General features: G+C 45.7%; 4 protein-coding genes across 9 annotated transcripts; all 4 read left to right on the top strand.

Annotated features, from left to right (window-relative positions):
* The first annotated feature begins 53,220 nt into the window (after positions 1–53,220).
* On the top strand, positions 53,221–60,946 carry LOC308474668 (gallinacin-13-like). The gene is made up of 3 exons (XM_081001250.1): positions 53,221–53,359; positions 56,769–56,917; positions 60,883–60,946. The coding sequence occupies exons 1-3, from the start codon at positions 53,302–53,304 to the stop codon at positions 60,922–60,924; spliced, it is 249 nt and encodes an 82-aa protein (XP_080857376.1). The 5' UTR covers positions 53,221–53,301; the 3' UTR covers positions 60,925–60,946.
* A 5,847-nt stretch (positions 60,947–66,793) lies between these two features.
* Positions 66,794–101,609, top strand: MTMR9 (myotubularin related protein 9). Of its 2 annotated transcripts, XM_081001026.1 has the most exons (11): positions 66,794–66,872; positions 68,472–68,836; positions 75,160–75,268; positions 76,806–76,931; positions 77,648–77,821; positions 80,544–80,761; positions 87,096–87,257; positions 88,182–88,323; positions 91,544–91,764; positions 93,236–93,387; positions 94,957–101,609. In XM_081001026.1, exons 2-11 carry the CDS (start codon positions 68,652–68,654, stop codon positions 95,133–95,135), a joined length of 1,668 nt encoding a protein of 555 aa, XP_080857152.1. In that variant the 5' UTR covers positions 66,794–66,872; positions 68,472–68,651; the 3' UTR covers positions 95,136–101,609. The 2 variants fall into 2 exon arrangements, with proteins under 2 accessions (XP_080857152.1, XP_080857151.1); XM_081001025.1 differs by lacking the exon at positions 66,794–66,872 and having other exon boundaries at positions 68,470–68,836.
* Positions 101,610–112,770: 11,161 nt separating this feature from the next.
* On the top strand, positions 112,771–134,686 carry LOC308474607 (L-threonine 3-dehydrogenase, mitochondrial-like). Of its 3 annotated transcripts, none has more exons than XM_081001131.1 (9): positions 112,771–112,857; positions 124,193–124,385; positions 124,944–124,986; positions 125,402–125,472; positions 127,027–127,176; positions 127,281–127,453; positions 129,134–129,224; positions 130,654–130,923; positions 132,527–134,686. In XM_081001131.1, exons 2-9 carry the CDS (start codon positions 124,202–124,204, stop codon positions 132,673–132,675), a joined length of 1,131 nt encoding a protein of 376 aa, XP_080857257.1. In that variant the 5' UTR covers positions 112,771–112,857; positions 124,193–124,201; the 3' UTR covers positions 132,676–134,686. The 3 variants fall into 3 exon arrangements, with proteins under 3 accessions (XP_080857257.1, XP_080857256.1, XP_080857258.1); XM_081001130.1 differs by lacking the exon at positions 112,771–112,857 and adding an exon at positions 120,810–120,946; XM_081001132.1 differs by lacking the exon at positions 112,771–112,857 and adding an exon at positions 121,991–122,014.
* Positions 134,687–136,248: 1,562 nt separating this feature from the next.
* On the top strand, positions 136,249–142,431 carry LOC308474662 (uncharacterized protein). Of its 3 annotated transcripts, XM_081001238.1 has the most exons (6): positions 136,249–137,015; positions 137,778–137,836; positions 138,052–138,077; positions 138,982–139,009; positions 141,313–141,369; positions 142,217–142,431. In XM_081001238.1, exons 1-6 carry the CDS (start codon positions 136,859–136,861, stop codon positions 142,286–142,288), a joined length of 399 nt encoding a protein of 132 aa, XP_080857364.1. In that variant the 5' UTR covers positions 136,249–136,858; the 3' UTR covers positions 142,289–142,431. The 3 variants fall into 3 exon arrangements, 1 of the variants encoding a protein (XP_080857364.1); XR_013984810.1 differs by lacking the exon at positions 138,052–138,077 and having other exon boundaries at positions 136,899–137,015; XR_013984811.1 differs by lacking the exon at positions 138,052–138,077 and having other exon boundaries at positions 136,899–137,015; positions 141,245–141,369.
* Positions 142,432–142,771: the final 340 nt, after the last annotated feature.

Genomic DNA, 142,771 nt, shown 5'->3' with positions numbered 1-142,771 from the left:
TAGTGAAAGGCATATAAAGCATTCATTCAATTTTTCTACGATCTCTGCCTGCCTGCACTGTTGCCTAATGATCCACTGCTCCCCTGGCCAGTTTCCCGCTTCTGTTACACCAGTGCTGTTGTAGAATGTCCTCTCTGCTAAAATACGAAAGGCCTCTTTAGTATTTACCCTGGCTTTTGACTCCTGAGACCCGTGTTTTCAGGACCCACCGTATTCCTGTGGCTGTAATTTGTTCTGATTGTTTTAAATATGAATTTTTAACCCATCATGGGCACCTGCTGGTGGAGGCAACTCTGCCACTGAGCTGGTGAGCTCCTCCCAACTATGCCCACTCGAAAGCTCAGTTCACTCAGTTCATAAAAGCCTCCTGAAGAGGGTTTTATGTCATGATCTTTAGGATCAACTTGATGAGTTCACCTTCCGTTAGGTGGGGGTGGGGGAGAAATTCAACTCTTTGCACTGGAAAGCAAACCTAGCTAATCCCCTCTTTCCAAAACCTGAGAACCAAAACTCTGCCATCATTTGAAATTCACGCACCTCCATATCTTGCAATGCAGTTGCTCACCCAAATAACGTCTGCAAAAATGCATGTGCTATGAAAAAGTGTGCCTTGAAGTGTGTACTGGGACGCTTTTAATGTGTGACGTTCTGTTGTGTTGTTGTTTGTTATGTATTTGTATTTGGACTACTGCAATGCACTCTATGTGGGGCCACCTTTGAAGGTGATCCAGAAACTACAACTAATCCAGAATGCGGCAGCTAGACTGGTGACTGGGAGCGGCCACCGAGACCACATCACACCGGTCTTGAAAGACCTACATTGGCTCCTAGTACGTTTCCGAGCACAATTCAAAGTGTTGGTGTTGACCTTGAAAGCCCTAAATGGCCTTGGCCTAGTATATCTGAAGGAGCATCTCCACCCCCGTCGTTCTGCCCGGACACTGAGGTCCAGCTCCAAGGGCCTTCTGGTGGTTCTCTCACTGCAAGAAGCCAAGTTACAGGCCTTCTTGGTAGTGGCACCTGCCGCATGGAACACCCTCCCACCAGATGTCAAAGAGAAAAACAACTACCAGACTTTTAGAAGACATCTGAAGGCAGCCTTGTTTAGGGAAGCTTTTAATGTTTTATAGACTATTGTATTTTAATATTCTGTTGGAAGCCACCCAGAGTGGCTGGGAAAGCCCAGCCATATGGCTGGGGCAACCCACTGAGATGGGTGGGGTACAAAAAGATATAATAATAATAATAATAATAATAATAATAATAATAAATAATTAGGGCTTGTCCACACTTCCGCTTGTCCCACGCTGTCTAGGCGTAGGTCCGAGTGGTTTTCAATTTGCCCGAACATTTTCTTCAGCACTAAATGAGGTCGAATGCCAATCTGCATACAACTTGATTGATGTTTGCTCCTGTTCAGCAGTAAAAATTGGGTTTCCCAGGGGGAAAGTGGCAGGAGAAGCAGAAGTCTGGACGCGTCCTTAGTTAGAGTAGAATACCAAAAAAAAAATCATTACATTAGGGAAAATGGCTTTCCAAAAGCATTTAGTTTAAAAAAAAAACAAAACCTGCATTCAGAAATGTGTCCTGTCAGGAGAAATTTGCACTAAGATGCTTGTAAATTTTTCACAAGGACTTGTAAAAAAGGAATTGCAGACAGATGCAGAGGACTGAACTTCAGGCTGAAAAAATAAGAAGCTAAAAGAAATGAGAATCAATAGATTCATGCACTCCCAATCCTCAGCATCTTATATTGAGAGAGAGACCTCAGCCTGGAACTCTGGAGAGTGTAGCAATACTTAGCTAGATGGACTCAGAGTAAGGCAACTTTCTATGTTGGCACATAGAATCATAGAATCTTAGAGTTGGAAGGGACCACAAGGGTCATCTAGTCCAACCCCTTGCAATGCAGGAATCACAGCTAAAGCAGCCATGACAGATGGCCATCCAACCTCTGTTTAAAAACCTCCAAGGAAGGAGAGTCCACCACCTCTTGTGGGTGTCTGTTCCACTGTTGAACAGCTCTTACAGCCAGGAAGTTTTTCTGTATGTTTAATCGGAATCCCCTTTCTTGTAACTTGAAGCCATTGGTTCGAGTCCTACCCTCCAGAGCAGGAGAAAACAAGCATGCTTCCTCTTCCATGTGGCAGCCCTTAAGATATTTGAAGATGACAATCATATCTCCTCTGAATCTCCTCTTTTCCAGGCTAAACATACTCAGCTCCTTCAAGCACTCCTCATAAGGCTTAGTTTCCAGACCCTTGATCATCTTGGTTGCCCTCCTCTGCACACGTTCCAGCTTGTCAACGTCCTTCTTAAATTGTGGTGCCCAGAATTGGACACAATATTCCAAGTGTGGTCTGACTAAGGCAGAATAGAGTGGCACTATTACTTCCCTTGATCTGGACACTAGACTTCTGTTGATGCAGCCTAGAATTGCTTTATTTGCTGCTGCATCACACTGTTCACTCATGTTGAGCTTGTGGTCCACCAAGACCCCTAGATCCTTTTCACATGTACAGCTAGTAAGCCAGGTGTCCCCCATCCTATATTTGTGCATCTGGTTCTTCCTGTCTAAATGCAGAACCTTACATTTCTCCTTATTTTGTTAGCTTGCACCCAGTTCTCCAATCTGTTAAGGTCATTTTGAATTTTGATTCTATCTTCTGCGGCATTTGCTACCGCTCCCAGTTTGGTGTCATCTGCAAATTTGATGAGCATCCCCTCAATTCCTTCATCCAGGACATGTATGAAGACGCTAAACCCTTTATCAAGTATGACTGCCAAGTATGATTGGTTTATCTCTCCAATCATAAGATCACCTTCACTATTTTTTAAAATCCTAGGTGAGATGATATTATATCCCCAAGAAATTGAGATACACAAACATTCTAGCACAGATTCTCCCACCCCTCTCTCTTTGGTGTAGTTTGGGAAAATGAGTGAAATTTCACTAAGTGCTTGGTCCATATTTTGAGCAGCCAGCTCCCCACATGTGAATTCATGTCAGCTGCACTGGGTGGCTTAGAAACAGTCCTAGGCTAAATGCCTGAAGCGTGACTCATCTCCTTCCTCTAAGGAATCTGTGTATGTGCAGAGGCAGGTATAAAGGCAAGGCTGCATTCAACAGCATTCACAGGTATTCACCAAGAAGAGGTTTTGTGCAGTGCAAGGTATCAGCAGAGAAGCTGAAGGACTACCTTGAGAGCCAGTGTGGTGCAGTGGTTAAGAGTGGTAGACTCGTAATCTGGGGAACCGGGTTTGATTCCCGGCTCCTCCACATGCAGCTGCTGGGTGACCTTGGGCTAGTCACACTTCTTTGAAGTCTCTCAGCCCCACACACCTCACAGAGTGTTTGTTGTGGGGGAGGAAGGGAAAGGAGAGCGTTAGCCGCTTTGAGACTCCTTATGGGAGTGATAAAGCGGGATATCAAATCCAAACTCTTCTTCTTCTTCTTCTTCTTCTTCTTCTTCTTCTTTTTAATGATATTTATTGAAAATTTTTAAAATTACAGAAAAAGGCAAAGCAGAGAAAGAAATTAGAAAGAAACAAAAAAGAGAAAAAGAAAACAAACCACATCCAACAATACAAATTCAAAAAACAAAAATACACCACAAACATAAAAATAAAACCAACATTCTCAAATCTTCAACTTTCATTACCTTCTTTCTTTGACCTCCTCCTCCTCCTCCCTTTTTTTGTATCCCAGTTATTAATTATCGCAGCAAATCCTTTCCATATTTCATAATATTCTGTCATTACATTACCTTAATCTATTTTCATCTTATCTTATAAAAAACCTTAAAACTTAAATCTTATTTTTACCCACTTCTCATAACCATAATATTCTTGCCTAATTCTTTAAACATTTTTGCTAGAGCCAAGTAATTTCGCTCCAACATTTTTCTAACAGTCATCAATTTTATAAAACAATCCTAGTAATAAAAAAAAAGAAATAGAAACAATCCAATCTTCATCCAGCGTACCTTCCTCCTGGTCCCGGGTTTTGTCAGTCCTTTTTATCCCATCGATCTAGCGCATTAACCTGGTAACCTTATATCCGAGGCCCTTAAGACCCTTCCATGTCCCTTCTGCAGCTCTTCTTCATATTCACCTTTCACTCGTGGGAACTCCAGCTTGGTAATGTTTTTGACCCTTTTCAACAAATCAGCCCCTTTTCCATAGTCCAGACTAAACTCCATGTAGTATTTAAAGACATGTTTCAGAATCCCTCCAAAATTGAGAGCCCCCACAGCTCCAAACATCTCACGGCCCATTGCCAGACTCGGAAAGTCCAAACATCCCTGCATAGGGGGGTCTATCCAACCCCCCATTTCTAAATCAGTCCAAACTTTATATTTCCTAATCTGGCTTTTTCCAAGTTCATTTGTCAAATCCAAAAGCTCATGTTCCTGCTGGGCCGCAGCTCCCTCCATCTCTGGCACCCAAGATTCTGCAGCATCCTCTTCTCTCATCTGTTCTGTCAGGGCACACTCCTGATTTAATTCCTGAGTGGGCTCCATATAGTTTCCCACTGCCTGTTCAAAAATTCTGACCGCATTAGTCATCAAATCCGTCTTCTCAGTTAATTGTTCCAGTAGAGCATTTATTTTACAGAGAGCACACAACAGAGCTTCTGAATACATTGTCCTACAAGGTCACAAGCCTTTTCCCACAATTGTAATCTGTGACAGCTGCAAGCTCCCTGGAATTAGTTACAGTTTCCCAGTCTCCCTCTAGGGGGAAAACTTCTAATTGTTCTTGCAACAAAGTTTCTTTTTTGAGATATTTTGTCAATATTTGTTCCTTTAAAATGCGAAAGGAAACAGTGGAATCACTATGTTTCTCTTCTTTTAGCTATCTGTCAAAAACGTTTGTCTCTGGTCAATGAGCTTCAAACGTCAGTCCTGACACCCCGCTCCAGGATCAGGACGGTGGAAAGTTACTTTACTTTAAACTCACTTCTGCAGGTTTAAACAGTCCGAAAAAGATCCCCCTTCTTCTCCTGCTGCCGAAGGGGGGTTCGAGGATTTTAAATGATGAAAGCCGATCCTTTAGAAGCGATTTTCTGAGCTCTAGTTTACGTTGTCTTTGCTTTATTCTGTCTACAAAGAAACGGAAGGCTGACTTCCTGTTTAGACCTTCCCGTTTCAGGGTGCCCGTCGAGTCCCATGGTCACAGGCTTCATCCGCCTGTGCTTTTTAAAAGGGTCCCCGCTTCGCCGTAGCGGAAAAGACCCGTTTCGCGCGGAGCAAGTCCCTCCAGTTCAGAGGGAGTCCGCCATTGCCGATGGCGCCACCCCGGAAGTCCCTTCTTCTTCTTCTTCTTCTTCTTCTTCTTCTTCTTCTTCTTCTTCTTCTTCTTCTTCTTCTTCTACCTGATGTATGGATCGATATAGCATGGTGAGCTAACAAGGTAAAGTGCTAGTGGATCTCTCTGTGTACTTATATCTTTACAAGGTTTGCTACCAAGACCAGAAGAAGGTCCATCTAGTCCAAACACACACACACACACCCGCAATGCAGGAAGCTCAGCTAAAGCACCCATGACAGATGGATGTCATGGATGTATCTGCTGGACCTGCAAGCAGTGGGGAAAGTAGGGGCCAGGACCCTGGGCAGGAAGGCAGCACTGAGAACACTTGCTTTCCCAACTAGGCGTGTACCACCTGCTGGTGCTGCTTTATACATACTGCCTGCCCTGGGGGTGGCGCTGTCAGGCTGCTGCCAGCGACTCCAGGCTAGTTGCACAAAGACAAGGGAATGTTTCTTACCATCCTCTTTTTATTCAGGATTTACAGAGAGAGGCTATGGAACACAGCCTCTTGGATAATGGCGTTGTGAATCTCCAACCCCCGTCTCTGTAGGATGTTAGAATCAGGTGCAGTCAAACACAACATTGCTAGAGTAGACATGAAGGTTGTCTCAGTCCTCCAGCCAGAACTTCCTGCTTTCCAGGACTGAGACGAAACTTCCTATGTGTAACTTGAGATGGGCGTGGCCTCTCCTGAAGTAGAATGATCCAGAACCACAGGCTGGTGACCATCTTGTCTCCCTTGTCTCTATCGATGGCATCTTAACAACAGCACTACTAAGATGCACCCTTGGCTCCAGGCCAAGAGAAGAAAAGGGGAGCTGTCTCCCAAAAGGAGATAGTCACCATATTTAAACTATGTTCTAACCTTTTAAGTCTGCCTTCTGGGAACCTTTGTGTGAACAGATGATTACTTTTACATTTTATACTTTACAGAAGATTGTAGCGTCTTATTTTAGGAGGGATTAAATGGGGGAAATACCAGGAAATATTTACAGAGACTCTAACGAGTCTGAGCAAGCTATCTGGGGAATGTTAACTCTGCTGATTTTGTTGAACTTGTAAAGACAAGTTGGGATAGGATATCTTAGACAATATATCCTCCCTCGCATCCCTAAACATTCCCACTGTCTCCCCCACTTCCTCATTCGTCACTTTTATGGGTGAAGAAGAAGAGTTTGGATTTGACTACTACTCTTCACCACTACCCAAAGGAGTCTCAAAGCAGCTCACAATCTCCTTTCCCTTCCTTCCCCCACAACAAAACTCTGTGAGGTGAGTGAGGCTGAGAGACTTCAGAGAAGTGTGACTAGCCCAAGGTCACCCAGCAGCTGCATGTGGAGGAGCGGGGAAGCGAACCTGGTTCACCAGATTACAAGACTACCGCTCTTAACCACTACACCACGCTGGCTCTCCGTTGCTGCTACCTGCCCTCTGCCTTTGAGCTCTTTGCTCTCCTACTTCCAAGGCTTTCTGGTTTCTGGGAGGAGGAGGTCTGGAATGCTTTCTAAAGACACTGTGTCCATCAGCTGTTTCCCCTCTTGTGCTTCCTCTTCCTCATCTCCCATTATTTCCCAACTTTCCCCCTCATCTGCCTCTGAGCTGCGACCTCTCTCAAGCCCCTGTTATAAATCTATACTGTCTTCTCATTTCCCCTCACTGGAAGGGTCAGGCTGTGGATGTGGTCTCCACTATTCCTCTTCTGCCCAGTCCCTGATAGGCACTTCAGGGGTGGAACAAAGATGGGGGGGCAGACCCCTTGTGGAAAAATAGTTTGTTCTAATGCGGAGGGTTTTCTTAACTTGGGTTTTAAATGCAGTGTTGGGTTCAAACAGACATCAAACAAAGCTAGCCCGGCTATTCCAATAATTAGGAGCTTTGATTAAATTCCAACACTTGCTGGATCCAGGGATCGGAGGGGCCTGGCACCCAGCATAACACCCCAAACTCATAACAATATATATGAAGTGAAATAGAGAAATTATGTGACTTTAGCACAGTGGTGTCCAAACTTTTTTCAAAGCGGGCCAGATTTGATGAAGTGAAGGGCCGTGGGGGCTGACCAAAGGGCCAACCAAAGTTCTTGAACTTTTTTAGGATTGAAGTTGTTTAGCTTTTTTATGATTTTACCCCAAAGCTTTTTTTAGGATTGAACTGGATTGAAATGGACTTTGGACATGCCTGCTGTAGCATCTACAGTCCCAAGAGACAAAGGTCCGTATAGTTAAAGCTATGGTTTTCCCAGTAGTGATGTATGGAAGTGAGAGCTGGACCATAAAGAAGGCTGATCGCCGAAGAATAGATGCTTTTGAATTATGGTGCTGGAGGAGACTCTTGAGAGTCCATGGACTGCAAGAAGATCAAACCTCTCCATTCTTAAGGAAATCAGCCCCGGGTGCCCACTGGAAGGACAGATCCTGAAGCTGAGGCTCCAGTACTTTGGTCACCTCATGAGAAGAGAAGACTCTCTGGGAAAGACCCTGATGCTGGGAAAGATGGAGGGCACAAGGAGAAGGGGACGACAGATGGTGGGACAGTGTACTTGAAGCTACCAGCATGAGTTTGACCAAACTGCGGGAGGCAATGGAAGACAGGAGTGCCTGGCGTGCTCTGGTCCAGGGGGTCACAAAGAGTTGGACACGACTAAACGACTAAACAACAACAGCAGAGTGGTGTCCAAACTTTTTTCAAAGAGGGCCAGATTTGATGAAGTGAAGTGCCATGGGGGCCAACCAAAGGGCCAACCAAAATTTTAGGATTGAAGTTGTTTAGCTTTTTTATGATTTTACCCCAAAGTTGTTTGAAGTTGTTTTACCCTAGGAAGTAAACTACCACAGGGGACGGATTAAACAAACCGGTGAGCCGCATTAGACCCCTGAAATGGACTTTGGACATGCCTGCTGTAGCACCTACAGTCCCAGGAAGTTGTGTGTGTGTGTGTCTTATTTCTGCACTTTGGGGGCTTCCTATCCAAACTCTTCGGCGACCTCAATCACTTTGCCACCGTTGACTATGGTTGTTCAGATGGGCGAGATAAATTACTGGATTGTTCGTGGATGTGCTAGAGAAGAAGACTCAAAAAGCATGACAAAACTGGAGAAGTGTGACTACTGGGTTTTTATTTCATTCTTTCTTTCTTCAACCAGAGATGGGGAAAGTGAGCTTTCCTCCCCGGACCCCAAGTGCTATTGAGGGAGAGAGAGAGAGACAGATCTTGCAGCTGATGCTCCTCTCTTCGGCCATCCTCTGGGTGCTCAGGCTTTGTAGTGTGGTCTCCAGTGGGGCCACTTTGGGTGGTGGACTGGATAGTGAGGGGCAGGACGTGGTGCTGGTGCTGGTGCTGGCAGTGGTACCGGCCGTGGATGAGGATACGGGTAGTGATAAGGCCGTGCAACACAGCAGTAACCGCCATGAAGTGCGCAGGCACAGCTTGGCCGAGATGCCCCATATTTGCACGAGGTTCCACAGGTGCCATAGCAGCGGTCTCTGCACTGGTGCTTGTAGCCTGCAGGAGAGGGGAAGCCCAGAGTTATTTGTTTACTTACATATTTATCATCATTGCACAAAATTTATACACCGCTGGAATACCCCCCCGAGCGGTTTACGAAAGGAGGAAACAATAAAATCGCCACAAAGGAAGGTCTCCGGCAATAGGCTAAACTACCAAAAGAGGTTAAAATTCACGTTGGTTTTCTAAACACCTGGACTGGTTCGTCTAAACAGGAATGTCTTCAGCAGGCGCTAAAAGGAATACAGTGCAGCAGAGAAGGTGCCCGCTTGATATCAAGTGGCAGGGAGTTCCAAAGTGTAGAAGCCGCCACACTAATTGATCGATCTGTTACAAATGTGGAATGGGCATTATGTAGCGCCTATAGTGCTGCCAGTTCCACCGATGGAAGGGTTGTTGTGGGTATTAAATGAATCGGAGGAGAGCAATGCATGCTGCATTGAACTCCTTGGAGAAAAAGGGGGGATATAAATGCAATAAAATAAATGCAATAAAATAAATGCAATAAAATAAGCACATGATTCTCTCTATTATTATTATTATTATTTAAATTTTCTGTTTTACAATTTAGAATACTCATTTAAACATCCTTAATATATCAGCGACTTCCATTTTTCTCTTTCCATGGTTCATTTTGCATATCATAAATCCCTGCCTATTTTACATAAACTAAACCATTCAGTATTCCATTATTACATCCATCAAAACTTATTTACACTGTTGAATTTATCTGAATGCTGCCAATGTTTTTAAGTGTACACAATTCCCCCCCATATATTCAATAAACATTTTCCAGTCTTCTCTAAACGTATGTTCTTCTTGTTCTCTTATTGTATATGTTAAGTCCGCAAGCTGCGCATATTCCTTCAGCTTAAGTTGCCATTCTTCTTTAATTGCGACCTCGCTTGTTTTCCATTTTGGGGCTATATTATTATTATTATTATTATTATTATTATTATTATTTCTTAATCACCCATTACCGTAAGATTCCAGGGCAGGTTACAATAATTAAACAAAAAAATATATAGAAAAAGCTTAAAGCAAATTGCAGTCCCAAGATTTGGGTGGGTCCTAAAATACAGATACTTTGGGTGCCAACGACCAAAACTATACCGTGATGGTGCCATGTGCACCTCAGGTGTTTCACAGAGAATGCCTTCTATTGGGCTGCCACCATCTTGGAACAAGAAGGTCTTCACCTGCCAATGGAAGGACAGCAAGGAGGGAGCCAGTCTGGCTTCTCTAGGGAGGGAATTTCAGAGTTTGGGAGCAGCCACAGAGAAGGCCCTTTTGTGAATCTCCACCAAGAGTGCCTGTACTTGGTAAACTACATGCAGTTGTAGTCTAAAATATCAATAGGGTAACAGGTTGGGGAAGAGTTGTCAATGATAGAATTGTAGAGTTGGAAGGGACTACAAGGGTCATCTACTGCAACCCCCTGCAGGAATCTTTCGCCCAACGTGGGAGTGAAACCCACAACCCTGAAATTAAGAGTCGCTTGCTCCACCAACTGAGCTATCCCAGCTGGGGGGAGTTCAAACGGACTTTTCAGGGTTTCAGACAAGGGTTTCCCAACCTGGAGGCTCCAGGGATGGAGCCAAGGAGACCTCCTGTATGGAAAACTTGTGTTCTACCACTAAGCCCAGCCTTTTCCCATTCCAGAAGAACCAGGTGCACGTGATGATAGATGAAAGGTGCACCATCTAATACAACCCTCTCCCTTAAAGGTGCCATCCTGCTTCCCCACCATTACCTGCATTGACCACAGTGACGAGCAGGATCACAGCAAAGGCAAGGAAGAGGGTCCTCATGGTGAAAAGCTGGGTCAGATCTCGCCTACTGAAGATTTGAAGATCAGATAATGAGTGTGGTCTGGAGCTCCAGCGCTTATATAGGAGTTGATGAATCAAGGAGAGGTGATGGATGATGCACAGGTTGTTCCATTGGTGCCCTATCATGTCATCTCAACCCCAGCAGGCCCTCCATGTCATTGTATGTTATCAGTTTGTACAGTGAGCATGGTCCACTGCTGCTCACCGCCATCTGCATGGAACGTGTTTCATTCCTGGTCCAGGAAGTCTCCATCCTGATCCGGCTGTCTGGCTTCAAACACATCAAGTGTGCAAGAGCTTAGGAGGCATGTGTGCATGGAAACAATCTCACGCATCTGAAAGGAAAATGGAAAGAGGGAACAAGTTAAGATCTTCCAGGAAGATTACCACACCAGCAAGGAACACCTGAACAAAATGTTCAGATAAGGCCGATGAAGGTGCTGAGACAGTGATGGGTATTTTGCCAACCACAGATTGTGAAGAGTGGATGTGATGACGCCATGGCAGCACACAGCCAATCCCCAGGATTGTTGCAGGAGACAAGCGTTACCTTTTCCGTCTTACTTGTGGGGTCTTCCCAGCAGCAACTGGAGGGCTGCTGCAGGAACAAGGTGGTGGACTAAATGTATCACTACTCTGATTCTGCAAAGCTCTGGTGCTCTGATGCAGAGAGTTGTCCGGAGACCCCTATATTCCTCTCGTGAAGCTACAATTCTCAGCGTGGTTTAACAATCAATCCCTCTTCACATGGAACTCTGGGAATTGCAGATTGGGGTTGGGGTTGGGGTCTCCTAACAAACTTCAGCTCCCAGAATTCTTTGGTGGAAAGCCATGACTGTTTAAAGTGGTATCATAGTGCTGTGTGGATAGCTTTTGTTCATTTGTTTTAGCTTCACATCTCAGATCAGAGGAGACGGGCGACATTTTCCTCTGGGCAACATTCCAGGGAACACTTCTTCTTTGGAGATCACTCATAGCCAAGTAAGATTGTCTTCCATAAACATGGTTTTAACAGTGAGTCCGTAAGTGACTGTGGAGGCCAGTTCTGGATCCACACATCCTTCCACAGTGGGGACATTGGTTTCCCGGCCAAAGTTGATCACGGTGTGGATTTGCCAAGTTGCCTTCCTCTTAGCACGTTTCTCCCTTGTGTCCTGAATTCGAATGTCTTCAAAGCCCATGACACCTTTGGGAAAGGCTGTTCTCCAACTGGAGCACTCACAGGCCAGTGTTTCCCAGTTGTCAGTGTTTATACTACATTTTTTAAGATTTGCCTTGAGACAGTCTTCAAACCTCTTAGGCTGAGAACCAGCATTACGCTTTCCATTTTTAAGTTCGGAATAGAGCAGTTGCTTTAGAAGGCAATTATTAGGCATCTGTACAACACGACCAGTCCAGCGAAGTTGATGTTGAAGAATCATTTCTTCATAGCTTATGCATCACAGTACTACAATTCCTAGCACCCTTAACAAATGACAGTCCCCAAGATTCTTTGGGGGAAGCTATGGGTTTCAAACACATGGTAGATGCAACCATTTCAGAACTTCTGCTCAGCTTTTCCACTTAGATTACCTTTTTCTCCCCTTTTTGTTCTTATTTTTTATTATGTATGTTGTATTTCAATCAATTTGTTTTTATATTGGGTGTTAGGTGCCCTGAGCCCGGTCTTGGCTGGGGAGGGCAGGGTATAAATAAAAATTATTATTATTATTATTATTATTATTATTATTATTATTATTTTGTAGGTACAGGTGTGGGTATGCGTGTTGACTTGGAGAGCTTGATGTTGCTTCGTGGCAAGGCCAGCTTCAAGAATAGTCTCCAAGTCTCGTGCCTTTGCCAAGGGTTTAAGCGTCGCACGCACAATAGCAGGATCCTTGCTTCAGAGAATGCAGACAGAACGGAGCCAGCCAAAACAGAGACTCTTGGCAGGCAAAACCCTGTATCACTGCACCCCAGCAACTAGGACCCACACAATGAGAAAGATGTCACAGTCATGTTGACCTTGATAGAGCACAAACGACTTTTCACATCCTGGGTTCCACCACAGCATTTCACAGCTTGAAGTCTTTCTGGTGTTCCGTTGAAGAAGAACTCTCATCAGCCAAAGCCATCTGTTGACCATAGCATAGCTGTTAACTTTTCCCTTTTCTTGCGAGGAATCATCTTCAGAATAAGGGAATTTCCCTTAAAGAAAGGGAAACATTGAGAGCTATGGACCATAGGCTGGGGGTGATGTGGAGTCACAGCCCAGCAACATCCGGAAGGGAATAGGTTGAGGAAAGACTGGTTTGTGGTCTGTAGGTCAGACCTCTGGGTCCCTGATGTCAGTGCCGGATTTACGTATAAGCTTAACAAGCTATAGCTTAGGGCCCAACTCTCTTAGGCCCCCCTAAATACTTTAAAGGAAAAAAACACTGGATGTACATTTCCAAAATATAAGATAAAAAACAAACAAAATAAAACCTACATACAGCAACAGTGTTTTCTGTTGTGTAGGCCCCTGTGATATAAGTCATGGGCCCCACCTACTCACCTGCTCCCTAAAATATCACTGGTTTGCTCCTTTCTATATATAGGGTGCCTACATTCTGCATGGACTGGTTGCATGGCACCATGTGCAAATGGCTTTAGATACCTATTAGGTCCACAAATTACCATATAGCATGTATTCAACATAAAAAACAGCAATAATTTGTTGTTGACAAAGGACAGCTGGACATATAAAGGGCCCCATTACCTTCAGTATCTTATGGCCACATCAAACCTTAATCCAGCCCTGCTTGGTGTATATGAGAATCTTCATTTATTTAGGAGTTTATACAGAGGCACCTCGGGTTACAGACGCTTCAGGTTACAGGCTCTGCTAACCCAGAAGTAGTACCTCAGTTTAAGAACTTTGCTTCAGGATGAGAACAGAAATCGTGCTCCGGCGGTGCGGCGGCAGCGGGAGGCCCCATTAGCTAAAGTGGTACTTCAGGTTAAGAACAGTTTCAGGTTAAGAACGGACCTCCAGAATGAATTAAGTTCTTAACCCTAGGTACCACGTGTGTGTGTGTGTGTGTGTGTGTGTGTGTACCGGTATATCACAGCCACTCTTCCACTCAACAGCATTCAGAAGTGCATTACAAAGCACATTATCCTATTTTTTTTAAAATGATATTTATTGAAAATTTTTAGAATTACAAAAGAGAACAAAGCAGAAAAAGAGAAAGAAAAAAACAAAGAAAAAACAAACCACATCAAACAATACAAATTCAAAAAACAAAAATACACCACAAACACTCAAAAACAAATCCATCATTCTCAAATCCTCAACTGTCATTACCTTCTTTCTTTGACCTCCTCCTCCTCCCTTTTTTTGTATCCTAGTTGTTAATTGTCGCAGCAAATCCTTTCCATATTTCATAATATTCTGTCATTACATTACCTTAATCTATTTTAATCTTATCTTACTATAAAAAACCTTAAAGCTTAAAACTTAAATCTTATTTTTACCAACTTCTCATAACCATAATATTCTTACATAATTCTTTAAACATTTTTGCTAAAGCCAAGTAATTTCATTCCAACATTTTTCTAACATTCATCAATTTTATAAAACAATCCTAGTAGTAAAAAAAAAGAAATAAGAACAATCCAATCTTCATCCAGCGTCCCTTCCTCCTGGTCCCGGGTTTTGTCAGTCCTTATTATCCCATCGATCCAATGCATTAACCTGGTAACCTTGTATCCGAGGCCCTTAAGTCTCTTCCATGTCCCTTCCGCAGCTCTTCTTCAAATTTATAACTGTATTTTCCTTTGTCTCCTGCTCCTTTCACTCGTGGGAACTCCAGCTTAACAATGTTTTTGACCCTTCTCGACAAATCAGCCCCTTTTCCATAGTCCACACTAAACTCCATGTGGTATTTAAGAACATGTTTCAAAATCCCTCCAAAATTAAGAGCCCCCACAACCCCAAACATCTCACGGCCCATTGCCAGACTTGAAAAGTCCAAACATCCCTGCATACGGGGGGTCTATCCAACCCCCCATTTCCAAACCAAACCAAACTTTATCTTTCCAAATCTGGCTTTTTCCAAGTTCATTTGTCAAGTCCAAAAGCTCATGTTCCTGCTGGGCCACAGCTCCCTCCATCTCTGGTGCCCAAGATTCAGTAACATCCTCTTCCCTCATCTGTTCTGTCAGGGCACACTCCTGATTTAATTCCTGGGTGGGCTCCATATAATTTCCCACTGCCTGTTCAAAATTTCTGATCGCATCAGTCATCAAATCCGTCTTCTCATGTAGCTGTTCCAGTAGGGCATTTGTTTTACAGAAAGCACGCAACAGAGCTTCATTATCCTAAACCAAAAGGTCATCATCATCCTTAACACCAGACATCCTTTTTTGATTGCACCTCTATCATTATTTGTGCTCATGAAGCTGTTGGGGCAGTTGCACATTATCCTACATACAATAAATGTTCCGCCTTAATTTTGTCCCACTTTTGTCCCACTGTAGCCCCTCTGGCCAGCAATAATGCATTAGCGTTGGGAATGCATTGCAGAACAAACTAAAGCAGAATGAATCTGCCTCTGGTGAAATATTATTAATGCCACGTAACACCTGTCCTGAAAGACCTACATTGGCTCCCAGTACATTTCTGAGCACAATTCAAAGTGTTGGTGCTGACCTTGAAAGCCCTAAATGGCTTCATCGCAGTATACCTGAAGAAGCGTCTCCACCCACATCATTCTGCCCAGACACTGAGGTCCAGCTCCAAGGATCTTCTGGCGGTTCCCTCACTGTGAGAAGTGAGGTGACAGGGAACCAGGCAGAGGGCCTTCTTGGTGGTGGCACCCGCCCTGTGGAATGCCCTCCCATCAGATGTCAAGGAAATAAACAAGTATCTGACTTTTAGAAGACATCTGCAGGCAGCCATGTTTAGGGAAGTTTTTAATGTCTGATGTTTTCTTGTGTTTTAATATCCTGTTGGAAGCCACCCAGAGTGGCTGGAGAGGCCCCGCCAGATGGGCGGGGTATAATAAGTTGTTGTTGCTGCTGCTGTTGCTACTGCTACTGAATAGAATGCCCTGGATGGGAGCATGGCTGTCTGGAACCAGGAAGGGGAGAACTAAGTACAGTGGTACCTTGGGTTACATACGCTTCAGGTTACAGACTCCGCTAACCCAGAAATAGTACCTCGTGTTAAGAACTGTGCTTCAGGATGAGAACAGAAATCACGTGGCAGCAGCGGGAGGCCCCATTAGCTAAAGTGGTACCTCAGGTTAAGAACAGTTTCAGGTTAAGAATGGACCTCCGGAACGAACTAAGTTCTTAACCCGAGGTACCACTGTTCCACAAACACTTTCTTGACACTTTCTTAACACTTCATTATGGTGCAATTTCATTATGGGAAATTGCACTGCATGAAAAACTGGTAAGGAAAAGCAAGGGTTAGCAATAAAACAAATGCCAAAGGGCCGATGAGATGGAGCGGCTTTTGTACCATGTCTGAGCTTCCAGAATGTGAGGGCATGGGGCGTTCCAGAGGATTCAGGTTATTAACTGTATGAATTTTGTATAATTATGTCCACAGAGGCAGCTATCTTAGTCTCTTCTGATTTGCAGGCATATACATAGATGTATATACAGGGCCCTAGTCTCTTGTGACAGAGTGTTCCACCAAGTTGGGGCCAGTACTGAAAAGGCCCTGACCCCAGTTGAGACCAATCTAACCACCTTGAGACTTGGGACCTCCAAAACATTGTCATTTGTGGACCTTAAGGTCCTCTGCGGGGCATACCAGGAGAGGCGGCCCTGTAGGTACGTGGGTCCTAGGCAGCATAGCAGATTCTCTACCACTGAACCATAGGAAGGCGGATATTGGGGGCTGGCTCAGCTGTTTGGTGGGGAGGAGAGGCAATCCAATCTAATTTAGGTTGGCTCAGTAGCAAGATGAGTCATTCCCAATAAGAAAGCAAGGGGACATAGCTCGGCCAATTTGCCAAGCAGTCTGAGCTCAGCGTGGCAGAGCCATCAGAGAATCTTATTAACAAGGGATCCTTCTAAACTTAGGTCACTCCAGTCCCCAGCATTCCTGATGAAAGCCCATGTTGGCTGGGGATGATGGGAGCTGGGACCCCAACAAATCTTGAAGAGCAGCAGTGCAACTCTTATTCTAAAGCAGTGAGTTCCCAAACTTTTCCAGAACACCGGCCAGAATATTAGTGGCAAGAAATCGGAAATTGGAAACACCACCCACGATAATAGAATGGCAGACTCTTATGATTGAATACCTCGAACTGGCAAAGATGACAGGGAAAGTCAGAGGGCTCTCAAACCACAAAGTATACAAAGAATGGAAAATATTCAAAGATTACCTAAAAACATATTGTCCAAATAACAATCTCCTTGCGAAATTAAACTGATCCTTGTAAAACACAATGTGCAAATGTTAATTTGTTAGCGTACACGAGAACAAATTAGGGTAATAGAAGGCAGTGTATTAAACGTAAATAACAATGCAAGTACAATGAGAAGAATTGGAAGTCTTTTATTTTGAAATTCAATGAACGATTGTATAATAATGCAAATCCTTGGTTTTTGTGTGTGTGTGTGTTTCCTCTTTCTTTTCTTGTCTTAATCTTTTCTTTTTTATCTTTATGTATGTATATATATATATTTGTATTTTAATTCAATAAAGATGATTAAAAAACAACAACACCAGCCCACTGGTTCCATAAGCTCATCCCCAGTACTTCCTACCCTATAAAGAGCAGTATTCAGAACAGCGGTTTGCACAGCTCATTAAGGAAGGTAATGACAGTAGAATTCAAGAACAGTAATACCTCCATATTTATTCTGAATCCAATTGAAACTATTCAGTTTTATTATTTCAGCTACACCAGCTGTTCCTAGTGCCAGATTTACGTACAGTAGTACCTTGGGTTAAGAACTTAATTCGTCTGGAGGTCCATTCTTAACCTGAAACTGTTCTTAACCTGAGGTACCACTTTAGCTAATGGGGCCTCCTGCTGCCGCTGCACCACTGCTGCGTGATTTCTGTTCTCTGCTGAAGCAAAGTTCTTAACCCAAGGTACTATTTCTGGGTTAGCAGAGTCTGTAACCTGAAGCGTATGTAACCTGAGGTACCACTGTATAAGCTAAACAAGCTATAGCTTAGGGCCCCACTCTCTTGGGGGCCCCCAAAAAACAACTGGATGTACATTTCCAAAATATAAAATAAAATAAAACCTGCATACAGTTAGAGCTTACTAATTACTTCACTATTAATATACTTCTTCTTAATTGTTTTTCACTATTAATATTCTTCTTCATAATTGTATTTCAGTTCAACAATTACTTTGCTAAAATACATATTTTGTTATGTGCAAATGGCTTTAGATACCTATTAGGTCCATAAATTACCATATAGCATATATTCAACACAAAAAACAGCGACCATTTGTTGTTGACAAAGGACAGCTGGACATATAAAAGGCCCCATTACCTTCAGTAGCTGAGGGCCTCGTCAAACCTAAATCCAGCCCTGGCTGTTCCTTTGCCTATTAGCGCCCCCTAAATAGTCCCAATGTCCCCCTCAAGGGGCAGTGCCACCCCCTTTGGGGACCACTACTCTAAAGAATCAGTTGCCTTATTCCTCCCTTTTCATTTCCACCAGATCCTTCAAACCCGTTGCTCCCCTTCTCAAATGCTTTGTTCCATTCGGCTCTCTAAGCTTGAGACAACATGAAAACCCAGATGGATGCTGATTTTGACTGGCTTGGCTATGAATTTAGCAACAAGCCATACATTTCAATCTGAGTGGATCAGAAAGAGATAGAGTTCCTCCTTTGAATTCCAACAGGTTGGGAGTCAGCTGAGGAGAAAGTGAGCGAACGCAATGAACAATGGCCATTGAAAATACTGCATCAATGTGCATTGTTCTGGGCAAGAGAGGACAAGAAAAACATGCACCGAAAGGGCAGAAGCTATGTAAGCCTCATGAATATCCACATGGCATCCCTTTCAGACATTCCTTCTATAAAACAACTGAGCCCTTGACTGCAAGCACAATCGAAGTCCACTGTCCTTCTGTGTTCATCCAGAGAACCCAACCAGAACTCCACCATGAGAGCTCTCTACCTTGCCTTGGCCATCGTGTTGTTGGCTGCCGCTGTCATAGATGTTCAAGGTATGAACTGAACTTCTACAAGGTGGGAAGAAGGGGCTGTACCTCATAAAGCATACTGAAGTGGCTTCTGCCTTGACCTTAATTCAAGGGAGAGGTATGGGTTTCATGGGAAAGGCAGCGATGGCCACCAGCCTAGATGGCCTTCAAAGAGGATTCTAGAAATTCATGGAGGAGAGAGATATCAATAGCTACTGGCCCTGATAGCTGTGCTCCATCTCCACAGTTGGAGGCAATAGATGCTTCTGAATACCCCAGGAGGGAAGAGTGTCCTTGTGCTTGGATCCCGCTTGTGGTTCCCACATGTATCTGGTCAGCCACTGACAGAAGAGGATCCTGGACAAGTTGGGCCATTGGCCTGATCCAGAAACCTCTTCTTATGTCCTTATGGTGAAGACAGACCTCAAGGGAGTGGTGTGGGCTACATGGGAAAGCAATGGCATTGAGCAGGAGGTCTTGGGTCCTCATTTGGGCTTCAAAGAGTGTTTTGGTCTGGGAGGCATTTCTAAGGAGAAGCCACAGCTTAGCAGTAGAACAGCAAGAAGAACAGGTCACCTCCCCTCAAAAAGGATGTTGTGTTCCAGGCAAAAGTTCAGGAAAGGACAAACAAAATGACCAAGGGCAACTCCCCCTGGAGGAAAGGGTACAACATTTGGGACTTCTTCAGCTAGAGAAAAGGTTGCTAAGAGGAGGCATGAAAGGGGTGCCTAAAATCATGTGTAGCATAGAAAAAGTGAACAGGCTGCTTTTGGTCAGAGGTTTCTGTCCACAACCCCATGCAGACATTTCTCCATCCTCTGGCCAGAGGCAAGCAAGAGGCAACATTGCATCTCAAGAGCACATTCCAGCCAGGGGAAACCACAAGAGGAGTGTGTGGAGCTGGGCAGTGGGAGGTGTGGCCTAGGAAGGGGGTGTGGCTTGAGCCAGGCAGAGGGATCTGAAAGCCTGCATTGAGCACCTAAGGCTGAGGTTCCCCACCTCTGACCTCTGACATAAATGTTTGGTGTGAAGCTGCTTCCAGAGAGAGACCATAACTCAGGGGTGGAGTATGGGATTTGTCTTGCATGCAACTGGGCATTCCCTCTCTACAGATCCTTGGTGGGAGCTCCATCCACAGGGAGGTGCTCTTGCATTGCCTCAATATTTATTATTCGTTCATTTATTGCATTTTTATGCCACCTTTCCCCCCATGTGGTGTACATGGTTCTCCCCCTCCTCATTTAAGCACCACAACACCCAGTGAGTTTCACGGCTGACCAGGGGTTTGCACCCTGGTCTCACGGGTCCTAGTCCAACACTCTAACCACCATATCGCACTGGCTCACTCTTCTTCCTGCAGCTTCCTGTCACAAGAGACCCAGCTGTAGGAGCTATGGAGGCACCTGTAGCAAGGATTGCTTGACGAGTGGGAATTACGTCGCCACCTGCGACTGCAGTCATGGCACCATCTGCTGTTTGCCTCACAAGAGAGCCTGAGCAGGAGGCAGGCTGCCTCACTGAGGAGGAGCTGGAGACCCTGTCTTCACCACTCAGCTGTGTAGAGGGGCCCATCATGGATGCTTCTCCTCAATAAATTGACATGAATGTCCTTGGCGAGTTCTGTGTGCTTCCTTCAGAGGGCAGACAGGGAGGGAGAATTGTAGGGTGGTCAGTGTAATATAGTCATTTCAGAAGCCTGGGATTTCCAGAGCCTTTTCCCAGTGTACAAAGTCCTACTGCAATTAGCCTCATGCATTTGGACTGTCCACACCGGGGCTAAGGCAAAACCTGTGATGATTTCTGCAAGTGTTTTCACCTGCAAAAGGCAAAGGAAAGAAAGGGTGCCCCTTTTGCCACCTTGAGGGTGAAAGCAACAATGTTCAAGGGCATCTGTGCCCTTCTGCATGACACCTGTTCAGTTATCTCCCTGACTTCTCTTTAGGAAGCACCCATTCAGAGGGAGGGCAGAATGGTGCAGGAAACATTGCCATGCCATGGAATTAGCTTCCATTGTCCACAGCACAATATCAGTATTCCCGGGAAGAACAGTCTTTAAAATAATAATAATAATAATAATAATGCTGAAAGAGTAGCAATTGGGAATGGAAACAATAATGAATGAGGTATTCTTGTATGAGGAGATTATTCTGATACATATTTGTGCCATAGCTGTCAACTTACAGATTTGAAAATAAGGGACCAGCAGCCTCGAAAATAAGGGATCAGCAGCCAAAATAAGGGATTTTCAGAGCACAGGTATGTTCAACTTCTGAGCCCCTCCTAGCCAAAGGCAGAAAGCCCAGCCAGCAGCCAAACGAAGCCTCAAGTGGTGGCTCCCACAGCGCAGCAACCCGGCAAAGGGGATGCAGCAAGGGAAACCACCGTCACCTCTCCGCTGGGAAGCGCTGAGCAAAGGCGAGTCCCCAGGCAACGTGGCCGATTTGATCGGCACATGTTACGCAAGCTCCACCCCCCAGTCGTTCTTAGACTCCTTATTGGGTGAGCAACACAGCCAAGCAACACAGTTGGAGCCTCCCTCCTCCCTGGCCGGCAGGGAGGGAGGGAGGGAGAGGAGCTGCTTCCTTTGAAACCCAGGAAATTTAAGGGACATCATCAATAAGGGACAGCAGCGGGACACGGCGCTGGGATAAGGGACTTTCCCACCAAATAAGGGATGGTTGACAGCTATGATTTGTGCTCTGTACCAGCACCCCATTTCCCTTTTTGCACTGAATATTGTGAACCTTGTGAACCTTCGATGTTTTTTTATATATATACATCTTTATTGGTTTAAAATACAATCTTACAATAAAGGTAAATACTACAAAGTAATCACAGAAAAGAAAAGAAGAAAAGAGAAAAAAAGAATTCTCCACATCAAAAAGTACAAAAATTTTAAAAGTAACAACAACAAGAAGAAAACAATTAAAAGTACCAGATATTTATACAACATCATGTCTTATCCAATAAAGTCTTCTGTCAATAGCTTCCAATCCTTCTCATTATGCTTTTTCTATTGTCTTGATTTTATCACACAGTTTGTTTCATTTCTTTTTCCATATATACCTCTAAGATGTTTATTCCATTTATTTATTATACACAAATATCATCCAATTCTGCTAGGGTGGTATCATTTTTACAATATAGTCTTATATATTCCGTAAATATTTTCCATTCTCCGTATACTTTTTTATTTAAGGTTCCCCTGACTGTTCCACTCAGCTTTGCTAATTGGAAATACTCTATCATGAGTTTTTGCCATTCTCTTATTGTTAGTGTTGTTTCGCATTTCCAACTTCTGGCCACTAGTATTCTCACAGATGTGATTGCATACATGAACAGTGGTCTTGTGTTTTGCTTAATTTCTATTGGCAATATTCCTAATAGGAAAATCTCCGGCCTTTTTTTTAACAGTGAATTTAAATAATTTCTTAAATTCATCATATATGTTTTTCCAAAATTCACTTATAATTATGCACCTCCACCACATGTGATAGTAAGACCCTATCTCCTTTTTGCATCGCCAGCATGTTGGTGACCTACCTTTGTACATTTTAGCAAGTTTTGACTGGGTGTGATGCCATCTGTAAAGCTTCTTTATGGTATTCTCCCTCAAGTTATAACATGATGTAAATTTAATATCTTGTTGCCACAGTCTTTCCCACTGCTTCATATAGATATTATATCCAAAGTCTTACGTCCACCTTATCATTGATGTTTTTACCTGCTCCTCTTTCACTTCCCACTCTAAAAGATATTCATACATTCTTGATATATACAGTGGTACCTCGGGTTAAGTACTTAATTCGTTCCAGAGGTCTGTCCTTAACCTAAAACTGTTCTTAACCTGAAGCACCACTTTAGCTAATGGGGCCTCCCTCCTGCTGCTGGTGCACTGCTGGAGCACGATTTCTGTTCTCATCCTGAAGCAAAGTTCTTAACCCAAGGTACTATTTCTGGGTTAGCGGAGTCTGTAACCTGAAGTGTATGTAACCTGAAGCGTATGTAACCCGAGGTACCACTGTACTTTCCTTTATTATATATTAATTCTTGAACCTTCGATGCTAACTTACAGAGCACTTAAAGCTTGCATCTAATTTCTGATAATTTAGGTTTCTGAGGTTTCTGAGAAAGCCTGATGTCCCTTAATAGAGCTGAAGGTCTCATCCTTCTCTGGGGAGACCGGGGGGGGGGGCTTGAGTCTACGGGGTAGATTAGGACAGAGACTTAAGATCTCCGGGGAAGATACTAGCATCCAAGACAAGCCTTGCTAGATCAGAGAATGGTTCACCCATATAACATCACATGCACTCAGTCAGGCCTCTTCAATCTTTGCTGCAAGTTGGCACCTCAGCGTTCACCTAGAATTACCAGATTGGTGGATCCAATTCTTCTATCAGGTCCACAATCAGAACATCCTCGCCCTCAGCAGCTGAGAGGTGGGCTTCATGTGGCCACCATCACTAGCTAACCTGTCCCAATCTAGAAGCCCATCTAAATGTTGGAGTGACCTGGGGAGAAGCCACCTTGGATGTGAAACACACCACCAAGCAGCATATTAAACAAATTAATAAGATGCATTAATAAGAAGTCTGCAGCATTCACTGGAACTTAATCCCAGGAGACCAGGGTTCAAATCCCCACTCAGCCATCAAAAGGTGACCTTGGGCCAGTCACTGCCTCTCACTTGTTGTGATGATTAAACTGGGGTGTGTGTGTGTGAATAATGAATGCTACCTTGAGCTCCTTGGAGAAAAAGGTGAGATATAGATGCAGTAAGAATAAACAACAAATAAATAATAATAAATATTTATTATAAATAAAATATTTTTTCTATATTTATTTATTTATTATCAAATAATAATGACACTAATTTGAACCCCCCCCCCCTATATAACGACAGTGGTACCTCGGGTTAAGAACTTAATTAAGTCTGGAGGTCTGTTCTCAACCTGGAAAAGACCCTGATGTTGGGAAAGATGGAGGGCACAAGGGGAAGGGGACGACAGAGGACGAGATGGTGGGACAGTGTTCTCGAAGCTACCAACATGAGTTTGACCAAACTGCGGGAGGCAGTGGAAGACAGGAGTGCCTGGCGTGCTCTGGTCCATGGGGTCACAAAGAGTCGGACACGACTAAACGACTAAACAACAACAACAACCACTTTAGCTAATGGGGCCTCCTGCTGCCGCCGCACCGCCACTGCACAATTTCTGTTCTTATCCTGAAACAAAGTTCTTAACCCAAGGTACTATTCTGGGTTAGTGGAGTCTGTAACCTGAAGCGTCTGTAACCCGAGGTACCACTGTAATATCAACACTGGGGGAGGAATTGCCATTGGGATCACAAGAAGTGTTAAACCTCACATCTACACATACTACTGTCCAAATTGTAAGGGGGGGGTTGTGGAGGTGGAGAACATACCTACTATTTGGGTGGGGGAGGAAACTGCCTGGCTAAGAACCAAACATTAATTTAAAGTACTGCAGTTAATCTCTCTTAGCAACAGTGCATCCTTTCAGGACCCTGGACAGCTCCAAGCAAAGCAGAGGGGTGGGGTGCTTTCTTCCCAAAATAACGACCAACAAATATTATGGTGGCCTAAGCCAGGGGTCAGCAAACTTTTTCAGCAGGGGGCCGTTCCACTATCCCTCAGACCTTGTGGGGGGCCGGACTATATTTTGAAAAAAATATGAACCAATTCCTATGCCCCACAAATAACCCAGAGATGCATTTTAAATAAAAGGACACATTCTACTCATGTAAAAACATGCTGATTCGTGGACCGTCCACGGGCCGAATTTAGAAGGCGATTGGGCCAGATCTGGCCCCCGGGCTTCAGTTTGCCTACCTATTGCGTAAGCGTTAGCAGACTACAGCCCACTTCATGCATCAGGTGGAGTGGAGTATAGCCCGTGAATGTTTAAGCAATAAGAAGAGTATTATTATTTATGGAGTCAAGGGACTCCGCATTGTTGCTGTTTAGTCATTTAGTCGTGTCCGACTCTTCATGACCCCATGGACCAGAGTATGCCAGGCACTCTTGTCTTCCACTGCCTCCCGCAGTTTGGTCAAACTCATGCTGGTAACTTCGAGAACACTGTCCCACCATCTTGTCCTCTGTCGTCCCCTTCTCCTTGTGCCCTCCATCTTTCCCAACATCAAGGTCTTTTCCGGGGAGCACTCAGGGCTGATTTCCTTCAGAATGGAGAGGTTTGACCTTTTTGCAGTCCATGGGACTCTCAAGAGTCTCCTCCAGCGCCAGAATTCAAAAGCATCAATTCTTCAGGGATCAGCCTTCTTGATGGCCGAGCTCTCACTTCCATTGCTTTCCTGTAAAGTTAAAATGCTGAGGCTGATGATCTTGCCTCAGTGTACATCACCTCTTACCTTGAACAAAACCTGCCATTTCATTGCCCATTCAACCCACTCTGGGGAGATCCTTTCGGAGTTCTTCATGGTCCATCCAGGTTTTCAGCATCCTGAGTGTTTGGGTGTCACCTACAAATTTGGTCACTTGCCTACTCACCCCTAACTCCACCAACAAATGTTAAATAGCACTGGTACCTTTACATAGCATGCAAAGAAACTCAATTTACTTCTCTTCTCTGTGAAAACTGTCTTTTTACTGCTATTCATTGCTGTCTGTTGCTTTTTTTCTTTTTGCTTTTCTTATAACATTCCACATCAACAAAGCATGAACAAAAATGATACAACAAAGAAAAATCTTTCTCTTCAAAGATTTCAAAGAATCGACAAAAATAACACTGGGCAACAATTTTTTACTTTTTGAATGTTGTCTAGATTTCTACAACTGATTTAGGGTATTTTTGCACTGCTGAATCAGGAAATGGCATCCGTTTCTCTCCATCAGGTCAGGTTTACTGTAAACTGAATGGTGGGCATTGATAAAGGTAAGCACATGTAAATTGCATGTTGCTTCACCATTTTTCAAACTTCAGGGCTTGAACTTCCATTTCTTGGAACTCCTGGAATGCTTAGCGGCAGGGAGGTCTCTCTTCAGAGTCCAACAGTAGTCAGCCATCATGACTGCGTCCCAGCAACCCTGATACCTGGTCTCCATCTCTTTCATGTCCTGATGGAATCTCTCCCCCTGCTCGTCACTCATTGAACCCAGGTTCTCAGGAAACCGGTCCGTATGTGAAAATAGGTAGTGCATCTTGACGCTCATGTTGCAGCCCAGGTTTCTGAAAGCAGTCAGCATGCTGTTGACAAGTTCTGCGTAGTTTCTGGCCTTATTGTTGCCAAGAAAGTTCTTCACTACCAGAACAAATGCCTTCCACGCTTCCAGTTCCACTTTGTTCATTGAGTTTCCGAACTCTGGATCTCTGATGAGCTGATGGATCTGAGGACCGTCAAAGATGCTAGCTTTCAACTTCTCCATGGTCAATCCTGGAAAAGCCTGGCACAAGTAAGTGAAGCAGTCACCATCCTTGTACAGAGCCTTGGTGAACTGCTTGATTAAGCCGAGCTTGATGTGCAGCGATGGGAAGAGTATTCTGTCTCCGTCCACCAGAGGGTCGTTGATGACGTTCCTTTCTTTGCAAGGCACCAATTCCTCCCGCACAGGCCAGTCCTTCTTCGTGTAATGCTGAGCACGGTCCCTACTATCCCACATGCACAGAAAACATGGTGAAGCCAGACTGTTGTCCCAACAAAAAGTTCACCATCTTCAGGTCAACACAAATAAACCACTTATGCTGATCATAACCAATTTTCTCTAGCACATACTTCACCGCTTCATAGTTCTCCTTCAGTGTACTCGAGTGAGCCAGGGGTTTAGAGGCAAACTGGTTGCCGTTGTGTAGCAGAACACATTTCAGTGATCGCTTGCTGCTGTCAATGAACAGTCTCCAATCTTTGGGTTCGTACTGTGGCACCCCAAGCTTGAGCAGAAGCTGCGCAATATCTGCACAGTACACCAAGTCCTTGTCTTCCAAGAAAAAACGGAGGTACTCTTGATGCCTGTTGCGGAAGAAGCTGATGCGAGCACTGTCAGAGAGGAGGTTTTTTCCCTTCAATCTGGATGCCAACAGTTCGGCAGAGTCCTTTGACAAGCTGAGGTCGCGAACTAGATCATTCAACTCCTTTTGGGAAAATGGATGTGGAGCATCATCTTCAAGAACCACTTCTTCTTCATGTCCTTCAACACTGGAGGCATCTTCATCACTAATGTCAGGAAGTTCTCCAAAGATAAGCACTGGAATTTCATCACAATGAGCTACAGGACGACGTGCTGATTGAAGATCAGGATACTTCGTGGGGCGGCTGCCCCATTAACTTAGTTTTGATCCCCCAACTTTATGCTTTGCCGCACCAATTTATGGAAGATTTTGAGGTTTTATGACTTCAGACTGATCCCTTTTCGACATAATCACCCAGAACTATCGGACCTGAATACTTCTTGTCATTAAAATAATCATTTCCAATCAAAACAATTATTCGACATGGCATTTTACTCCTACCAACTTCTTCTAAAATGCTCCACACAAGCGTACATGTGAACAAAAACGTAAAAAAACGACATGTGGCCATAGCTCAAAAACGTGACCTGATTGAGCAAAACAAATGTGATTTTTAGATTCAGCGCATCAGATTCGTCCTAAACACAGTGAAAAAACACAGACAACAAATTTGTTGTTGACCAGTGTAATCTGAAAACCTTCCCTGACTCCCTATCCTCTCTTTCCATGATTCCTTTTAACCCCTATTTTCCTTGCGTTTTCTTAGTTCACCCCGTCTATCGCAACCACTTTTATATATTTTATTTGCTTCTTACTCTGCTGAAAATTTTACCATGCTGCTAGGTAAATTGTTTGCTTATAATACTTTCCCATATATTCTATAAATAGTATCCAGTCCTCTTTATATCTTTCATCATATTGATTTCTTATTCTGGTGGTCATCCCTGCTAACTCTGCATATTATAACGGTTTAATATGCCAGTCTTCTTTCGTTGGCACTTTATCTATTTTCCATTTTTGCGCTAATAGTACACGGGTGGCCATTGTAGCATATAGAAACAATTTCTCTCTTTATTGGAGACTTCTGTTGTTATTAGCCCCAGCAATAGGGCTTCTGGGTTTTTAGAAAAATATTTTTAAATAATCAGTATAAATCATTTCCCAATCATTTTTAATTATGCTACACGACCACCACATGTGGTAGAAGGTTCCTTCAGTTGTTTTATACTCCCAACACTTACCCTTTATTGATTTTAACATGTTTGCTAATCTGTCAAGTGTCAAGATACCAATTCTGCTGCATCTTCATAAAGTTTTCTCTTCACATATAGCATGCCGTTAATCTTATATTTACTTTCCACAGTTGTTCCCATAGTATAAAATCACTATTGTGTCCAATGTCCCTAGCCCAACTTATCATTGTAGATTTTACTGTTTCCTTCAGTGCCTCCCACTCAAGTAATAAATTATACATTTTTATAATATTTTGACCTTGGATCTTGATATCTCCTCTTCAAACTGTGAGCTCTTTTCAGCAAAAATGTGTTTTTTGTCTAACTTAAATATTGCCCTTAAATGGTCGTAACTTAACCAATCTGCATTTGGTCTTTTATCTCTTTATACTTTTTCAGTTTGTATTCCTCCCCAACGAGGTTTAGAAGATCTCTATATGTACTGCAGTTTGTCTCTGTTCTGTTGGTGATAGATTTTTCCCAATAGATAGATTGCCAGGGGTTCTGTTGGTGATAGATTTTTCCCAATAGATAGATTGCCAGGGGTTCTGTTGGTGATAGATTTTTCCCAAACCCTGTGGAGGTTTTTCCTGATTATATAGTTTAAGAAATTCTTATATATCCTTCCTTTCCATACCAGAGGCATGCATGCCGTCCAAATTTTAAGGTCTAATAGGTGGCTGCTCTTTAATAAAATCCAATCTTTTAACTAGCATAAGCATGATGCTTCAAAATATATTTTATCCTGGGTTTTCTCCCCTGCCAAATAAACTTAGATATTTTTTTTTTTTTGGGCCAGTCTTTAAAGTTTCAAATATAATTAATTATAGGTGCTGTTTGAAATAGAAATAGCATCTTTGGGAGTATATTCATTGTTATAACAGAAATTTTACCCAGCAGTGACAATTGCATTCTACTCCAAATTTACAAATCTTTTCTAATTTCTTTCCAAGCCCTTATGTAATTATAATTAAAGGTATTGTGATTATTCGCAGTTAACCTTACCCCCAGGTATTCTACATTCTTCTCACTCTTTATACCACTAATTCTTTCCAAGTCTTTCATGAGTTGAGCATCCATATTTTTAACTAGCATTGTTGTTTTTTGTTTGTTTAATTTAAAACCTGCTAAGTTTCCAAACTCCTTTATTTCTTCCAAAACTGCTGGTACAATTTCTAGTGGGTTTTTTTGAAATTCATAAGAACATCATCCACATAAGATTTTAATTAATAATTTTGTTTTCCCCAAATCCATTTTCCTCAGAACTCTTTTCCTAAAAAGCCAAGACACATTGTCAAATGCTTTCTCTGCATCCAGAAATATCAGTGCTGCTTGTTTCTCATTGTGCACTTCTAGATATTCTATTATGTTTATTATATTTCTAACATCATCTTTTAACTGTTTGCTGAGGAGGAAGACTGCTTGATCCTTATGTATTATCTCACTCATAATTCATAGTACCGGTTCGTCTACATAGCATTTGGAGAACTCAACTTACTTCTCTTCTCTGTGAAAACTGTCTGTTTACTGCTACTCATTGCTTTCTGTTTCTTAATCCATTACCAACCTAGGTGTATATATAGGCTTAGATCCAAACTAAGGTTCTTTTGCGTCAGCTCAGGGGGCCAGGCCTAGTGAGGACAGCAGCTCTTCCTGATAGATCTTGTCCCTATGTGGGAGTTCTGAGGAGGGTTGGGTGGATAAGGGTCTCAGCCTCACCTGCCTTTCACTTATGAAATGGGCATTTTGCAGTGGCCATGACAGCTCCCTAAGTTTCCAGATGTGTCCCTGGGCCCTAAAAGTTTGAGGCAAAAGTCTTCTCCTGGTATTGTTACCTGGTGACTGGCATTCAGGGATGGCCTCTGAACCTGGAGGTAATCTACAGTCATCATGACTATCTGGGGTTCCCCAGCTGGTGCCTCTCACCAGACTTCTGCATTCAGCTGGTCCATGACATTATGGTAGGAGTGTCCCATGAGCTAAGGAGGAGCTAGAGGAGGAAGCCTGGGATAGGCTACGTGGACAAGTGCTAAGAGGAGGGACACGGATGTTGCTTTCAGCCTCAATGTCACAAGAAAGGAACCCTTTTTCCTTTGCTTTGCTTTGCTTTGCTTTGCTTTCCTTTTGCAGGTGAAAACATTTGCAGAAATCATCACAGATTCTGGCTTAGCCTCTGTGCAGACAGTCCTGATGCATGAGGCTAATTGCAGTAGGAACTGTAAAGTACTTTGTAAATAGGGTGGGGAGCTCTGAAAACACCAAGAATCTGAACTAGATATGTTGCCCCCACAGCCCCACAGTCCTCCCTCCCTGCCTGCCCTCTGCAAGAACTCGCACACAGAACTCGCCAAGGACATTCATGTCAATTTATTGAGGAGAAGCATCCATGATGGGCCCCTCTACACAGCTGAGAGGTGAAGGACAGGGTCTCCAGCTCCTCCTCATGAGGCGGCCTGCCTCCTGCTCAGCCTTTCTTGTGAGGCAAACAGCAGACGGCACCACCGCAGTCGCAGGTGGAGACGTAGTACCCGGTCTTCAGGCAGTGAGTGCCACAGCTGCCTCTGTAGCTCGCGCAGGAGGGCTTGCCCTTACAGGTTCCTGCAGGAGGAAGAGAAAGGCAGTGCGGTTTAGTGGTTAGAATGTTGGACTAGGCCCTGGGAGACCAGGGTTCAAACCCCTGGTCAGCTGTGAAACTCACTGGGTGTTGTGGTGCTTAAATGAGGAGGGAGAGAACCATGTACACCACATGGGGGAAAGGTGGCATATCAATGCAATAAGTGAATGAATAAAAATATTGAGGCAAATCAAGAGCACCTCCCCGTGGATGGAGCTCCCACCAAGGATCTGCAGAGAGGGAATGCCCAGTTGCATGCAAGACAAATCCCATGCTCCACCCCTGAGCTATGGTCTCTCTCTGGAAGCAGCTTCACACCAAACATTTATGTTAGAGGTCGAACGTGGGGAACCTCAGCCTTGGGTGCTCAATGCAGCCTTTCAGATCCCTCTGCCTGGCTCAAGCCACACCCCCTTCCTAGGCCACACCTCCCACTGCCCTGCTCCACACACTCCTCTTGTGGTTTCCCCTGGCTGGAATGTGCTCTTGAAATGCAATGTTGCCTCTTGCTTGCCTCTGGCTAAAGGATGGAGAAATGTCTGCATGGGGTTGTGGACAGAAACCTCTGACCAAAAGCAGCCCATTCGCTTTCTCCATGTTACACATGATTTTAGGCACCCCTTTCATGCCTCCTCTTGGCTGCCTTTTCTCTAGCTGAAGAAGTCCTTCCCTCCTGAGGGAGTTGCTTCCACCCCTTGGTCATTTTGTTTGTCCTTTCCTGAACTTTTGCCTTGAACACAACATCCTTTTTCAAGGGAGGTGATCTGTTCTCCTTGCTGTTCTACCACTAAGCTGTGGCTTCTCCTTAGAAATGCCTCCCAGACCAAAACACTCTTTGAAGCCCAAATGTGGCTCCAGTTTAGACTCAAGACTGACTGGTCTATGCCATCACTTTCCCATGGGGCCCACACCACTCCCTTGAGTTCAGACCAGGGCAGGAGCACCTTCTGTCTTCACCGTAAGAGCATAAGAAGGGCCTGCTGGATCAGGTCAATGGTCCACCTCGTCCAGCACCCTCTTCTGTCAGTGGCTGACCAGATGCCTGTGGGAAACCTGCATTTACTGTCTCCAACTGCGGAAACAGAGCAAAACTAACATGGCCAGAAGCCACTGATAGCCCTCTCCTCCATGAATTTCTATCATCCTCTTTGAAGGTCATCTAGGCTGCTGGCTATTACTGCCTTTCTCATGAAACCCATTTTTGTCTCTTGATTGAAGACCAAGGCAGAAGCCCCTTCAGTCTGTCTTATCAAACACAGCCCCTTCTTCTCACCCTGTAGAAATCCAGTTCATACCTGCAACAGCCATGTCGGTGACAACCAACATCACGATGGCCAAGGCAAGGTAGAGAGCTCTCATGGTGGAGTTCTGGTTGGCTTCTCTGGATGAACACAGAATGACAGTGGATGAGCTGAGGACTCGGTGGTGCTTCCAGTCAGGGGCTCTGCTCTTTTATAGAGGGAATATCTGGTAGAGATGTCATGTGGACATTCATGTAGCTACGTAGCTTCTGCCCTTTTGGTGCATGCTTTTCTTATCTTCTCTTGCCCAGAACAATGCACATTGACGCAGTATTTTCTATGGCCATTGTTCATTGTGTTCACTCACTTTCTCCTTTTTGTGATGGCCATGATCAGCTGACCCCCAACCTGCTGGACTCCAAAGGAGGAACTCTATGTCTTTGATAACAGAATAAATGATGTAAGGAGGGAGCTGCAACCCAAGAGAGGAAAAGAGGTAGTAAGGGAACACCTAGCTACTTTAAATTAATTAAGATCTCCAGGGCCTGATGAGCTGCATCCAAGGGTACTAAAGGAACTTGCACATGTAATTTCAGAGCCTTTGTCCATTATCTTTGAGAATTCTTGGAGAACAGGTGAGGTCACTACAGGCTGGAGGCAGGCAAATGTTGTGCCCATCTTCAAAAAGTGGAAAAAGGAAGACCAAGGTAACTACTGACTGGTGAGCTTGACATTTATATCATGGAAGGTCCTAAAAGGTAAAGGTAAAGGGACCCCTGACCATTAGGTCCAGTCATGGCCGACTCTGGGGTTGTGGCACTCATCTCGCTTTATTGGCCGAGGGAGCCGGCGTACAGCTTCCGGGTCATGTGGCCAGCATGACTAAGCCGTTTCTGGCGAACCAGAGCAGCGCACAGAAATGCCGTTTACATTCCCGCTGGAGCAGTTACCTATTTATCTACTTGCACTTTGACATGCATTCGAACTGCTAGGTTGGCAGGAGCTGGGACCAAGCAACGGGAGCTCACCCCGTCACAGGGATTCAAACCGCCGACCTTCTGATCGGCAAGTCCTAGGCTCTGTGGTTTAACCCACAGTGCCACCCGCGTTCCTATAGAAGGTCCTAAAACAGATAATTCTACAGTCTGTCCATGAGCATTTAGAAAAGGATGCTGTCATTACTAAGAGACCCAGCATGGGTTTCTCAATAATAAGTCCTGCCAGACCAATCTGATTTCTTTTTTTTGATGGAATTACAAACTTGGTGGATCAGGGAAATGCTGTGGACATAGTGTATCTTGATTTCAGTAAGGCTTTTGAAATAGTCCCCCATGATATCCTCGGAAGGAAGCTGGTAAAATGTGGGTTGAACAATGTTAGTTGGCTTTGTAGTTGGTTGACTGACAGAACCCAAAGAGTTCTCATTACTGTTTCCTCATCATCCTGGAAAAAAGTGACAAGTGAGGTGCCACAGGGTTCTTGTCCTGGACCTGTTGTTGACTTGAATGAAGGAATTGAGGCGATGCTCATCAAATCTGCAGATGACACCAAACTGGGAGGGGTAGCTAATGTGGCAGAAGACAGAATCAGAATTCAAAATGCCCTTAACCGATTGGAGAACTGGGCACTAGCTAACAAAATGAATTTCAGTAGGGAGAAATGTAAGGTTCTGCACCTAGGCAGGAAGAACCAGATTCACAAATATAGGATGGGGAACACCTGGCTTACTAGTAGTACATGTGAAAAGGATCTAGGGCAGGCTTCCTCAATCTTGGCCCTCCAGATGTTTTTGGCCTACGACTCCCATGATCCCTAGCTAGCAGGACCAGTAGTCAGGGATGATGGGAATTGTAGTCTCAAAACATCTGGAAGGCCAAGGTTGAGGAAGCCTGATCTAGGGGTCTTGGTGGACCACAAGCTTAACATGAGTCAGCAGTGTGATGCAGCAGCAAAAAAAAGCTAATGCTATTTTAGGCTGCAACAACAGAAGTCTAGTGTCCAAAACAAGTGAATAATGTTTTTGTTGTTTAGTTGTTTAGTTGTGTCCGACTCTTTGTGACCCCATGGACCAGATCATGCCAGGCACACCTGTCTTCCACTGCCTCCCTCAGTTGGATCAAACTCATGCTGATAGCTTCGAGAACACTGTCCATCCATCTCGTCCTCTGTCGTCCCCTTCTCCTTGTGCCCTCCATCTTTCCCAACATCAGGGTCTTTCCCAGGGAGTCTTCTCTTCTCATGAGGTAGCCAAAGTCTTGGAGCCTCAGCTTCAGGATCTTTCCTGCCAGTGAGCACTCAGGGCTGATTTCCTTCAGAATGGATAGGTTTGATCTTCTTGCAGTCCATGGGACTCTCAAGAGTCTCCTCCATCACCATAATTCAAAAAGGGAAGTAATAGTACCACTCTATTCTGCCTTAGTCAGACCACACTTGGAATACTGTGGCCAATTCTGGGCACCACAATTTAAGAAGGATGTTGACAAGCTGGAACATGCGCAGAGAGGGGCAACCAAGATGATCAAGTGTCTGGAAACTAAGCCTTATGAGGAGTGTTTGAAGGAACTGGGTATGTTTAGCCTGCAAAGGAGGAGACTGAGAGGAGATATGATAGCCATTTTCAAATATCTCAAGAGCTTCCACATGGAGGATGGAGCATGCTTGTTTTCTCCTGCTCTGGAGGGTAGGTCTCGAACCAATGGCTTCAAGTTGCAGGAAAGGCGATTCCGAGTAAACATTCAGAAAAGCCTTCTGACCGTAAGAGCTGTCCAGCAGTGGAACACTCCAACGAGAGGTGGTGAACTCTCCTTCCTTGGAGGTTTTGAAACAGAGGTTGGATGACCATGTGTCATGGATGGGGACAGCCATCTTCCCGACCCAGAGACTTCTGCTGCAGCTGCTGTGGCTGTTGGGGGGGCTGCCATTTCCCCCCACCCAGCAGAAACCCTGCTGCTGTGGCTGTTAGGGTGGGACTGCTGTCTGCCCCACTTGGAGGACTGCTGCTGCTGCTACAGAAGCAAAGAGGACTGCAGAGAGTACTGCAGGGACCAGATCCCTGGCAGGCAGGCAAAGTGGAAACAGCTGCTGCCCCAGCTGGGTGCAGTCCAGCTACTGGGGCAGTGTTATAAAGCCAGCCTGCCTGCCTGCTTGCCTGCATGCCTAGGGGATGGAGGTGCCCCCGATGGGGGGGGGCACCAAAAGAGGTCATCCCTTGGGGATGGTGCTTTGGGGTGAGACAAGAGCAAGGGCCAGCCCCACTGTGTTAATATTTTTAAAAAATATTTTTTATTAAGAATTTCAACATAACAATTTATCAAACACATATCATCCTCATTTTTTTCCTCCGCCCTATTTTTCCCTCCCCACTCCCCCCAAAAATAAACCCCCCTCCCACCCCCAGACTTCCCTCAGCAACTCTCTCTGGTTTTTCAGCACATGTTATTCTCTGCATATTATAAAATTGTAAAGATCCTTAATTTATCTCTCTATATGTTACCAATAATAAATTTGTGTATGTTTATTCAAAACCTGCCAAGGAGTCCAGTTCAGTTGGTTGTTTCTTTAAGTACTTTGTAAAAGGTTCTCATTCTTCTTTAAAGTCACAGTTGTCCTTATCACGCAGTTTGTATGTCAGTTTCACCAATTCCGCATAGTCCATCAGTTTCTCTTGCCACGGTTCTTTGGTCGGGATTTCTTCGTTCTTCCATCCTTGTGCTATTAAGACTCTTGCCGCCATTGTCGAATACTTGAAAATGTTCTTCAATTTCCTTGGCAGGTGTTTTTCTACAACCCCTAATAAAAATCCTTCAGGCTTTTTTGCAAATGTTAATTGGAGTGTTATTAAGTAATTATTTCGCTAATTATTTAAATGTTTTAAGGTGCTTTAAATAGTTTTTCATCTGTGGTATTTTGAATTTTGTTTTGTGGGGGCGGGGTGGGTGGACGTTTGGTTGGGGCTGGGGATTGGTTTAATTTTAGTATGATTGTAAATTATTATCATTGGGGTTTTTCGGTTTCTAATGTTTTATTGGTTTGTTGTATGGTTGGGGCTGGGGATTGGTTTAATTTTAGTATGATTGTAAATTATTATCATTGGGGTTTTTCGGTTTCTAATGTTTTATTGGTTTGTTGTATGGTTTGTGTTCTGTTGTTAAGGGGAGAGGGTCAGGTCTGCTTGGGAGTGGGCCCCATCCAACAGAATGGTGAAGGTGGTGAATGTCTTGTGTGAGTGTCTGGAGGCAGTTGATGGCTTGTGGCTAACAGATTGAAGTTGAATCCTGACAAGACAGAAGTACTGTTTTGGGGGGGCAGGGGGCAGGCAGGTGTAGAGGACTCCCTGGTCCTCAGTGGGGTAACTGTGCCCCTGAAGAAGAGTTTGGACTTGATATCCCGCCTTTCACTCCCCTAAGGAGTCTCAAAGCATCGAACAATCTCCTTTCCCTTCCTCTCCCACAACAAACACTCTGTGAGGTGAGTGGGGCTGAGACACTTCAAAGAAGTGTGACTGGCCCAAGGTCACCCAGCAGCTGCATGTGGAGGAACGGGGAAGTGAACCCGGTTCACCAGATTACGAGTCCACCGCTCTTAACCCCTACACCACACGCAGCCTGGGAGTCATTTTTGATTCACAGTTGTCCATAAAGGCACAGGTCAATTCTATGTCCAGGGCAGCTGTCAACCAGCTCCATCTGGTATGCAGGCTGAGACCCTATGTGCCCTTGGACTGTCTCGCCAGAGTACTGCATGCTCTGGTTATCTCCTGCTTGGACTACTGCAATGTGCTACAACTAATCCAGAATGTGGCAGCTAGAATGGTGACTGGGAGTGGTTGACAAAACCGTATAACACCAGTCCTGGGAGACCTACATTGGCTCCCAGTACGTTTCTGAGCACAATTCTAAGTGTTGGTGTTGACTTTAAAGCCCTAAACGGACTTGGCCCAGTAGACCTGAAGGAGCGTCTCCACCCCCATCATTCAGCCCAGACACTGATCTCCAGCTCCGAATGCCTTCTGGCAGTTCCCTCCCTGCAAGAAATGAGGTCACAGGGAACCAGACAGAGGGCCTTCTTGGTGGTGGTGCCCACCCTGTGGAACGCCCTCCCATCAGATGTGAAGGGAAGAAACAACTATCTGACTTTTAGAAGACATCTGAAGGCAGCCCTATTTAGGGAAGTTTTTAATGTTTGAAATTTTATCGCTTTTTATTATAAATATTATGATGGGAGCCGCCCAGATTGGCTGGGGAAACACAGCCAGATTGGTGGGGTATAAATAAATTACTATTACTACTAATATTACTATTATTACGATGATTATTAGGGAAAGGCTCTGGAAATGCCAAGCATCTGAACCGTATGTGTTACCCCCACCGCCCTAGAGTTCTCCCTCCCTGCCTGCCCTCTGCAAGAAGCACACAGAACTCGCCATGGACATTCATGTCAATTTATTGAGGAGAAGCATCCATGATGGGCCCCTCTACACAGCTGAGAGGTGAAGATAGGGTCTCCAGCTCCTCCTCGTGAGGCGAACTGCCTCCTGCTCAGCCTTTCTTGTGAGGCAAACAGCAGACGGCAGCACCGCAGTCACAGGTGTGGTAGTGTCGAGTCTTCAGGCAGTGAGTGCCACAGATGCCTCCGTAGCTCCTGCAGGTGGGCTTGCCCTTACAGGTTCCTGCAGGAGGAAGAGAAAGGCAGTGTGGTTTAGTGGTTATAATATTGCACTATGCCCTGGGAGACCAGGGTGCAAACTGCTGGTCAATCATGAAACTCACTGGGTGTTGTGGTGCTTAAATGAGGAAGGGGAGACCAATGTACACCACATGGGGAAAAGGTGGCATATAAATGAAATAATTGAATGAATAATAAATATTGAGGCAAAGCATGATCACCTCCCTGTGGATGGAGCTCCCACCAAGGATCTGCAGAGAAGGAATGCCCAGTTGCATGCAAGACAAATCCCATGCTCCACCCCTGAGCTATGGTCTCTCTCTCTGGAAGCAGCTTCACACCAAACATTTATGTTAGAGGTCGAACGTGGGGAACCTCAGCCTTGGGTGCTCAATGCAGCCCTTCAGATCCCTCTGCCTGGCTCAAGCCACACCCCCTTCCTAGGCCACACCTCCCACTGCCCAGCTCCACACACTCCTCTTGTGCTTTCCCCTGACTGGAATGTGCTCTTGAGATGCAATGTTGCTTCTTGCTTGCCTCCAGCCAAAGGATGGAGAAACATCTACATGGGGTTGTAGACAGAAACCTCTGACCAAAAGCAGCCTGTTTGCTTTCTCCATGCTACACATGATTTTAGGCACCCCTATCATGCCTTCCCTGGGCTGCCTTTTCTCTAGCTGAAGAAGTCCCAAATGTTGTACCCTTCCCTCCTGAATGAGTTGCTTCCACCCCTTGGCCATTTTGTTTGTCCTTTCCTGAACTTTTGCCTGAACACAACATCCTTTTTCAGAGGAAATGACCTCCTGTTCTCCCTGCTGTTCTACCACTAAGCTGTGGTTTCTTCTTAGAAATGCCTCCCAGACCAAAACACTCTTTGAAGCCCAAATGAGGTTCTAGTTTAGACCCAAGACTGACTGCTCTATGCCATTGCTTTCCCATGGGGCCCACTCCACTCCCTTGAGGTCCGTCTTCACCATAAGGACACAAGAAGAGGCTTCTGGATCAGGCCAATGGCCCAATTTGTCCAGGATCCTCTTCTATCAGTGGCTGACCATATAAATGTGGGTACCACAAGCAGGATCCAAGCACAAGGGCACTCTTCCGCCCTGGAGTATTCAGAAGCATCTACTACCTCCCACTGTGGAGATGGAGCATGGCTAACATGGCCAGTTGCCACTGATAGCCCTCTCCTCCATGAATTTCTATCATCCTCTTTGAAGGTCATCTAGGCTGGTGGCTATTACTGCCTTTCCTATGAAACTGATACTTTTCTTTTGAATTCAGGCCAAGGCAGAAGCCTCTTCAGTCTGTCTTATCAAACACAGCCCCTTCTTCCCACTGTAGAAGTTTGGTTCATACCTGCAACAGCCATGTCAGCAACAACCAACATCACGATGGCCAAGGCAAGGTAGAGAGCTCTCATGGTGAAGTTCTGGTTGGCTTCTCTGGATGAACACAGAAGGACAGTGGATGAGCTGAGGACTTGTTGGTGCTTCCAGTCAGGAGCTCTGCTCTTTTATAGAGGGAATATCTGGTAGAGATGTCATGTGGACATTCATGGAGCCTACGTACCTTCTGCCCTTTTGGTGTATGCTTTTGTTATCTTCTCTTGCCCAGAACAATACACATATTTTCAATGGCCATTGTTTGTTGTGTTCCTCCAGTTTCTTCCTTTTGTGATAGCCATGCTCAGCTGACCCCCAACCTGCAAGAGTTCCAATGGAAGAACTGCCTTTACGAAAGGCAAGTATACAAAAAAGCTGGGAAAGAAAATGTAGTTGATACTGAAGAATTTCTGAAAAAAGAGAATGTGCAACAGATCCCAAAAGAGAAAAAAGACCAACTGAATGAACCAACTGATGTAGAATAAATCTGATCTGCAATAAAAGACTTAAAGATTGGGAAGGCACCAGGACCGGATGGATTTACAGCAAAGTATTGTTTAAAAAATTAGTCAAACCCTGATGGCACCATTGAAAGAAGTCATGAATAGTATCTTAGTAAAAGAAGATATTCCTGGAACATGGAAAGAAGCATTTATTACATTGATTCCAAAACAAGATGCAGATCTATTACAAGTTTAAAACTATAGGCCAATTTCATTATTAAATAATGACTATAAATTGTTTGTGAGTATTTTGGCAAATAGATTGAAAAGAGTATTAAAAGATATAATACATGAAGATCAAGCAGGCTTTCTTCCAGGTTGACAAATGAAAGATAACATAAGGAATATAGTATATATAATCGAATATTTGACGGTCAGGAATGAAAAGCAAGCAGCGTTAATATTTGTTGATGCAGAAAAGGCCTTTGACAATATTTCCTGGGAATTTATGATAAAGAATTTAGAATTAATGGAAATGGGACAATCTTTTATAAAAGATATTAAAGCCATATAGTCAGATCAAAAAGCTAAATTGATTGTAAATAATACATTAACTGAAAATTTTGAAATTATGAAAGGTACCAGACAGGGTTGTGGTGAGAATGTAAGAAAGTGAAGGACTTCTGAGAAATGATTTATAACGAGATTTTAAAAATGTTGAAATATACATTTATTAAAAAACCAGAAGCCCTTTTACTTGGTATTGTAGGTACGGATGTACGTAAGCAAGATAACGATCTGTTTTTATATGTAACAACCGTAGCAAGAATATTATTAGCCCAATGATGGAAGCAAGAGAAGATACCAACAAAAGAAGAGTGGCAGATGAAATTGATGGACTCTGCTGAGTTGGCGAAACTAACTGGGAAAATTCGGAACCAGCAAGACTAGACTTTCCTGAAAGACTGGAATAAATTTATGATGTATCTGAAAGACAATTGCAATCAATTGACATCACTTGTAGGGTTACAAGAAGTTTTGTAAGGATAACTTTATTAATTATTGTGAAATGAGACTTATACGTTTTTGATTTAGGATAAGGATTTGATAGCAATAATTATAACAAAAAAAAATACAAGATTAGAAAGGAAGTTGGAAAACCATCCGTCGAGGTTGATGGAAGTCTCAGCCTGTGATAGCCAAATGTTTGTTATGTTATGTATAAGTTGGATGTGGTGATTTGTTTGGAAAATATGTAAAAACCAATTAGAATGTATATATATATTTCATATATATATGAAAGGTGTCATGGGCTTTGAAGGTGCTCAAACTCAGGACGAAAGGAAGAAACATGCTAACAGGAAGGCACGCTTGGCAAACCCTCACCATGATAAACTCCCACCCAGAAACCTATGTCCCTACTGTGGAAGGACATGTGGATCCAGAATTGGCCTCCACAGTCACTTATGGACTCACTGTTAAAATCGTGTTCATGGAAGACCATCTTACTCAGCTATGAGTGATTGCCAATGAAGAAGGAGAAGAAGACGACTACTCCTTTGCCTCTTAGTACCCCCAAAGTAGTCCCCTCCCAGAGGCAGTACAACCAAACCTTGCAGACCAGTACTCAAAAGAATCAGTTGCCTTATTGCTCCCTTTTCATTTCCACCAGGTCCTTCAGAACCATTGCTGCACCCATACCCAAATTCCTTGCTCCATGGGGCTCTCTGATCTTGAGACACCGTCAACACCCAAATGGATGTTGAATTTGGCTGCCTTGACTATGGCTTAACAGCGAGTCATACATATCACAGCAGATCATAAAGACATAGAGTTCCTCCTTTGGAGTCTGGCAGGTTGGTGGTCAGCTGATCATGGCTATCACAAAAAGAAGAAAGTGGATGAACCCAATGAACAATGGCCATTGAAAAGACTGCATCAGTGTGCATTGTACTGGGAGAGAGAAGATAAGAAAAGCATGCACCAAAAGGGCAGAAGGTACGTAAGCCACATGAATGTCCACATGACATCTTTACCAGATATTCCCTCTATAAAAGAGCAGAGCCCCTGACTGGAAGCACCACGAGTCCTCAGCTCATCCACTGTCCTTCTGCGTTCATCCAGAGAAGCCAACCAGAACTCCACCATGAGAGCTCTCTACCTTGCCTTGGCCATCGTGATGTTGGTTGTCGCTGACATGGCTGTTGCAGGTATGAACCGGATTTCTACAGGGTGGGAAGAAGGGGCTGTGTTTGATAAGAGAGAGTGAAGGGGCTTCTGCCTTGGCCTTCAGTCAAGAGACAAAAATGGGTTTCATGGGAAAGGCAGTAATAGCCAGCAGCCTAGATGACCTTCAAAGAGGATGATAGAAATTCATGGAGGAGAGGGTTATCAGTGGCTACTGGCCCTGATAGCTGCGCTCCGTCTCCACAGTTGGAGGCAGTAAAGGCTTCTGAATACCCCAGGGGGGAAGAGTGCCCTTGTGCTTGGATCCCGCTTGTGGGTTTCCCACAGGCATCTGGTCAGCCACTGACAGAAGAGGGTGCTGGACTAGATGGACCATTGACCTGATCCAGCAGCCCCTTCTTATGTCCTTATGGTGAAGACAGACCTCAAGGGAGTGGTGTGGGCCCCATGGGAAAGCGATGGTATAGAGCAGTCAGTCTTGGGTCTAAACTGGAGCCTCATTTGGGCTTCAAATAGTGTTTTGGTCTGGGAGGCATTTCTAAGGAGAAGCCACAGCTTAGAGGTAGAACAGCAAGGAGAACAGGAGGTCACCTCCCCTCAGAAAGGGTGTTGTGTTCCAGACAAAAGTTCAGAAAAGGACAAACAAAATGACTAAAGGCGGAAGCCACTCCCTCAGGAGGGAAGGACTTCTTCAGCTAGAGAAAAGGCAGCCAAAAGGAGGCACAATAGGGATGCCTAAAACCATGTGTAGCATGGAGAAAGCAAACAGGCTGCTTTTGGTCAGAGGTTTCTGTCTACAACCCCATGTAGATGTTTCTCCATCCTTTGGCTGGAGGCAAGCAAGAAGCAACATTGCATCTCAAGAGCACATTCCAGTCAGGGGAAAGCACAAGAGGAGTGTGTGGAGCTGGGCAGTGGGAGGTGTGGCCTAGGAAGGGGGTGTGGCTTGAGCCAGGCAGAGGGATCTGAAGGGCTGCATTGAGCACCCAAGGCTGAGGTTCCCCACGTTCGACCTCTAACATAAATGTTTGGTGTGAAGCTGCTTCCAGAGAGAGACCATAGCTCAGGGGTGGAGCATGGGATTTGTCTTGCATGCAACTGGGCATTCCCTCTCTGCAGATCCTTGGTGGGAGCTCCATCCACGGGGAGGTGCTCTTGATTTGCCTCAATATTTATTAAACATTCATTATTGCCTTTATATGCCACCTTTCCCCCATGTGGTGTACATGGTTCTCTCCCTCCTCGTTTAAGCACCACAGCACCCAGTGAGTTTCACAGCTGACCAGGGGTTTGAACCCTGGTCTCCCAGGGCCTAGTCCAACATTCTAACCACTAAACCACACTGCCTTTCTCTTCCTCCTGCAGGAACCTGTAAGGGCAAGCCCACCTGCGCGAGCTACAGAGGCAGCTGTGGCACTCACTGCCTGAAGACCGGGTACTACGTCTCCACCTGCGACTGCGGTGGTGCCGTCTGCTGTTTGCCTCACAAGAAAGGCTGAGCAGGAGGCAGTCCGCCTCACGAGGAGGAGCTGGAGACCCTATCTTCACCTCTCAGCTGTGTAGAGGGGCCCATCATGGATGCTTCTCCTCAATAAATTGACATGAACGTCCTTGACGAATTCTGTGTGCTTCTTGCAGAGGGACGCCAGGGAGGGAGGACTGTGGGGCTGTGGGGGCAACACATACAGTTCAGATGCTTGGCGTTTACAGGGCCTTTTCCCAGTGTACAGAGTCCTTTAAGGTAGCGTCAGCCAACCTTGCTCCTCTAGCTCTTCCCTAGCTCATGCGACACTCCCACCATATTGTCATGGAGTGTGCTGGGCCCGGTGGTAACCCGGCTAATGTGGTCCAGGTCCAGTCCCGAATCCAAGGGTTCTGTGAGGAGTCAGTCCGACAGGGCCAAGGCAGGACACGAGGCAGGAAACCAGGCAAGGTCAGGCACAGGATCACAGGCAGGTTCTGGCCAACAGCAACATTGCTCCCACAACCTGGGACGGGGTCCAGCAGCCTTTTATCTTTGTCGGGGTAACGGCCAGTCCTGATCCCCCGGTGACTCACCTCCCTGTCTCTCCCGAGGGAGAGCACTCCTCCTGCGAGTACTCAGGTCTCTCCTTCTCTCAGACCTGAGTCTCTGCAGCTCGGGAGGCGCCGGTAGGTTATTAGACCCAGGGGCTGCCTCAGCCTCCCCTGACCAAACCGGTAGTGGAGCAGCTGTAAGTGATAGCCCAGCTGGAGGCAACGAGGTCATCCCCATATCTGGAGCCAGGGCAGGCTCAGGCCCCTGACTCGGCCCATCTGGTGTTTGTTGCAGGGGAACCTGTGCAGACTGGGGCTCTTCACAATCAGGCCCCAGACTTGGTTTAGCTGCTGCCTGAGGCAAAGGATCCGGTGCGGACTGAGACTCCTCTGGCTCTGAGTCTGAGCCCGGGTCCCAGGCCATCACATGGAGCAGCAAAATGCAGAGGACTGGGGAGAGGGACCAGCTGGGGAACCCTAGCTAGTCACGATACCCATACATTATCTCCAGGATCATTGGGCACCCCTGAATACCAGTTGCCAGGTAACAACACCAGGAAAGGGCTTTTGTGTCAATCAAAACAGGTGATGCTGAGACCCTGAACTACCCCCCCCAACTCCCACACAAAAAAAGAAGGCCACAAATGTTTATCGCTTCCACGAACACAGACAAAATAAGCAACCAATGTATCCTCAAAACTGGCTCCCATCTCTTCCCCTGCCCCAAAATAGAAGGTGGAGTTTTTGAGGGTACTGAGATGCTCCAGATACCATGTTGCCCCCTCCCCCAATTAATAGAACCAAATGTCATGGACTGGCTGGATTCAGAGGTGTGGAGGTATCAGGGACAGGGCAGAGGAGGAATGGTGGAGACCACCTCCCCAATCTGACCCTGCCAGAGAAGAGGAAGACAGTCCAGAATTACAACCGAGGTTTGAGGGAGGACACAGCTTAGAGGCAGATGAGGGGGAAAGGTGGGGAATAATAGGAGAGGAGGAGGAGGAAGAAGAAGCACCAGGAGAGCGACAGCTGATAGACAGTGTCTTTAGAAAGCATTCCTGACCCCCCCTCCCAGAACCCAGCAAGCCTTGAAAATAGGAGAGCAAAGAGCTGAGAGACAGAGGGCACTAAGTGGCACCCATAGGGGAGGTGATGACAGTGATGAATGAGGAAGTGGGAGAAAAGGGGGGGTTAAAGAGTCACTCGGGACAATGCCATTATCCAAGAGGCAGTGTTCCAAAACTCCCTCTGTGAATATTGAATAAAAGCATATAGTAAGAAACATTCCTTGTCTTATCCATTCCTGGCAAACTGCCATGAGGGTGGTTCCTCTGCCGCCTGACATACTGCCCCTTGGGGGGATGAGGAGACTATTTAGGGGGTACTAAGAGGCAAAGGAGCAGCAGGGGTAGCTGGAACTGTAAATGATGGCATGCCAAGGCTCTGTGACCTCCTCACCTCTGATATAATAAAATAACCAGACAGGACAATGAGTTGTAAGTGAAGAAAAGGTCAAATAGGCCACAACTTTATTGTTTATACAGTGGTACCTCGGGTTACATACGCTTCAGGTTACATACGCTTCAGGTTACACACTCCGCTAACCCAGAAATAGTGCTTCAGGTTAAAAACTTTGCTTCAGGATAAGTACAGAAATCGGGCTCCGGCGGCGCGGCGGCAGCAGGAGGCTCCATTAGCTAAAGTGGTGCTTCAGGTTAAGAACAGTTTCAGGTTAAGAACAGACCTCCGGAACAAATTAAGTACTTAACCCAAGGTAGCACTGTATATGTGAAGGCTTTGGCATTGGCATTGGGTATACCATTCTAAATCCAGCCCGTCTGCTGGGATTGTATTCTAGGGTAAGCCCAACCTAAGGTGGGGCCCCCTATGACCCACATCAAATAGGGGCATCCCCTAGGGGTCCCCGTTGGAGGAGTGCTAGAACCCAAATCCCCACCTGGGCATCCAAACAGAAGCATCTCCTCACAGATACCATTTCCTAGGGAGGGGCAGGCAGAGGCTACAACCTCCCTTCCATTCAAGAATAAGGCTTACCCAATGCCTAGCCACACAAAGTTATGACGAGTGTTAAGAGGAAGGCAAAAACCACAGGGCCAGAGCCAATTTGCCAAGTGGAAAAATTCCCACCTGGCCCAGAATATTGTAGCCAAAAAGGTCCATAGCAAAGTCAAGAGAGCCAGTGTGGTATAGTGGTTAAGAGCGGTAGTCTCGTAATCTGGGGAACCGGGTTCGCTTCCCTGCTCCTCCACATGCAGCTGCTGGGTGACCTTGGGCCAGTCACACTTCTTTGAAGTCTCTCAGCCCCACTCACCTCACAGTATTTGTTATGGGGGAGGAAGGGAAAGGAGAATGTTAGCTGCTTTGAGACTCCTTCGGGTAGAGATAAAGCGGGATATCAAATCCAAACTCCTCCTCCTTCTTCTTCTTCTTCTTCTTGAACCAGCAAATAGCCAATATTAGACCTCCCAAGCTTGCTTGTTATATTGTGACATTTTTTGTCGCTCCTAGCAAACAAAGCACCCATTGGGAGGGAGGGGGGCAAACATTTGATTCAGTTCTCATTGAAAGGTGACTCTACCCAATTCAGCTTCTTAAAATGAAGAACTGAATTGGGGAGATTCATCGATCCCTACTCAATGGTCAGTTTTTTGGGGGGAATGTTTCTTATGGACCAACATGACTTCCGTTGTATTTTCATGTATCAGACATTGTGACCTTGCTATGAATCTGAAGTAACTCCTGTATGTATGTTTGTTGCTTGTTTTTAAGGTTAATATTGGTGGACTGATTTCTGCCTTTAGAGACTCCTCATGAGAGAATTCTCATGGTGCTCTGGTTGGATTCTCCGGATGAACACAGAAAGAAGGACAGAAGATGGGCTGAAGAATCAATGGTGCTTACAGTCAGGGGTTCAGCTGTGTAATATAGGGAAGGCCTGGAATAGATGCCATGCACGTATCAGCAAATTCCTTGCATAGATTCTGACATTTTGTAGATGTTTTTTTTCTAGTCCTCAGAACAGAGAATATAGAACATAGAATACATGACTTGCTATGAATCTGCAGCCAATGAAGGTCCAAACCAAAACCTATTTGACTTCGATGGTTCAACAAGGTTAGAGATAGCTGGTGATGGAAGTTGGGTGGGAATCAGTGCCACAGAAGGATGTGTTAGACAGATAAAAACAAAGGAGTAAAGTGACCTGTTCTTCTGAAAAACATGTATGGAATGATGCACCTCTCACACTCCATATTTATCTATATAAAAATAAAAAAATAAAAAAAATTGTCCAATAGCACCTTATAGACCTGGGATGCAGGTGGCGCTGTGGGTTAAACCACAGAGCCTAGGACTTGCCAATCAGAAGGTCGGTGGTTTGAATCCCCGCAATGGAGTGAGCTCCCATTGCTCAGGCCCTGCTCCTGCCAACCTAGCAGTTCGAAAGCACATAAAAGTGCAAGTAGATAAATAGGTACCACTCCAGCGGGAAGGTAAACGGCATTTCCGTGTGCTGCTCTGGTTCACCAGAAGCAGCTTAGTCATGCTGGCCACATGACCCGGAAGCTGTACACCGGCTCCCTCGGCCTATAAAGCGAGATGAGCGCCGCAACCCCAGAGTCGGCCACGACTGGACCTAATAGTCACGGGTCCCTTTATAGACCAAGTAAGTTTGTTCTGGTATATGCTTTAGTGTGCATGCACATTTCAGAAGAAGTGTCTGAAGGGATCTGAAGAAGTGTGCATGAACACGAAAGCTTATACCAGAACAAACTAAGTTGGTCTATAAGGCGCTACTGGACAATTTTTTAATTTTTTTAAAAAAATTATTTCGACTGCGTCAGACCAACACAGCTACCTACCTGAATCCATATTTATCTATGTTTAGCTCAACAGTTGCCCTCCAGATGTTTCCTGTCTACAAATTCCATTAAGAAGGGTCCTGATGGATCAGTCCGAAGGAACATTGGGGCCAGCATCCTGTTCACGCAATGGCCAACCAGGTCCTTATATGGGAAGCTCGCATGCGGCATCTCAGTCCTGACAACCTGACCATTTCGCCATTTTATCTGGGGCTGATGGGAGTTGAAGTCAAGCCACATCTGGACCTTCACAATCTCTCCATCCCTGGTTTAACCCAATCAATGTGCATGGTGGTTTGCAAAGTACAGAGGGAGAGGTTGACACTCCTGGAGAGTTCACAGTTTAACATTCAACACATTGTAGAACTCTACAATTCTATGAAATCAGAAAATTAAGTTGACTGAGTCCTGGAGAATAAAATGTGCATGGACCCCAGGACTAGAACGGATCCTTGTGGCACCCCTAGAACCAAAACTTTCCTCCTTGTTCTCCCTCCAAGCTGGATCTTAAGGAAGAGAAGCAATTTTGTGCAATCAGCTGAGTCATGGTTGAACTAGCAGGGAGAATGTCCCATAAACAGTGGGAGGAGGCTATGAACAATAAGCTTTGGATATGTGGCAACTGGGAGGAAAATGCCTGAGAGCAAGTTCAGTGAGCCAGCATGACAGTTTGGAAGAGCAGGCATGGAAAACCTATTGACCGACGATCATCGGTCTTCCTGAACTACTCGGCTTCTGATAACTTTGCCAGCTTACCACGTAATGAATCTGTTCCACGTTCCATCCAATAGAACTGCATTCTCCCTATCACTCCCATCAGGATTACTAAGAAGACCCCCATTCCCTCAATAAAGAAACTTGTTAGAGGATTCGGGACAGATAAAAGAAAGTATTTCTTCAGGCAGTGCATAGGGAAACTATGGGATACAGGAAGCAGATGGCTTTAAAAGAGTATTGGAAAAATTCATGGAAGAGAAGACTATCATTGGCTACTAGGTGCAATGGCTATCTCCTTCTGGATACTCCCTGGTCCTGAATGGGGTAACTGTGCCCCTGAAGGACCAGGTGCACAGCCTGGGAGTCATTTTGGACTCGCAGCTGTTCATGGAGGTGCAGGTCAATTCTGTGTCCAGGGAAGCTGTTTACCAGCTCCATCTGGTATGCAGGCTGAGACCCTGTCTGCCCACAGACTGTCTCACCAGAGTGGTGCATGCTCTGATTATCTCTCGCTTGGACTACTGCAATGCGGTCTATGTGGGGCTACCTTTGAAGGTGACCTGGAAACGACAACTAATCCATAATGTGGCAGCCAGACTGGTGACTGGGAGTGGCTGCTGAGACCACATAACACCGGTCTTGAAAGACCTACACTGGCTCCCAGTACATTTCCGAGCACAATACAAAGTGTTACTGTTGACCTTTAAAGCTCTAAACAGCCCAGTATCCCTGAAGGATCATCTCCACCCCCCTCGTTCAGCCCAGACACTGATGTCCAGTGCCAAAGGCCTTCTGGCGGTTCCCTCACTGCGAGAAGTGAGGTTACAGGACACCAGGCAAAGGGCCTTCTAGGTAGTAGTGCCCGCCCTGTAGAACGCCCTCCCGTCAGATGTCAAGGAAATAAACAACAATCTGACTTTTAGAAGACATCTGAAGGCAGCCCCTGTTTAGGGAAGTTTTTAATGTTTGTAGTTTTATTCTGTTTTTAGTGTTCTATTGGGAGCAACCCTGAGTGGCTGGGGAAATCCAGCCAGATGGACAGGGTATAAGGGTATAAATAATAAAACTATTACAGTATTATTATTATTATTATTATTATTATTATTATTATTATTATTGCCTGCATTGTCAGTATGTCCCTGAATATCAGTTGTTGGGACTCACAGGCAGAGAGAGTACTGTAGTGCTCAGGTCTTGGTTACTGGCTTCCCTTTGAGGGAACTGTGAGAACAGGATTCTGGGTTGGATATTCTGGACTTAGCACACCATAGGACTTTTCTTAGGTTATTGAAGAGATTTTCACAGTGTTTTAATCAAGTGTTCATGCACAGGGCTAACTTGTCTGAGGAAATGGGGGGTGCAGAGAGAAAAATGCGCTTTGCGGTGCGTTCCCCGCCCCCTCCTTACAACAAACAGTCCAATTTCGGTTGAAGCGGGTGTTAGAATTCCTTCTCCATGATTGCAGTCATGGGATTTTTGTCCATCACATGACGGTGTACGTTTTGACTCCACAGAGTAGGAAGTGACGGAGACAGGATGTTTGTGTCACTGTGTTCCGTGAAGTGGGACTATTGTCCTTTGTTCCTTTTCTCTTTGCTGTCTGATGCTAGAGAGAGAGGGAGCCATGTTGCAGTGCTCCGTGTGTGTTTATATGTAAATAAAGGTAGATTAGCCAAAATGCTGAATTGCTGTCACGCAAGGTGCACAAATTCTGTGGATCCCTAAGTGTGCCGATGTCTGTTGGCATCGGTCATTGTGATGTTGGGGCTGAAGAAAACTTATGAAGCTCCCGAATGATCAACCAGGAGGGAGAGAACATGCCAGTCGGGCATGTGTCTCTGCCAGGGTCCTACTCGAGTGTAGGCTGAACTCCTGACAGCAGGTTCATTGGGTGAGAACACCAGCTCTGCCTTAATTGGTGAGCCTGAATTTGCTGTTATGCACTTGAATCCCACCTGTCTAGAAGCAGCTGCAGACACATTCCAGATCACCTGGGATGATCAATTCCCAGTGAACACCTAGAGAGCCCAGGTTGCATCAGCGGTTGTTGGTCTTTGCCTGCCTCAGACTCCTCCTTAAGGTGCAGCTGTGCTTCCCACAGACTCGCCTGACGCCGAGTGAGATTCTAAAGGAGCTCCTGGTTCCTTTGGGACCCCGGTCGTATGCAACGCTGCTTGTGCCCCGATTAACCTCTCTGAGAAAGTGAAGTGAGGCAGGAGGAGTTGGGAGGGAGAAGGAGGCTGGTTTGGCAGCTGCCTTCTGCTCTGGAGGGAATGGTTGGAGCAAAGGCACTTTCCTGCCTTGCTCCAGTGAAGCTGAAAGAGTCATCCGTGGCTGAGAGAGAGCGTCCTCAGAGGAGAGGAATCCTGGGCCACTGAGTTTTACAGTGATCATGCCTTACAGGAGGGCAGATCTCCAATGAGATGGAGAAGTCACTGTGGAGATCTAAACTCTTCCCATGCTTCATGGGAACAAATAGGAATCTTCTTTTTTAAAAACCCTTTACCTAGAGCATGTCTGTCTGTCGGCATATCTATCTATCTCTATATCCATCTATCTAGAAGCTCAGCAAAAAATATAACAAGGTGTGACTGGACCATTCTGTGAATGATCACAGAAATTGGACAGCGAGAAATAGTCGAACATACAACAACAATTTATTATTTATACCCCGCCCATCTGGCTGGGCTTCCCCAGCCACTCTAGGCAGCTTCCAAAAAATATTAAAATACAGTAATGCATTAAACATTAAAAGCTTCCCTAAACAGGGCTGCCTTCAGATGTCTTCTAAAAGTCTGGTTGTTGTTGTTCTCTTTGACATCTGGCGGGAGGGCGTTCCACAGGGCGGGTGCCACTACCAAGAAGGCCCTCTGCCTGGTTCCCTGTAACTTGGCTTCTTGCAGTGAGGGAACCGCCTAAACGGCCTCGGCCCACTATACCTGAAGGAACGTCTCCACCCCCATCATTCTGCCTGGACACTGAGGTCCAGCGCCAAGGGCCTTCTGGCGGTTCCCTCACTGTGAGAAGCAAAGCAAATGTATTAACTTATGTGCATTGCTTTTGTATATATACAATAAACATTTCCCATTCTTATTTATATTGTCGTCATCTCAATTTCTCAGTTTCCCAATTACCGTTATCTTAACGATTTCAGCATATTCCATTAATTTAATTTACCAGCCTTCTTTGGTTGGGACTGTATTGGGCTAACAGTATCCGAACGGTCTTCTTCTTCTTCTTCTTCTTCTTCTTCTTCTTCTTCTACATTTCCAACATTTAAATGAGGTACAAGCCGTAAACTTTCAACCATTCTTCCAAAGTCTTTCCCAATAGCAGGTACACCCTTGTGCAAATTAATTGAAACACATATATGTACATTAGTACATATGTACATCTGTTTAGGGAAGCTTTTAATGTTTGATGTACTACAGTATTTTAATATTTTTTTGGAAGCCGCCCAGAGTGGCTGGGGAAGCCACGCCAGATGGGCGGGGTATAAATAATAAATTTAAATTAAATTAAAAATTAGTAACGGATATGACCTCCGTTATTTTTAAGCAGCATTTGAACACGGTTTGGCATGCAGTCTACTAGTTTTGAACAGTCACTGTTGATTTTTGGATCCCTGTACCACACTTGAATCAGCGCCTGAAGGAGCTTCTCTGTCGTCATACAATCTACAGCACGGAAGTAACCTGTTCCACTACTTCCGGGTTGCCGCGGGACGTATTCTGAAAGAACGTAACCTGAACCGAACATAACAAGAGGTATGACTGTAGCCCACAAATTCTCAATGGGATTTATGTCTGGGGAATTCCCTGGCCGATCAAGTACCTGTATTTGCTGCTCTGTCATGAATTTCTTCACCACTTTCTAGGGGGCTAGATCCCAGTACTGCCAGGATACCTCTTTTCCAGCTCTGGAATAACTTTCTTTCGTAGAACCTCAATATATTGTGGCGAGCGCATCGTTCCTTCTGTTGGCTGCAGGCTTCCGACACCCTAATGAATGAGAATTACATGAAGATGATGTACAGATGGTACACAACACCAGTGCAGTTAGGGAAAACGTACAAAACTAGTTCAAATATATGTTGGAAGTGTAAGGAAAAGGAGGGGACATTTTATCATATGTGGTGGGATTGTAAGGTAATTAAAAAAATTTGGGAAATGATATACAACGAATTGAAGAAAATGTTCCATATAACATTTGTTTAAAAACCTGAAGCATTTTTATTAGGGATTGTAGGGAAAGATTTGCCAAAAAAACTGAAAAACATCTTCATGTATGCAACAATGGCCGCGAGAGCACAAGGATGGAAGACTGAAGAAACCCCAACTAAAGAATCATGGCAAGAAAAATTGATGGACTATGCAGAACTGGCAAAACTGACATATAAGCTACGGGACAAGGATAACTGTGACTTTAAGGATGAATGGGAACCCTTTACAAAGTATTTGAAGACGCAACAAAGCGAACTGCACTCCTTGGCTGGCTTTGAATAAACATTCACAAACTTTTTATTGATAATAATCAGCTAAATAGTTTGAGGATCTATACAACTTTGTAACATGCAGAAAACAGCATTCTTAGAGAAACCAAAGACTGGAACTGAGGGAAGTCGGGGGTGGGTGGGTTCTGTGGGGGGAGGGAGGGGGAGGGAGGGAAAATGGGGGGGGGAATAGGGATGATATGTTTCTGGATAATATGTTTTGTTTTAATTTTGAATAAAAAAGTTATAAAAAGAAAAAAAGGGGGGGAGAAAACAAGCTTTGTTCCAATTAATTTGCACAAGGGTGTAGTTTCACTCTCACCCTCCAGGCTCGGTCCTGGCTTTGCCTGCCCCGCTTCTGATCACTGTCTCCAGTATGTTTAAAGTCAGAGGTTGGCTGCCCTGAATTTGAGCAATGCTACAAGAGCCTTAAACATCAATCAGGGCGCCCATCGTTCTCCGAGCTGGTGCACTGGGGTGGAGCGACACTCGAGCATGGAGGAGGAAGAGTTGGGAGGCTGGAGACTCTGTGTTCCTTCATACACACACCCTGCAGTTTCTTAGGCACATCTCTTTTGTTGTTCACTTTCCTTCTTGGCTCCTTCCAGACCTCTCACATCCTATCAACTCGCACCCATGGGGCATTCTATAGTTCTTTTCCCTCTCGTCCTTTTTCTCTCCATTGCTCAGGCAGGTAAGAAAAGAATTTTGTGTATGTGTGTGCTGGTCCCGAGGGTTAACTGTGCGACGAGGTCTGAGTCCAGTCCGGGGTCGAGGGTGCAGTATGGAGGCTGTCCATCAAAGCTGAAGCTGGGTCCAAGGCAGGGAGTCGGGTGAGGTCAGGAACTCTGGCAGAAGAGCAGGACAGGGTGCAGGCAGGAACAGGCTACCAACAATGTTGCTCCCGCAACCTGGGACTGGGGCTGGCTGGCTTTTATCTGCCCCAAGGCATAGGGCAGCCCCGTTCCAATTGAGCACTAAAGAGCAGGGGGGTTTTCCAGGAGGGTGACGGAAGCAACAGAACAAGGGGAGGTGTGGATAAGCCAATCTATATACACATATGTTTTTATTGTGAAATCAGTTTGGGACGCTTTATGAGAAGCGATTCATAAAGGAAATTAAATGAATAAATATTCAACTGAACAGTGCTTTAGGGTTTACATATTTTTGCGGATAGAACATATTTTTGAATTTGCCAATTCAAAGTAGATTATAAAGCATAGTGACGGCTAAATATGGCATTTTTGGTAAAGATTTTCAGGAGGAAATAAGTTAAATGGAAGGCTCAGAGCGCACAGTTAAACTATGGAACTCACTCCTGCAGAAGGCAGGGATGGCAACCAACTCAGATGACTATATAAAGAGGATTAGGAAAATCCATGGAGGGTAAGACTGTCAATGGCTATGTTCTGCTTCCACTTTGAGACACAGTGTACATCTGCATGTCAGTGTACTGCTGGGAAAGTAGGGAGAGTGCTGTGGTGCTCAAGTCCTGCTTCCAAGAGACATCTGTGAGGAACCAAGGGCTGAACTAGGTGGATCTTTGGTCTGACCTATCAGGGTTCCTCTTATATCCACCTTACATTCTCCACTAGGTTGGCTGGGACTGGGAAGGAACCCGCCCGCTGTGTGTACCCCATTCTGCCGGCTTAAAATGGGAGCCCTGCTCATGGTGGGCAAGCTCCTTGGCACTGTAGCACAGAGGAGAAAAACAAGGGCAGAGCCAATCAGGGATCCAAGTATTCGCAGTTACACCTTCCCCAGTTCCATCTGAACCGTGTACAGTCGTACCTTGGAAGTCAAACGGAATCCGTTCCGGAAGTCCATTCGACTTCCAAAATGTTCGGAAACCAAAGCGTGGCTTCTGATTGGCGGCAGGAAGCCAATCGGAAGCCACGGAAGCCCCATCGGACGTTCAGCTTCCAAAATATTGTTCGAAAACAGGAACACTCACTTCTGAGTTTCAATTGTTCAGGAGCCAATTTGTTCAGGAGCCAAGTATGACTGTAATGCAATAATAATAATAATAATTTATTTGTACCCCGCCTATCTGGCTGGGTTACCCCAGCCACTCTAGGGGCTTCCAACAAAGATTAAAAATACATTAAAATGTCACACATTAAAAACTTCCCTGAAAGAGCTGCCTTCAGATGTCTTCTAAATGTCAGGTAGTTGTTTATCTCTTTGACCTCTGATGGGAGGGCGTTCCACAGGGGCGCCACTACCGAGAAGGCCCTCTGCCTGGTTCCCTGTAGCTTTGCTTCTCGCAGTGAGGGAACTGCCCAAAGGTCCTCGGCACTGGACCTCAGCGTCCGGGCAGAACGATGGGGATGGAGATGCTCCTTCAGGTCTACTGGGCCAAGGCTGTTTAGGGCTTTAAAGGTCAACACCAACACTTTGAATTGTGCTCAGAAACGTCCTGGGAGCCAGTGTAGGTCTTTCAAGACCGGTGTTATGTGGTCTCGGCGGCCGCTCCCAGTCACCAGTCTAGCTGCCGCATTCTGGATTAGTTGTAGTTTCCGGGTCACCTTCAAATGCATATAGAGCACATTGCAGTAGTCCAAGCGGGAGATAACTAGAGCACGCACCACTCTGGCGCATGGTGTGCCCTCACTGTGGCCCAGTCCTTAAGATTTTGAGAAGAGCCTTCAACTGCATCAGGCCAATGGCACATCTAGTCCATCGTCTTGTTCTCACAGTGGCCAATCTGATGCTTGTGGGAAACTAGCAAACAGGATCCAAGCATAAGAGCTCTCTCCCTTCTCTGCAACTGGTCTCCAGCAACTGGTATTCAGAAGCATTGCAGTTGTGGAGGCAGAACAGAGGCACCCAGTCATTGATAACCTCTTCTTCCTCCTCCATGAATTGTCTGGTTCTCTTTTAAAGCCATCCAAGTTGGTGAGCATCACTGCCTCCTGTGGGAGTGAGTTCCATAGTTTAATGGCACCGTGTGAAGTTCTTTTATCTGTCTGAATCAGAGGGCACACATGCGCACCCTAGGCTAGGCTAGGGGTGTGCCCAGTAGCAATGGCTGCTCCCCTTCTTCTCTTAGCAAACACACGCACAGGACACCCGAAGCATAGCTGTCAACCGTTCCTTATTTGGCGGGAAACTCCCTTATCCCAGCGCCGTTTCCCGCTGCTGTCCCGGATTGATGATGTCCCTTAAATTTTCTGGGTTTCATGCTCGTCCGGCTCTGGAGGGAAGCAGCGGCTTGGGGTCCTCTGCCTCGAGAGAGTGAAAGAGAGCGTGCGCACGAGCTGCCACATCTCTGTCTTTCCCTTTTCCCCCTCAGGGGCACGTCATGAGGAGACGGGTGGCGGCGGGCAGGCAGGCAGACCCTCTCTTGCGAGACTTCCGCCGCGCTGCCAGGGGAAGCCGGAGGCGGCGGTGGAGGAGGTGGCCTGAGGAAGGAGGAAGAGGAGGGGATGGGCAGGGACGCAGAAGGGGGGCACTTCAGCAGCCGTCGCGGCGCTGCAACCGCCTCATGCTGGGCTTGTGGGCAGTGTGGGCAAGAGTCTCTCTCCCTCCCTGCCTCTCTCTCGGGCGGGGAAGGGCTGATGGAACTCCTCGCGCCAGGACGATGGCAGCAGCCCTTACGTGCTGCTTAGCATCCCCTCCAACCAGTGCAGCATCTTAATGTAGTGATTTCCCCCTCTGCATCCCTTTCATAACTCCATTTTTATAAATCATTTGTCCATCCATAGTTCAAATTTTTACTACAAGTTTTCTGTCAATCCTACCAATGTATGTAACTCTTTACAATAGCTTTTCAAATAAATTATAAACTTTCCCCATTCTTTATTAAAGAGGTCCTCTTCCTGGTTTCTAATTCTGCCTGTAAGCTTTGCCATCTCGACGTCGTTCATCAGTTTTGTCCGCCACTCTGCTTTGGTCGGAGTTGTAGACCCTTAGGATCATGTAGTCCAGCCCCCTGCAAAACACAGTCAGTCACAGTAAAAGCAGCATGGCTCCATCAGTGCCGGATTTCTGTATAAGTCAAGCAAAATCCCTTATTTTGGCTGCTGATCCCTTATTTTCAAATCTGTAAGTTGACAGCTATGACCCGAAGCTGACGCCCAGAACCGTTTTTCCTGGTCCAGGACGGAGAAGGCAAACAGATACGCAGACCTGCATCCTCTGGGACGGCTACTGCAGGAGCAAATGCAACGAGACCACCTGGGCCATCCCAGAATTAGACCTTGGGACCTGCGCCAACGGGAAGCAGAGGTGTTGCCGACCTGAGGAGCTGGTAAGGGAGCCTGAAGCAGTGACACCAGCAGGGTTGTGGCAAATTCAGAACTGCAGGGTCTCTTTGTAGGGTTGCCAGGTGAGGAGCATCCCAGATCCTGAGATTTAAGGCCCAAAGCTGTTGACCTAGGGGTGGCCCCCTGATAGTGTCACAGCCCCTCCACGTGTCCCTATTTTCCAGGGACAGATCCAGACTTAACAGAGTCCATCCCGGTTTCTGACTTGATCCCGGAATGTCCCGCTTTTCCTTCTGACATCCCTATTTTCGATAAATGTATGGTATGAAGTTATGCGACTCCTGAGCCAAGGAGATAAGGAACTATACAACCTTTAGAAGACATCTGAAGGCAGGCCTGTGTAGGGAAGTTTATTGTGGGGTTTTTTACTATTTAATGTTTTATTATGTTTTACATACGTTGGAAGCCTCCCAGAGTGCCTGGGGCAACCCAGTCAGCTGGGCAGGGTATATTAATATTAATTACTAATTACTAATAAATAAATAATAACCAATAATAATGGCCTCGGTCCAGTATATCTGAAGGAGCATCTCCACCCCCATTGTTCTACCTGGACACTGAGCTCCAGCACCGAGGGCCTTCCGGCGGTTCCCTCACTGCAAGAAGTGAGGTTACTGGGAACCAGGCGCAGGGCCTTCTTGATAGTGGCACCCACCCTGTGGAATGCCCTCCCACCAGATGTCAAAGAGAAAAACAACTACCAGACTTTTAGAAGACATGTGAAGGCAGCCTTGTTTAGGGAAGCTTTTAATGTTTAATGCATTACTGTATTTTAATATTTTTTGGAAGCTGCCTAGAGTGGCTGGGGAAGCCCAGCCAGATGGGCGCGGTATAAATAATAAATATTATTATTATTATTATTATATTATGATTTAAACATTAACATTAAAAATACGATTAAAATATGATTTAAACATTAACATTAAAAATATGATAAAACACCAAACATAAATAATAATAATTGAATAGGATGTCCCTATTTTCATCAGAGAAATGTTGGAGGGTATGGTGCCATGGGGGAGACCCCAGCTGATGTCACTGGGCAGGCCCTGGAGACGGAAGTTCATTGGGAAAGGGGAGCAGAAGAGTGCAGACGCCCCTCACTGAGAGTCTATGCTATAATTTGCATGCTGCTTAAGCTTGAATGCTACATGCACTTCTTCTTCTTCTTCTTCCTACTTGGAGGTTCAAGCCCTCCACTGGTCACTTGGAGGGGGCCAGGCAAACATCTCTATTCATGATAATCACAGCCATGCCCCACTCACATCCACAACCCTTCTAAGATTATACTGCCTTCTACGACTATACGATACGATACGATAATCTTTATTGTCATTGTCCCATACAGAACAACAAAATTGAAAAAATCTACATCAGACGTTCAAAAACCAACAAGCCTGCTATCCCAGCCTGGTTAACCCCCTAGAAACTCTGATACCCCATAATTAAATGCAATATACTCCCATAGAGACTACCTTAAAGGTAAAGGGACCCCTGACCATTAGGTCAAGTCGTGGCCGACTCTGGGGTGCGGCGCTCATCTTGCTTTATTGGCCGAGGGAGCTGGCGTGCAGCTTCCAGGTAATGTGGCCAGCATGACTAAGCCGCTTCTGGAGAACCAGAGCAGCACACGGAAACACCGTTTATCTTCCCGCTGGAGTGGTACCTATTTATCTACTTGCACTTGACGTGCTTTCGAACTGCTAAGTTGGCAGGAGCAGGGACCGAGCAACAGGAGCTCACCCCGTCACGGGGATTCAAACCGCAGACCTTCTGATCGGCAAGTCCTAGTCTCTGTGGTTTAACCCACACTGCCACCCGCGTCACAGAGACTACCTTACACTGCGTTTAAAACCAAAATCACATTTGGGTAGAAACTGTTTCTCAGGCGGCTAGTCCTAGTCTTTATAACCCTGTACCTTCTTCCAGAAGGCAGAAGCTGAAAGAGATCATTTCCGGGGTGAGCACTATCCTGCGCTTTCTCTGCAGCTTTCTCATGACACCTGGAAGCATAGATTTGATCCAAGGTGGGAAGAGTGCACCCAATTATTCTCTCCACAGTCTTTATAACCCTGGACAGCGTTGTTTTTCCCCTGACCGTGCAGCTCCCAAACCACACACACAGACCATAAGTTAATACACTCTCAGCAGTACAATGGTAAAATGCCATCAACAGGTCCTTTGAGATTATTTAAACAATATACAATACAATTTTTACAATTATACAATACACAATTATACACGAATAGGAATGCATTGCAACAATCAGTGTAGATCTCCTTGTGTTGCCCTTCAGCTGTAGCTACTATTTTCTGTGCACGTACCCGGGCAAACAGTTTGGAGTGCTCCACCATCTTAACTTAATTGGTGTTTTGTGCAAATTTCACCTTCACCCCATTTCCTTGAAACTAAACTATATTGGGTTTTTCGGGGTTCTAAATCCTTACAGTGGCTAAAAGGCTCTCCTTTTATGCTGACTGGGCGCTCATCCACACCTTTGCTTGTGCAGTGCTAAGAAAGCACATGGCTGGGTGCTGCTGTGGGTTAAACCACAGAACCTAGGACTTGCTGATCAGAAGGTCGGCGGTTCGAATCCCCGTGACGGGGTGAGCTCCCGTTGCTCGGTCCCTGCTCCTGCCAACCTAGCAGTTTGAAAGCACATCAAAGTGCAAGTAGATAAATAGGTACCGCTCCAGCGGGAAGGTAAACGGCGTTTCCATGTGCTGCTCTGGTTCACCAGAAGCGGTTTAATCATGCTGGCCACATGACCCAGAAGCTGTATGCCGGCTCCCTCGGCCAATAAAACGAGATGAGCGCCGCAACCCCAGAGTCGGTCACGACTGGACCTAATGGTCAGGGGTCCCCTTTACCTTTACCCTTTATGCTTTTTAGGCACGGGTCTGAGTGGTTTCGCACTCAATCAGAGCAAATGACAACCCATGAGAAACCTGCTTGCCCATTGTTCCAATTCAGGGCTAAACTGTAGGTTTCTCGGCCGGGGTGGGGGAGCAACAGGGAAAACAGAGACGTAGATGAACCCTGACTCTAGGATACTGGAGACAAAGACCCTGCTATGGAAATAATGATAGGTCATGTGTTGGCTACTCTTCTTCTCTGCCTGGCCCTATCAGTCCCAACGGTTGCCATACGTCCCAGACAGAGCCAGAATACTGCAGTTGGAAGCAGTGTCTGGGCTGAGATCGCTTAAAAGCCCCAGAAAATCCAGACATATGGCAATTGTAGGGGTTTGGTGGTTTTTTATTTTAATAATAATAACAATAATACTTTATTATTTATACCCCACACATCTGGCTGGGTTCCCCCAGCCGCTCTGGGCGACTCCCAACAGAATATTAAAAACACGCTAAAACATCAAACATTAAAAACTTCCCTAAACAGGGCTGCCTTCAGGTGTCTTCTAAAAGTCAGACAGCTGTTTATTTCCTTGACATCTGGTGGGAGGGCATTCCACCACCACCAAAAAGGCCCTCTGATATTTTGCAAAGAAAGCGCAACAACTTTTGTGTCCGGGTTTTCACTTTTTGAAGTATGGCAACCCTATCAGCCCCCCACTCCACCCAGGGCTCAGGACAACTACAAGGGCAGGGGGGGCGGACAACACCCCTTCCTACTCCCTACAGGTGGAAAATGACTACAGTGGTACCTCGGGTTAAGAACTTAATTTGTTCTGGAGGTCCGTTCTTAACCTGAAACTGTTCTTAACCTGAAGCACCACTTTAGCTAATGGGGCCTCCTGCTGCCGCTGCACAATTTTTGTTCTCATCCTGAAGCAAAGTTCTTAACCCGAGGTAATATTTCTGGGTTAGCGGAGTCTGTAACCTGAAGCATATGTAACCTGAAGCGTATGTAACCCAAGGTACCACTGTTCAGAGCTGCAAAAGGAGAATTGCTATGCTTTCATGGTCTGACTGCAAACGTTCTCCCTTAGCTTCCCAGCCACCAGGAGATCTCAGATGGACCCCAGCCGTGACAATTGCCTTCCTTTCCTTTGGTGTGTTCTTCATTCGGGAAGGTAAGAAGGGAAGAAGGGCTTTGCCTTAGTGTCTTGGCTCTGCACGCAGAGGGTTTGCATGACAGGACTGGGAAGCCCCACAGAACAACTGCCAGACACGATTTCTGTCCCTCCAGACACTATTTCTGTTCTCATCCTGAAGCAAAGTTCTTAACCCGAGGTACTATTTCTGGGTTAGCGGAGTCTGTAACCTGAAGTGTATGTAACCTGAAGCGTCTGTAACCCGAAGTACCACTGTATATATATATAAAGAGATATTTGAAGATGGCTCTCATACCTTCTCTGAGTCTCCTCTTCTCCAGGCTAAACATACCCAGCTCCTTCAATCGCTCCTCATAGCCCCATGGGACCATGAAACTCATAGGGGGACCTCAGGATGGTCACCATCACTCAGCATAGCCTACCTCACAAGGTTGTTGTGAGGATAAATGGGAGGGGAATGGGGGGAGAGACCCATGGGTATCACACTGAGCTCCTTGAATGGTGGGTTGTTGTGCTGGGCCCGGGGGTAACCCAAGCAACGCGGTCCAGGTCCAGTCCTGAATCCAAGGGATCCGTGAGGAGTCAGTCCGACAGGGACAAGGCAGGACACAAGGCAGGAAACTAGGCAAGGACAGGTACAGGATCACAGGCAGGTTCTGGCAAACTGCAACGTTGCTCCCACAACCTGGGACGGGGTCCAGCAGCCTTTTATCTCTGTTGGGGTAACGGCCAGTCCTGATCCCCCAGTGACTCACCTCCCTGTTTCGCCCGAAGGCGAGCACTCCTCCTGCGAGTACTCAGGTCTCGCCTTCTCTCAGACCTCAGTCTCTGCAGCTCGGGAGGCACCGGTAGGTTATTAGACCCAGGGGCCGCCTCAGCCTCCCCTGACCCAACCGGTAGTGGAGCAGCTGCAAGTGATGGCCCACCTGGAGGCAACGAGGTAATCCCCACATCTGGAGCCAGGGCAGGCTCAGGCCCCTGACTCGGCCCTGCTGGTGCTTGTTGCAGGGAAACCTGTTCAGACTGGGGCTCTTCAGAATCAGGCCCCAGACTAGGTTCAGCTGCCACTTGAGGCCAAGGATCTGGTGCGGACTGAGACTCCTCTGGCTCCGAGTCCGAGTCCCAGGCCATCACAGTTGCAAGCTGCAGAAATGACTGCCAGGATTCCTCTAGGGCTGGGGAAAATAGGCTTGGCCATCATATCACCTCTCAGTCTCCTCTTTTCCAGGCTAAACATATCCAAGTCCCTCAACTGTTCCTCATACGGCTTGGTTTCCAGACTCTTGATCATCTTGGTTGACTTCCTCTGCACATCTTCCAGCTTGTCGACATCCTTCTTAATTTGTGGTGCCCCAAACTGGACCCAATATTCTGGGTGGGGCCTGGCCAAGGCAGAATGCAACAGGACGATGACTTCCCTTGATCAGGACACTATATGTTAATGCAGCCTAAAATCACATCAGCTTCTTTTGCTGCTACATTATGCTATTGACTTGTGTTAAGCTTGTGGGCCACTAAGACCCCTAAATCTTTTTCAACTGGCAAGCCCACATCCTGAAGTTGTGCGTCTGATTAGTCCTGCCTAAGTGCAGAACCTTTTGTTTGTCCGTAGTGAGACTGATTTTTTTGAAGTTTTACGGTTTTGGCCCAGGTCTCCCATCTGTTAAAGCCCTCTTGAACCCTGATTCTATATTCTGAGGTATTAGCTACCCCTCCCAGTTTGGCACCATTGGCAAATTTGAGAAGGATATTCCTTTATCCCCCCCCCCCCAAAATAAAAAAAGTGTCCAGTAGCACCTTGGAGACCAAACTAAGTTTGTTCTTGGTATGAGCTTTCGTGTTGATACGGAAGGGGGGGGCATGTCTTCTTCACCTTCTTCTTCACTACAATATATCCATTTATTTCCAATTGTCAATGTCAAAAGGGACTAAAATCTATAAAATTCATAGAAAATCAACGTGCCAATTTGCTCAATTTCTCTAGGACTCCATGACACCTCCCCTGTCCTCCATAATCCCTCAAGCAAGGTGTCAAGACCCTAATCCTGTCAAATCTCTCTGCCAAGCCCTTCCTCCGGGCGATGTCAGGTGACAGACTATGCATACATGGACCATTGTCTTCTCAGGATGTGCTTATCTGCGCATATCTCCAGCTCTGCATATTCCCCCCTCCCTCCTCCATATGTTAATCCGGTGTAACCCAACCTCTTCCTAATGTATTCGTGATGTAATCTGTGTAACCCAACCTCTTCTTAATGTATTCATGATGTAACTGGGATGTATTTTGCACTGTATTCTGGGACATGGAGGGAAATTTCAAAAGTTCATGTCACCCCTTTCTCGCTGTTCAATCTCGCCTTGAACCTGTTGCGCAATAAACTTGGATCTTCTGCAGCTTGCTCCTGTCTCCGGCTGAGCTCATTTTCTTCCGCAGGGACCCGCAGACTTAGTCCGACGAGCTGGGTGGCAGAGTAGCCCCGCACCCAGATTTTACCGTAACAGTGTGCATGCACACTTCTTCAGATACACTGAAACAAAAGTCACCAGACCTGTATATATAGTGAGAGGGTGGGGAGGGGTATTACTCAGAAGGGTGATTGGCTGATAGGTGTGGTAAACCAGTTGATAACTGTTAATGACTGCAATTGGTCTTACAGGAAAAAGCAAATAGCTTTATCATGTATAATGAGATAAGAATCCAATGTCTCTCCATGGTTTTAAGTTTGGTAATAAGTTGAACCATAAAGAAGGCTGATCGCCAAACAATTTATGCTTTTGAATTATGGCGCTGGAGGAGACTCTGGAGAGTCCCGTGGACTGCAAGAAGATCAAACACATCCATTCTTAAGGAAATTAGCCCTGAGTGCTCACTGGAAGGACAGATCGTGAAGCTGAGGCTCCAGTACTTTGGCCACCTCATGAGAAGAGAAGACTCCCTGGAAAAGACCCTGATGTTGGGAAAGATTGAGGGCACAAGGAGAAGGGGACGACAGAGGAGGAGATGCTTGGACAGTGTTCTCGAAGCTACAAACATGAGTCTGACCAAACTGCGGGAGGCGGTGGAAGACAGGAGTGCCTGGCTTGCTCTGGTCCATGGGGTCACGAAGAGTCGAACACGACTAAACGATTAAACAACAACAAGAAGTTGAAATTCAGCAACTTCTCTTTCCAGTCTATTTTTTTGGACATTTTTATTATTTTTTTATACTGTACAGTGGTACCTCGGGTTAAGAACTTAATTCATTCTGGAGGTCCGTTCTTAACCTGACACTGTTCTTAACCTGAGGTACCACTTTAGCTAATGGGGCCTCCTGCTGCCGCCGCCGCACAATTTCTGTTCTCATCCTGAAGCAAAGTTCTTAACCCGAGGTATTATTTCTGGGTTAGCGGACTCTGTAACCTGAAGCGCCTGTAACCTGAAGCACCACTGTATATTTCTACTGCGTCAGACCAACATGGCTACCTACCTGAACCTGTATCCCAAGTTATTGAGGGTGATAGCTTATGATGCCAATACAATATTGTTGAATGGAAGGGAATGGACTTGTGTGGTCTGTTTGACCAACACTGGAACAGCAAACTGCTTCCCTCTAGTGTCCAGATCCACAAAAAACCACAAAGCCTTGTTATTTGCTTTAACAGTATTCACATTCCCAATTTTGAAGCACCTCATTTATGGGGCTAGTCCTTAAGACAGAGAACACCCTACCCATTCATCTCACACACATGGGAATGTACTCTGCATACATTCAGAGGCACTTCTCTCCCTTCAAATTCTACAAAGGACCGAGCCAAGCCCCCAGGCACAATATATGCATATGTGCACATAAAAACAACACACTCACACATATATGCATATTAGTATAGTGGTGCCCACCCTGTGGAACTCCCTCCCTTCAGATATCAAGGAGATAAAAAATACACAACTTTTAGAAGACATCTGAAGGCAGCCCCGTATCGGGAAGTTTTTAATGTTTGATGCTTAATAGTTTATTATGTTTTTATATGTGCTGTAAGCTGCCTAGGTAGGCTGGGGAAATCCAGCCAGATGGGTGGGGTATTATAAATAAATAAATAAATAAATAAATATTTTAAATTTAAAAAAAATACACACACATATTCAATGACCAATAAAAGGAAATACAATACACACACACACATACATGTACAGTGGTACCTCGGGATGCGAACAGGATCCGTTCCAGAGACCCGTTCACATCCTGAACATACCGCAAGACGTGACAGCGCGTCTGCACATGTCGCCACTTCCGCGCATGACGTCATTTTGACCGTCTGCGCATGCGCGAGCGGCGAAACCCGGAAGTAACGCACTCCGTTACTTCTGGATCGCCGCAGAGCACAACCCGAACAAGCTCAGCCTGAAGCGTATTTATCCCGAGGTATGACTGTATATGAGGGATGCGGGTGGCGCTGTGGGTTAAACCACAGAGCCTAGGACTTGCCGATCAGAAGGTTGGCAGTTCGAATCCCCGCAACGGGGTGAGTTCCCGTTGCTCGGTCCCTCCTCCTGCCAACCTAGCAGTTCAAAATCATGTCAAAGTGAAAGTAGACAAATAGGTACCGCTCTGGTGGGAACGTAAACGGCGTTTCCATGCGCTGCTCTGGTTCACCATGTTACCGGAAAAATCCGAGGGCTCCCTTGGACAAAATAAAGACACCAACCAGGATAACTTGGAGCAAAACAGCAGCCTGTAGGCTTGGTCTTTATTGAACTGTTGCAACAGGGTGTTCCCCTCACTTGCGAGAGAGAGGAAAGACCCAGAAAGATGGTGTGCAAGACCTTATAAAAACTTTTGAAATTCCCATCCTCTAGGTCAAGCCCACCCCCAGAAACATCATGCATACATTACAGAAAGGAGGGGTTGAGGGAGGAGTTGTGGTGGTAACCTGAGTATCCTGTCACCTGGCTGGTTCCTCCTTTCCCCCTCCCCATGAGTCACTTCCAGGAGACAAAGGGGAGTTGGCAGTTTCCTGCCCCCAGAGGGAAGATCTGATCATTGTCCTTTGTTTCAGTCCATGCTGAATCCACTCCCATATGCAAGTTCTTTGTGATCTTGATGGTCTTCTGTCTAGGACCATCAGGGTTGGCATAGCAACTGGGCAGGGCTCCTGTGGATGTGCTGGGATGGTGAAGGGATTATGGCTGACCAGAACCAAGCCACCCCCCTTTGATAGTCCTTGTCATATGGAGTAAAATAAAAATGGAACAGTGCAAATCCGATGTATGGTTGATTTTTCTATGAATTTATAACAGAAGTGTGGCATATGTAGTGTCTGAGTGTGAGTGTGTGAAGTTTGTACAAACTGAATGATTGGGGTGGGGGGTTCCTGCTACAGCCAGAAGCGGCTTAGTCATGCTGGCCACATGACCAGGAAGCTGTACGCCGGCTCCCTCGGCCAATAAAGCGAAATGAGCGCCACAACCCCAGAGTCGTCCGCGACTGGACTTAATGGTCAGGGGTCCCTTTACCTTTTATGACTGTGTGTGTATGTGTGTGTATATATATATATATATATATATATGTATACACACACACACACACACATACATATATATACATGCATACATATACATACTGTATATATACACACACACATATATTTAATACATATATACATACATATATATATATATATATATATACATATACAGTACATACACACACACATATATATATATACATACATACACACACACATAAAATATTTTATATATTATACCCACCCACACCAATATACACGCACATTCACGCACAGCCACATTCACACGCACAACGGCCAATTCAAAGCAAACCCTCGCCTTGCCTCGCCCGATTATGACGGGGCAGGATTTAATACCGGAACCGCCGCGCTGGGGAGGCCGAGTTTCCAGCCGGCACCTTCCCTCCCGCGGCCTATTTCCGGTAAGGGCAAAAAGAGAGAGAAACACACTAAAGAGAGGTGGGGAAGGAGAAAAGCGAAGGACCCGGATGCAACTTCCGCGCTTCTCAGCAGCCTCCCCTCATTTCGCCGCCCGGCGAGGGCGGATTGGTCGCCGGGGAGCGTCACGTGGGGGCGAGGCGGCCCCGCCCCCCGGAACACTCCGCCTCCGGGCAGCGCCGGCCCCGCCTCCCCGGCTGCTTCGTGTGTATTATCATTATTATTATCGCTATTATTATTATCGTCACTATTCCTCTCTGTCTCTGTCCTCATTTCCTCTCCCCCCTCCCCCTCCCTCTCCCCAAAATAACGGCCAACCGCCTCAACATCCGGGTACCGGCAGGGAGCTCTTCCTGTCTCCTGGAGGCAGAGGGGTAGGGGAGGCAGAGGAAGGAAGGAGGGTTGGTTGGGGGCAAAGGAAAAGCCCCCCCCCCCCCCCAGACTGGGAGAAAGGCGGTGTGTGTGTGTGTGTGTGTGTGTGTGTGTGTGTATACACACCTCTATCTCTACAATATTGCATATATTGCCTGTGGCATCCAGACTTCTTATTTTTTAAAAATCAGGCTTTTGTTGCTAGTCCCCCCACCCCCAAAAATTCCTCCACTATGGAGTCCAAGACCCCCCTCTGACAGCTGGGGGCCCAGCCCCCCAACCTCCTTCCCCTCTCCAAAAGGTGGGTATTGATTCTTTAATTCTTTCTCTCTCTCCATCCCCCCCCCCCCACTTCCTCACCTCAACAAGTTCTTCTGAGATTAGGGGGGGTTCCCCTCCCCACAGCCCTGTGATTTATAGGGGGGTAGGGTTGGTCGGTTATTGGTTTGTTTTCATTGCACTTTTGGCGTTCTCGTTTTGCATGTCGCGGGCGAAGGGCGGCGTGCAGTTTGAATAAATAGTAATAGAGTAGTAGTTGCTCCCATTTCTGATTCCATGAACTGGGCAGGGGTAGGTGGGAGGCGGTTACCCTTTTCTGTTGTTAGGAGCGGGGAGTTCAGCTGCCTATCCCTCCCCTGGGTGTGTGGGGTATATGTATGGAGGGCGGAACCATTCTCAGGCAATTGGACCCTCCACTGACTTGGAATCGCTGTTCTGCACAAGGTCTTCCTGGCTTCTGTGTTAGGGGAGCGTGGGTTTATTCTGCACCTGTTATCCATGCCTAGGAGCTGGAAATGGATCCGCTTCTGGTCATTTGTGGATGGGAGAGTCCGAGTGGGTGGGTTTTGAGGTGTTCTGACCACACCAGCTGCTGTGATTTTTGTCCTTAGTGGTGGGAGGGCAGGACCTTTGAATTCTCTCCCAAAGTCCTTAAGGCCCTTAATAACATGTTAAGACTTCTGCTTTACATCCTTTTGCACATTTGCACCTGGAGAGAGCTGTGATTGTGACATCCCCAGATACCTGCCTTTTCATTAGCACCTTGGTTTGTGACATCTTCCCCACCCACTCCCCAGAGAGCTTTCCTCTTTCCTAAAACTTCTCCCATACCTTGTAAGTTATCCTGCCCCTTCCTCAAAACGCCCTTAATATTTGCTATCCTTTTCTAAGCTAGACATGGTTCTTGACTTCTCGTGTCTTCCCTCAACCAGTAAGAAATTGGATCCTGCAGCGATGACCTCTGCTGGGCCGCTAACTCTCAGCTAGTGCCGTGACCTTGAAGCTTGTGGCCTCCTGTGGAAGCTCCCAAGAATTTTGGGTTATATCTTGCTGGAAGATTCGAGTTGGCACCGGTTTGCTTACAGGAACGTTGTGCTGGAGCTGAGGGAAACATGGAGTTTGCTGAGCTCATCAAGACGCCACGGGCCGACAACGTGGTCCTTCACCGCCCTTTCTACCCGGCAGTGGAGGGGACGCTGTGCTTGACAGGCCATCACCTCATCTTCTCCTCGCGGCGGCAAGACAATGTTGAGGAACTGTGGCTTCTGCATTCCAACATTGATTCCATTGAAAAACGGTGAGGGAGCTTTCATCTTTGCGTTGCAGGCAGTTAACGGAGGAGGAAAATGAGCTGCGTACTGCAGAAGAAACATGTAATTTTCATTCAACATTTGAATGTGTAAGAAAAAAGCATTTGGAGACAGCATGGTGGGCAAGGAAAGCACATATACACTCAGGTCATTATTGTATGCTTCCCAAAGGCATCTGGTTGGCCACTGCAAGAACAGGATGCTGGACTAGAGGGGCCATTGGCCTGATCCAGCAGCAAGTTCTTCTTAGGTCCTTATGAGTTTGTCCCACAAAGACCTACATAAACTGCCCCCAAGTGACCTGAAAGACTGCCCCCAAGTGACCCCATTCCATACTGCCTGACTTTTGAGAGAAGTGAGGTTACAGGGAACCAGACAGAGGGCCTTCTCGGTAGTGGCTCCCGCCCTGTGGAACGCCCTCCCTTCAGATGTGAAGGAAATAAGCAGCTATCTTATCTTTAAAAGACATATGAAGGCAGCCCTGTTTAGGGAAGTTTTTAATATTTAATGCTCTATTGTTTTTAACATTCAATTGGGAGCTGCCCAGAGTGGCTGGGGAAACTCAGCCAGATGGGCAGGGTATAAATAAATTATTATTAATATTGTTATTATTATTATTATTATACTTGGGAGATGCTGTCCTTCTGTCCTGCCATCATCGGTAGCCTGTTTGGCTGGAACTCAAGACAAAAAAGGGCCTTCTCAGTGGTTCCTCTCAAGTTCTGGATCTTCTTAAGAATGTAAGAGCCCCACTGGATCAGGCTAAAGGCCCAGCTAGTTCAGCACCCTGTTCTCACAGCAGCCAACCTGCAGCTTGCCAACTCCTCATAGAATCAGTTTTTTAGGGTTCCTGCAGGCAATCCTCCTTTTTGCAGGAATTCTAGGGCTAGACTGTCCTAGGCAGAAGGCTGTCCAGCCACTGCTTAGGGACCTCTAGTGAAGGTGAGCCCATCATCTCACTAGCCCATTTCTGCTCTATAATTACCTTCTGCTGGCTCGATTATTCAGACAGGTCTTCAGTCTCGTAAGCTGTTTTTTATGGCCATTGTAAAGTTTTATTAATGTGTTCCAGCCTGCCTTGTTTTTTTCTGTTAGGTATATTTTCTTTTTCTGTTGCCTTCAACACTGTTTGTTGGGATAATAATTTTTTACAGAACAGTGAAGAAATGTATCTATGTACTCAACACCATTCCAAGCAACCCAGTTTAATTATTCTCCATTTTACTGAGAGAGGAGGGGTTGCCGGGGCTGACCACCTAAGTGAATATATTACTGAGCTGACATTTAAACATAGGGAATGTACAGATCTTATTGGACAGCAACAGTGGTTACACACCAGTGTCCTGCTATCCCATGGAAATGAACATGGTTGTAAGCATGCCTAGTTTTGTGCTGGGTCTTAACCAAGGATGGAATCATAGAATTATAGAGGATCATCTCATTTTGGTTGTTGTTTAGTCATTCAGTCATGTCCGACTCTTTGTGACCCCATGGACCAGAGCATGCCAGGCACTCCTGTCTTCCACTGCCTCCCGCAGCTTGCTCAAACTCATGCTGGTAGTTTCGAGAACACTGTCCCACCATCTCATCCTCTGTCGTCCCCTTCTCCTTATGCCCTCCATCTTTCCCAACATCAGGGTCTTTTCCAGGGAGTCTTCTCTTCTCCTGAGGTGGCCAAAGTCTTGGAGCCTCAGCTTCAGGATCTGTCCTTCCAGTGAGCACTCAGGGCTGATTTCCTTAAGAATGGAGAGGTTTGATCTTCTTGCAGTCCATGGGACTCTCAAGAGTCTCCTCCAGCACCATAATTCAAAAGCATCAATTCTTCAGCGATCAGCTTTCTTTATGGTCCAGCTCTCACTTCCATACATCACTACTGGGAAAACTCATCTCATCTAACCCCTAGCAATACAGGAATATGTCCTGTATGGGGATCGAACCTGTGACCTTGGCATTATCAGAACCATGCTCGAACCAACTGAGCTATCCGGCTGAAGGAAAACTGTCTAGTACAGAGTCGGACCACTGGTCCATCTTGCTCAGTATTGTGTAGGTTGACTGGCAGTGGCTTTCCTGGATTTTGAAAGGGCAGCCTTTCAGCCCTAGCGAGATGCCAGGGATTGAGGCTGGCACATTCTGTGTGCCAGACAGATGCACTACCACTGAGCTGCAGCCCTTCTGCGAGAATGATTGATGGCATGACTTGGCATGCTTGTAATATTTCCCTTAACTGAGTGGGCAGATGCCCTGCCCTGCCAACGCATATGCCTCAGGACTGGATTTTTTTTCAGTTGTGGTCAGGAAGAACTTTTGCCCTAGTCAGATTAGCTAAGGATCGGTTTTATCCTTTTGACTTTTCCCGCTGGTTAGGAGTGGGGAGCCTGCCTCCCTTCAGGTGTCGTTGGACTCCCAACTCCCATCTGCCGCAGCCAGCGCGGTCGATGCTGAGGGATGATGGGAATTGTAGTCCTCCATTGTTGTCGGGAAGGCCACAGGTTCCCCACCTCTGCTACAGTTCACGATTCTGGGAAAGACTCAGCCTCTGCCTTTAAACAAGGGAAAGGTCTGCTCATACTCAGCTGAATTTTACTTTACGGCTGTCAGTTTTTATATTTGCAGCCTGGAGGGCAGGACTCTGGGGATTAATCGCCATATCTAAACTGATGGGTCAGACGACAAGGTGCATCTAGTTCAGCAGCTTGCTTCCTGGAGCAGCCAGCCAAATTCCCACAGGGAGCCCACAAGTAGGGCTTGAAGGCAGTGGGCCTGTCTATTTGCATTGCTCCACTCCTGTTATTTCGTGGTATACTGTCCCTGAGCATGGAGGCTCTGCTTAGCTCCCTTAACTTGTAGGCACAAGGAGACCTAATTGACCTCCATGAATGTGCTTGATCTTTCTTTCAAATGCCCTTTCCATAAGGCTCGTAGGCACATTTGGATTTTTAAGTGAGCGCCTTTGGGTTTTTAAGTGGGTGCCTTTGGCACATACTTCTGGTAGCTTAACTCTTCGCCTGCCTCAGATTAATTCCCACCCCCAAATGAGAGACAGACAGAATGTGCGTGTGGACACACTTCGCTTTCCAAGGGATCTGGATAAAAGTCGGATCAAGTAGAATTAATCTGAGCCTTGAGAAGCACATAAGAGGAAGTGGGGAAGAGCGTCAATCTTCCAACTTCCTAGTTCAACTGTAGGGACTTTCCACAGGAGGCAGGGGTGACCACCCCTCACCATCTCATGGCCAAGAGGGGCGGCAAGTGGCAGTGCCGGGGGGAGGTCAGAGGCTTTGTGGGCATCAGGAGAAGCCTGCAAGGGATATCATTGCACCCACGGGCACCACATTAGCAACCCCTGCCGTAAGGTAATTTTGCAGAAGAAATACCTTCCTTTTGTTTGTCCTGAGCCCACTGCTACCCAGAATGAGACTGTAAGCTAGATGCGGGTGGGTGGGACCGTACTTTGGGAAAGGCATTGAAGTTTATACGGTTTGGGTCCCTCCTCATCCTTTGTCTCCATGACTTCTCCCCTGCCATTTTCAAAATCCCGAGCGAGCAAGAGGCAATTTGCTTGCAAGGGCTCAGTGTTGCTTTTCTCCCGGTAGCCTGGTAGAGAGAGACAAACTGCAATCTGCGGAGCCTTCATTTTTGTTCTCGCATCCTACTCTCTGGCACGCGTTCCTTTCTTCCGAACTAAAGAGCAGCAAGCAGTTTGGAACAGTGTTGAAATGGGACAATTAACCTGCTTACCCTCCTGCCAGGCTCTTTTGCAATTTCCTTGGATGCGAGTAAATGGGGAACTGGCGCAGCAGAGCTTCTCCTTGTAAGGGCAGCAGTGGCTGCTTGATCTATTTAAAAATATTACCAGGGCTGTTTGGCAGTTCACAGGATTACTTGGAAGGGCGTTAACGTCCCATCGTGGTTGGCTAGTCACTTCTATAGGGTTGTGTGGCCTTGCCGAAGGTGGGGAGGGGCAGTAGCTCAGGGAGTAGCGCATCTGCTCTGCATAGGCAAACTCGGCCCTCCAGATGATTTGGGACTACAACTCCCATCATCCCTGACCACTGGTCCTGTTAGCTAAGGATGATGGGAGCTGTAGTCCCAAAACATCTGGAGGGCCGAGTTTGCCTATGCCTGGTTTAATCCCCAGCATCTCCACTTTGGGCTGGGAAATGATCTCCATCTGAGACCCTGGAGAGCTGATGCTGGTCAGAGTAGACCACACTGACCAATGGCCTGACTCTGGATAAGGCAGCTTCCTGTGTCCCTTATACAGAGGCTGCATCCACATTGTACATTTAAAATGCCGCACTTCCACTTTATAAACAGTCACGGCTTCCCCCAAAGAACTCGGAGCTGTAGTTTGTTCAGGTTGCCGAGAGTTGATCAGGGACCCCTTTATCCCCCTCACCGTTACATTCCCAGCGTTTCCTGGGAAGAGGGATTCCCACTGTGGCAATTGTAGTACTGGGAGGGGAGCAGCATGTTGTGCGGATGTGGCCTGGGTTTGAACTGTACGTATTTCCCTAGAAAAGGTTTAAAAAAGAACATTCTGTATGTGCCACTCGTTGCATTTCCGTCTCACGCCTCCCCAAAGACAACACTTTTCAGTAAATCAAAATGCATGCTGTAAAAGTCACAAGGTAACTGGAATACGCCTCCCATGGGCCCCTGTGGAAGAGCATTCCTGCTGAGATACGACAGGCGCTCGCTGTCTAAACCTTCTGGAAACCACTGAAAACATATTTGTTCCAATAGGCATTCCCAGCTGGATAACCAGGTCCCTGGTTAATCTCAGGGTTGTAGGTTTGAGCCCCACGTTGGAAAAAAAGATTCCTGCCTTACTGGGGGTTGGACTAGATGACCCTCGTGGTCCCTTCCAATTCTGCTCCCCTCCCCCCAAAATGTTCAGATGTCACTTTGTGTACCTGTCTTAGTTGCCTCGGGGTAAATAACTGGAAAGAGGTAGACGACAAACACCCTTCCTGTTATCCAAGTTTGGCTAGAAGGTCAGTAAAACTTGGGTTTTGTAGTACTATCACATGTTCAGCAGGAAAGAAACAAAAAACTGCCAGTGTAAACACAACACTCCCTTGTTATCAGGTTTCCTCCCTGATAAGATGCCTGAAGCAACAGAGAGAGGCTCAGCTGTTTGCAGGAAGGGAGAAAGCTGCCTTTTACTGAATTGAACCTTTGGCCCGTTTAGCTCAATATTGTCCACACTGGCTGGCAGCAGCTCTCCAGGGTCTCAGGAAGGCTTTACGTGGAGATACCCAGGACCTTCTTCATATAAGGCAGATGACACTGAGCAGCGTCCTCCTGGGTGGGGAAACTGTTTCCTATTGAGGAAGCATGCGTGCTACATGCAGTATAGGGTCAAAAGTTTTAAGAATCCTTGCATTAGACCAAAGGATTGTTTAGACCTGACAGTGCATAATGTAACCCGCAAATCCCTGGCTGACCTCATCCACTCCTGCTAATTTGGTGCATCTGCGCCAATGACTTAGCAGTCCCTCGCCATGGAAACCCTGATCTTTTATGTCTGGCCCTGCATGTCTGACTCTCCCTAATCCTTGCTGGTTGCTTGATTGAGCTTAACCTGATCACAAATGTGATCCGCTTTCCTCTTTTTAAGCCCACTTCACTTTCTCTGTTTCTAATGCTTCAAACTGATGGGATCGGAGTCCCCCTCATTCCAGTTTTCCGTATGAGCAAGGGCTCTTCTGTGCAGGTTCTGCAGAGTCCTGTGTCATTGCAGTCTCTCTCCTTTCTGCACCACCGTCAAATTATAATACCAAGCTCCTAGCCCTCATGGTTTGGGAGGGAAATCTATGTCTTAGGTAAGTGAAGGAACCAAAGAGACCCACGGGCAGGCTCTGCAGAGGCGAAGGATGGAGCTTCATATTTATTTATTTGCATACCACTTAATTGTAAAAACCTCTAAGCAGGTTACAGAATGTTTAATGTTTTGGACAGTGGTGGGTGGAATACCTGCAGGAGCAAACCAGCAGGTGTGGGAAAAGCTGAGCACCCCCCTTCCCACTTGACAATTCTCCTTTACGAATCACATCCCACCCCTTGCTAAGATCACTTGCAGTTCTGTTCTTACCATTTTTCAAACCAGCTACTTCTGCGCATTAAATGAAGGGTTTGTTAGCAGCTACATTGTGATGGGTTATAATCTCTTGTTGGTTGCGCTGCTTGCTCTTGAATGCAGCGGGTTCGCTGTAAGCGGCTGCCTTTGCAGGCTTGTAGAGCATCCCTGCAGAGCATCCTTGCATCCTCCTCTTAAACGCACCTGCCTTTTGTGTTGCTGCAGTTTTGTTGGCACCATTGGCACCATCATCATCAAATGCAAAGACCTGCGGATTATCCAGCTTGACATCCCTGGCATGGAGGAGTCTTTGAACATAGCTGGTTCCATTGAGGTAAGCGGATCCCTAGAAGTTGAGAGAAAATGGCAAAAACCTGACCCGGTTTTTCAGGGGTCCTCATTAGAAGCTAGGGTGGTGCTCAGTTCCACAAGAGCAGTGGGATTTTTTTTTTTTTATGATCATTCAACCTTTGAGAATCAAGAAATAAAAGCGCAAGGATGTGTGTGTAAAAATAGGATATAACTGAGGAGTTGGGAGATGTTCTGTTTGCTTCTTAGAACGCAGGGATCATCTCATTCCATATTCACAGATATAGTACCCCATCTCGAAGAGTAGCGCTGATGGGCCGAAACCTAACTCTTACCTGCAGCCTTAGTCATTGGCTAAGCTGCTGTGATGTCATGGAATGTTTGCAAACTTTCCTCCTATCTACTAAGGGGAAAGCTGTCATCAGTGGAATGTTGATAAACGGCGTACCATCAGGAAGGCAAGAGGAAAAGTCAGTCTGGCTGGGCAAAGAAATTCAAGTGCAGACCAGTGGAAGGAGAAGGAGGAGGGCTTCATAAGTGTTCAGGACATAACACACCTCCCTTAATCCCCATTATTCAGACTGGGCTGCTCTAAGGTGCAGCTTCATTCTCTGTGCACCTCCTACTCATGATGGCTGCACCACTCCCAGCTACTACATTTCTCTGTGACACTCTGAATGCAGAATATTGTAAGGCGACGTGGTGTCCAGAACTAGGATATGGTAGGCACTTCTAGTAACAAAGCAAAAAAAAAGTGGCAAAGGGCAGACCTGTTCTTTCCTATACCCTGTGCACCATGTACTGGGATAGCCTGCATGTAGCCAGTTCCATCAGGCCTCCCATCCCCGCAGCCATTCCAGCAGATTGCCTTAGGGGGAGAGATGGGAAGCCGAGCTTACCCCTTTGCCAAAAGCCCAGCTTCACTGTGCAGCTCCTTCCCCTAGTCATTATAAGAACAACTGTTTAGAAATTGATGCCCGAGTTTTGATTCTGGTTTTCCTCTTCCCTCCTTGGCCCTTTCCCCTTGTGTGCCGTGCTTTTTCTCTGCTTGTAAGCCGACGTGGGTTAAACCACAGAGCCTAGGGCTTGCTGATCAGAAGGTCTGCAGTTCAGATCCCCGCGACAGGGTGAGCTCCCGTTGCTCAGTCCCAGCTCCTGCCAACCTAGCAGTTCAAAAGCACGTCAAAGTGCAAGTAGATAAATAGGTACCGCTCCAGCAGGAAGGTAAACGGTGTTTCCGTGCGCTGCTCTGGTTCGCCAGAAGCGGCTTAGTCATGAGCTGTATGCCGGCTCTCTCGGCCAATAAAGTGAGATGAGCACATAACTGGACCTAATGGTCAGGGGTCCCTTTGCCTTTAAGCCGACACCCACCTGTCTTGTTTTATGTGATTGTATGTGTCTGGGAGCCTTTTTGGCCGAAGAGCGTCGTACAGATGCTTTAAATAAATAATAAACAGAGGCTGCGGAAGCACAAAATGCTTCTAAGGGGCCGAGACCCACTGAACCTTCAGGATCGTTCGATAAAATTATGTCTCTGCATGTCTGCGTTTTCCGTCCCGCAGGCACTGTCCACCTTGGATTCCATCACCCTGATGTATCCTTTCTTTTACCGGCCCATGTTTGAAGTCATCGAGGATGGCTGGCACTCCTTCTTGCCGGAACGGGAATTTGAGCTTCTCAGTTCAGTTGTAAGTCCCTGTTCATGGAGCAATGCCTCTCCTGCTGCGCTCAGGGAGAGTGAACTTGCATAAAATGGGAACTTGTAGTGGGGATGGGGAGGGGACATGGTTCTCCACGGATTTGGAGGGGAAATCACTTCCAACCAACCCTGGGGAAGACCATTCAGCTCATGAGGTACAGAGTGAAAACCCCACCCCTTCTCCCCTTCTAGCACAGTGTTGTTGTTGTTTTGCAGCATTGTAAGACTTCTCACGCCCTCAGGCTGGAAAAACTTCCCCAGCCCTGGATTAAATAAATACAGCTTGTGTTTGGCATTGACCTCTGCACTTGCGGGATTGCAGAATCTGCCAGTCTCCTCCCTGCCCGTGTGTGTCTGATTTTACACACCAGCTTTGTTTAAAGCTCCGTAAAGTGGCTGCCTTGTAGGGTGCTAAATAATGTAGCAGCGCTGAGAGGCGGGGAAGGCCAATCGACAAGATGTCTCTTGAAGAGGCAGCTAAGTGGGTGGGTATGTGGCACGATTAGGAGGAAAAATGAGTCAGGAAAACCGGGTTGCAAAGAGGCTGCTCTTAGCCAGCTGAGCATCCTTGGGGACTTTTGTCTGCTCCTGAAATCTGATGGCTTAAAGCCACAGTAGATCACTATTATTTCTGATCCCCCCACCTCTGGAAATCCCATTACATTACCTTCACCCTTAGTTAACCATGATTTTTCTCCCCTCCAGACAAACGAATGGCGTTTGAGCTACATCAACAAAGATTTCTCCGTCTGCCCCTCTTACCCGCCAATTGTCACTGTCCCCAAATCAATTGACGACGAATCCCTCTGGAAAGTTTCCACCTTCCGCCACGGTGGGCGCTTCCCGGTCCTCAGCTATTACCACAAGAAAAATGGGATGGTGAGTTGGTCGCTGAGATATGTCCTGTGCAAGGTAGCAGTTGGGGGAGCTGGGTATCCTCAGCTTGGAGAAGAGAAGACTGAGAGATGATAGGATGGTCATCTTCAGATACCTGAAGGGCTATTCCATGGAAGATAATAATAAAAATAAAAATAAATTTTATTTATATCCCTCCCTCCCCAGCCGAAGCCAGGCTCAGAGCGGCTAACAATAATAAAAGTAACACAGCATTCTAAAATCAATTCATTCTAAAATCAATTCAAAATCAAATTAATGGCAACCATTGGGCTAGAGTTCTGTGAGGATTGCCAAAGGAGGGGGTCAGGCTGTGCCTTGGCCAAAGGTCTGGTGAAACAGCTCTGTCTTGCAGGCCCTGCGGGAAAATGTCAAGTCCCGCAGGGCCCTAGTCTCTTGTGACGGAGCGTTCCACCAGATCGGGGCCACAGCCGAAAAAGCCCTGGCTCTGGTTGAGGCCAGCCTAACCGCCTTGTGGCCTGGGACCTCCAAGATGTTTTTGTTTGAAGACCGTAAGTTCTTCTGTGGGACATACCAGGAGAGGCGGTCCCGTAGGTACGAGGATCCTAGGCCATATAGGGCTTTAAAGGTTAAAACCAGCACCTTAAACCTGATCCTGTACTCCACCGGGAGCCAGTGCAGCTGGTATAGCACCGGGTGAATGTGATCCTGCGGCGAGGACCCCGTAAGGAGTCTCGCCGTGGCATTCTGCACCCGCTGGAGTTTCTGGGTCAGTCTCAAGGGCAGCCCCACATAGAGTGAGTTACAATAATCAAATCTGGAGGTGACCGTCGTGTGGATCACAGTGGCTAGGTCAGGGCGAGAGAGGTAAGGAGCCAACTGCTTACCGTGGTGGAGATGAAAAAAAATCCGCCTTTGTTATAGCTGCAATCTGCGCCTCCGTGGAAGGCTTGTTTTCTGCCACTCCGGAGGGGAAGACACCTAACCATTGGGTTCAAGTTACAAGAAAGGAAATTGCGACTAAACCTTAGGAAGAACTTTCTGACGGTAAGAGCTGTTCGACGGTGGAACAGACTACTTCAGAAGGTGGCAGACTGTCCTTCATTGGAGGTTTTAAAAGAGGGGGACAGCCATAAGTTAGTGATTGTTTAGCTGTGATACCTGCATTGCAGGGGTTGGACTAGAAGACAGTTGGGGTTCCCTTTCCAGCTCTACAGTTCTGTGAAGGTGGCTTGTACACTTACCTAGAGCCAATCCAAGTAGAAAGACAGCAGTACATGTTTAATTATTTGTACTCTCCCTGTCCAGTGAGGCAGACCTCTGCAAAGCAGCTTCTTATGTATATTTTGATTGATTGATTTTACCCCACCAATCTGATTAGGTTGCGCCGGCCACTCTGTGCATGTTCCGACAGGGTATATGTACAGTAAAAGCCATAAAAGCAGAAGCTCAGAAACTTTTTTTTAAAAAGAGCATGATGAATTCAGCCCCAACAAGCCTACCAATCAGCCTGCACCAAGCTTGGCCCCTCCAGATATTTTTGGACTCCAGATATTTTGGACTTCAGTTCCCATCATCACACCATGCTGGCTGTGGATGATGGGTGTTGTAGTCCAGAACATTTGGAGGGCAGCAGCTTGGCATGAGCTGCTGTAATCAAACAGAGTACAGAGCCTTGCTTGCAAAGCCGTGGTTCTTGCACCCGATGGACAGTGAGCAGTGCGTTGAGAGGAGAGGAGATTGGTCTGTCTGAAAAGCAGAAATGTTTCAGCTGATGGAATAATCACCTTGGTTTCTGCTCAGGGGATGGGGGTGAGTCCAGGTGGATGAGTTTCAACTTGAAATGTAGAGTTGTATCCTGGACCTGCATATTCTCAGCTCTTGACCTTGAGGGCAAATAATAATAATAATAATAATAATAATAATAATAATAATAATTTATTATTTATACCCCGCCCATCTGGCTAGGCTTCCCCAGCCACTCTGGGCGGCTTCCAACCAAATATTAAAATACAGTAATGCATCAAACAGTAAAAGCTTCCCTAAACAGGGCTGCCTTCAGATGTCTTCTAAAAGTCTGGTAGTTGTTGTTCTCTTTGACATCTGGTGGGAGGGCGTTCTACAGGGCGGGCGCCACTACCGAGAAGGCCCTCTGCCTGGTTCCCTGTAACTTGGCTTCTCGCAGTGAGGGAACCGCCAGAAGGCCCTCGGTGCTGGACCTCAGTGTCTGGGTTGAACGATGGGGGTGGAGACGCTCCTTCAGGTATACAGGACCGAGGCCGTTTAGAGCTTTAAAGGTCAGCACTAACACTTTGAATTGTGCTCGGAAATGTACTGTGAGCCAATGTAGGTCTTTCAGGACTGGTATTATGTGGTCCCAGCAGCCACTCCCAGTCACCAGTCCACCAGTAGTCCAAGCGGGAGATAACATCATTCCTTTGAAAACTAGTGCATAGGTTGCACTACATTTTTGGCATTTTAACCTAAAATTGTGCCCTGTGTGTGCATGCCAACTTTCATCCCGCTACCTTTGTGTTTAGGGGAGATGTGGGGGGCGCGTTTGCCAAGCAGATGGGTTGGCAAGATAAATGGAAGTCCTTGCTTTCCCACACCAAGGATTCTTAACGCCCATTTTGCCTTTGGGCCGAGCGGACGTTCTTCTTCAAGTGAGGTGTCAGATCTGTGGGCCGGTGGAAGACTCAGCTGAGGCATCGCCTGCTCACTGGAAACCGTTTGCCCTTCCTAGGTGATGATGCGCAGCAGCCAGCCGCTCACGGGTACCAACGGGAGGCGCTGCAAGGAGGACGAGAAGCTAATTAACGCCACGCTGAGAGCCGGCAAGCGGGGCTACATCATTGACACACGCTCTCTGAGCGTCGCTCAGCAAGCCCGGGCCAAAGGGGGAGGCTTTGAGCAGGAAGCCCACTATCCCCAGTGGCGAAGGATCCACAAGTCCATTGAGAGGTGAGTTGATGACTTTCGTTAAAAAACCCGAAGCTTTTCTTCTGGGAATGATCGGAGACGAGATTAAAAAAGAGGATCATATAATGTTTCAATACGCAACCGTAGCTGCCAGGATCTTGTTAGCAAAAAATTGGAAAACCCCAAATATCCCGACTGTTAAAGATTGGCAAATTAAATTATTTGAATATATGGATTTGGCAAGAATGACACAGAATATGAGACAGCAAAAAGGTACAAAGTTTATTGATGACTGGAATAAATTTATAATGTACATGGAATCAAATTCTAGAGATATAAAAATCACAGTAGGTTTAATATAATCCTTGCGATGTTTAGATGATATAAAATGAAAACTGCAGAACAGAATTACTACTTTACATAATCCAAAATCGAGATGGAGGGAAGTCAACTTTTATTTGTGTTAACTGATGTTTGTCTTCTGGTTTGTTTATATTTTCTGTTTTGGTTGATGTCTTTCTTTTTTCTTCTCATTGGTGTGTTCGGTTTGTTTTTCTTTTTCTTTTTTCTGTTGTTGTTTGGCTTAGAAAATTAATAAAAAGAAATTTAAAAAAAAGAGGTGAGTTGGTGAGTGAGGCATGGTATGAAGGACCTCGTGAGGTTGTTGCTAAGCTCTAAGACAGGGATGGGGAGCCTGTGGCCTCCCAGATGTTAAACATAAGAAGAGTCTGCTGAATCAGGTCAATGGCTTATCTAGTTCAAGCATCCTCCCCTCACAGATATCTGTATCTACTCAGATATCTCTTATGGGAACTTGCCTTCTTGGAAGGCCTGTTGGAACAAAAATGTGTCTAGTCATTTCCAGAAAGTGCAGACAGTGGGTGTGTGCTGTATCTCAACAGGAATGCTATTCCACACAGAAAGTCCTGCTCTGAGTTACCACAGAGCTGGCTTCTGATTTCTTTGGAACTTGCAGGAGAAATTCTCCTACAGACCTGGAGCCCATTGCAGAATCACTGCAGGGTAAAGGTAAAGGATGCCTGGATGGTTAAGTCCAGTCAAAGGTGACTATGGGGTTGCGGCGCTCATCTCGCTTTCAGGCTGAGGGAGCCGGCGTTTGACCACAGATAGCTTTCCGGGTCATGTGGCCAGCAGGACTGTACCGCTTCTGGCGCAACGGAACACCATGACAGAAACCAGAGCGCACAGAAATGCCATTTACCTTCCCGCTATTTACCTATTTATCTACTTGCACTGGTGTGCTTTTAAATTGCTAGGTTGGCAGGAGCTGGGACAGAGCTCACCCCGTCGTGGGGATTCGAACCGCCCACCTTCTGATTGGCAAGCCCAAGAGGCTCAGTGGTTTAGGCACAGCACCACCCGCATCCCTTAGAACAGGCATAGGCAAACTTGGTCCTCCAGATGTTTTGGGACTACAATTCCCATCATCCCTGACCACCGGTCCTGTCAGCTAGGGATCATGGGAGTTGTAGTCCTAAATCATCTGGAGGGCCGGGTTTGCCTATGCCTGCCTTTAGAATCACTGCATGAGGCTTAAGGAGATGCAAAGGTGGTGTATGTGTGCACTCCACTCTGAGCTCTTTGGAGGAAGGCTGGGGTAGCAAAATTTTAAGGTGGGATATTTTACAGTCCAATGCTTGCACAGGGCCAGTGAACTCAACCAGAGTGGGTTGTCTCTGTGGTCTACCGAGTTCGTAAAGCAGCCTGTGATGATATCGCAAGCACATTTATTTCTCTGTTCGAGGTAGCTGAGAGTACAAAATCTGAAAGTTCAGATCCACTGGGCACCAAAAGAATCATGGCAGCATTCCATGTGAACCTCCTTCCCAAAGGATTGCGTCTGATGTCTCTTATTTGACTGGCTTCAAATTTATTGTAAATTGACAGGCAGTGTGGTGTCTAGGCAACTTCAGCTGCCTGATTGCACATTGCCTGATTGCACTGTGGTGTGGAATTTTTTTTTTTTTAAAAAAAAAACAGAAACAAAACCCACTTTGTTAGTATGGCACACTGAGAGCTTGGGCTCTTGTTTTTGCTTAAATCAAGCTTCCAGTCCTTAGAACCAGAGGATGGTTTTGCAGGGTTTCAGATAGTGGTTGAGGGAAGCTCTGCACAAAATAGAAAGTAACAGGGGCCTCTTCATTACTGGATTCCCATGGCCCCAAGAAATATGAATATTTTTGCACGGGCTTGAGAATGACTGGCTTATGTAAAAAACCCCTCATACAGTCAAACCTTGGTCCTCAAACAGCTCTATTTTCAGACATTTCAGTTCCCGAACGCCGAAAACCCGGAAGTAATTGCTCCGGTTTTCGAACGTTCCTTGGAACGCGAACGTCCAACACAGCTTTTGCTTGAGTGCAAGAAGCTCTTGCAACCAATCGGAAGCCACGCCTCGGTTGTTGAATGTTTCGGAAGTCGAATGGTCTTCCGGAATGGATTACGTTCAACAACCAAGGTTTGACTGTACTAGTTTTGTTTCGGTTGATTTTGGAAGAGTTAATCTAGCACTGCAGATCTGGTTATTTCTGTATATTTTTTGTTTGCAAACACTGCCCTTAGCCTCCCGCAGGAATTTTTAGATTCTGAAAAGTTGATGCCAGGTTCTTCACTTGTGAAGTAATAATATTTCTAAAAGTATAGAAGATAAATTATTTCTAAATAAAATCACATTTTGTGCAGAGGTGCAGTTTCACTCTTGGAGAAGATGAGTGAGGGCATTTTAAAAACCAGTTTTGCAAATTAAAAACAGGAAGGAAAAATATAAAACAAAACTAATGCAAAATTAATAAAATTCTGGGTGCATATAGAAATTACGCAATTCTTGGTTTATATCTTTTTAAAAAGATTGCCCATTCTTAATTGCAACATTTTCTTTTCTATTTAAAGAAAGGAACTATCCCCGATAAGTTTCCTCAAGTGTGTGGGTAGAGGGGAGAGAATTATCCCCTTTTGTGTTTGGATTGCTGACAGCCATCTGGGTTTGGGGTTTTCTTGGTTATAGTTTTGGGTGAAGCACCTTCGTGGACTCCTCTTTTAATTGGTTTCATCCTAGTAAGCGTGTCCAGTAAAGGAGAGCTCCGAAATCAATTTCCACTGGAGGATCCTGTCAGCTTCCTTTTAAATCCTGCCCCGTAAGCCTTCGTGCCTTACAGTTCATTGCCCCTGTTTCTTGCTGCTGCAGCTGACAAACCTTGAGTTCACCAAGGTTTGCTTCTCTCAGTTAAGATCCTTCCTGCTCTGCTTTCTTGTCCTCTCCTCCATCTCCCCCTTCTGCCCTGTGGGCATCCAATCAAAGGACATTAAGTGTCCCAATTCATAACCAATTAAATGTCCTGTGACCAGACCCTGGACGCAGGAGAGAGGAGGTGGCTTTAGACCTCCGGGCAGAAGTTAGAAACCCGTGCTCAGCCGTGGAACGTGCTGGGTCGACTGGATGCAGTGGTCTCTGTCTAAACCACAGGCCATTGGCTTAAGGGGGGGGGGGAATGTCACCCACAAAAGCCAAAATTCTATGATTTTCATTTTTATTTATTAAATCTGTATACTGGTTTTGTAGATCTCAGGATGTTGCACAACATAAAATTGCAATATAAAAAAGACGAGATGCATAATAAAAATAAGAACAAAAGCAAACCAGTAATTCCACCCCCCCCTTCCAAAACACATTTAAAAGGGCATCAGACGTCAGTCAGCCAAAGGCCTGGCTGAATGGGAATGTTCTTGCCTAGCGCCTAAAGGCGTATAAGGAAGGCACCAGTTGAACCTCCCTGGGGAGAGCATTCCACAAACGGAGCCACTGCAGAAAAGGCCCTTTTTGTTTTGCTGATTTGTATCAGTTACAGTGGTGCTCCGCAAGACGAATGCCTCGCAAGACGAAAAACCCGCTAGACGAAAGGGTTTTCCGTTTTTCGATGCACTTCGCAGGACGAATTTCCCTATGGGCTTGCTTCGCAAGACGAAAATGTCTTGCGAGTCTTGAGATTTTTTTCGCTTTCCCCCCCCTTTTTCTAAGCCGCTAATAGCCTTTTAGCCGCTAAGCCTTTAATAGCCGCTAAACCGCTAATAGCGCTAATCCGCTAAGCCACTAATAGGGTTGCTTCGCAAGACGAAAAAACCGCTAGACGAAGAGACTCGCGGAACGGATTAATTTCGTCTTGCGAGGCACCACTGTACATAAAATGAAGTGTAATTGCATGCTTCTGCTTGTATTTGCGTCATACAAGCTTCTGCCAGTCTAGGGGAGGTGCCGTGCATTCTGTCCCTTATAAATCCCCCTTATGCGGAGCCCCTTGAGGACTAGTAGCTGAGATTGTCAGGTTGATGAGTCTGCTGCCCAGTCCCCAATTTGTCTGCATGTGTGATGTGAATGTGAACCTAGCCAAAGCTCAGCCCCACGGATTGTCACGGTGTTCATTCTCACTGCCATGAAATACTTTTTCGAACGTTCCGTTATAAAGACCTAATGGGTCTGCAAAGAGGGTATCCTAAGCCCAGGCCGTTGAACATCTTCCTTCCCCGAAATCCCTCCTTGACCACCCCTTTCTTGTGAAGTCTTTGACCCCCCAGCCCCAAGTCAACGTTGTTGTTGTTTAGTCGTTTAGTCGTGTCCGACTCTTTGTGACCCCCTGGACCAGAGCACGCCAGGCACTCCTGTCTTCCACTGCCTCCCGCAGTTTGGTCAAACTCATGCTGGTAGCTTCGAGAACACTGTCCAACCATCTCGTCCTCTGTCATCCCCTTCTCCTTGTGCCCTCCATCTTTCCCAACATCAGGGTCTTTTCCAGGGAGTCTTCTCTTCTCATGAGGTGGCTAAAGTATTGGAGCCTCAGCTTCAGGATCTGTCCTTCCAGTGAGCCCTCAAGGCTGATTTCCTTCAGAATGGAGAGGTTTGATCTTCTTGCAGTCCATGGGTCTCCCAAGAGTCTCCTCCAGCACCATCATTCAAAAGCATCCATTCTTCGGCGATCAGCCATCTTTATGGTCCAGCTCTCACTTCCATACATCACTACTGGGAAAACCGTAGCTTTAACTAGATGGACCTTTGCATCCTCTAGCTAATAAGAATAAGTGCACGCAACAAATAATTGCATCTTTGTAGTGCACGCCACACCTCACATGCCCTCTTCCAAGATTCTTCCCTTCCCGTTGCTGGGGGGTGTATTGGGAGGGAAGACCCATTGCAACCGCCAGGATCCCATCTGGTTTGCTGTGTTTCCACGTGGGCGTTGGAGACTGTTGCCCCTTGGAAGTGGTAGGGCAGAAGGCAAGGAGACTGGCAGTTGATGAAGCCAGAGCTGACTAAGACCTGTTGTGTCCCCATCCTCCACCTCATCATCATCATCATCATCATAATTTATTTATATCCTGCCCTCCCCAGCCAAAGCCGGGCTCAGAGCGGCTAACAACAGTAAAAATAACACAGTTTACATAAAATCACAATCAATTAATTGAAATACATTCTAAGATCAGTTCATTCTAAAATCAATTCAAAATCAAATTAATGGCAACCATTGGGCTAGAGTGCTATGAGGATTACAGAAGGAGGGGGTCAGACCGCGCCTTGGCCAAAGGCCTGGTGGAACAGCTCTGTCTTGCAAGCCCTGCAGAAATATGTCAAGTCCCACAGGGCCCTAGTCTCTTGTGACCAAGCATTCCACCAGATCGGGGCCACGACCGAAAAAGCCCTGGCTCAGTTCTGCAGAGGCAACACTGAGCCAGGGAAGAGGAAGCTGCCAGGCAGTTCCACCCTCTTAGACTGGTTGTCAATAAGAAGGCAGGCTGAGATTAGTTGGGCAGTGCCCCTTTCGTCCTAATAGACAAACCACTGATGTGTATTATATATGTGCATTCGCACGCAGAATCAAAGGTAAGCATAGTCCCCAGACACAAACAGCAAGGCTGTGCGTCTTGCCATGCTTTGGCCGATGCCATGGCACAATTCAGTGTTAGCTCCACTTGGGGATAAGCTGTGGCATTGCTGTCGTTGTTCTGCACACTGCTATCCAGCCTGCCTCCAGCTCTTGTCCTGCTTGCTTCCTTTCTGTAAATTCAGTGCGTAGATAAGATGGTATTGCCTGGAGTTAGTAGACCAGTGACCAAAGCCAGGTAGTATAGATCAGGGTGTACTTGGAAAACGCAGAGTTGCCGCAGAGTCATTCCCTGGGCTCTTTCTGCTCCATCTGATGTCAGCCCTGTAGGTCAGAGGGAGCAGGTCTCGAACCAAAGCTGTTTTGCTATAACAAGGAAGGCCATAGATCCCTGGGGCATTTCAGCCCTCCAGGTACAACCAGATCCCTCTGGAGGCTCATTGTGGTTATTCTTGTTCCTTCACCCGGTACAACATTCCCCACAGGTACAACATTCTGCAAGAGAGCCTCATCAAGCTTGTGGAGGCCTGCAATGACCAGTCGCACAACATGGACCGCTGGCTGAGCAAACTGGAGGCTTCCAACTGGCTGACTCACATCAAGGAGATCCTGACCACTGCCTGCTTGGCTGCTCAGTGCATCGACAGGTGGGACCCACCTTCCGGTTATCTATTTATTTCTTTGCAGGTTTACAAGCAGCGTCACTGTCACCAAAGCGGTATGCAGTAAGATAAGATCCAGGAGGTCACAGGCCCATTAAACGTAAAAAACCACACGCTTCTACAATTGCAAAATTTTTATTCCATAAAATGATTGGGTCACACTTCGGGGAGAGCGTTTTCAAACAAAAAAGGGCTTCAGTGGTTTCCTGAATATCAAAATGCTAGGTGCTTGTCTAACTTAGGTTTGCAACTGATTCCAGAAGGCTGGAGATGCAACACTAAAAGCCCCATTTCTGGTGCATACTCTAAAAATGCCCATGGGGAGCATGTCGTACGCTTAGCAGTGCCCCGTTTGAGGAGTGCAGTTGCTGGGCAGGGATGTATAAGGCGTCCAGTCCTCAGGTCTGAATTTGTTTGGGGCTTTCGAGATGAACTGCAGTTTAACGGAATGAGCCGCTCCAAACAGCTTTGCTTGTTTAGAACCTTAATAAAGAACATAAGAAGAGGATTGCTGCTGGATCAGATCAAAGGTCCATCTAGTCCTCTTACTGCATTCATAGCAGAATTTTCCAGGAAACTCGCTGGCGGTTACGGCCCCTGTTGTTTTTCTTGAAGAAACTGATATCCAGAGGTACGCTGGAATGTGGAGGCTCTGTCCACCTATTGTGGCCAACAGCCCTTGAGAAACCAAAACGTCTCCTCAATAAATTTGGCTAACAACCATTGGGGGTTGTTATTCTGGGGCAGCCGGTAAGATCTTGCCCACCTCTGGCCTCCAGAAGGTTTCCTGCCAGAGAACATGGACCTTGGGCTGAAAAAGTGTTCCCGCCCCTGCAATATGTTGTCTATGCATACGCCAGCTCAGTATGTTTGCCTCCCTTTCTCAACCTTCCTCTGGCCCTTTCCTAGGGAGGGAGCATCTGTCCTGGTCCATGGGACTGAAGGCACAGATTCGACACTACAGGTGACCTCGCTGGCTCAGATCATCCTAGATCCCAGATGCAGGACCATCCGCGGTTTTGAAGCTCTGGTTGAGAGGGAGTGGCTGCAGGTAAGAGCTGACGAATTGCTAGTTCCTGGGGGCGGTGAGGAGCCCACAGTAAGAAGTACTCTGCTCAGAAACAAAAGGGCAAATTCATGGTGGAGAGGTCTGCCAGTGGCTGTTGGTTGGGACAGCTGCTGCCCCCTTCCCTCTTAGCAACCCTATAGGTAATCCTGATCAAATCCGGATTTGATTTAGATCAAATCGATTTAAATCACAGTTTAAATCACTAGTCAGTAAGACTTGATTTAAACCATCTTTTTACAGAAGGACTCATTCTTGCTGGTATAATATTAATATTTACAACCGGAGGAAGGTTTCATTTTTGGAATAATAAATTTTCAGAGTAGTTTTTACAGTTACAGTCAAAAATTACTGATTTGGTTATACTATTAGAAAGACATAGATAATTATGAAATTATTGTGAGGTTTAATAAGTTAACTGTTTACATTTGGGCAACTTTTCTGCTGTACTTTATTGGAGGGAGAAGAGTAATCATTTCCTTAATAACAATGTAAACAATTTATTTTACTAAAACAATAACATTCTAGCATATGTATCCATGTTTGTTAACTGATGGGGTTGAACAATTTTTTATTTTTATTTTTAAAAACTTAGACTGAGTTTTAGCACACATGAAAAACTTAAAACAAATCCTTATTTCCTGATGGATAGCCTTTGGACTATAACGTAACATAAACAGAAAACTATAGAAATCTGATTTAAATTTTAAAAATCTCTCTCTGTGTGTGTTTAAATCATTGATTTTTATCCACCCTGATCCTGATGCCCCCCCAGGAAATGGTACCACCCACTTTAGGAACCATTGCTTCAGATTATTTATGCGAAAGGTAAAAGACGCAAGTGTCAACACCGATCCTTTGGGGACTCCACTTTCTGTGCCCATCCTGCCAAATGGGAGAAGAGTCCATTTATCCCCATCCTGGGCTTCCTGCTTCTTAACCAGCCCCTGATCCCGAAGAGTTACTGGCGTTTGAATTCAACATGCCACATTCACCTCTCTCCTGCCCGCTTGGCAGCTTTGCGCTTGACTGTACCCCCTCCGGTGCATTCGCTCGTGGTGAGATGTGCTGCGACATTTCTTGCAAAACAATCACTGGCTGGAAAACTGTGGCCTGCATCCCTGCGCTGGCCCTCCTTTCTGAGCAACTGCCGACTCGCGGCAGTCAGCTCGAAGCGCCTCATTTTTTGCCCCTTGTAACAAAACATTAAGCGACCCGCACGAGACACATCCATGCACGTCTGGGTTGAAGTTTTAATCTGTCAAAACGGAGGCTTGTAAGGGGAAACGACTCGGATGCATATAAGTGCACGTTTAGCTAGCGAGTGCACGACCTGCTTCAGAAAATTGAAAAGACGTGTGTGTGAGAGGGGTGGCGGCACAGCAGGGAGCTACTAGTATGTGGACAGGAAGCGCTAACTGCAGAAGACTGGCAAGAGAAGCCTGACGGCAGGATCAGATCAAAGGTTCAGCTAGTCCAACTTCCCATCGCCACCCAGTGGCCAACCAGATGCCCTGATGAAAGCCTGAATGCAACAGGAATCTTCACCACTTGGCACTCCTAGTAGTTGGCATTCAGGGGCATACTGCCCCCAACAGAGGAGGCAGAACACATCCATTGTGGCTAGTAGCCATTGTCGACATGCAGAGGGCCAGGAGGCCAGCTGACAAACCCCAGCTGTACCGTCTCCATCCATCGGCCCGTGCTCCAACGTAAATCAGCAACCCGGACTACGCACACAGAATAGGCGTGAGGCTTGTGAAGTCATACATTAACTACAGATTTATTAAACATAAATCAGAACAAAGAAACATGTCGTCTCTCTCTCTCATGTTGTCTCAGAGAGAACAGCAAAAGCTATACACAAACGGAAGTTCCCAGGAAGCTGCGACGGAATGTAAACAGATATGTGACACGCAACAATCTCATGCTAACTACAGATTTATTAAACATAAATCAGAACAAAGAAACATGTTGTCTCTCCCTCTCTCATGTCGTCTCAGAGAGAACAGCAAAAGCAAAACTATACACAAACGGAAGTTCCCAGCAAGCGGTGCTGGAATGTGACACGCAACAATCTCATGCCTGCTCCTTAAGGTGGAATGGAAATGTCAACACCTTTTACATCCATGAATTTGCCTAAACCTTCTTCCAAAGCCATCCTAGTTGTTGACCATGACTGCATCAAGTTGGAGCAATTTCCACTCTTTTAAGTAGCTCCAGCTGTCAGCTGCCTCTGGGATGTTCACAAAGGGGGGGGGGACTAAGAGCCCTTCCTGTTTGATCCCCAGTAATTGGTATTCTGTGGTACACTGGTTCTTGCTCTGGAGGTTCCACTTAGCTGTCACCGTCCCTTTTGACTTTGAATAAACCTTACAGGTATTTCCACTTCTGGGGCATTTTTCCATCAAGGGTGATATCCAACAAAGTCGCTCTACAAGCAGAAGGACTTCTGGCTGCAGCATCAAACTCCTCCACTCTTTTCCACACATGCACCTCTTAAATCTATTCTGGTTGTTCACCCAGTTCTGCAGAGCCGATCTGTGGAGGGTGCAGGGAGAGAGGGAGGAGAAGTTCCATGATGGAGGCAGAAATCCTTGCACTTCTAGCAGAATGACTGTGGCCACCTTAACGATCAACCATCACATAACCCCTACTGTATCCTACTGTAACTAAGCCTGCAATTGAAATAAATGCACATTCTTCCTCCAGTTACTCACGACTCCATACCTGGCCTCTGTTTGCTCCCCGGACTTAAATTGTAAGCTCCTTGTGGGCAGGGACCTGACCCATTACTGTGATTTGGAAAGTGCCACACACTTTTCTGCTTATGCATAGAATTTCCTCTCTGCAACCCAGCAAAAAGACATACTGTATTTTTTGCTCTATAAGACTCACTTTTTCCATCCTAAAAAGTAAAGGAAAAAGTGTGTGCATCACTGCGCAGCGATCCCTCTTGCTGTTCTGGCTTCTGAGATTAGAATATTTTTTTTCTTGTTTTCCTCCTCCGAAAACTAGGTGCGTCTTGTGGTCTGGTGCGTCTTATAGAGCAAAAAATGCGGTGCTATACGGTGCCTCTTTCCATCAGAATTCTTTGTTTTTTAGGCTTTCCATGTTACAGATTTTTAAAAGAACTCTTTCCTAGCTGTACCCTTTGCTCTGCCTAACGAAAGACCCTCTCCCTATTTATTTTTTGCCCCTGCAGGCCGGCCACCCATTCCAGCAGCGCTGTGCCCAGTCTGCCTACTCCAACAGCAAGCAGAAGTGGGAAGCCCCTGTCTTCCTTCTCTTCCTAGACTGCGTCTGGCAGATCCTCCGCCAGTTCCCTTGCTCCTTCGAGTTCAACTACCACTTCCTGATCATGCTCTTCGAGCATTCGTACGCCTCCCAGTTCGGCACTTTCCTGGGCAACAATGAAAGCGAAAGGTAGGTGAGCTTTTTGCTTCTGGGGTTCCATGAGGCAAAGAGGGAGGGCTGTTGGCATCCTAGGCAGTCTCAGTTGCACTCTGCACCATGGATGAGAAAACACGAAGGGATGTAGGGGTCTAGGCAGTCTCAGTTGCACTGTGCAATATGGATGAGGCGCATAATGAGGAATATACAAGCCTCTTGGCAGTGGCATAAAAGGCAATCAATCAATCAGTACAGTGGTACCTCAGGTTACAGACGCTTCAGGTTACATACGCTTCAGTGAGCCAGTGTGGTGTAGTGGTTTAGAGCGGTGGACTCGTAATCTGGGGAACCGGGTTCGCATCCCCGCTCCTCCACATGCAGCTGCTGGGTGACCTTGGGCCAGTCACACTTCTCTGAAGTCTCGCAGCCCCACTCACCTCACAGAGTGTTTGTTGTGGGGGAGGAAGGGAAAGGAAAATGTTGGCCGCTTTGAGACTCCTGAAGGGGAGTGGTAAAGCGGGATATCAAATCCAAACTCCTCCTCCTTCAGGTTACAGACTCCGCTAAGCCAGAAATAGTACCTCGGGTTAAGAACTTTGCTTCAGGATGAGAACAGAAATCTCGCAGCGGCGGCAGCAGGAGGCCCCATCAGCTAAAGTGGTGCTTCAGGTTAAGAACAGTTTCAGGTTAAGAACGAATTAAGTACTTAACCCGAGGTACCACTGTAATTATGATCATCACTGATTTATTAATCAGTTGCTTACATCCAGTAATCTTCCTTTTTTATTTTTACTGAGCTTCTGAGCTAGTTTAGAGTTTTGCTTTGTAGGATATCGGGTGACTAGCATGTAGTGAACCGCCGAGTGGCATACAAATGAAATAAATAATCATAACAGTGTGTGGGCCTGGATTTTTGTGCAAAGCCTCCGTATTTATATCTCGGAGGTGACCTTGAAATGTATAACAACCCGCTAATCCACACGCACTTATGTTTCCCACCACAAGGGGGAAGCCTTGCATCATGTTGCTGGGCAGTGTTGCTGAAACATCGCTTTTATTTGCACAGAGTAGCAAAGAGGCACATTTTCTAAATTTCTACATTTGCAAAACAGGTTTTACTGGCTTGCTCTTCATTGGCCCCTGCGAGAGTTCCCTCACACCTGCCTCTGGCTTATTCAGGAGCACGTATCTACTGTTTTCCCTGGGGTCAGTGTTGGTATCCAGAGTTTGGTGCCCCCTTGATTCCATGGGAATTTAGTCAAAGGCAGCATGAAGGTCTCTTGTTTCTGCCTTCTCACATGCCCTGTACAGAGAGTGTGTGTGTGAGAGAGAGATCCATCTTCATCTAGGTTGTTTGCAAATTTGCAGAGAAATTAGAGGAAAGATTTGGCAACAAGCCGGTGACTCCCATGCTTTCTGAACCCTTAGGCTTGACTTAGTGAAGGGAGTTGATGTTTTTTATGCTCAAAAGAGACATGTGGCTGACGGCTGGTCTCTTTGCCAGGTGTAAGCTCAAGCTGCCCCAGAAGACGATGTCCCTGTGGTCTTGGGTGAATCGGCCGGAAGAGCTCAACAGATTCAAGAACCCCCTCTTTGAGGCCAACAGCCTGGTCATCTGGCCTTCTGTGGCACCGCAGAGCCTGCAGCTCTGGGAAGGTAGGTCGTTCCCAAGGTGGCTTAGAGAGTTTCTAGTCAGGTACCCGTGCCTTAACATCATCACAGAAACATCTGCCTTTGGTCATTCCCTAAGTTGGTGAGGCTCATTTGACAACAGTGAGAAACCGAGTCTTTTGTGTCATCGGCCCAGTCCTCTGGAACTCTCTGCCACTAGATATTCAGCAGGTGCCTTCTGTTCCTGCTTTTAAACACCTGCTTAAAACTCGTCTATCCTGCCAGGCCTATGCAGGCAGTTAATAATACACAACGGTTCATTGATGTCTATTTTAAGCTTTTTATGGTTTTATTGTTCGCTTTTGTTGCTTTAAACTGCTCCAATATGTGTGGTTTTTTTAAATGACACAGTACTATACAATTTTTTTTGGTAAATAAATAAGATGCCAGCATGTTGCCCCTGGGCACTAGATCCCGCAGAGGATCTCGGGAAGTATCCTCTCAAAAATCCACAATGCGTGAGAAACCATTTAATCTTCCTACCCAGTTCCTGTTTGCACTCACTCAGCCTCTCCTGCATTGAGCCCCCAGTCAACACGGTCACGTTTCATTGGATGCCAGGATTAGATGCCCACCCAGCCTTCTATTCCGAACGGTGTAGAGGTGCAAAGCGCTTCTCACTTCAAGGATTTCCTCCTCTTGGAGTCCCATTCCCATACGTTCACCACCAGAGGTCCTGCTCCATTTCCTCCTCTCATCACAGGTTTGGCAACAGGGCACAGCATGTTTCAATGATTACGTGGCCTTTCTTTTCTTGGACTGCGGGAGAAAAGTTGCATGACCTTTTCACCCTCTGCTAGCGGGAAAACCAGCTGTGCAAAGGGGATTTTGAGCAGATAAAAATGCCTGGGAGGACATTGTGGTTAGAGTGTTCAGACTATGACCTGGGAGACCCGAGTTCAAATCCCCAATCAGGCATAATGTTCGCTGGGTGACCTTGCACCAATCACTGTCTCTCACCCTTACAGGGTTATTGTTAAAGGCGAAATGTGGATGAAAGAAGATTTATATATCACCCTTTACACAGGTGGTTTACGATAAAAACTGGTCAAGAAGAACACAATTAAAAAGCCACAACCTGTTAAAACACACACAAAAATCACTAAATGCCATTTGTTAATAGCAGTAGCAATCTGGTCTCCTGAAATAAAATAAAATTACTTTCCCAAGTACAGGAAACTGATCCTACTATAGTCTCCAACCTTTTTTTTTGTTTGTTTGTTTGTTTTTTTGGTCTTCATCTTAAAAACTACTCCCTTTTGGTCTTCCAGATTGCTGTTTCTACATCTTACCTATTTTTTTGTGTCCTCCAGTTGCTTCCATTCCCTCACCCCTGTGCCCCAAGACACAGTACAACATAGCTGTCAACTTTTCCCTTTTCTTGCGAGGAATCCTATTCGGAATAAGGGAATTTCCCTTTAAAAAAGGGAAACGTTGACCGCTATGCAGTACAAAGACTTAAATTCACAGTCTAAAGTTTTGGCACGTTACATTTTGTGTGTTATTCCATATCTCTCAATTGTCTGAAGGAAAAAAAAATCTCTCCCACACCAGGTGTCTTCCTCCGCTGGAACCGGTCGTCCAAATTCCTGGATGAATCCTACGAAGAAATGATCAACATCATCAAGTACAATAAGGAGCTGCAGGTGAAAGTCAACCTGCTGAGGCGGCAGCTGGCCGAACTGGAGACGGACGACACCACGCAAGAAGACTGGGTGCCGGAGAGCCCCTGAGGCTGCGCCAGGCTCCCTGCCACGGGCCAGATTGTCCCCCTTTCTCTGTCGGGCAAGTCGCCCCCACACACTATAAAGCACTAAACCCTCCAAGACTTGCATGCGCTCGAGCTCCTTTCTGGTGCAGTCGAGTCGAACATTCCTCCCCCTCCACACACCCTCTGATGTCATTATTATTATTATTATTATTATTATTGCATCTCAGTTCCTCACTTGACACTGTTTTCTCCCCCTCTCTCACCTCCCCCTTCTGTTTGGAATGGCGACATTTCTCTTTTGTTTACAGGAGAAGACTCTTGATTTAATTCAGCTGACTGTCCTCTCGCGGCAGCTCTTGCCACCTCTAATAAATGGTGTGTACAGTTCCAGTGTCAGCGCTAGCCACTCCCAAACCTCATCCCCCTGTGGCATTCAGCAGGGGGTGCCTTTGGGTCTTTTGACTTGAGAGAGGTTTCATTCATTCAGGACTTGGTGGGCGTCTTGCACTCTTTGCCTGGCCTGAGAAAGGCTGTCTTGATGACGCGTCTATCCTGCTTCTCCCAAACGCATGGGTTTTGATTTTTGATTTTGTTCCTGGGCTAGACAGCTTGCTTCAGCTTAATCCCAAATCCAAATAGCATCTTTCCGTGCTTGGCATTGAGGCACACAGACGGTAAACGTGGAGAGGATCCCTTGCAAAAGGCAGGGACTCCTTTCCACCACTTTCCTTGGGTGCCTCCTACACCATCCTGAAATCTTAATTTGGATATCTGAATGGGCACAAGATAAAATGTATGGTAGAGCCCTTTAAGGAGCATACCACTTCACGCTATGGGGGAGGGGGGTGTTATTGGAAGGTTGCCCATTGTGTTTGCGGGAGAGTTTGTTCTTAAGCCTGCACGTGGAAAGTGAGAATGGCTTGCCAGCTTTGCATAAACGCATGAGCGGAGAAGACCAAAGACCCACCTAGTCCAGCATCCCGTTTTCTCACAGTCTGATGCCTCCGGGAAGCCCCCAAGTAGGAGGTGGGTCCAACGGCCCTTCCTGCTGTTCTCCCAAAGCAAGTGACGTTCAGAATCCTTCTTGCTGGCCTCCCACAGGCACCTGGGTGGCCACTGAGAACAGGATGTGGGACTAGATGGGCCATTGGCCTGGTCCAGCAGGCACTTGCAGGATAGGTGCTAAGCAAATCATTCCTCGAGTGCAGCTTTGGATTTCGGCTTACGTTGCAGAACTCTCCTGCACGCCGCCCTGAATCTTTCCCAGGGGTTCCCCCAAGCCTTGGGATCCGAATTAGGGAGGGCACAGGGAGGGCAGTTCCTATTGGGCAAGCAGGAAACTTTGCTCCGAAGGGACAGGGCAGCTGAACAAACCCCAGAGAACGTTTCTGCTGCGGAGGAAACATCCAAACTGACGGTCCTCTCGCTTGCTCCCAGGAGCAGCACGTTGTACTCTGTGCTGACCCACCTGCCTCAAACCAGCCTCCACCAACCTGGGGCCCTCCGGATGTTTTAGACTCCCATCATACCCCCAAGGAATTGTAGTTCTGGAGGGCGCACCAGGTTTGTGAATGCTGGCGAGGCTCTCGGCTCTGAGGATCAGCAGGCGTCCCATGTAGGAAGAAGCATGCCAAAACCATGGCTCCATAATCTCCCGAACGTGATTGTTGCATATGTTATTTAATAGGAAGAAAACGGAGGTTAAGCCATGATGGCAAGTGTGCTTTGCAAAGCCTTATCCTAATGCAATGAAATCTTAAGACTTGCTCTGTGGGCGATGAAGCCCAGGATTCAAAAGCTTCCAAGTGGAGTAACGGAATTCCAGCCAGCCAAACTGAACAGGGAAGCCCCTGTGTTTGCTGTCTGGGATAGATTCCGAATATCTGCTAGGCTTGCCGTTCCCAGCTGGTCGTCTGTATTCAGCTTAGCTCGCACGTGCAGTCAGTTTGGTGTGGGTTGAGCTCTCTTCTCTGATCCTGTGGATCTAAGGCCTGCTCATAGAATCAGGATCTCCAGATAACCATCTCCTCTGCTGTGTGTGTCTTTGCACCTGCTCATCCTTTGGCAATGGGTGACTAACACTTGGTGTGGCCGCTGCCGTCGCGTCTTATTGTGGAACCTCGAGTGAGTCAAAGCCTTTTGGAGAACATTGCTGTGCTTTTTGGCTGTGCGGTTTGAATATATATATATATATTATAGCTCCTCCTGTGGCTTAAAATCTTTGCCACCCTTTTCAGGTGGCTGTGGCCTAGATGCTTTTTTCTCACTACCATCTATACAGCTGTTTTTCCTCCTAGTATTGAAATGCTTTTACAGCCTGCTTCCACTCCACTTCCTGCAGACTCCCAATCTCTTAACCCTCTCCTACAGCCCCTCCTCATCTGAAGCGGTGTGAAATTCCTCAGTTCCCCTCTCTGGATAGTTGCCTCCTCTTGCAATGGGTCCCAGCCAAACTGACAGCTCTCTCTTCCCTCACAGAACCAGGACACCAAAGGTTTGCTGGGCAGCTGAACACGTCGCCGCATCAGCTCGGCCACTTGCTGTCAGGGCTTCCCTCCCACCCCAACAGATGCAAAAGATGATTGGCTCTGACACGAGGCGCTTTTGCGAAACCGGTGGTTCACTGCCAACCAATATTTTTATGGTGCTGAAATACAGGTTCCACTGTCGCTTACTGAGCTTGGCAAAAGGCTTCCTGGAGAGGTTACAACTTGTTCCTCTTTAGAACTTGCCGCTGCCCGGGAGGGCGGGTATTCTAAATCTGGAATAGGCAATCAATGGTTGTTACCTGACTTGCATATCTCCCCCATTCTGTCTCTTGGGGATGGGGAGGAATCCCTGCACTTAGGGACAGTGTCACCGCCGTTCCCAATAGCACACATTTCTGTCCCTCTTGGAGCGGGGAAGCACATCCTGGGCTAACCAGCTACAGCCCCTCTCGGTGCTTGCAATGAACACTCCACCCCAGGTCTTTTGGCATGGACAGAGCACTGGGCGGAGAGGCAGGGATTTCTCTTATTTGGGTCGGTGCAAGGAGAAGGCAGTCTTACCTTCCCCCAAGCCGCAGGGGGGAGCTTCGGGCTGCTGGGCACCTTCCAAGTCTTTGCCAAGTAGGTCTGTAGACACCTTCCCTTGGCTTTGCATCAGATTGCAGTGTAAAAGGGACACAGCTGGTTGAAAATGCGCCGCGTTAGTGGTTTGCTTCCTCCTCGGGCGTTTCCAGGGGAAAGAGTAAAATCTCAGGGTAAAAGGAGTGCATTTGAGTGCATTTGCTGTTAATTCAGCTTGTGTTCTCTTCTGTTAGATCCCCCCCCCCCCAAGGATGGGGGTCCTGTCACTTTCCAGGGGGACTCCCCAAGCCCCATTAGCCCTAGCCAGCATGTCCAGTGGTCAGGGGTGAAGGGAGCTGTATCCCAACAACCTTTTGAGGGCCATAGGCTCCTTGCCCCTGCCCTAGTTGCATCCTAGCTCTGTCCCCACTCTGCTTCAGCCCTGATCTATGGGGCATCATCTTTATGCTCCCAGTCTCTTTCAATTTTGGTCAATAAACTGGAGGAGAATTGGAAGCCCTTCTAGACACAGGTTTCTCTTCAGATCGTATAAATCTTTCACCTTTTACTTATAGACACAGTTCAGTTTCTGGAGGCCTAAGAAAGATCAAACCTAATTCCAGAACTGGTTTCAGTTTCAGTCCCTTCTCTGATTTGCCTGGCTTTGAAATACTACTACTACTTCTTCTTCTTCTTCTTCTTCTTCTTCTTCTTCTTCTTCTTCTTCTTCTTCTTGCTTATTCTTAAAGGATTTTTTAAAAGCTCGTTCATAATCTTTGAAGGCTGGCACTGTGTGGTTCTTAATCTCGATTGCACTGTTTGAAAACAGCTAATCTTTTGGTGCTTTTAATTTTTTTAAGTATCTGGTTAAAGGGAGTTGTACATACAGTCTGTAATATTATTATTATTATTTTATTTTTATTATTTCATGTTGTTTGCTTGGTTTTGAAACTGGTGAATGTTGCCAGCCGAAGCATTAATCATGTTGATTCCAGTTGTTAGAAGCCCGTGTGAGTTTCATTGGGGCAAAGGATCTTGGGATTGCCCGGGACTCCCCTGAAGGCATTTTTTCCAAGTGCATTACTACACTACAAAGAATTCTGGGAATTGTAGTCCTGGGAGATGGTTGGGAATTCTTCCAGATGTATTCCAAAAAGCCTTCACAGCATCACAGTTCCTAATGATTGGACCTGTCATAAATCCCCTCTCCCATTTTTATTTTTCTGTATATATGCATAGGTGTTGGTTAAAAATTGGCGTGAGGACACCAAAATCTGCTTGGTTACTTGTTTTTGGAAGTGATTATTTCTCACCCAGCTAAAGCAGTAAAACTGCATTTTCTCTCTTTCTTTTTTTGATGCTGTTGCAACGGGTGACATGAAATTATGCTACTGATAATTTTCCCCCTCAAATTCACTACTGTACCGAGAATGATATTCAGCTACATTTGCTCAGAGTAGGCCCACTGAAATGAATGAGCACGGCCAAATTAAGACCATTAATTCCAATAGGTCTGCTCTTGAGTAAAGCTTAGCCTAATACCACCCCAAATCTTCAGCCTATTTCTGATGGATGATATGAGTTATGGGCTCAGTGAGTTACTGTGAAAACAGAGAAAAGCTATTTTTGAGTAGTCGAATTCCTAACTGTCTAGCTGTACATCTCCCTCCTTGAATGCTTGCATCTGAAGAAATTGGTGAGCTTGCTGTGATTGATAGGTGTCAGATTCTCGTCATGTTGCAGATGTGTTCCTGTTCCGATTTCCACTTTGTCAAGTCCCCCTCTTTAAATGTTTTGAAGTTATGGCTTCATCCTGGCATTCAAGAAGACTCCACTACCTTGATTTTTGAAATTAGCACACGTTTAGGAAACAATTCGTTCTCTTGTGGGATCAATCCATATTCTTCTACCACGTGGTTCTCTGAACCTCTGCTGTTCCACAGTAAGAGGCCCGGGTAGCTGCTTACTTTTCAAGTACTTGGCATTGTGATGTGCCCTTGCAGGACATATAACCCGCCACCATAATTAATGTGCTTAGCAGAAATTCTCAAGAGCTTTAAATTTGGCCCACATTGCTTTGCTATGGTTGTATCAGCTGGATACATCCCTGCTGGTGTGGCTAACACTTGAAATTGTGTGAGGTTGCACAAGCGCCCAGACCCGAACGTTGATGGAGAACTCACCAAAATTCACTGCGTCGCCAACTGTACTTTGCCAGAGGAAGATCAGGATAGCAGAGGAGGGAGGCAAGGTCTCACATTGGGTTCCTGGGACCAGGGAAGAAGGAAAGACTTGGGCAGTGATGGAGCCAAGCACTTCTTTCACTTGTGTCCATGGATGATACGAGTTATGGGCTCAGTGAGTTACTGTGAAAACAGAGAAAAGGGATGCCTGCTGAAAGCTTTGCTTGAGGCTTCCCAAACTCCTGGTGCCAGTCCTCTTCTTAAATTTGGGAGCTTGTGCAACCTTCAAAACGCAAAGCCTTTTAAGTAATCCTAGTCGCCAGAGCATGAGCCAGGTGGAAACCTATAGCTACCCCTGCTACCCATACCTCCAGCCAATATCTCCCCGTATCTTAATTATTCTGTTGGATGCTCTTGAGAAAGGTAGAATGTAGGAAGCCGTGGTCGATCTTCCAAAGGGAAACACTTTCGTCGTAGATTGTTTGCATCGAACGCTGAACATTTCTGATTGTACCCAAGCTTTACTGTTTCCCCGTGCGGCTTGGGGTGCCTGGATGTAGTGACCCTGCCCTTCAGCCGCACATAGGACAGCCTCACAAGTGTGTACACAGTTTGCCAAAAATGACTTGATTTTGCACGTACAGTAGTGGGCATTGCACCTTTTACGGGGAGGGCTGCAGTTTGATTGTATTTGGGACTGAGCGTTTTCTTGAATGTGGCAATCTTGTTTTCAAGTGCACTACTGTCTATTGTCTCCTCCATCTCTGATATTTAATGTCATATTGGCGCCTTGATGCTTTCTTGCAAAAGAAAAAAAGAAAAAGCAGAGCTTTTCTTTATAAAGCAGGAAAACTCCAGTATATTAGCAGATCTTTGTGCAGCGGAGTAGAACCATTGTAGCCTACTGTACCACACCATGTCTGTTAACGATTTACAAACTAAGTTGTAACTGCATCTCAGTCCTAAATGTGGGCCTTCTGCTGCTTCCGAGTTTTCGTTTTTCAAGCAAACCAAATCTGGGAGCATCTGGGGGAAATCGTGCGCTCGCATGCTGGAGAATGTTTGCCGTTTTCTGTACAGAATCCGGAAACGCTGCTACACGGCCTTTTGTCAGAGAGGGGAATAAATTTTAAAAAGAGAGTGGGGAAGGGTTTGAAGTTTATTCGTCTGTTTTAGGAAAGCTGCAGTGGAAAAATAGCTATCAACTTTGCTTTTAGATTTGTGGGTGTAGCGTAAATGATCTCAATTAAAATATTTAAAGACCTTTTTTTGCTGCACTTGTATCTTTCTTGTCTGCCTTTCCAGTGTCATTTATTTTATGAAATTTGCGAGGAATTCACATTCAAACTGATTAACGCATGCAGATGAGATCATTGTGTTACCAGCTCCTGGAGATTCACTCCCTCCCTCCCCACACTTTCTAAATATAGCCTGCCTTCTGGGAGAAACCATTTGGATCAGTATTTTTATACTGCTTTTCAGCCATAACTGTCTCTAAGCCAGGCATAGGCAAACTCTGCCTTCCAGATGTTTTTGGCCTACAACTCCCATCACCCCTAGCTAACAGGACCAGTGGTCAGGGATGATGGGAATTGTAGTCCCAAAACATCTGGAGGGCCGAGTTTGCCTATGCCTGCTCTAAGCGGTTCACATCAACAAGGCCAACAAGTATAGGTAGGGTTGCCATATTTCAGAAAGTAAAAACCAGGACAACCTGAAAGCTGTTGAGCTTTTTCTCCTAGGCAAATCACAAAACTATTGTCCTTTTTAAGGAAAGCAATGAGAAATCCAGACATATGGCAACCCTAGTAATATTGCCCCCAATAGTAATGGATCCAGAATACCAGTCACTGATGCTGGCATTCAACAATGGTACCTTTTGGCTCCTGCCTCTGCACCCCTGAAAGGTGGTGGTAACAAAAGCCAATATTGGGGGCAGATGATGCTCAGAGTCCTCTCCTAAGCTCAACAAATGTTCCTCAAGCTGCTATGAGCAAGAGAGAGAGAAAGAGCTATGAATCAGGAAGCCCCTGGTTCCAAATCTCAGTACAACCATGAACTCAGTAGTGGTGTAGGAGAGCTGGCAACCAATGCACTCCTTTGGTTTTGGATAGTACATGGGTAAAAGGTAAAGGGACCCCGACCATTAGGTTCAGTCGTGACCGACTCTGGGGTTGCGGCGCTCATCTTGCTTTATTGGCCAAGGGAGCCGGCGTACAGCTTCCAGGTCATGTGGCCAGCATGACTAAGCCGCTTCTGGTGAACCAGAGCAGCGCACAGAAATGCCATTTACCTTCCCACCAGAGCGGTACCTATTTATCTACTTGCACTTTGATGTGCTTTTGAACTGCTAGGTGGGCAGGAGCTGGGACCGAGCGACGGGAGCTCACTGCGTCGTGGGGATTCAAACTGCCGACCTTCTGATTGGCAAGTCCTAGGCTCTGTGGTTTAACCCACAGCGCCACCCGCGTCCCAATACATGGGCAGACGACGTCTAAAAATTCCTGGACACAAATTTTCATAGCCTCCTTGAGCTATGGCGGCTCATTTCCCGTAAGTAATGTATTTAGCATTAATTCTGGAAGTGTATACTCGATTCTGACCAAAACTAACCCTCTATTGCGTAATACACACCAGGAAGTGGTGCCTTGGGATAGATGATAGGGGAAACGAACCTGGGCTTGATCTTAAGTGGCGCACAAGACCTGATGCAAAATGCTGAACCGATTAGGTATGGTGAATACAGTGCTATCAAGTTCAGCACAGCATGGTGGACTGTGTACTCTTTTGACTTGCATAGCAATATACCTCCAGCGTGCCCTTCTCTGTCTTTCCTCTAGGATTTGTATCCAGAAATAAACATACCCCACCAAGTCTCTCCATTCCACCAGGTTTCTGTTACACTCATATCACCAAAACCTCCCTTGAAACCAAGCATTCCAGCTCACTCATTTTGGCTTATAGGTTTCTAGTATTTGCACAGTAGAACCTATACTGTACATGATGTGTTGTTTCCCAATGTCTCTACCACCTGTGTTTTTGCTCCTGAGCATAAGCACCTGGGAAGTGTGGTCTTTTCCAGAGACAGTTCTCCATCTTGGTGGAAGGGAGTATGGGAGAAACGAAAGCAACTGATCGGCGATGGTGCAAGAGCAAGCCCAAAACACCTGTGTCGGGAAATGCAGCGGCGTCCCTTTATGATACTAGCTTGGTTTCAAGCTGAACTTTCTTCCCCCACTTCCAAAAGAGAAATTGTCTGTGCAAATAAAGAAGTTGGTAGACCTGCTGACTCCTGCTTCAAAAGTGACAACTGACTAGATCAGTAAGGTAGGTTGTATAAAAGAGTATTGGGAAATGATTCATAATGAATTGAAAAAAATGTTTAAAATTACTTTCTAAAAAACCCCAGAGTCCTTTCTGTTGGGGGTAACTCAGACTGAAATCCCCAGGTGTCAGAAAAGGTTATTTATTTAGGTATGCAACAACTGCGGCCCGTGTTTTGTTAGCCCAGAAATGGAAAGTGAGCGAGGTCCCAACTAAAGAAGATTGGCAATTTAAATTGACAGAATATGCACAACTTGCAGACTTAACATATAGAATAAGAAAGCAAGAAGAACATATGTTTAAAGAAGATTGGAAAATGTTTACTGAGTATATGGAAAATAGCTGTGTACAGCTGAAAACACTGGCAACATTAAGATAAATTCAACAGTGTAAGTAATCTTTGATGAATGTAATAACAGCAAACCAATTGATACAGATTTTGTAAAATATGTAGGGATGGAAGAGATGCAAAATGAACCATGGAAAGAGAAGAAGGAGAGTCACTGACATGTATGTAACGTGTTTATTTGAAATCATAAAACAAAATTTAATAATAATACATTATATATATATCCCTCGCAGTGAGGGAACCGCCAGAAGGGCCTCAGTACAGGACCTCAGTGTCCAGGATGAACAATGTGGGTGGAGACGCTCCTTCAGGTCTACTGAGCCGAGGCCATTAAGGGCTTTAAATGTCAGCACTAACACTTTGAATTGTGCTCGGAAACGTACTGGGAGCCAATGCAGATCTCTCAGGACCAGTGTTATGTGGTCCTGGCGGCCACTCCCAGTCACCAGTCTGGCTGCCGCATTCTGGATTAATTGCAGTTTCTGGGTCACCTTCAAAGGTAGCCCCATGTAGAGCGCATTGCAGTAGTCCAAGCGGGAGATAACCAGAGCATGCACCACTCTGGTGACGACAGTCTGCGGGCAGATAGGGGCTCAGCTTGCATACCAGATAGGGCTGGGAGACAGCTGCCCTGGACACAGAATTGACCTGTGCCTCCATTGACAGCTGTGAGTCCAGAATGACTCCCAGGCTGCGCACCTGGTCCTTCAGGGGCACAGTTCCCCCATTAAGAACCAGGGAGTCCTGCACACCCACCCGCCATCAGCCCTTGTCTTTGTGAGAACCCAAGCCTGTGTCTGGAACATAGGAAGCAGCCTCCTACCAAGTCATACCACTGGACCATCGAGGTTTGTATTGTCTACACTGACCTGCTCTCTGGGATTTGGGCAAGGGTCTTTTCCAACCTTGCCTGGAGATTCCCAGGACTGAGCCTAGGAGCTTTTTGCATGGGAAGTGGATGATCTGCCACTTGGCTATGGCCCTCCCCTAAGCTGTGAACATTTTCTGCATTTGGTAGGGAGGGGAAAATGATACTCAATGGTTAGCGATGAGAGCCGGTTTTAAGGTACAGTCATACCTCGGGTTACAGACGCTTTGGGTTGCGCAATTTCGGGTTGCGCACCGCGCCAAACCCGGAAGCACCAGAATGGGTTACTTCTGGGGTTTGGCGCTTTGCACATGTGCAGAAGCGCCAAATCGAAACCCGCATGTGCGCACAAGCGGCGCTGTGGGTTGCGAACATGCTTCCTGCATGGATCATGTTCGCAACCCGAGCATCCACTGTAGTCTGGAAAAGTGTGCCTTTGTAACACATATCTTCCATACTTCTGTGTGTGAGAGGGAGTTGCGTTCAATCTATCGTAGCACCAGTATTCTCTGCGTCCAGAACACTGCTATTCTTCCATCTCATCAACAAACCATTAGGTCCATGAAATTTGGAAAATACTACTTGGCATAGAATTGTAAATCCTCTACTGTTTTGTTGCCCGTGCAAAGTCAGTTCCAGGCAGGTCTGAAATAAAAATGAGTAGAGGGGAGAATTAATTAGCTCTGTGAAAAGGTTTTTAATTCCTCCCCTAAAACAAGGAGAAAAATGTAGCAGCAAGCCTAGGGAAGGCGTAAAGCGACTGCCTTCTGGAACGATTCTGCAATGTTCCTTTTGTCTAGTTCAAAAGGCTCATTAAGATAATTCCTGTTTTTGCTTCTGGCTCTCAGACTTGCTTTTCCTCCTAGCCAATGCAAGTCATTACTTCCTCCCCCTGAAGGGAAAATTGGGACTTGTGAACTCTTGCACCGCCTTAAATTGCAGGAGCATCTCTTATCGGACAAATCTAGTTTGCATTGCCCTTTTTGGGTGAAGAAGGTGGCAACGCCCAACATCTTCCCATAGGGTGTGTGAGAACCTCAGAGCTTGTGAAGGCTTCATTTACAAAGGCTTTTATTTATTACTCATTTGGAGCAACTTCCCAGGGTGGTAGCAGTGTTAGGCCACATCAGCACCATATATTTATAGTATTATAATGCCAATTTAAACCCCAAAGAATTATGGGAGTCGTGGCGTGTTAAGGGTGTGCAGAGAGTTGTTATGAAGACCCCTAAATTCCCCTCACTGAGCTATAATTCCCAAGTGTGGTTCAACATTCAATCCCTCTTCACAACTCTGGAAATTGTAGCTCTCTGAAAGGAATAGGCTTGGGCCCGGTCTTATTCAACATCTTTATCAACGACTTGGATGATGGACTCAAGGGCATCCTGATCAAATTTGCAGATGACACCAAACTGGGAGGGGTGGCTAACACCCCAGAGGACAGGATCACACTTCAAAACGACCTTGACAGATTAGAGAACTGGGCCAAAACAAACAAGATGAACTTTAACAGGGAGAAATGTAAAGTATTGCACTCGGGCAAAAAAAATGAGAGGCACAAATACAAGATGGGGGACACCTGGCTTGAGAGCAGTACATGTGAAAAGGATCTAGGAGTCTTGGTTGACCACAAACTTGACATGAGCCAACAGTGTGACGCGGCAGCTAAAAAAGCCAATGCAATTCTGGGCTGCATCAATAGGAGTATAGCATCTAGATCAAGGGAAGTAATAGTGCCACTGTATTCTGCTCTGGTCAGACCTCACCTGGAGTACTACTGTGTCCAGTTCTGGGCACCACAGTTCAAGAAGGACACTGACAAACTGGAACGTGTCCAGAGGAGGGCAACCAAAATGGTCAAAGGCCTGGAAACGATGCCTTATGAGGAACGGCTAAGGGAGCTGGGCATGTTTAGCCTGGAGAAGAGGAGGTTAAGGGGTGATATGATAGCCATGTTCAACTATATAAAAGGATGTCACATAGAGGAGGGAGAAAGGTTGTTTTCTGCTGCTCCAGAGAAGCGGACACGGAGCAATGGATCCAAACTACAAGAAAGATGATTCCACCTAAACATTAGGAAGAACTTCCTGACAGTAAGAGCTGTTCGACAATGGAATTTGCTGCCAAGGAGTGTGGTGGAGTCTCCTTCTTTGGAGGTCTTTAAGCAGAGGCTTGACAACCATATGTCAGGAGTGCTCTGATGGTGTTTCCTGCTTGGCAGGGGGTTGGACTCGATGGCCCTTGTGGTCTCTTCCAACTCTATGATTCTATGATTCTAGGCTTCTCTTAAGAACTCTCAGCACTCTTAACAAAGAACAGTTCCCATAATTCTTTGGATGGAGCTTTATTCATGTCTATGCTATGGCCATTTGAACTGCCTACTGTAAGTAAATGAATTGCCCTTTCCTGATCTTTCTTTGATATACTGTACCCAAATAATACTATTTGGGAGTCATCTGGGATCTCCCTCTTTCTCTCACACACATAGAGACTAAAGTTGATATCTTCTGGTGATTGAGATTGCTTTTAGCAGTGAAAAGCAGGCTATACGTGTGTGTGTATATATATACAGTGGTACCTCGGGTTACATACACTTCAGGTTACATACGCTTCAGGTTACAGACTCTGCTAACCCAGAAATAGTACGTCGGGTTAAGAACTTTGCTTCAGGATGAGAACAGAAATCGTGCTCCAGCGGCGCAGCAGCAGCGGGAAGCCCCATTAGCTAAAGTGGTGTTTCAGGTTAAGAACAGTTTCAGGTTAAGAACGGACCTCCGGAATGAATTAAGTACTTAGCCCGAGGTACCACTGTATGTGTGTGTGTGTGTGTAATATGGTACAGTGGACGCTTGGGTTGCAAACGTGATCCATGCGGGAGGCATGTTCACAACCCGCATCGTTCGCAACCCGCAGCACCCTGTCTGTGCACGCGCGGGTTGCGATTCGGCACTTCTGCGCATGAGCAAAGCGTGACTTAGCGCTTCTGCTCATGCGCGAGCACTGAAACCCAGAAGTAACCCATTCCGGTACTTCCGGGTTCGGCACAGTGCACAACCCAAAAACACACAACCTGAAGCGTCTGTAACCTGAGGTATGACTGCATTCTTAATTACATATGTAGGCCTGGCTGAATAGATAGGTTTTCAAGTGGTTAAAAGGAGGAACAGAAGGTGCCTGTTGAAGCACCAGTGGCAGAGAGTTCTACAAGACTTGCCTGATGACACCAAAGGCTTTGTTCCTTGTTGTGAAATGAGCCTCATCAACTTGGAAAATGACCAGAGGCGCTCTTGCAGATCATCTCAGTGTTCAGTCTTTTAAGGCCACACCTGCCATGATGCAGAATACTTTCTGCCCCCGATCTTACTATGTGCTCAAAGCATTTCTAAACTGCTACATATTTAGAATATCAAAGCACCATACAAAAGTACAAACATAAAACAGTGTGATAAAAGCAGAAATCTTGTATCAACAGATATTTCTGTAATCTGCATGCATACATGCATAATTAGGTTGCATTCCTAGCCCCGCTTTCCCAAGAGTAGGCTAAATCCCAAACTCTGGGATTTAATTGTGAGCAGACATGGTCAGGACTGCACTTGTTAATCAGTTTCAACTAATCAGATTTCTTTAATTGAGTGACAGTTCTGCCAAGTCCTCGCCCTCTGTTAGATGAGGGTGATGCCTCATGCTTCTAATGTCACACTCGTCTCCAAAAGCCTCTTGCCACAATAAATCTGCTATTTTATTATTAATACAGATTTTGCTGTAGTCTTCAAAGTGCTGGAAAATACTGCTTTTTTTCTTCTTCTATTGCTCAGGAAGTATTTAGCAGCTCAGTCCTGCAGATGTCTGCTTAGAAGGCAGTGCGATAGGTTAACGTTTGGCCTCTCCCTCAAGTTTCCACACTTTTGCAATAGGGGGTTAATCATACTGTTCTGTGTCGCAGGATCTCCATACGGCTTACAACAATGTTTGTGAAGCAAACCCGGCGCTCTGAATTGCTGCATCAGTGTGAAGTATTGTATCCATCCCTGGATGCAAAAGTCAAAAGGAAAATGTGCTGAAATAAGAAGCGGCTGGCTCTCTCTACTGGTTTCCCTTTTGTGTGTGTGTGTGTCTTTTGTACTGAATTATGCTAGTGTCGTTTCTGATGGTGTTTGTGTGTGTGGTCACATCTGGCAAAATACGCTGCTTTCTTCCCATTTGCTTTCAACCTTTTATTGTTTGGGTGCTCCTCTCCCACCCCACAAAATACAACGATGAGACAAGCACTAAGACAGGCATAGGCAAACTCGGGCCCTCCAGATGTTTTGGGACTACAACTCCCATCATCCCTAGCTAACAAGACCAGTGGTCAGGGATGGATGGGAGTTGTAGTCCCAAAACATCTGGAGGGCAGACGCCTGCACTAAGATGTCTAAACTATAGGACAATACAGAAATGTTAATCTGAGAGGGGAAGGAAGAGTAGGAGGAGAAGGCTGCTGGATCAGGTCCACAGCCCATCTCGTCCACCACCCTATGCAGTTCAGGACCCTAATTCCCTGAGGACCGCCTGCAGTAGTGAAGTGTGGGTTGACAGGGCAAGGCAAGTATTGCATCCCTTACGGCAGTGTTTCTCAACCTTGGTCCTCCAGATGTTGTTGGACTACAACTCCCATCATCCCTGACCACTGGTCCTGCTAGCTAGGGATCATGGGAGTTGTAGGCCTAATAATAATAATAATAATTTATTACTTATACCCTGCCCATCTGGCCGGGCCTCCCCAGCCACTCTGGGCGGCTTCCAACAAAATATTAAAATACAGTAATGCATCAAACATTAAAAGCTTCCCTAAACAGGGCTGCCTTCAGATGTCTTCTGAAAGTCTGGTAGTTGTTTTTCTCTTTGACATCTGGTGGGAGGGTGTTCCACAGGGCGGGTGCCACTACCGAGAAGGCCCTCTGCCTGGTTCCCTGTAACTTGGCTTCTTGCAGTGAGGGAACCGCCAGAAGGCCCTCGGTGCTGGACCTCAGTGTCTGGGTAGAGTGATGGGGGTGGAGACGCTCCTTTAGATATACTGGACCGAGGCCGTTTAGGGCTTTAAAGGTCAGCACCAACACTTTGAATTGTGCTCGGAAACGTACTGGGAGCCAATGTAGGTCTTTCAAGACCGGTGTTACGTGGTCTTGGTGGCCACTCCCAGTCACCAGTCTAGCTGCTGCAAAAACATCTGGGGACCCAAGGTTGAGAAAGGCTGCCTTAAGGCAACTATTGCACCCCTTAACCGGAGCATCCATGCAGTGCTGCTGCTGGACAGAGCTGTGGAGCAGTGGTGGGGCACATGTGTGAGAGAGCCCCGCCGCCTGCCTGCCTCCCCTGCATGGCCAAGAGATGCAAGGGCCCATCTTCTGCCAGCTCCTGTACATGGGATGGACAGCGCCTCCTGTTAAGGAAGCAACTGTAGAGGCATGCCCCTAAAAAATTCTGTGCCTGGGGCAATTGCCATGGTAACACGCCCCCCCCCATGCCTCTGACTGACTCTCCACATATGATCCAACCTGCGATTGTCACCTGAGGTCCTTCTTCATGTTGCCATTCCACAGGAGGTATGGAGGGTGGCAGCTCAAGAACCGGCCTTTTCTGTAGTGTCCCTGCTCCTGTGGGATGCTCTGTCCAGGGAGGCTCACCTGGCACTCATCATTATCTTCAAGCTTGAGGTGGAAACTGTTAGAATTCCTGCTCCATAATTGCAGTCATGGGATTGTTGTCTATCACATGACGGTGTACGTTTTGACTCCACAGAGTGGGAAGTGACGGAGACAGGATATTTCTCTTATTGTGTTCCGTGAATCATAGAATCAGAGTTGGAGTAGACCACAAGGGCCATCGAGTCCAACCCCCTGCCAAGCAGGAAACACCATCAGAGCACTCCTGACATATGGTTGTCAAGCCTCTGCTTAAAGACCTCCAAAGAAGGAGACTCCACCACACTCCTTGGCAGCAAATTCCACTGTCAAACAGCTCTTACTGTCAGGAAGTTCTTCCTAATGTTTAGGTGGAATCTTCTTTCTTGTAGTTTGGATCCATTGCTCCGTGTCCGCTTCTCTGGAGCAGCAGAAAACAACCTTTCTCCCTCCTCTATATGACATCCTTTTATATATTTGAACATGGCTATCATATCACCCCTTAATAGTGAAGTGGGACTATTGTCCTTTGTTTTTTTCTCTTTGCTATCTGATGCTAGAGAGAGAGGGAGCCATGTTGCAGTGCTCCGTGTCTGTTTATATGTAAATAAAGTAGATTAACCAAAATGCTGAGTTGCTGAGGTCTGTTACGCAAACTACGAAGACTCTGCAGATCCCTAAGTGTGCCGGTGTCTGTTGGCATCAGTCGCTGTGATGTTTGGGCTGAAGAAAGCTTTTGAAGCTCCCGAACGATCGACCAGGAGGGAGAGAACATGCCAGTCGGGCATGTATCACTGCCAGGGTCCTACTCAAGAGATCTTCCTCATCTGTGTGAAATCTGGTTCTTGCTTATTGGCAGTTGATAAACTGGATCTTTCTGGCAAATACAGCAATTGGTGCAGTAACAATATACAAGACTGTTTTTCAAAGCAACAGAGTATGCTAACCAAGAAGAATATTTAGAAAGCCATGCATAGCAAAATGCTCTTGGACCTGTACTTCCAGGCCTGAAATCTTAGCTTTCTTTAAGGGCCCAACATAGTGTTAGGAGCTCAAATTTCAACACTGGTAGAAGTTTTGCTTTCAGTATGAAAGTTCTTGTATCCAGGTTTTTTTCTTCCTGTTGCTCAAGTTGTACATTACGGGTACTTGGATATTTCCTGTCTCTTTTGAGGCAATCAAATACCAGCATGATGTTTGATGAAGCCATTGCAGATCCTCATAGCTAAACAAACAGGATAGCTCTGATTCTTTGCTTTCTCTTTCAACATTACAACTGCTATGCCTCTCTTTCAACCTTCAACTAGAAAAAACTAATTGCACAAGGTTCCTGTTTCCAAGAAATGGATGCTTTCTGGGAAAGTTGCCTGCACTGTGGATTCCTGTTCTTCTGGGTTCCTTTTGGTTTCTGTTCTTTGCAAACTCCCCCACCTGCCCATCAAAAAGTAGGCCCAGATCCAGCATCAGCCCCCAGCTCCTCACCTGTTCACAAAAGTTCACCACCAGGGTCTGGAAACCAAACCTTATGAGGAACGGTTGAGGGAGTTGGGGTTTGGGAAAGAGGAAACTGGGAGGAATAATGAAAGCCATCTTCAAATATCGCAAGGGCTGCCTCATGCGGGATGGAGCAAACTCGTTTTACTCGTGCTCCAGAAGGTAGGACGAGAAGCAATGTCTTCAAGTTACAAGGAAGGAGATTCCCATCTGTCAGGACTTTTCCATCATTGAAGGGGTCGACTAGATGACCCTTTGTGGGGGAGGAGCGTGTCCTTCCTAAATGCTGAGCTTCTGCTTTGTAAGAAATGCTAAACTTGGATCCGCTTCCCCTTTTTACTCTTTGTCTGCCATTCACCCAAGCAGCATCCCTTTCCCTTTCCATGTATTCCTGCCTTTATAAACCTTCCCAAATGACGTCATGAGAAGGCGCCGACGCGGCAGGTGCGGGGGTGACGTCACACCCGCTCCGGCCTTCGCTTTAGCAGCGCAGCCTCTTGCCAGGCCGCCGCCAAACGGTTTCCACAGTAACCCTGCGCGGCTCGGCAGTTGCCGGCGCCGGCGCCCCTCATTGGCCGAGGCCGCTTTGCCTCCGCTACGTCGAGGGAGGCGCGGCGGGGGAGGGAGGCGGCGGCCCTACACCAGCCTATCAGGAGGCAGGAGCCGGAGGGCGGGTCGCCGCGAGCCGGCGCGAGGCTATATAAGGGCAGGTGCCGGAGCCGTTGCGTCAGGTGGGTCGTGAGGCGGCGGCGGCGGAGCGGGAAGGATTTGGTCGCGTGTGAGGGGGGGAAATAAAAAGAAAGAAAGCAGGTGAGTGAGGGAGCGCGTATTTATTTCCTCTCCTCAGAACCGTCCTTTGTCCTCCTTTCTCTCCTTTTATTTTATTTTATTTTATTATTTTGTTGTTATGGCGGTTCGCAACAGAAAAAAAAAAATACAAAACGAGTACACAATAATAAAAAAACCGAATACTCGAGTTTTCAAAATACCTTATTTGCTTAACCAGCGACGTGGTGGGACCCCAGAGGATCCACCTCAATTAATTTTAAGGGTTTTTGTTTGGGGGGGGGAGTTAGGAGAGGGTCTCTGCACATGCTCAGAGGAAAGCATCATCTCTTCCACCCGCTGCTCTGGTTTCCATCAAGCCTCCACTGTCTCCTGGGCATTTATTGGATACATTAATGTGTTTTTCTTTAAACACGCACACACAGAACAAGAATGCATTTTGCATGTATGCGTTATACTTGACTTTCTTCTGTAATGTTTTATTCTGGGTTGTTTTATTAGATGCTTTAATGTAGATTGTAAAATGCTTTGATGCCGGGGTTTCGTTTTGTTTTTAATTAGAAGTGGTATAGACATGAAATTAATAATAATTGTAAAGTATTTCTAGGGTGGCTAACAACAAAGATCAGTGTAAAGTGGTAAGTTTCAAAAAGGAAAGAACAAAGGGTTTTTGTTTTCTTGGCTGGCTTTTTTGTGGTGTAATCTTATTAAACTCCTCTGTTTTTCCCTCCCAATGGAATGATTTAAGATTTTTCAGCAATTCAATCTCTCTGTCTCAGCAGCAAATGTACTGAAATAGCATTTTATTTAAATTTATTATCTATGCTGTTTTGTTTTGGCTGAAAAATCTTAGCCCTCCCTTAAAAAAAACCAACAATCAGCAAGCCCCTTTCTTCCCTGATATATGTTTCCAGGTGGCATTTTATTTTATCTTCTATGCTGATTTACTTTGGTTATTATTTTTAAGCAGACCTATCTTGCTTGCTGAATAGCACTCCCAGTCCTTCATGTTGCAATCCTTCTTATTCCTGGTGCTTTACAGAGCAGAGGCAAAAAGTGTGGGTCCCTGCCCTGAGGTGCTCAGTCTTGAAAATTTAATATGTTGGGAGCTGGAGGTGGCAGAAGGCATCTGTGTTCCATTAACATTTAAAACACATCACTTTCCCCCAAAAGAATATTGGGGAACTGTAGTTTCCCTCTCAGAGTTGCAATTCCCAGCACCCTTAAAGTTCCCAGAACTCATGTGCTTTAAATTTATGTTGTGGATCTGGCTTTAGGCTCTGTTTCAGTAGGGGATGAGGCTTAAGCCAGAGGCTTAGAAGATTATTCATACCAAACCAACAGCGAGATAAGTGTAAAGTGCAGAAATGCTGTACAAGTGCATGTACTTCTCTAGCCCTTATTTTCCCTGCCCCATGATAGACCCTCCCAGACAGGTTAGCCTCTCTCTCCCTCTCCCGTACCTGTCACTGAAAGTCCTTCTGCCACTTTTGCAGGGCCGCAGTTCTTGTTCCCTAATGGTGTCCCATGAGGGACACGGGTGGCGCTGTGGGTTAAACCACAGTGCCTAGGACTTGCCGATCAGAAGATCGGCGGTTCGAATCCCTGCAATGGGGTGAGCTCCCATTGCTCGGTCCCTGCTCCTGCCAACCTAGCAGTTCGAAAGCACATCAAAGTGCAAGTAGATAAATAGGTATCGCTCCGGTGGGAAGGTAAACGGCGTTTCCGTGCGCTGCTCTGGTTCGCCAGAAGCGGCTTAGTCATGCTGGCCACATGACCCGGAAGCTGTACACCAGCTCCCTTGACCAGTAAAGCGAGATGAGCGCCGCAACCCCAGAGTCGGTCATGACTGGACCTAAAGGTCAGGGGTCCCTGTACCTTTAATGGTGTCCCAGAAGGGGAGACACCAAATCGATACATTTGAGGTGACCCCCACAGACACCAGTGCATCACTGGTGTTTGCAGCATGCTCAGTTTCTCTCTTCACATCCTGAAACACACTCTTGGGCTGAGTAGAATCTGTTTGCCTGCCTCTACACAGCAGCAGTTAATGAGGACTGACCCATGCACCAAATTGCTGTTAAATTAGTGCAAAAAGTTAAAAGGTCTCAGAGAGTAGCTTAAAGGGCAAAGGGTAACCTGTTTTAAGTTCACTTCCTTTTTCTCAATAACCTGGCGGCCAAGATGTTTTGTTATCACCGCCTGCATCATGCCTGACTTTGTCTCTCCCCATCCTGAGGTCCAGCTGGTCCACCTCTGCACACGTGTAGCTAAGTAGCACCATCCCATGTGGTCAAATTGCTGGTATGCTTGTACAGAGAAAAAGTCTTACATATTGGCTGCAGATGTGTGAAGCTCATCTCCCTTTGAAACCTTTGGCTAATTTATTTCCCTTGCTGCTGTGGGTCCTGCCTTCCCAGTTGGATGCATGGACTATTCCTTGCTCACATTCTTCTCCTCCTCCTCCTCCATAGCAGCCAGCCCTTGAAAGATCAGGCTGCAGGAAATCTAGTGCTGTCTTTCCTGGGGAGGGAATTGGTCCAGGGATGTGGGAGTACATTTGAAAGCATGCTTCCCCAAAAGCTTTTCTCGCCTCCCAGAGCCTTTTAAACTGGTGTGTGTGTGTGTGTGTGTGTGCGCGCGTGCAAGTGTGTGTGCAAGTGCCCATGGGTCCCCTTGGAGCTTTAAGAATCCAGTGGAGTCAGGGGCTTGGGCACAGGTCTCATACGTTCCCATCAGCTGGACTCTTCTCCTGCACTGCCCCAGGCTGAAGGCAGGCAAGCAGTAAAGGTAAAGGGACCCCTGACCATTAGGTCCAGTCATGACCAACTCTGGGGTTGCGGCGCTAATCTCACTTTATTGGCGGAGGGAGCTGGCATACAGCTTCCGAGTCATGTGGCCAGCATGACTAAGCCGCTTCTGGGGAACCAGAGCAATGCATGGAAACGCCGTTTACCTTCCCGCCGGAGCAGTACCTATTTATCTACTTGCAATTTGACGTGCTTTTGAACTGCTAGGTTGGCAGAAGCAGGGACCGAGCAACGGGAGCTCACTCCGTCACAGGGATTTGAACTGCTGACCTTCTGATCGGCAAGTCCTAGGCTCTGTGGTTTAACCCACAGCGCCACCCGCGTCAACTTCTTTCCCTATACAGTAGTCTAAACTTGATCCATAAGGGTTGCCTGCATGGTGCTTTATGGTGCTTTCTGCTTCTGAGGCAGCATGATCACAGGAGAACAATGTACATGTGTAGCCTGTAGTCTGTTTGGGCATTTTGGGAAAGCTATTGCTTTTTCTCTTCATGTTTTTTTTTTAAGAAAGAGGGGAAACCACCTTTATTTCTCCCTGGCCTATTTGGGCACCCAGTGTAGAAAGAGGATTATTTCTGTAATACTATTCCGTTTACACAATACCTTACAATTTTCATCTCGTGTCCTCAAGGTGAGGTGAGGCAATGACTTAACAAGGCCATGAGGGTCACTCCTCATGTTGGTGAAACTTTTGTTTTCAGAGGGAGTTGCATAATGCTAATAGCAACTTTCCTCAGCTCCCCCCCCCCCAACTGCAAACATATGCCTTAAGAATCTAGGGCAAATTGTAACTTCCCAACTAGAATATTTATACTGCAGGTGCAGAGGAGAGGGAGTTTTCTTCTTACATTCCAGAGTTTGCCATTAAAATGTGCAAAAAATATGTGTGTACTGTAGATAATTGTCTTGAAGTCCCACTTTATCAAGTTGCTAGTTAATAATTTAAGTTACGCTCATTTTAATAGAATGAGAGCACAACCACCTTTCTCTGGATTGCATTCAACGTGGCATCCTGTTGTGCTGTAGGAGGCTGATGCCTTTAATGGAAATGCGAGGCGGCAACTGTCTGTCCCAAGAGACAATGGGAGAGTGCACCAATGGGGATGAAGTCAAACTGTTGGAAGGGAGGGACATGTTTTGTTGCAGCTGGGGCAGATCAAGGTGTCCAGTTGTCCTGCTGCAGATGCACCATGGCGTTTCTTCTCTCTGCAGTCATCCCTGCGATCACTTCTCCTGGTCCCTGCCGTGGATGCACAACCTGACTGTCTGTCTCCAGGCACTGCAGTTGTCTGCAAGGGATTCCCACACGGCAGGGTTTATGCTGCCAGTCTTCATGTCATGTTTGCTTACATCTTTGTAACACAGAGTTGGTCTGCCAACAGGCCTACTCCCTGAAGCCAGCTCCCTGCAGAGCATGTCCTTGGGGATCCTGCCACCTTCCGTTCTGTGTACATGACTAAGCCAGTGAAGACTTGTTGAGATAGAAGTGCAAATGTTCTGGGAATGTGGGCTTAAAAAGAGAAAACAAACTATGCTTGATTTTGCACTTTGCAAAAGTTCTGCAAAGTTCAGGTATCACATTGCGTAGAAATTAATGGCAAAGGTGCTGCCTGCCGCCTTCCAGAAATAAAACGCATCACGGTCTGCATTTCATTTCAGTGCCACTTAATGTTGAATTCCAACGTTTGTCTTTCACTTTCCTCTGAACTTCTATTTTGTCAGCATTTTTCAAAAAAAGTCCTTGCACGTGTTGCTGCAGCAGCACTCCATTCCTGCAGTAGCTGAAGAGGCAATGGGAGACCCATAAATCGTCCACTAACTGTGCTGCAGGCAGTGCGCAGTAACTGTTGCACAAGCTGTATTGCTCAATGCAGTGTGTGAGCCAGAGGTTAACCAAGCACTTGGCTGTCATGAGTTATGGGTTGTAATTTAAGAGCGCCTTGAAATCAAAATGGGCATTGCAGTGTTAAAAGCAATTCCAGGAAAGGAACTTGCTGTAATAGACCTAGAGACATAAAAGTGAGAATCTGCGTAAACATGGGAGTGACGTTGCACACTGTTCAGTGCTGCCAAGAAGTTAAAAATGAAATCCTCTTATTAAATGGATATGTCTAGTCTAAAATTGCCTTGCAACAATAATGACATGGGTAAAAAGTATAGGACCACTGGACGGTTAAGTCTAGTCAAAGGTGACTATGGGGTGCGGCACGCATCTCAATTCAGATCGAGAAAGCCGGTGTTTGTCCACAGCTTTCCAGGTCATGTGGCCAGCATGACTAAACCGCTTCTGGCGCAACAGGACATGATGATGAATGCCAGAGAGCATGGAAACGCCGTTTACCTTCCCACCACAGCAGTACCTATATATCTATTTGCACTGGTATGCTTTTGAACTGCTACATTGGCAGGAGCTGGGAAAGATCAATGGGAGCTCACCCCGTTGTGCAGATTTGAACCCACCAACCAGCAAACCCACCAATCAGCAAACCCAAGAGGCTCAGTGGTTTAGACCACAGCGCCACCCACTCCCCCGAATAATGTAGGGTACAATTCAGCCCAAGTAAATACTTTTGAATCTCCTTGATTGCAGTTGGGAAGAGTTAATTTGTAGATTTTTTGATAAAGAGATCCCCACACAGTCCCATGCAGGCTTTGTTTGTTTACAAAAAGGGCAGTGCACAAAATATTTTATTTTGCTTGAGGAAAAAGCCATTGAACAACGTTCTTGCATTCTCTGATCATTTACAGCATGTTGGGTGGGGTGGGTTTTGCAACACTTCTCCATCAGTTAAGGAGAAAAGAAATTGCATTTGGAAATTATATAGAAATTGCATTTGGAAATTATATTTCCCTTGTAAAAGAACATAGAAGAGAAGGTTGGCTACTGTCTACTGTCATCCCTACATCTCTGCTAGTGGAATGAAATGCATCCTGTCAGTTCCTCTCCACTCCTCCTCCTAAATTTTTTGATCCCCAGGAAGTGCAAAATATGGAGATTCCAAGGACTACTAGAAAATGGAAAAGGGCAGTAAAGCAGAGGGGGAAGCAGCTCTTTAAAGTCCCAGGGATTCCTGTTGCCTGGTATGAGTACAGTTCATCAATCACTGCATTGGCTTCACTCATTGGCTAAAAACATGGATAGGTGGGAGCAGCCAGGCTCGGTCGTTTCACCAATTTTTTTATTTTTAAATTAGATGAGTGCTTGCACAATTTGCTTAATTTTCTTTCTAGGAGGGCTATGATTTTTTTTAATGATAGCTCAGAGTTTGGATTTTTTGTCGACACTGGCACCTGCAGGTGCAGTGCTGATGACCTCTGCACAGTACAGTGGTACCTCGGGTTAAGTACTTAATTCGTTCCGGAGGTCCGTACTTAACCTGAAACTGTTCTTAGCTAATGGGGCCTCCTGCTGCTGCCGCGCTGCCGGAGCCCGATTTCTGTTCTTATCCTGAAGCAAAGTTCTTAACCTGAAGCACTATTTCTAGGTTAGCGGAGTGTGTAACCTGAAGCATATGTAACCCGAGGTACCACTGTAGTAGAGTCTGCACCAATTGCGAACTTCTTCCTGACTGCCAGTCCATTCTTAGCAGAAACGGCACCGTCCAGGCACAAGAGGGAGGTATTGGCATGTTCAGGGGAGCCATGATGCTTGCAGAAATAGCAAGCGGAATGGAAAAAAGTGGAAACCCCTAACAGGAGAGACCTCCTAAAACAACTCAGTGAGCACTAAACATACTGTGTGTAAGAGGAGGTGTTTGTTTTTTTCGGGGGGGGGGATGCCAGGTGGGGAGTTGGATATATGGAACCCTGAAAAGGAGTTCTTCACACTGCAACATTTTGTTGCAAGACTAACTTGCAGTTTTCTAGTGCTGAAAACTTTGGGTGTGAATCTTGTCCCTTTGGATGGCTTCTCCAAATAGCAGTGTGTTTAACTTTAATTGGACAGCTATTAAGTACATCGGTGAAAGAATTACAGTAGATTGATATAACATAATCTCTAGTTTTCCCATTTTGTTCACTGGAATCTACAGCTCTTAAAAGCTTCAATTCAGCTTACCTAAGGACCAAACTATGCGGTACATTAACTTACTCTTCATAAAAGCATGCTTATTGCTACCAGTTTTCTTCTGTAGAAAACCAGCTGGTGGGTCATAGTCCAGTTCCTCAGTTTTCTTTAGAGGCCTTCTATTGATTTCATGCTTCAAGTTGCTACCCTCTTCCCTAAATTTGTTAATTACAGCAAAATAAGACCTCCAGGGTTCCTAACTCTCTCTGAATAGCCTTATTGTTGCTGAATGAACCTGAGGGCTGCCAATTTATGCAAAATGTTCTTGATTTCTGTGTGCGTAGCAGGTGCCTAGGTTACGTTATCACTCTGGAGATCTGTCACGCTGCAGCCAGAGGGTATTACTTCTATTACCTATCTGCCAGCAGTAAGCCTTACATAACTTTGTTTTTAGAACATAGGAAACTGCCTGGTACTGATGAATCACACCATTGGTCCATCAAGTTTGTGTTAATAAATTTAAGTATTAAGTGTAAAAAAAAAATGCCCCACCATTCATACTTTGTGATCCATCTTATATTCTTATATCTACAGTGTGTATGTGTGTGTATATATATATTTGTGTGTGTGTGTGTGTGTGTGTGTGCGTGTGAGTGTGTGTGTGTATGTTTAGAGACGCTTTTAATACTGGATGAATCATTGTATTTTAATATTCTGCTGGAAGCCACCCAGAGTGGCTGGGGAAAGCCAGCCAGATGGGTGGGGTATAAATAATAAATTATTATTATTAAATAATAAATTATTATCACCATCATCATCATCATTTCAGACTAAACCTTAGAGGCTTTTTAGTTTACCAGTTGTGTAAATTGAAGTACTATTGGAGAGTTTTTAATCTTTCTTTTTAAGCCAAACAAATACAGTTTGTAGTACCATTACTTCAGTTTCCATTAAAACAATAGTCGGCAGGTGTTAATTTAGGATAAAGTATTAATCCAGTGAACCAGGCAAGCAGGCCCTGTATTATTAGAAAAGCAGCGTTGCTGTTGCTTCTTGTCTTCAAAGTTCTGTACCCATTGTGTGGTGACGCTATTTTTAAATCAAACAACCTGGATTATGATGTGTGTTTTGTGCTGATATCATGTGTTCTCTCGCACACCCTGTTTCTGTGTAATGGACAACTCCCACTCTTTCAAGAACTCCAATTGGCTTGACAGAGAGAGGCTGTGCCCTATAAATGTCTCTCCCCTCTTCTTTTCCTTCTTGCTTTGCAAAGCCACTGGCAAAAAAGGGGAAGGTAAGATGAGAAAAAAAGTCTTATTGTATTGGGAAGAAGGAAGACACTGTTTAAAGATTTGCTTTTTAGAATTTTTTTTCCAGTTGCATTTAGAATAAATGAATTATCTCTAGTTTGATGGCTTCTCTTAGATGCTAAATGGGACCCAGTCAGTATAATTTTAATAACCAGACAAAGGTATTATTTTTCCTTCCAGTGCTAAGGCTTAGCACTATTACTGATCTACATGAAAAGTAGTAGTTTCCGTCAGTTGGTGATGTGAGGATTTATGTAAGTTCTGAGAGTATAATGTGTGTTCTTATATTCATGTATATCAACTTTAGAAGGTGTGTAGCTTTTAATCTTAATGAAACACTAGAATGCCCTTTTCTATTATTCTAATCTTTTAATACCCCAATATAATGTAATCAATTATGAACTGTGTGAGTGTGAAGAATGGATTTCTGACTGGATGCTGAGAGAGTGAAATAGCCGTGATTAGCTCTCGTCCTCTCCAAGGTCCCAGGGCAGGTTACAACAATTAAAATAGAATGTTTAAAACACTTTAAACAACACAGAAACAAAGCAAGTCCTAAAAATATGAAGCTCAGGTATCAGAAGCTAGAGTAAAGAGATGTGTAGGATCTTAGGTCAGTAGGGCATTAGAACTCTGCTTTTTACAACAAAGAAAAACATGGGATAAGAGCAACCTTTCTTGAAAGTCACATTCAGAGGCATAATGGATGGAAATTAGACTTCCAGGACACCCGATGCACAAAAAGACGAGCAACATTCTGATAAGGCTGGAAAACCTGGAGTCGTTATGCAAGTGCTTTGCCTATACAGAAAAAGAAACCAGTATGCATTTGCAAACAGATGAAGGAGGTCAAATGATCAATTTATTTTAACAGCTGAGGGTACTAAGGTATTAAGAACTCCAGACTGACAGCCATCATGGGGAAGAACTTGGCACCCCAAGATGACTGTGAAGCTTTCGCCCTAGCCTGACTTCAGCTGTCAATTACCCTTTACTTCTAGACTGGCCATCTAGCTAGATGGAACACTTGTTGACTAGGTAAAGGTAAAAAGGTAAAGGTTATTTTTTAAATGTGTCAATAAGTGTGTTGTCTGGCCTTCTACCTCCCCACCCCCACAATGTATGTGTCTCACTAATTTATTTCTGGCTGAGCTTTATCAACTGTAAGTTTTGAGCAGTTATTAAAGTGAAGTTAGGCTGAGCAAGATTCTACTTTGTGGTTGGGGGGGGGGTGTACAGGAAAATTGTATATATTTTGTAATAGGTGTGTTCTCTCTAATCGAATCCCTATTTCTTTGCACGGTTGTGAGGGAAGGTACTGCAAATTTAATGAATTGCATGACCCTGCAGTCAGACTTCTTAACCCCTCTGCACTAGATTTATAGACAACAGGTGTAGCTAGGACCTTGCTGATTCTGGCTGCCTTCAAGAAGCTGTAACATTAGGTAGCAAGCCAGCAGGAATGGTACTTAATACTGTGTTGTGCGTGCGTTTGTTACTTGGAAGTTTCAAAAGTATGCCTCATGCTGAACAGGAATTTATGATAGAAATATGATTAGTATGCAATATGATTTCTATTTTTACTGCAGTGATGTATTATGATTTTTTAAAAAAAGTGTCTATGCTATTATATTACATCAGTGAAGATTTATTATTGGTCTTCATTCTGGTCTTAACATTATACAGTGTTCTCTTACAATCAAAGCTAATCTTAGCTGATTCATAAAATCATAGAATTGTAGAGTTGGAAGGGACCACAAGGGTCATCTAGTCTAACCCCTGCAATGCAGGAATCTTTTGCCCAATATGGAGCTCAAACCCACAACCCTGAGATTAAGAGTCTCATGCTCTACTGAGTTAAGTAGGGTGTGCAGAACTTGATGGTTGCGGAAAAGCATGGTACAAATTTAATGTAGTCCCTGAAATACGTTCTTCTGTAGCATCTGTTCATTTCAATGGGTCTTGTGCAAGAGAAGTTCATTGCATGCCGTGTTGTTAATATAGTGTAGACCAGAGCTTTCCAAACTGTGTGTCACGACACATTAATGTGCTGGCTGCAGTGTGTAGGTGTGTTGCACAAATGCTCCCCGTGCTCTTCCCAGGGCTGGAAAGAGGTTAGCTTAACCCGTGGTTTGCTAGTAAAACTGAATTACTGTGTGGCGAAATGATGCATGTGTAAAAAGTGCGTCACCAACATGAAAAAAATTGGAAAGCCCTCGTGTCGACTTTGACCGTGTAGACCAGCAGACATGACAATTTAGCTGTCAGAATTGACAATTTGTTTTATAATAAACAGTTATAACAAGGGAGTCCCCTCAAGCAAATTGCCATATTGGGATAGCAAATTTTTGCTGGCCCTGTGTTGATTCAGGCACTTCCCTTTCTGACAGTGGCATGCCAGTGTTCTGAGCGCATAGTAAACTGTGTTGCGGAGTTGAACTGTTCCAGCTACAAGAGTATTGTCTGTGACTGGCAGCATTTTCCTATGGTTTCCTGGAAAGACTCTTATGTGAAGATGCAAAGCACATGCGAAGAACATAAGAGCTGCCATCTTGGATCAGAACCAAAAGCCCATCTAGTTCTGCAGTCTGTTCCTGTGGGAAGTCAACAAGCAACTGGGGGAACCCTAACAACTGTTATTCTGAGACATGCTGCCTTCAATACAGGACATAGATCAGGCATCCCCAACCTGCGGCCCTCCAGATGTTTTGGCCTACAACTCCCATGATCCCTAGCTAGCAGGGCCAGTGGTCAGGGATGTTGGGAATTGTAGTCCAAAACATCTGGAGGGCCGAAGGTTGGGGATGTCTGACATAGATACTAGCCATGACTGCTGTGTACTATTGACCCTCAGCTCTACCACTGAGCGTACAGTGGTACCTTGGGTTACATATGCTTCAGGTTACATACACTTCAGGTTACAGACTCCACTAACCCAGAAATAGTACCTCGGGTTAAGAACAGAAATCGTGCTCTGGTGGCGCAGCGGCAGCAGGAGGCCCCATTGGCTAAAGTGGTGCTTCACGTTAAGAACAGTTTCAGGTTAAGAACGGACCTCCAAAACGAATTAAGTACTTAACCTGAGGTACCACTGTATATGAGTACTCCCATTGTAGCTAATGAATTGTTGGGTAATTCAGGCAGAGCTGGTTTTTCTGAAGCGCTTATGAAAAATGACTGCTTGTGGAACCTCTTATTAGTGGCCGTGAAATTTCCTTTTCTTCCAACAGCCTTGAAAAATGCCAGCCATGAGGAGCTTGAGCCGAGCTGTCAAGCAGGTGCTGCAGAAACCTGGCTGTGGCTGTCAAGTTGCTGTTGTGCCGGTTAGGTGTCTTGGTTTCTCACCACGGCAGGTAGCCTCAGACGCCAGCTTTCACTCAGTGTCGTTCTCTGAATCGGACCATCCACGGGTGTTAATTACAGGTCAGTCTGCTGTTAAGCAGTACTCCGCAGTTGATTTCCTCTGTTCTGTTTGTATTTCTTTGTATCAGGCCACATGTATTGATATTCATCTGATTATATGTAAATACTGGTTTAGAGAAACACTGTGAACCCTCTTGGAGCCCTTATCCCCTTTGTACACGTAGGCCTGTCCATTCTACCTCACTCCAGACCACTGAGAACAGGAGCATTTCTCCAAATGTAGCCCTGGAAAAAGAGGGTTCAGCTTCCATCTGATTATTGTAGATGATGGATCCTCTGCCACTTCTTTCTTGAACCAAAGCCCTCTTGAGATGCCAACGTTTCGTGAGGTAGTAATTTTGAGGTTTGAGGATTAGTACACCACAGATCATTCTTGTGCAAGTCAAAGTCACTAAAGTAAATAACCCATCTGTAGCTTCCTTTGATGGCTTCTATTAATTGAGTTTATGCCTAGTCTCTGCAGAGTTCTCAGTCTCTTCAGGACATAAAATATTTTTATTTGTGTTGTTATAAGGCATAACATTTCAGGTGTTGTAAACATTTAATCTTGTTTTGTAGGGGGACTTGGCCAACTTGGAGTAGGACTTGCTAAGCTCTTGAGGTAAGCTGTAATTTCTATTTACAACTAGAAGTTCTGGTGCCCTTTTTGAAGATATAGGTTAAGATTTCCCATGAATGATCACATTTACTTGCAGTTAGAAGGTGAAAATCAGGCACATACATCTCATTCATAATCCTAAAGTTGTGCCAGGGGAAGAAAAGCAGGGAGGCAATGGAGATTGCATTGTACACTGATCTGGGTTGATCACAAAACTGAATCCATATGTTGTCGGCTGATGTTTTCTGATGCAGGAGGGTTGTCGATGCTGCTATTTCAAAGTGCAGGAACTTTGGGCTAGAAGGCACAGCACCTAGCAAAACTAGTTCTGTTCAAAGAGTCTTGTCCAGAACCTATCTTGCTAATTAAAATGAATTCAGAAGAGCTGTTCTGAGTCTAATCTTTCTGTTTTCTCTAGAAAGCGCTTTGGAAAGAACAATGTAATCCTATCAGATATTAGGAAGCCCCCTGATAATGTCTTTCATAGCGGTAAGTGACCAGATTATGATGAGAGAGCAACACTGATCCACACTATGATTACATTCCAGCAGCAGTGATCCTCTTTGGCAAAGGATCTTGAAAACTTAGTTTTCACCTTTCTGTTTCTTCTAGTTCACCTGAATTTGCTGACCTAAACTTCAGTGTTAATAAAAAAAAGGCATTTGGCATATTAAAATAATGGTATATGTATTTTGAGAGAATCTTTGCCCAACCGTTTTTGTATTTTCCATAAAACAAAGCCAACATGTATGCAGTATAGCTAGAAAGGGTTTGTGTTGATGCCAGTGCAACAGCAATTGAATTGACATGCTTATTTCTTTGTGAACATAAATGGTAAACAAACCAAAGGACACCTGTACATTAAATGTATGCCATATCTAATCATGCTGAACAGGCAACAGTGTGATGTTCTGCTTTGAAGAGAGTCAACAGAGTTGAAAAGTGGAATGAAGAGGCATCCTAATTTGTGGTATACTCACTCATTCCACTGCTGCTTTTGGTTCACAGGGTATTGCAGTACTTCAAAACCTTGTAAATCCTGTTTGACAGTAGCCAATGGCAGGAAAAATAAATGAGTGTGTATTCCAGTGGAAAACAATGTTTTTATCACCCTTTTACCTTTCTTAAAAGCTATTGTCTGGTTCCAGCTTAGGGCATATTGTTAACCTTTATCATAGTGACCCCAGGCATGTAAGAAAATCCCGTGTGGTATTCCATGCATGCAGCTCTATATTTTAACCAACTCTTCAGTGGTTATACAAGCAGTATACAAGGCCAGCTTAGTGCTAGCTATAGATCCCTTGCATGCTTATCACAGCACACAAAAAGTGAAGTAACCAGCTTAACCAGGCTTCTAGTTTTGTAAATGGTGTGGTGGGAAACTTTTTCCTCCTATGCCTGATACATTTTTCTCTAAATCTTGCCATGCAGTTTGCCTTGTCAGTGGTATTTTCCTGGTACAGAAGGAAACTGATCAAAGCAAACAGATCCTCCAAATGGACGCTCAAACAAAGCAAAATGCTTTCATCAAATGAGATCTGGCTCTGTGAACAGTGCATAGCTTTTCAAGAGCTGGAGATGCTGTAGTTAAGTTGTCCTTAGCTTTGTTGAGCATGCACTCATCTTTTTTTATATCTCTGGCGAAATCAGTTTTGCAGCTCTTGTGGTGTTTCAAACAGCGCCTTGGTCAACTGAAACAAGTGTCAAATTTGGCCTAGCTGCTTTGCAATAGATGTATGTATGTTTGGGGGTGACTGCCATGGACACGTGCTGATTAATGTGCACAACTGATGGTGCACAACACCATGGTCAAAACATTTTTGCACCTTTTAGTAATGGATCGTTCTGTATGTACATGAAAGGATGCACACACTTGTGTATGAAGTTCGTTACGCATGCAGTGTTCCGCAAAGAACATGAGAATTCCTTGAGATTCAGTTTTCCATCAACAAGCTTTTGTCCAAAAGGCAGGTGACCCTCTCCAGTTTGTAGGTTCTTACGCTGCCTCTTACCTTCATTCTTTCACCTTCCTCCTCCTCTTAGGTCCTTTCATCTACTCTGACATTTTGGACTACAAGAACCTCCGTGAGATAGTGGTGAACAACCGGATTACGTGGCTGTTTCATTACAGCGCTTTGCTCAGCGCAGTTGGAGAAGCCAATGTCCCTTTGGCAAGATCTGTGAATATCACTGGTAGATGTCAGCTTGCTTCATATTGTTTGTTTAGCTGTTCCTGCCTCCCTCTGGGAGTGTTAACGCTTGGTTTCAAGCCTGATAACTCTGTTTGCTGTTCCCAGGATTGCACAACATTCTTGATATTGCTGCTGAGCACAGCTTGAGACTTTTTGTCCCCAGCACAATTGGAGCGTTTGGACCCACGTCCCCTAGGAACCCAACTCCCGATCTCTGCATCCAGAGGCCAAGGACAATCTACGGTGTATCCAAAGTTCATGCTGAGCTCATGGGAGAAGTAAGAGTTGCCCTTTCCTTATGCAGATGCCTCCAGCCCCTTTCAATATGTGGTGGTGGTTCCCCTTTCATGAGCATTTGTGGTGTTGTGGATGGACAGCGAACGCTGCTAAAAGCGCAGAAAGTGCTTCTTGTTGTTTAGTCGTTTAGTCGTGTCCGACTCTTCGTGACCCCATGGACCAGAGCACGCCAGGCACTCCTGTCTTCCACTGCCTCCCACAGTTTGGTCAAACTCATCCTGGTAGCTTCGAGAACACTGTCCAACCATCTCGTCCTCTGTCGTCCCCTTCTCCTTGTGCCCTCAATCTTTCCCAACATCAGGGTCTTTTCCAGGGAGTCTTCTCATGAGGCAGCCAAAGTGTTGTAGCCTCAGCTTCAGGATCTGTCCTTCCAGTGAGCACTCAGGGCTGATTAAGCAGAAAGTGCTTAAAGTTGCTTAAATGAATTTCTTGTACTTTGTTCCTAAGTTACTTGTACCAATGGCATCTTAACCCAAGAGAATTCATCAAATGCCAGTACAGTCGTACCTTGGATCTCAAATGCCTTGGCTCCCGAACAAATCGGCTCCCGAATGATTGAAATCTGGAAGTGAGTGTTCTGGTTTTCGGAAGCTGTACCTGCTCCGCGGTTTCCGATTTGCTGCAGGAACTTCCTGCAGCCAATCGGAAGTCGCGCTTTGGTTTCCAAATGTTTTGGAAGTCGAACAGACTTCCGGAACGGATTCCATTCGACTTCCAAGGTACGACTGTATGAAAAGGTGACATGCACTGTGGAACATTCCCTCTCTCCTCCCACTCCATGAAATCTGGACTGACACTCTTAACTTTTCAGGCCTTTTTCCATTTTAAGAGAGAGAATGTAAACAACAAACTCCTGTATTACCAGTGACGCTAGCTATGTTTATGAAGGTACATGAGGCCACCACCTTGCTGAAGTTAAGCAGGTCTGGCTCTGGTTGGTTTGTGGATGGACTGCCTGCCTGAGAACCGCACGTACATGCAAGTCCCGCTTTCTGGACACAATGCGTTCCCAGGAAATGGTTCGCTAGGCAAGTGTTTGCATAGCAAGCTGACGATTTCCAGTATTTCCTATGGGAACATTTCTAATCCGTGATTTGTCCAGTCTCCCTCCCCGCTCCCTCCATGGTTTCTTCCTGAAATGGCTGCAGCCAAACAGCAAAGAAAACTGATTTGTCCAGTCTCCCTGCATGGTTGTTTCCCTCCCATATGGCTGCCACAATTTAGCATAACATAAACAAGTAAGAAAGTGAGAAAACTCCATCTGCTCTGATAACTGAATCTGTGGTGTGCATAGTGAGGTTTAGGTGCCAGTTCTTCGCGTTGGATAATTGCTTTTTCACATCGTGAGCATTCGGAAAGTGGGTCCTGCATGTACACTGCTTTGGGTTCCTTGATGGAGGAAAGGCAGGGATATAAATTTAATTAATCAAACAAAAATAGCTGATAGGTTGTGAAATGCTTTCATCAGCCACAACTAATCTCTCAGTTTTGAAGGTGCCACAAGACTTTGTTGCAGCAAACGTCCCTTGTTTTGCTCCTAAAATCAGTCTGTTTCCCTAATTTCCTCTATAAACATTTTAAGAAGCCGCTAACACCAGGTAGCTAGAGTTGCTACTGTAGAAGAATTAGTAGCTAATTGTATCATTTCTTTCCTTGTTCAGTATTACCATTACAGGTATGGACTAGACTTCCGGTGCCTAAGATACCCTGGTATTATCTCAGCTGATTCCCAGCCTGGTGGGGGAACAACTGGTAAGTTAGCCTATAAAATACAATAGTGATACTAAGAGGGAGGGGGAAATGGGGGTCTTGCCTTAGATCATGGCAGAACATTTCATGTGCCATAGGAGAAGGGAACGATGGAGGGAATAGGTATCTCTCACACATAAACACTCCAGCTGTTGTTTATCATCCTTTATTTCTTTCTCTAGTGCAGGAATAGCCAGTGTGATACCTTCTGTGGATTCCAACTCCCATTGGCCCCAGCCAGCATGGTCAGTGGCCAGAGATTATGGGAAGAGTAATATATTCCCCTGTCCATCTGGCCAGACCTTCTCAGCCACTCTGGGCGGCTCCCAACAGAATATTAAAAACACAATAAAAGATCAAACATTAAAAACGTCCCTAAGCAGGGCTGCCTTCAGATGTCTTCTAAATGTCAGATAGTTTATTTCTTTGATCCTTGACATCTGGCGGGAGAGCGTTCCACAGGGCGTGGGTGCCACTGCCGAGAAGGCCCTCTGCCTGGTTATCCTTGCCATAGTTGGTAACTTTACTTCTCAACTGTTAGGGGAAACTGGTATGTAAGGGAAGATGAACATCAAGGAGAGAGAGGCATTCAGCAGCTCCTCCTTCACTGTGTGTGACAGAGATGGCCATCTACTTGGATGGCTTTACAGGAGGAGTAGACAAATTCATGCAGGTGACTGCTGCCAGTGGCTACTAGCCACGATGGCTATGCTCTGCTTCTACAGTTGGAGGCAGAATACATCTGAATACCAGTTATTGGAAACAGCAGGAAGAAATAGTGCTCTTATTGCTTGGGTCCTGCTTGCCAGCTTCCTGTAGGTATCTGGCCAGCTACTGTTGTTGTTGTTGTTTAGTCGTTTAGTTGTGTCCGACTCTTCATGACCCCATGGACCAGAGCACGCCAGGCACTCCTGTCTTCGACTGCCTCCCACAATTTGGTCAAACTCATGCTGGTAGCTTCGAGAACACTGTCCCACCATCTCATCCTCCATCGTCCCCTTTCCCAGCATCAGGGTCTTTTCCAGGGAGTCTTCTCTTCACATGAGGTGGCCAAAATATTGGAGCCTCAGCTTCAGGATCTGTCCTTCCAGTGAGCACTCAGGGCTGATTTCCTTCAGAATGGAGAGGTTTGATCTTCTTGCAGTCCATGGGACTCTCAAGAGTCTCCTCCAGCACCAGAATTCAAAAGCATCAATTCTTCGGCGATCAGCCTTCTTTATGGTCCAGCTCTCACTTCCATACATCACTACTGGGAAAAACATAGCTTGAACTATACGGACCTTTGTTGGCAAGGTGATGTCTCTGCTTTTTAAGATGCTGTCTAGGTTTGCCAGCTACTGTAAGATGGGCCATTGGCCTCATCCGAAGGGCTCTTTTTATATTCTTACAGCTGCATTACCAGTTAGCATTGTTTAACGTTCCTCATCTCCAGATTATGCCGTCCAAATCTTCCACGATGCGATGAAGACGGGCAAGTTCCAGTGCAACCTCAAACCAGACACCCGCCTCCCAATGATGTACATTGATGACTGCCTGAGAGCTACCTTGGAGATCATGGAAGCCCCTGCTGAAGGGCTGAGCATGAGGACATACAACATCAGCGCTTTGAGTTTTACACCTGAGGAGCTGGTTCAAGAGGTCCAGAAGCATATTCCAGAACTTGAAGTTTCCTACAAAGTAGATGCTGTCAGACAAGCCATAGGTCAGTACTGGGCTCTGATCTTTCACTGCAATGTGTGTTCATCTTGTTGCTGGGTCTTAAAATAGGCTAGATGTAGTTGGGTCTGGGTGTTCCTCTTGGCTCTATCCCATTGTTCCTTATCATCATCATCATCATCATCATCATAATTTATTATTTATACCCCGCCCATCTGGCTGTCTTCCCCAGCCACTCTGGGCGGCTTCCAACAAAGTACTAAAATACAGTAGTCTGTTAAACATTAAAAGCTTCCCTAAACAGGGCTGCCTTCAGATGTCTTCTAAAAGTCTGGTAGTTGTTCTTCTCTTTGACATCTGGTGGGAGGGCATTCCACAGGGCGGGAGCCACCACCGAGAAGGCCCTCTGCCTGGTTCCCTGTAACTTGGCTTCTTGCAGTGAGGGAACCACCAGAAGGCCCTTGGCGCTGGACCTCAGTGTCTGGGCTGAAGGATGGGGTGGAGATTCTCCTTCATATGAATGGCACCAGGCTTTGGGCCAAGGCATGATAGATGTAACTAGCCTTCACTAACCTGGTGCCTTCCATAACTTTTGGACTATACCTTCCATTGGCCCCAGACAACATGGCTGTAACCCACAACTTCTGAAGGCCGTCAGGTTGGTTAAGGCTGATCAAGTAGTACTTAAAAGTTGCTATGTGAAGGTGAGGACTTGGATAGCAAGGCTGCACCTGGAAAAACACATTTCAGCTGGTAGACTCCTGTCAACTGGCATACAACGGGCTCACCAGATCCAAAGGTCTGACTCTGTAAGGCATCTTGATAACAAGAGAGGAGTCTTACAGGTGGAGTATGTCAGATTTTATCTGTAGTGAGCAATGGAGGAATGAGATCAATCAGAGGAGCATTCGTTCCCCTGCTAAGAAGAATTGGTGGGTGGTGTTCTACAGAGGTTGGGTGCTATATAGGCAATGGGGATGCTCAAATTTGCTCTTGGGAGACAGGAAAGTGTTAAAAAATGTACTGGGGTGTGTGGGAAGGAGAGCCTCAAAATGGTACGGTAAAAGCGACTTGGTTTTATAAAATAGTAAAATGTCGTCGTAAAATGTGCAACACATTCCAGTGAAAACCTTTAGGGCCACAAGAATCTTGTCTTCCTCCCCGCACCCCAAAGGCAACATCTCTCAGTTAATGCCGGGTGAAAATTGCTTTACTTTGGGCCAAGTGGGGAAATGTGTGCATTGAAACCTAGGCAGAAGCTTTTCCTACTTCATGAAGGAGGTGACATTCAAATGAAGGAGGGGAGGCTGTGTTCCATAGACATTTACCATCACAAACAGACCTACAAATACCTTGTATATAATATATAGATCCCAGTGAAAGAAGGAAACTCCTCCCTTTGGAACATCATTTTCTGGTAAAGAGATGAGAGAAGATTTGTGCCCTCTCCCCTCCCTGATGCTTTCCAGTTTCAAAACTTCTCCCTCCTGAAGCTGCTGTTCATTTCTTTTTTATTTTAAAAGTAGAAAAGCAAACCTGGGGTTTTTTGGGGGGGTGGGGAGAGCCACTGAAGTTATTGAATTAAGCATAAAGCGAGGAGGAATTTGCTTATGACACAATCTGTTTTGTCTTTTCCCCCTGTGCTATAGCTGACAGTTGGCCGATGATTTTTGACGACAGCAATGCTCGCCAAGATTGGGGATGGAAACACGATTATGATCTACCAGACCTGGTGAATACCATGTTCACCTTCCTCGACTCGGCCCGCTCCATTTCCAGGGTTGCCCAGGTCAACTGACTCTCCAGGTGTGAGGCAGCCTCAAGTGATCAGCTGGCAAGACCTGGGCGGCACCATCCTGAGTGTTCATCTGTTTTGAAGTCTTGAAGCAGCACAGCACCAGAATACCATCTTCTAGGAAGGCTTGCTCATATCTCCGTTCATCTTTCTTCCTGTTTGTCCCCCATCTCCTGTGCACTCGCACCATATACATAGATAATTTCAAAAGCACTTCTGGATGCTATGTAGCTCCTGGGTTTCACAGAAAAACATCATTCCTGTCTCCTAATGTGCAACTTGATTGCCACAGGCTCCAACAAATGTTCACAGGGACATTCTCCTCTCCCTCTTGAGTATCTCTTCCATGTGATAAAATATTTGACTTAGTTACTGGATGATATTCTGTGGAATTGTATTCACATAGAGATATTACAGGCTCTCACTGTCCGCACTTTCTGGAAACAATTGGGGATATTTCTGTTCTGATAGGCTTTCCCCCCTGGATAAATGAGTCTTTACTTTGTCCTGTTTTCACCTTGTTTTAAATGTGTTTGCGTTCTTGACTTTTAAATTATTTTATGTGCACATCTCCTTGAGACCTAATTCCAGGTTGCAGTTGATACATTGATTGAGGGTGTTGAGGATGACATATACAGTGTGGTCTTAACCCTGAAGCTGCTACGATAATGGGAATAGACAGCGCGTGATCATTATGGGGAGAATGGACTCAATCTATGGGGTGAACAGGTCATCTGTGGGGCTCACCTTAAGCACACATTGCCAGTCAGCTGAGCATCCAGTTTTGTTGATCATGGGGTGCAATCTTAAATATTAGATCCATCTGCCCTTGCAAAATAAAGAACAGTGTTTATTCACTTCATCTTTTGGATAACATGGCTGCGGGTATAGGATGGTATACAGATTTAAGTGGTAGTAATAATAATAATAATAATGGCTGATGCCAACTCCAGGTGTTCTAGGCTGATACAGATTATCTTGACCGTTTAGAGGGATGAAAATTTCCTTGAGAGTTAGAAATATAGTTATATTAGCACTTGACAATCCTTTTGGACCATGTCTGTAGGCTTGATATTTTAGACACTCAAAATATGGGGTGGGGAGAAGCTGGCATGGGACAGGCATTTTTAACTGAGCTGGACCACACAGATGTGTTTGGCCTGATCCAGTAGGTTTCCTGCATTCAGCATCTTCATAAACAAAGTACGCAATGACACATGGGCTATCTACTGCAACCCCCTCTCCCCTTCTCAGTTAGGTACCAGGATGCACTTCTTTCATTCGTTTCTTACCCAAAGTACTTTCATCTGAAAAAACTGTGTGTTGCCATGTTCAGATTTTGCCCATAATATTTACCGTTCCAAGAGAGATTTGAACTTCTGGTCAATTCTTTGTTGCCAAACAGTTCAAACTTAGAAGATTTGGCCCAGTGGGTCTTACAAAGTTGATCTTGATCAAATACGTTTTAGGGCTCCTCAAGATCTCAAGGCGTAACTCAGCAGCATTCTTGTTTTGCTTTCTCCATTTCCTTTAACTATGTTCAATGAACAATATAAATAAGAAGGAGTAATTCACGAGCAAAATGTTTCCCAGTGTTCTTTATCCTGAGAGGTGAATAAGAGGAGGTGTCAAGAAGTCAAACATACCATCATGATCTATGTTAAGATTTGGGCTGTAGATGCAGGAGTTACTATTCATATGAAGACACATTTAAGAGGGTTCCGTCATTTGGGTTTTGCCCCCAATGTGCAGTCAACAAAATCCTGTTGTTTTACAGCCTGATGTATTTAGTTGGAAGTAAGCAAACCACCTCATTCTGCATATTTCTAAGTTCTGCAGTTTTGTTTTAACAAAAATAAATTCCTGTTTCTGAGAAGAGCTTTGCTACTTGGCTTCTGTATCACTCATGTGCCAGTTTTTAGGATTTTGTCTTCTCTCTCCACCGCCCCCCCCCCCCCACCAATCTAGTGTAAGACATCAGTAATGGTTACTTGAATAAAATCCTAAATGCAAAGGCGACTGTGTTTGCTTCTATTTACCCTGCAACCCAGATGTCAACTAGAGTCACCTGCTACCAATGCTGTCTGCATTATTTAATTTCTATAGCTGCCCATAGGTGAATATTCTCTTGGTGGCTTATAAGAAGAGCAACACTAAGTTACACTATATTGAAATCAAAACAGGAATAACTTCCTGATAGGAGGAGCTGCTCAACATGGAGTGGACTCCCTCTGAAGGTACTGGACTCTACTTCTTTGGAGGCTTAAACAGGTTGGATGGCCATCTCTCAGGGGCTCTTCAGCTGTGATTGCACGGGGTTAGACTAGATGACCCTTGGCGTCCCTTGCATCACATCTAGGATATTCATGACTACAAACAGACTTTACATATAGATCCTCAGCAAATCCAGTGTGTGGCAGCTTGCTGGGAAGAGCTTACCTGGGTCAGGTGTTCAGGCAGAGTAATAATAATAATGTATTATTTATACCCCGCCGATCTGGCTGGGTTTCCCCAGCCACTCTGGGCAGCTCCCAACAGAATATTAAAATCACGAAAAAATATCAAACATTAAAAGCTTCCCTAAACAGGGTTGCCTTCGGATGTCTTCTAAAAGTCAGATAGTTGTTTATCTCCTTGAGACCTGATGGGAGGGCGTTCCACAGGGCGGGCGCCACTACTGAGAAGGCCTTCTGCCTGGTTCCCTGTAACCTCAATTCTCGCAGTGAGGGATCCGCCAGAAGGCCCTCGGTGCTGGACCTCAGTGTCCGGGCTGAACGATGGGGGTGGAGACGCTCCTTCAGGTATACTAGGCTGAGGCCATTTAGGGCTTTAAAGGTCAGCACCAACACTTTGAATTTTGTCAGCAGCAGAATGAATTATATTTGTATATAACACTTTGAATTGTGCTCAGAAACGTACTGGAGGTGCATTCCATGCTCCCATACTGTATATAAGGTCTCCACACTTGAGTTCTCATTTGAAACATTCCTATTTTTGTAGTTTTTTTATAGTCCTTCATCCGTAATTTTAGGGAAACAACAAAAGGAACAGCACTCTAAAGGCAAAAAGCTTTGTTGCAGTAGCATCATTTGTGCTAATTCATCAAGGTTTAGATGGTAATACATTTGGTAGCCTTTAGAGTACTACTGGACTATTGCCCCATTCCTGCTACTCTTTTGACAAGGTAAAGGTAAAGGGACCCCTGACCATTAGGTTCAGTCGTGGCCGACTCGGGTTGCGGCGCTCATCTCGTTTTATTGGCCGAGGGAGCCGGCGTACAGCTTCCGGGTCATGTGGCCAGCATGACTAAGCTGCTTCTGGCGAACCAGAGCAAAGCACGGAAACGCCGTTTACTTTCCCACCGGAGCGGTACCTATTTATCTACTTGCACTTTGATGTGCTTTTGAACTGTTAGGTTGGCAGGAGCAGGGACCGAGCAACGGGAGCTCACCCCGTCACAGGGATTCAAACCACTGGCCTTCTGATCAGCAAGTCCTAGGTTCTGTGGTTTAACCCACAGCGCCACCCGTGTCCCTTTTTGACACAGTACCAGGAATAATTTACCCAATACCATAAGGTGAGCTTGTGGCAGATGGGGGAATTTTAAGTTAGCTTTCTAGATCTGGGAGGCTGATGTAGGTATGAAAAGAAATTGTGAGCCCCAGAAATAAATGACTTGAGCATGCGCAGAGTGCACCTGTCCGACCAAATCTCAGTATCTATTAGGATGATACCACAACATCCATGGCTGGCCAAAAAAGAAATAGCTTTGAGGATGTCGTTGAGGATCTCACCCCCTGTACTGTTCTGGGGGTTCCCTGACCCTCCAGAGCAGATTTGGGGGGGGGGGTAGGCCAAAGGGAAGCCCTAGTGTGCTAGCAGCAGTCCTTGTGCTGGTTTTTGCTGGTGGAATGCAGTAGTTGAATCTGGCCCATCAAAATTAATGTACACTACCACTGTAATTGATTTCAGTAGGTCTGCTCCAAGTAACAGCTAGTTGAAACCACCTTCTGTGGCTAGCCAATAAATTTCTTTCCAAGTAAGTCAGACAAGAATATCTCTTGTTGGTTGTATAGTCTGGATAAGAGCAGCGCTACAGGGTCAGACTGAAAGTCCATCTAAACCAATTTTCTGATACCCAGTGTGGTCAGCCATTCCTGGAGCCGCAAGATGGTTTCCGTTCCAAATGAGTATTGCGTTGCTATGGAGCTGTGTGGTGGCGGCGAGACATTGGTTTACTCAGAATTCCAGTCTTGTAGTTGCATCATCAGTTCAGAAGAACTGGAGTCTGAGAACGTTTCTTTGTCCAGAGTTTGGGAACGACGAAAGCCAGGTGGTTTCTGGTAAGTTCTTCTTATGCAGGACTGGTGTTTTCTAATAGCTGAAAACATGCCAGGGATGTGGCTATTCAGTGACACTGTCTTCATTAAGGACCAGGGATGTGGAGAAAATCACAAGATTCACCTTTCCTCTGTATCTGTAGCATTTGGAAGCAGCCCAATCTGTTTTGGATCTGCTGTGTGTAACTCCAGTTCATTATTCAGATCTGAATCTGATCTGTTAAACCCAAAACTCTGTTTTGACCACATTGACTACAACGGGGAATCTAAAAATGGCTATATATTTCCCCCTCTTCTTACATAAGTGGGTGAAATTTGCAGGCAAAGAGTGGCTCAAGACTGCCAAATTTGAGGCAGAATCCAAGGGAGTTTGGTTAAGTAACTTTTGGTTATTATTTTTTTTAAAATACAGGAATGTTTTTATTATCTGCCAGAATGGGACGCCACTTCTGAGGAGATAGTGCAGAAACCAATAGTTTTGGGAAGGCCAAATCTAGGGAAGTCCTTGTTAAAATGAGATCTTTAAAACACGATGTTTAAAATATGAACTGAACTGAATTCCCCCCTGTCCCTTAGAGGTACACTGTGCCTATGTCCCAAGTCACTTTTTGCCGCCTTAAAACTGGAGGCACACATTCCTCATCCACCCAATGAGGGTAACTCCAAAAGCAGGTTTTAACAAAATCGTTAGGTTAATGTGGACCTTGGGATCAAAGGAGTTTGCAAGGAACATAGCCAGTATTGTGCGATCTTTTCTGTGTTTAGACAATGGCAGACAACCTTTTGCAGGAGAGCATTTACCAGCTGCAGAGAGACTGGGACTGGTGAGTGTGCACCCTTTCTGATGCGCATGTTATTGAGCAGGGGATACAATATAAATGTGCATTCTAGACCTTTGAGCAGTGGAATTGGCCGCGCATAATACTGTTTGCAGGTGTGCCTGTTGCACAGATGCTCCAAATCCCCCTGTTGATACTCCGATGGACTTATTTGTAACCCATTATTTTGGCACTTCTCTCTTGCTGCTTCCTTCTGCTAGGGACAGTCCCTATTGGCTAGTTCCCGGTAAGTCACAAAATTTAATTTTGTGTTATGGGGCGATTGGGGACTATCAGTGTCAACCAATTGTGTGCAGGGTGTGTGTACAAACACCCTCAACTCTACCAATTTAAGTCTAGCTTTAAAGGCCAGCTGAATCAATAGAACTTCAGAGACGTACACCCGAGCCATTCTCAAAATGCAGAAATAATCCTGTGCCGTTCTCCTTAACATGAATTCCTGTGGGGAAAAGAGCACAGGGAGCCTTTCTAATGTTTTGAGGAAAGCAATTAGACTCTGGTCCATCACATGCAGAAACGAGTGGCCTGCATGGGGATTCCCAACTGGGCCTTATTTATTTATTTTGAATATTTATTGAATTTCATAATAATTAATGATACAAATCTCATTCATCATGTTATTTACAATTATTCTCCCCCCTCCTTTCGACTTCTCTCAACTCTGTTGAGTTATTTAGTTTTATCTATCGTATCCTGCTTTTCCTACACAAAAATAAAATCCCTTTTCATTTCTCTGAAATATCTGTTACTCAAATGAAATTGTGAAAGTTTATTCAAATCCTGCCAGTGAATCCAGTCCATTCTGTTGTTTCTGCAAATAAACTATAAATGGTTCCCAGACTCTTTTGAAGTCCTTTTTGTCCTTCTCTCGTAGATTGTCTCTTAGCTTAGCCAAAAGCTAAGTTGATGTTGGAGAATCATTGCTTCAACACTGGTGATCTTTGCTTCTTCCAGTACACTGGCATTAGTTTGCCTGTCTTCCCAAGTGATGTGTAATTTTTTTGGAGACACCGTTGATGGAATGTTTCAAGGAGTTGGGGGTGGTGTTTATAAGTTTAAAAATGGCATTTAAAATCCTTGTGTATGAGGGTCCTAACATCCCTTTTTCATTCTTATCTTCCCTTCTCCAGTCAGCTATTTGAAAAAATGGAAAGTACGGTGAGTAGAGAAATCTCTTGGTGTCTGACCTGGGCTGCAGGGAATTGTTTGAATTGTTAATGCACTGCAGGTTGTGATAAGAACAGGTGGGAGGGAATGCCCAAATTGGAGGGAGATGGGGGGGCAGGATCTTAGCTTCATTTGCCAGGCCTTAGGGGCTCCTTGCGATCTCACCAACCTTAGACACTCAAGGCAACCTTCTCTGTTTCTTCTCCTTTCACCCCAGAACTGGCCCTACTAAACCTCTTCCAAGATGACAAAATTAATGTTTTCTTATATGCGACAACAGCAGGGAGAATGTTGATAGCCAATAATTGGAAAGGAAATTATGTTCCAACCAAAGAAGAATGGTTGAATAAATTATGCGATTAATACTTGGAATTAGCAAAGTTGACTGATTTGATAAGACAAAAACCGAAAAATATAATCCAGAAAAAATGGAAATGTTTAAATGGCTATTTATGTAGACAAGGATTAAATGTAAGGTATTGGTTGTGTATAGAATAGATTTACGAAAGATTTAGAAAACATTGATTAGAATATTTGTGTGAGATTGTATCGGAAAAATACGGAATAACAGATACAATCTTGCTTAAAATGTATATAGGCAGTGCAGTGTAAGTGATGGAAGTCAATCAATGAAATTTTATTATTATTTTCATATTGAGATATTTGTAGAATAAACTTGGGAGAAATTCTTCCAACTTTTCTTCGTCTTCTTTTCTCTTTATTTCTTCTTCTTTTTTCTTTTCTTCTTCTTTCCTCTTTTGTTCCTTTTTCATATATATGTGCTTATTTGAAATATACCGTATATGTATGTATATGTATTTGCAATATTTTGCTTAACAATTATGTTAAATAATTTAAAAAAAATATATCTTCCAAGGTAATAATACCCACTCTCATCACAAAGAGCTCATAACTCACTTACTCTCAATAGCCAGAAACACCATAGCCAGACACAGGAGAGACCTGTCAGGAGTAACCATGGGCCAATGGTACCAAATAGTATGGGAAACAGCCTTATTAGAAAAAAAACTAAGCAATAAACTGAAACTGACATGGGGACAAATGGAAGAAGATGCCTTCACCCCAGCATGGCTCCCCTCTATCACATACACAGCCCAACAACACAACGACAAGAATCTGCCAACAGCATACGAATTAATCTGGCTAACCTGATTCAAAAACACCCACCTGCCCCACTCACACATGAAGACAAAGTTTCTTTTCCTTTTTAAATCAGTGTTCTGTTTCCTGGCAGCCACTTTTCAGGGGGTGAAATAGGGGAGGAATCTTACACTTTAGTCATGTGAGATAGATGACTGCGGCTTTCAAAATGGTAAACTGCGCTGGGGAAAAAATTACCGTATTTTTTGCTCTATAAGACGCACTAGACCACAAGACGCACCTAGTTTTTGGAGGAGGAAAACAAGAAAAAAAATATTCTGAATCTCAGAAACCAGAACAGCAAGAGGGATGGCTGCGCAGTGAAAGCAGCAATCCCTCTTGCTGTTCTGGCTTCTGGGATAGCTGCGCAGCCTGCATTCGCTCCATAAGACGCACACACATTTCCCTTTACTTTTTAGGAGGGAAAAAGTGAGTCTTATAGAGCAAAACCCACTCTCAGGTTTCCAGCTCTCCCTCATCTCCTGTTTAGGCTACAATTTGCTTCTAAAAAGCATTACAGATATAGAATGCTGAATGTCAGGGAACTTACATCGGAGCTAGAGGCGGAGGGAAGGCTCTCAAATGATGCTGGAGAAGGGCCCAGCAGGGAGAGAGGCAGCTCCGCAGATGGGGAAGCAAATCAGCGCTACACCAGGGATAAGGAGGGGCTGATGGGGGAATCGGCGAGAGGGCTCCAGGACTCTTCACCAGACACCAGCGGGGAGAGCACTGGTCCCCCACTACCCACGCCCACCCTGCGCAGAAGACTTCCGCGCAGAGAGAGTAGGAGGAGACTGGGTGTCAAACAACTTTTATGTTGGAAAAGATTTAAGAAACGCCCACTGACGGATTCTGCTAGCCACTGAGGCAGCCACGAAGTGAAGGGCTGCCAAGACTGAAAGGTTTACCAAGGCAACAAAGCCTGGAGAGGCGGCAACTTACGCACGAGCAACCCATACTCATTATACTGAATCATGCAGAATCCATCTTTTAAGGGTTGGGGGTTTTTTTTGTTTTTTTTTTGGCAATTTTGACTGCTGAATAATGTATTTCTTATGAATCTAGGATTGATGGTGACTTACTCATGTGGCTAATTGTCCCTCTCTCCCCGCCGCTGCCTCCTCCAAATCCAGTTGCTTGAATTCACCCATTTGAAGGTTGAAATGGAAAATGCTCCACCAACTTTCCAGGCAAGTGTCTTGCCCTTTCTGGGGATTTAAAAAAAAATTTATTTTGAAATGCAGAAAGATGACTTAATAGCTGCAACCTCTTGTCCACCCCCACCTGGACAAATCTTAGAATCATCTAGTCCAGCCCCCTTCAATGCAGGAATCTCAGCTAAAGCATCCATGATAGATGGCCACCCAAGCTCTGCTTGAAAACTTCCAAGGAAGGAGAGTCCACCACCTCCCGAGGAAGCCCATTCCACTGCTAAACAGCTCTTACCCCCAGAAAGTTTTTCCGTGTGTTTAGTTGGAATCTCTTTCCTTGTAACTTGAAGCCATTGAGTCCTATCCTCAGAAGCAGGAGAAAACAAGCTTGTTCCCTCTTCCATTTGACAGCCCTTGAGATTTTTGAAGATGGCTATCACATCTCCTCTCAGTCTCCTCTTTTCCAGCCTAAACATACCCAGTAAAGGTAAAGGGCAAAGGGACCCCTGACCATTAGGTCCAGTCATGACCAACTCTGGGGTTACAGCGCTCATCTCGCTTTATTGGCCGAGGGAGCCGGCATATAGCTTCCGGGTCATGTGGCCAGCATGACTAAGCCGCTTCTGGCAAACCAGAGCAGTGCACCGAAACGCCGTTTACCTTCCCGCTGGAGCGGTACCTATTTATCTACTTGCACTTTGACGTGCTTTCGAACTGCTAGTTGGCAGGAGCAGGGACTGAGCAACGGGAACTCACCCCGTTGCGGGGATTCGAACTGCCGACCTTCTGACCGGCAAGCCCTAGGCTCTGTGGTTTAACCCACAGTGCCACCCATGTCGCAGTATTTGCCATAAAAGATTCTTGGTTTTGGATTTTTCTCCCCTAGAATCTTCAAGGTGCCAGACCTGAGGAAGGAGCTGTTGAAGACAGAGATGCAAAAGGCAACCGAGACAGTTGAGTGGACACTGAACGCTGCCTTTCTTTTATCAGAGCAGGGAATGAAGGGCTCTCGGCGGTGCCTTAGCAAGTGCAGGCGGCTGTTTTCTTGCAATTTAAATTCGTTGTGACAGATTGCTATTAAAAGGGAGTGCTTTTGTTGTGTTTCCATTGTACTGCCTTTCCTTTAAAAAAAAACAGTGTGTATTGCAGAATCCCGACCCTGGGGCTGATATCTTGAGACAGGTGTAGGTGTGCTTTCTGCTTTTTTCCCCAGGTGGGATTTAATGCAGTATGTAATGTACTTGCTCCTGAGATCCCAAATGTGCTTCTTCTTTTCGCTTACCCCGCAGTAAGGGGAGCACATTCTAGATAGGTCCAGAGTCTCTCTCATATGTTCATGGCTGCCTCCAAAGACTTTTTGCAGTAAAATGCACTGGAAAGGGTGGGAACATAGGAGCAAACTCCCCCCCCCCAAAAAAATTAATGGGTATTGCCATTCAAA

The sequence above is a fragment of the Podarcis pityusensis genome (genome assembly GCF_964106645.2).
Source record: "Podarcis pityusensis genome assembly, chromosome: 3".
Lineage (NCBI taxonomy): Eukaryota > Metazoa > Chordata > Lepidosauria > Squamata > Lacertidae > Podarcis > Podarcis pityusensis.
The sequence above is the reverse complement of the archived record's forward strand: the minus strand, read 5'-3'. Positions and strand labels throughout refer to the sequence as shown.

Bases quoted from the DNA above. Each gene is read 5' to 3' on its own strand.
- LOC308474668 (XM_081001250.1), top strand. From the start codon at position 53,302: ATGGGGCATTCTATAGTTCTTTTCCCTCTCGTCCTTTTTCTCTCCATT. The intron at 53,360-56,768 runs GTAAGAAAAGAA...TTCCTGGTCCAG, and splicing joins TCTCTCCATTGCTCAGGCAG to GACGGAGAAGGCAAACAGAT. The intron at 56,918-60,882 runs GTAAGGGAGCCT...GTTCTCCCTTAG, and splicing joins GTTGCCGACCTGAGGAGCTG to CTTCCCAGCCACCAGGAGAT.
- MTMR9 (XM_081001026.1), top strand. From the start codon at position 68,652: ATGGAGTTTGCTGAGCTCATCAAGACGCCACGGGCCGACAACGTGGTC. The intron at 87,258-88,181 runs GTGGGACCCACC...GCCCTTTCCTAG, and splicing joins GCTGCTCAGTGCATCGACAG to GGAGGGAGCATCTGTCCTGG. The intron at 93,388-94,956 runs GTAGGTCGTTCC...CTCCCACACCAG, and splicing joins GAGCCTGCAGCTCTGGGAAG to GTGTCTTCCTCCGCTGGAAC.
- LOC308474607 (XM_081001131.1), top strand. From the start codon at position 124,202: ATGCCAGCCATGAGGAGCTTGAGCCGAGCTGTCAAGCAGGTGCTGCAG. The intron at 127,177-127,280 runs GTAGATGTCAGC...TGCTGTTCCCAG, and splicing joins AAGATCTGTGAATATCACTG to GATTGCACAACATTCTTGAT. The intron at 127,454-129,133 runs GTAAGAGTTGCC...TTCCTTGTTCAG, and splicing joins ATGCTGAGCTCATGGGAGAA to TATTACCATTACAGGTATGG.
- LOC308474662 (XM_081001238.1), top strand. From the start codon at position 136,859: ATGAGTATTGCGTTGCTATGGAGCTGTGTGGTGGCGGCGAGACATTGG. The intron at 137,837-138,051 runs GTGAGTGTGCAC...TCCTTCTGCTAG, and splicing joins CTGCAGAGAGACTGGGACTG to GGACAGTCCCTATTGGCTAG. The intron at 138,078-138,981 runs GTAAGTCACAAA...TCCCTTCTCCAG, and splicing joins TCCCTATTGGCTAGTTCCCG to TCAGCTATTTGAAAAAATGG.